The sequence below is a fragment of the Rhinoraja longicauda genome, chromosome 21 (assembly GCF_053455715.1).
Source record: "Rhinoraja longicauda isolate Sanriku21f chromosome 21, sRhiLon1.1, whole genome shotgun sequence".
Taxonomy (NCBI): domain Eukaryota; kingdom Metazoa; phylum Chordata; class Chondrichthyes; order Rajiformes; family Arhynchobatidae; genus Rhinoraja; species Rhinoraja longicauda.
In genome coordinates, this window is record NC_135973.1 from 15,638,770 (window position 1) to 15,782,948 (window position 144,179).

The 144,179-nt window shown below is 44.4% G+C and overlaps 4 protein-coding genes across 10 annotated transcripts; 3 read left to right on the forward strand and 1 right to left on the reverse strand.

The window, feature by feature from the left end:
• The first annotated feature begins 1,152 nt into the window (after positions 1–1,152).
• natd1 (protein NATD1) lies at positions 1,153–26,306 on the forward strand. 3 transcript variants are annotated; one of them, XM_078417811.1, is made up of 4 exons: positions 1,153–1,388; positions 8,170–8,288; positions 20,964–21,138; positions 25,563–26,306. In XM_078417811.1, the coding sequence occupies exons 1-3, from the start codon at positions 1,289–1,291 to the stop codon at positions 21,105–21,107; spliced, it is 363 nt and encodes a 120-aa protein (XP_078273937.1). In that variant the 5' UTR covers positions 1,153–1,288; the 3' UTR covers positions 21,108–21,138; positions 25,563–26,306. The 3 variants fall into 3 exon arrangements, with proteins under 3 accessions (XP_078273937.1, XP_078273936.1, XP_078273938.1); XM_078417810.1 differs by having other exon boundaries at positions 20,964–26,306; XM_078417812.1 differs by lacking the exon at positions 1,153–1,388 and adding an exon at positions 1,570–1,681 and having other exon boundaries at positions 20,964–26,306.
• A 1,800-nt stretch (positions 26,307–28,106) lies between these two features.
• Positions 28,107–48,997, reverse strand: shmt1 (serine hydroxymethyltransferase 1 (soluble)). Of its 3 annotated transcripts, none has more exons than XM_078417814.1 (12): positions 48,951–48,997; positions 44,590–44,716; positions 43,476–43,621; positions 42,087–42,202; positions 40,132–40,292; positions 39,216–39,297; positions 37,816–38,028; positions 35,477–35,593; positions 34,064–34,186; positions 32,056–32,172; positions 30,589–30,699; positions 28,107–29,641 (listed from the first exon to the last, which is right to left on the reverse strand). In XM_078417814.1, the coding sequence occupies exons 2-12, from the start codon at positions 44,677–44,679 to the stop codon at positions 29,469–29,471; spliced, it is 1,449 nt and encodes a 482-aa protein (XP_078273940.1). In that variant the 5' UTR covers positions 44,680–44,716; positions 48,951–48,997; the 3' UTR covers positions 28,107–29,468. The 3 variants fall into 3 exon arrangements, with proteins under 3 accessions (XP_078273940.1, XP_078273939.1, XP_078273942.1); XM_078417813.1 differs by lacking the exon at positions 48,951–48,997 and adding an exon at positions 48,749–48,933; XM_078417816.1 differs by lacking the exons at positions 34,064–34,186; positions 48,951–48,997 and adding an exon at positions 48,749–48,935.
• A 5,665-nt stretch (positions 48,998–54,662) lies between these two features.
• zfand2a (zinc finger, AN1-type domain 2A) lies at positions 54,663–80,374 on the forward strand. Of its 2 annotated transcripts, none has more exons than XM_078418496.1 (10): positions 54,663–54,808; positions 61,977–62,104; positions 62,934–63,028; positions 64,970–65,101; positions 67,035–67,186; positions 68,446–68,568; positions 71,445–71,493; positions 75,181–75,251; positions 77,880–77,958; positions 80,005–80,374. In XM_078418496.1, the coding sequence occupies exons 2-10, from the start codon at positions 62,050–62,052 to the stop codon at positions 80,047–80,049; spliced, it is 801 nt and encodes a 266-aa protein (XP_078274622.1). In that variant the 5' UTR covers positions 54,663–54,808; positions 61,977–62,049; the 3' UTR covers positions 80,050–80,374. The 2 variants fall into 2 exon arrangements, with proteins under 2 accessions (XP_078274622.1, XP_078274623.1); XM_078418497.1 differs by lacking the exon at positions 54,663–54,808 and adding an exon at positions 55,799–56,116.
• A 54,653-nt stretch (positions 80,375–135,027) lies between these two features.
• On the forward strand, positions 135,028–140,315 carry uncx (UNC homeobox). Of its 2 annotated transcripts, none has more exons than XM_078418499.1 (3): positions 135,028–135,473; positions 136,337–136,539; positions 138,900–140,315. In XM_078418499.1, exons 1-3 carry the CDS (start codon positions 135,218–135,220, stop codon positions 139,959–139,961), a joined length of 1,521 nt encoding a protein of 506 aa, XP_078274625.1. In that variant the 5' UTR covers positions 135,028–135,217; the 3' UTR covers positions 139,962–140,315. The 2 variants fall into 2 exon arrangements, with proteins under 2 accessions (XP_078274625.1, XP_078274626.1); XM_078418500.1 differs by having other exon boundaries at positions 136,364–136,539.
• The last annotated feature ends 3,864 nt before the right edge of the window (positions 140,316–144,179 follow it).

The window sequence follows — 144,179 nt, forward strand, 5'->3', positions numbered from 1 at the left end:
AGAGAGTTAATGGGAATTTGAGGGGTGACTTTTTTCACACAAAGGGTGGATGGAACAAGCTGCCAGAGGAGGTAGTTGAGGCTGGAAGGGACTATCCCAACATTTAATAGACAATAGACAATAGACAATAGGTGCAGGAGGTGGCCATTCGGCCCTTCGAGCCAGCACTGCCATTCAATGTGATCATGGCTGATCATTCTCAATCAGTACCCCGTTCCTGCCTTCTCCCCATACCCCCTGACTCCGCTATCCTTAAGAGCTCTATCCAGCTCTCTCTTGAATGCATTCAGAGAATTGGCCTCCACTGCCTTCTGAGGCAGAGAATTCCACAGATTCACAACTCTCTGACTGAAAAAGGGTTTTTCCTCGTCTCAGTTCTAAACGGCCTGGCCTACCCCTTATCCTTAAACTGTGGCCCCTTGTTCTGGACTCCCCCAACATTGGGAACGTGTTTCCTGCCTCTAACGTGTCCAACCCCTTAATAATCTTATAAGAAAATAACTGCAGATGCTGGTACAAATCGATTTATTCACAAAATGCTGGAGTAACTCAGCAGGTCGGGCAGCATCTCGGGAGAGATGGAATGGGTGATGTTTCGGGTCGAGACCCATTCCTTCTCTCCCGAGATGCTGCCTGACCTGCTGAGTTACTCCAGCATTTTGTGAATAAGTCCCTTAATATCATATCATATCATATCATATCATATATATATACAGCGCGGAAACAGGCCTTTTCGGCCCACCAAGTCCGCGCCACCCAGCAATCCCCGTACATTAACACTATCCTACACCCACTAGGGACAATTTTTACATTTACCCAGCCAATTAACCTACAAACCTGTACGTCTTTGGAGTACAGGTTTGGAGTAATAATCTTATACGTTTCGATAAGATCTCCTCTCATCCTTCTAAATTCCAGTGTATGGAAGAGCCAGATGGATAGGGCAGGTTTGGAGGGGTATGGACCAAACGCGGGCGGGTGGGACAAGTGGTAGCTGGGCGGTGTGGGGCCTTGTATTGCTACACTGTATCCCACATTGTATCACTCTCAGTGCTACTCCACGGCGCTTTAAAGGGCTGGCGTGGAATGTATCCGAAAAGCCATCGCGGCGGAGCGATTGGGCGCCGCGGCCCCACGTGTTGTCACAGCTGATTTCCTGTGGCAATGTTTATGTCAGTTTCCCGAGGCGATCGGAGAACATGAACCCGTGAAGGAGAGAGCGGAGAGAGAGAGAGAGAGAGAGAGAGAGAGAGAGAGAGAGAGAGGGGGAGAGGGGAGACCCCGAGAGATGGCCGAACCGAGCTCGCTTGCAGTGCAGGACGAAAACAACTGCCCCATTAAAGTGGTCCACGACCGCAGGAGAAGGCAGTTCCAGGTCCGGCTGAACGGTGAGCAGTCAGTGAGATCCTCCCCGAGCCGAGCCGAGCCGAGCCTTTTGTTTTCGTCCAAAAGAGAAGAGATTATGATCCTGAAAAGGGCAAACGCCTTCGCTGATATAAAAAAAAACCCTCCTTCTCCCCGGCTTCCCACTTGGCTGCCTCTCCATTTACACGTATTATATTGTGTGTATATCTCTGTAAAGTTAAACATCTTATTTTACCAAGCTATTTATAACCGGACGGGTTGAGTCGTTAACTCTTTACTCGCCTCATTATGTGCCATTTCCTGATTCTCGCTCTATGTAAGTTTTGTTTTTGTTTTTTTTGTCCCCCCCACCCTCTCCTCCCCCTCCTCCCCCTCCTCCCTCTCTCCCTCTCCTCCCTCCCTCCCTCTCTCCCTCCCTCCCTCTTTCTCTCCCTCCCTCCCTCTCTCCCTCCCTCCCTCTCTCCCTCCCTCCCTCCCTCTCTCTCCCGTCCCTCCTCCCCTCCTCCCTCCTCTCCCTCCCTCCTCCTCCCTCCATTCCCTCCTCTCCTCCCTCTCCCTCTCTCTCTCTCTCTCCCTCCCTCTCCCTCCCTCCCTCCCTCCCTCTCCCTCCCTCCCTCCCTCTCCTCCCTCCCTCCCTCTCAACAAAAACAGAAGGGATTCGCTTCCCCACAACAGGACGCAAATCGTTGACCCGTAGGCCGTGCCTTTTGGTTTGGCCTGTGCTCAATAGTACATTGACAAGTTGATTTTAAAATATATATATATAATATATAAATTTGGGGGAGTGCCTGGCTATGTGACACTTGGGGAGTTTCCTAGGGTGGTCAGTAGTATGGCTGCCATTTCATAGCGCCTGTCGTCGCCCTTCAAGAATGCCTTGAACAGTCAATAAAGTACCTTTTGGAGTGCAGGACTGTCGCAAAGAGCCATCACGGCCAGTAGCTGGAAACTCTTCTCCCTTCATGTTCAGGAAGGGGTGAACAACAACATGGATACCTTGATAATGAATGCCCTTTTGTTTAGCTCTATCCCTACACGGTGAGTTACATCCTGAGAGAGCATCCAGGTTTGTGGCAATGGTTATGGCAGCCCTGGTTTAATGTAGGGCACCAGGAACTGCAGCTGCTGCAACCTTGCAAAGAGTGCAAAGTGCTGGAGTAACTCAGCAGGTCGGTAGCATTACTGCAAGACATGGATAGACCACATTTCGGATCAGGACCCTTATTCAGATTTCAGCCTAAAATAGGGTCCTGACCCACGTTGTTCTTGACCATGGCTTAATGTCCAGACTAAAAGACTCCATATTTCTATATAATGAGCGGCCATTTTGCTCCACAATGTCAATACCAGCTCGCAGTCCAGTAATAGTTTAGAGATTCAGTGTGGAAATGGGCCCTTCGACCCTCCAAGCCCCTACTGACCAACGATTAACCGCACGCTAGTTCAATCCCATACACGAGGGACAATTTACAGAGGCCAATTAACCTACAAACCCGCACATCTTTGGAGTGAGGGAGGAAACTGGAGCACCCGGAAAAAACCCTGCTTGGTCTCAGGGAGAACGTGCAAGCTCCATACAGACAGCACCTGTAGTCACGATCGAACCAGGGTTTCTGGCACTAAGGCAGCAACTCTACCGCTGTGCCACTGTGCTGCCCCTGCCCCTGTGCCACCCCAAAGTCTTCCTCTATTTTTTCCTGTAATTTATTCTCCACACATTCCATCAATGATTCCATCATTGATTCTACCAACCGTGTACATGCCAGTCCATGGATTGTCATCTTGTCGTGGTGGAGAAGCTTGTGTGGTCCTGAGATCCTGAGAGCGATGCCATCTGGAGCCACGCTCCTGGTAGGGTCACCCATGGCGGTAAGGTCGAGGGGGAGGTCCCTGACAAAGAACAATCCAACCAAGACCTCAACGGTGGAACAGGCAGAGGATGATGGATGACTTTAGTGGAGCGTCACAACAGCTGGGAAGGCGGATGAAGGCTGCAGCAGAAAAGGGTCCCCGGTCTTCTTGGATTCCATGCCAATGGATCCTGACCCAGATCCGTCAAGGACCGTGTGGTGGCTGTCTGTGCACCAGTCTCCCCACGCTAAACAAAGTCACGCACAGGCGTCCCCTATGGAGAGGACAGTCACACTCGCTTCAAGTAACTGGCGATGATGACATGCCAGTGACAAGTAACAGTGGTCAGTTAATCTTCCAACCCTCAAGACTCTGGGATGTGGAAGGGAAACCCGAACACACGGGGAAATGCTATGAGGAACTTTGCAATGGCAGCACTAAAGGTCAGCATTGAACCCAGGTTTCTACATCCTGAGAGAGCATCCTGTGAACCCACATACCAGTGGCAAAACGAACACCTGGGGAAAACACGCAAGGGACTCCACACTGACAGCACCAGAGGTCAGCATTGAACCCAGATTGATGGAGCTGTGAGTTGTAGCTCTGCTGGCTGGGCCACTCAACAGTTGAGAAGAAGAAGGGTGGGTAATACAGGTATATCTAGGATAATGCTAATACCAGGTAATTGGCTCACCCTGGGAACCCTCGTAGAATGGAGCTACAAACAATCTGCCAGAGGTAATCAGCAGGCCAGACAGCATCTACAGAGGGAAATGAGCAGTTGTCATTTCTGGTCAGGACTGGTCTTCGCCTGGACTGAAAGGCTAGCGGAAAGATAGCCAGTCTGAGGAGGTGAGGAGAAGGAGGAGGGGTGGTGCAAGAACTGCCGAGGAGGCATTGATCGGCAGGTGGAGTCAGATAGGGGAGGGAAAGGTGCAAATAGCGACAGAGTCAGGGAGTGATGGGTGGAACCAACAAAGGCCCACTGACGATGGAATCTGATTGGAAAGGAAGCTGGGGACCAAATAAGGGAGGAAGATGGGACCTGGGGAGGGGAACCATTGGGAGTTCACAAGTTATAGGAGTAGAATTAGGCCATTCGGCCCTCAGTCTACTCCGCCATTCAATCATGGCTAATCATTTCGGCACGGTGGCGCAGCGGTAGAGTTGCTGCCTTACAGCGAATGCAGCGCCGGAGATTCGGGTTCGATCCTGACTACGGGCGCCGTCTGTATGGAATTTGTACGTTCTCCCCGTGACCTGCGTGGGTTTTCTCCGAGATCTTCGGTTTCTTCCCACACTCCAAAGATGTACAGGTATGTAGGTTAATTGGCTTGGTAAATGTAGAAATTGTCCCCTAGTGGGTGTAGGATAGTGTTAGTGTGCGGGGATCGCTGGGCGGCGCGGACCCGGTGGGCCGAAGGGCCTGTTTCTGCGCTGTATCTCTAAATCTAAAAAAATCTAAATCTCCGCCTCCTAATTCCATTTTCCTGCCTTCTCCCCAAAACCTTTGACACCCGTTCCAATCAAGAATTTATCTATCTCTGCCTTAAAAATATCCACTGACTTGGCCACCACAGCCCACTGTGGCAATGAGTTCTACCGATTAACTAGCATCTGACTAAAGAAGTTCCTCCTCTCCTCACCTTTCTAAAAGAACGCCCTTTAATTCCGAGAGGAGTGTGTGGATGACGTTGGTGAAGCATGATCAAAAAGATGGTATTAAGGATTGGCTTAAAGGTGGAGCAATGTGGAGAGTTCTGTAGCAGGGGTTCTGTCAACTTAAAGGTGCACGAGGAAATAATGAGGGAGTTGTGTGAGAGTTAGAGGCTCATGTTGTTACAAAGCTGGAGGAGGTTACAGAGATCCAATGCCCGAAGACGTGACTAGGCTGGACAGTTCTTTCTTGATCAACCCGAACTCAAAGGGCCAAATGGCTGCCTCCAGCGTGGTACATTGTCCATGATTCTGTGAAGACTTGGTACATTGGGATATGTGTAGAGACTTGAATGATCTCAGGTTTATTGAAGAGGATAAATCAGAGGGTGTGTAGGTGGGCCTAAGAATAGCTGCGTTTAAAAAAAAAAAGAAGTGTTTGAAAAACTCAGTGTGTAGGGAGGAACTGCAAGTGCTGGATAGACACAAAAAAATGTGGAGTAACTCAGCAGGTCAGGCAGCGTCTCTGGAGAAAAGGGATAGGTCGAGACTGAAGGAGGGTCCCCATCCGAAACGTCACCTATTCCTTTTCTCCACAGATGCTGCCTGACCCGTTGAGTTACTCCAGCTTTTTTTTGTGTCTCGCTTTGATTTGAAACACTCAGCATGTCAGTCGGTATCTGTGGAGAGAGAAAGTGAATGGATGCCTCTGACTTGAGACTTCCTTTGCACAGGTGCTGCCCGAGCTGCTTTGGGTTTCCAGCAGTTTGTTTTTATTTCAGATTTCCAGCACGGGTACAGTATAGTTTGATTGTTTTCTTGAGTTGTGTTGATGACCTTGAGGGTCAATTACTTCGATGGGGGCTGCCACGGCAGAAGGCGTGAGACTGTGTCAGAGACGGCTGGCGTTGCAGAGGAGGGGAGTTGGCTCACTGTGAGATAGAAAAATAGAAACATAGAAAATAGGTGCAGGAGTAGGCCATTCGGCCCTTCGAGCCTGCACCGCCATTCAATATGATCATGGCTGATCATCCAGCTCAGTAGCCTGTACCTGCCTTCTCTCCATACCCCCTGATCCCTTTAGCAAAAAGGGCCACATCTAACTCCCTTTTAAATATAGCCAATGAACTGGCCTCAACTACCTTCTGTGGCAGAGAATTCTACAGACTCACCACTCTGTGTGAAGAAATGTTTTCTCATCTCGGTCCTAAAAGACTTCCCCCTTATCCTTAAGCTGTGACCCCTGGTTCTGGACTCCCCCAACATCGGGAGTAATCTTCCCGCATCTAGCCTCTTAAGAATTTTATATGTTTCTATAAGATCCCCCCTCAGTCTTCTAAATTCCAGCGAGTACAAGCCCAGTCTATCCAGTCTTTCCTCATATGAAAGTCCCGCCGTCCCAGGGATTAATCTGGTGAACCTTCTCTGTACTCCCTCTAAGGCAAGAACGTCTTTCCTCAGGTGAGGAGACCAAAACTGCACACAATACTCCAGGTGCGGTCTCACCAATCAGAGATGGCGAAGCAATGGGGCCTTCTGCAGTTGTACAGGGCCCTAGTGAGACCGCACCTGGAGTACTGTGTGCAGTTTTGGTCTCCAAATTTGAGGAAGGATATTCTTGCTATTGAGGGCGTGCAGCGTTGGTTTCCTAGGTTAATTCCCGGAATGGCGGGATTGTCATATGTTGAAAGACTGGAGCGACTAGGCTTGTATACACTGGAATTTAGAAGGATGAGAGGGGATCTTATCGAAACGTATAAGATTATTAAGGGGTTGGACACGTTAGAGGCAGGAAACATGTTCCCAATGTTGGGGGAGTCCAGAACCAGGGGCCACAGTTTAAGAATAAGGGGTAGGCCATTTAGAATGGAGATGAGGAAAAACTTTTTCAGTCAGAGAGTTGTGAATCTGGAATTCTCTGCCTCAGAAGGCAGTGGAGGCCAATTCTCTGAATGCATTCAAGAGAAAGCTAGATAGAGCTCTTAAGGATAGCGGAGTCAGGGGGTATGGGGAGAAGGCAGGAACGCGGTACTGATTGAGAATGATCAGCCATGATCACATTGAATGGCGGTGCTGGCTCGAAGGGCCGAATAGCCTATTCCTGCACCTATTGTCTATTGTCTATTGAAGCTGGCGCCAACATTGAGAACAGTTTAGTTTGTGGAGAAGCAGTGAAAGGGAAGTGGATCTGGTTTGTGACCCCATGGGTTCATCCAGCATCTGGGTTTCAAAGCCTCTGTGCCATGAAGCACTTCCCTGAAGTGACATTTTTGTGGCATTCAAACCTTTTCGTATATTTCTGAGAAAGTATCAACTCGCTACAAATACTTGTTCCTCTTAAAATGAAGTTTAGTTTAGTTTCGTTCAGAGATACGGCGAGTAAACAGGCCCTTTGGCCCAACGAGTTTGCACCGACCATCGATCGCTGCACATTAACACTACCCTACACACACTAGGGACAGTGTTACATTTATACATTTATACCAAGCCAATTAACTTACAAACCTGTACGTCTTTGGAGTATGGGAGGAAACTGCAGATCTTGAAGAAAACCCACGCAGGTCACGGGGAGAACGTACAAACTCCGTACAGGCAAACACCTGTAGTCAGGATCGAACCCGGGGCTCTGGTGCTGTAAGGCAGTAGCTCTACCGCTGTGCCACCCTGCTGCCCCGATGTTGCCAACAGAGTTCACAACACCTCGACAATGGATGGAGGTGGGCGATGATTGTGTCTTGCCAGCACGCAGTGATGCCCGACTTAGGTGGGTAATGTCTGGGTCTTGCCAACACGCAGCGATGCCCACTGCAAGTATCATTGATTATATCCCTCGAAGGATTAATTCGCAGCATGCAGGCTTCACTGACAAGGCTGTTGATCATGGTCCATTCCACGTTGTCCTAGGTGCAGGTCCACCTTCTTGAACTGATGCACCCATTGTTTCGTTTTCAACCCCTTGTGAATGGCTCAACAATGGCTCCCATGATTTTCTCGTGGGAGTGGGCCAAGTCGTGTTGGCTCTGTCAACGAGCACACTTATGAACTAATAGAAAAAGAATGATTACGCTGAGTCCACTTGTATGTTAAAAAAATGGCTGAATGCACAATTGTAGATTGTTGCCTCTCCAAACCTGTAACAAAACAGAAACTAGTTCCCCTGGCAATGGAGTAATTGGAGATGGTGGATTAAGAACAGGAAAGTCAATGTTAATTGAAGCACCTTGAAATGTTGACCCTCATGTAATGGGCATCCATCTACTTGCAATGGTGACCATTTCCAATGTTGTTTCCTGCCAGATTCGCACGAGCGAGCGGTGCTTTTGTACGAGTACGTGGGAAAGAAAACCATCGACCTGCAGCACACTGAAGTCCCTGATGCCTACAGAGGAAGAGGGATAGCCAAGCTGATGGCTAAGGTATGGCATACGCCAGGGGACTGGTATCCAGGTATTTGGTATTTAAGTGATGAGTTTACTTGGGCAACACTGGGAATGACACAGAAGTCATTCCACTGTGTATCAGAACACTGATGAAACTGCTTTAAAACAATAAGGATGGAATCCTAATCATCGCAAACGGAGCTAAAGAATGCCCTGCCAACCATTTGTAGGTCATTGGTTAGATTGGTCTATTCAGGCCAACATTCTTTAGGAAGGGTGTTAATTAAGGTCCTTGCTCAGAGGTGCTGTAAATGAATGGCACCGGAGATTGGACCATTTATGTGGAGAAATTGAATAAATGGGGGGCAATTGACTTGGAACACGGGTTAAGGGAGATGGAAAAGGGTCAAATTGAATAAAGAATTTAATAAGAGTGCTAAAGGACAAGGTGACCCCTGTGGCTAGAATTTAAAGTTTAAGATAACCAGCAAAATCACAGGGGGGATCTGAGTAATTGCTCACTGCGATGAGCTACAGAATGCACTGTTTGAAAGGGCAGTGAAATTTAATAGTGTCATAACTTTGAAAAGGCCATTGCATTATGATTTGGAAAAATAAATAATTGTTAAATCAAGGACAGAAAGCAGCATGGTACAGCTATTTGGTAAGTTCTCTCAAAGACCCAGCATAGTTAGAATGGGATGAATGGCCTCTTTCTATGCTACAACATTCCATGACATCTGATTCCACTCCCATTTTAATAGTCTCTAAAGGCAACAGAATCCCACCCAAAATTAGGAAAGCATTAATCTCCAGATTAGACCACTGGGATGCAGCAGCACAGTTGCAGCAGAAACATCTGAATAAAGGTAATCGATTCTCTAAATGTTACGGTGAAATGCATTGGTTCTGTTCTTGTGTCCTGGCTGTGACAACCATTGCAATTGGCCATCTGTGGCCCCTGTCGCTTGACGGCACTGAGGGTAAAGCTAGATGTTCAACATCAGGACTTTCTGGAGCACATGGTTTGAAGCAAAACATCTGTTGGAGAAGTGTCTCGACCCGAAACATCATCCATTCCTTCTCTCCAGAGATGCTGCCTGTCCCGCTGAGTAACTCCAGCATTTTGTGTCGATCTTCAATTTAAACCAGCATCTGCAGTTCATTCCTACACATCTGTTGGAGAGCATTGAGCCTGATTTCCTGAGGATATGAAATAGTTCTTTCCAAATTGTATCTTGTTGATAGAGCAGGCAACACACAACAACAAAATTGTGGTTTTGAGATCATGTAGCCATTCTGTTTCTCTCTAAGGCATATTCATCAGAGCAGAGAGCCTGCTCTCACATTATGCTCCAAAGTTAATCAGGAGGTGGATTCCTCCTCATTTATTTCTGGTTGATCCGTATCCATGTCACTGATTGTGTGCTCACTACATCAATGCTGTTTGTGGAAGCTTGTTGTGCACAATTTACTATATAATTCCAGCAGTAACAGTGAAAGATCCTAAGGTTAATGGGTCTATAATAGCTCATTTAAAAAAAAAAACCCACAGGAGATGTTCAGCACGTCAGGCAACATCAGCAGAGAGGGAAATGGCATGCTGGCATAACTGGTGGCACAGTGGCACAGCTGGTAAAACCATATCTCGCAGTCCAAAAATCCAGTTTCAATCCGGACCTCCGTGTGGAGTTTGCATGTTCTCCCTGAAATGTGGGTTGGTAGATTATTTGGTTACTATAAATTGCTCCTTCTGTGCAAGGGAGGGGTAGAATCTGGGTGGAGGTGGAATGGGACTAGTGTAGATGGTTGGTGCCGACAAGGTGGGCCAAGGATGTGTGTGTGTGTGCGCTGTATGATTCTGAGACTCAACATCTATGTTCCAGGTCAACAACCTATCATTCAAACTTGGATATAAATGAAAGGTTTTGTTTTCTTTTTGTCCTGAATCCCACTTCACTTCAGTGATCACCTTGTGATCTAGTAGGTTAGTGATTAAGTTATTGAATTATTCATCCCAAAACATAAGTATGAAACCCTTAACAGCAGTCGGGTAACTTTAAAGTCAAATTCAAATACTTTAATAAATTTGAATAAAAAGTGAAGCTGCCTTCTCTACCCTGTTGATCCTAGACCCATCCACAAGCTTGACTCTCAACGGCCAGTGAATCACTCAATGGAGGCAAATAGGTGTGGGTGATAATCGCTGGCTTTGCCAGTAATGTCTCTACTTTGTGAACCTTGGTTGTGCTGTTACAGGAAGGAAGCTTTGGAGAGGGTGTAGAAGAAGTTTACCAGAATGCTGGCTGAATTAGGAGGTATTGGCTACAAGGAAAGTTTGGGAAAACTTGGATGGCTTTTTCTGGAATGCTGGAGGTTGATAGAAGAAGATAAAATTATGAGGGGCATAGATAGGGTCGACAGTCAGAACAATTTCCCAGGGTGGAAAGGTCAAAGACTAGAGGGCACAGCTTTAAGGCGAGAGAAGCAAAGTTTAAAGGAGATAAATTTTACATAAAGGCTGACAGGTGCCTGGAGCACGCTGCCAGGGGTGGTAGTGGAGGCAGATGTAGTAGTAGACACAAAGACACAAAGATATGTGAGGCATGCTTTTTACACAGAGGGTGGTGAGTATCTGGAACATGCTGCTAAGGGTGTTGGTGGAGGCAGATATGATAGTGGGATTCAAGACGCTTTTGGAAAGTATGTGCGAGATGTGGATTATGTGCAGGTCGATAAAAGTTGGTCTTGGCATCATGTTCGGCACAGACCTTGTGGGGCAAAGGACCTGTTCCGATGCTGCACTGTTCTATGTTCTGTTTGTCTGGCTTTGGCTCAGGTGGCCTGAATCTAATCTCTGCCATCTAGTGGGAGATATTAATTACTAATTTTATCGGAGCGTTGTTATTTATTTTCCTCTAAACCAGAGGTCACAGTTCAACTCTGATTCACTCAGCGACTCCATCTGCTGACTGTAGAGTGACTGGGGGAACTTCTTTGTTTGTTTTTCAATGATCCCTTGATATCTTCACTGACTACCCGAAACACCAGACAGGAACTTCAGTTAAACGTCGCGTTCAACAGTGCAGTCTGCACTGAAATGATCTGCCCGGATCTTTGTGTTCGTGTCTCGAGGGGTGTCACTCACCAAGATGTTCCTGAAAATAGCTAACATTTTCCAATTAATATTGCTATTCTGGGGAAGCAAAGCTAAAGGCAGGGGCTGTAAGCCCAAAGTCAGTAGAAATAGTTACAGTGAAAATTGTACTCGATAATTGTATTATCCCTACTTTTTGCCGTTTTGCCAGTCTTTATTTAGAGGGCACAATATGCAAGTACTTAGCACTTAGCATCTTACACATGTACATTTCGCAGCTTTGCACATTCATTAAATTAATTTGCAGGTATGAGCCACATGTGAGCGATCGGCTAACAAACTATCCAGTGAAGGAAGTGTTAAGATAGACAAAACACGGGCCAGGCAGCATCTCTGGAGAGAAGGAATGGGTGACATTTCAGGTCCAGACCCTTCTTCAGAGTTAATGACTAGTTAATAACGCCAGTGGCCGTGACTGAGTAAGAAATGGCGGCAAGGAGGAGAATGGCCTCCTCTGTCGTCGATGAAGAACAAGACCACAAGGTCTTCAGGCATTCACATTTGCAGGGAGACAGAATGTTATTTAAATGTGTTAACTGAAAGTCGCACCTTTCCCACCTGCTGCACCGAGGTAATAGGCCATCCTCCCTCCGACAGCTACTGCCCACCTCACCCACCCCTTCCTTTCTTCCTTCCTTCCTTCCTCAGCCAAAGGATGAGATCAGGAGCAAAACAACACCATAGCTGCACCATGAGTCATTTAACGCACAGCGAGACCATGGCACACTGAATGTGAAAGGCCATCTGTACGGAGGGGGGAAGCAGAACCGGGACCCAGATCCTGGTGGTGAAGGAAACTGGGAGAGAGACGCACGCAAACAGCAACTTTCATGCTCCACCCAGTGCGACAGTAAGCTTTACTTTTCAAAGTTGAAGAGAAGTTGATAGCCATTTTGTTCTCAGCAAGCTCCCGTAAACAACAGTGCGGTTAAATGAGCTGAGACTTAGCCTCTATAGGCTCTTCAATTGTTTCTCCAAACCTCTATATTTCCTGCTCTTCCTTATAACATGTTCCTTAAAAGCTGCTCCTTTGATTAAATGTTAAGTCCGCCCCTTGTGCCTGGAAGTCGTTTCTGTACACTGACTTGGGTGTTTCACTTGCGATGTAATTGTGTTAGAAACCTGTTTCCTATCCATTCGATCCAAAGCATTGGAATATGAGCACCTCTTTGCATTATTCCCCTCCATCCCCGCACCTCTCCCCTTGCAATAGTCTCCGATTTAAAACAAGGTAGATCCCTTGAGGTGGGGCAAAAAGCATTCTTGGTAACCACTGGACAAAGGAAAATATTCAAGTGTTTGGAAAAAATCCAAAAATAGCTCAGAAACACTTGAATAGCTGAATCGAGCTCCAAATGTGCAACAGAAACTCTCAGATTTCTTATCACACGCTTGTTGAGTTATTTGGTACATTTGGAAAATCCACATCAACTTTCCACTTGCATTTGAGGCCAAGGTTTCGTTTAGTTTAGAGATACACCGCGGAATCAGAGCCTTTGGCCCACCGAATCTGCGCCGACCAGCGATCCCCGCACACTAACGATATCCTACACACATTAGGGACAATTTACACTTATACCAAGATAATTAATCTACAAACCTGTACGTCTTTGGAGTGTGGGGGGAAACCGGAGATCTCGGAGAAAGCCCACGCAGTCACGGGGAGAATGTACAAACTCCGTACAGACAGCACCCGTAGTTGGGATCGAACCCGGGTCTCCGGCGATACTGCCCTTATCGTTCACGATCAAGATCATTCATTGGAACATGTGATTCAGTAAAGGAATGGTCCAGAAAACTGTCTTCTGAAATAAATATCATGTTTCGGTGTCAGTGTGTGGACTGAATCCTCCTTGAAGTTATCAGACTCGTTCTAAAGAGGCAATAGCACGTGGAATGAGATTTAAAGAATGGCTATTGTCTTTTATTTTTCAAAAATGTAATATTTCACAGAAACCCGGAGCCTGTCATTCTCGGCATGAAAGAGCTGTTAGTGTTGTTGCTTCAGCCTTCCCGTGATCAGGGTTCTATTCTAACCTCAGATGAAGCTGTGTGGAGTTTGCAAGTTCTTCTTGTGATTTTAGTGGTTTCTCCGGGTGTTCCAGTTTCTTCCACATCCCACAGATTGGTAGGTTAGTTGGCTGCTGTACATTGCCTCTTGTGTGTAAGTGAGGGAGAGAAAATGAGGAGGACTTGATGAAAATGTGAGGAGAATTTAAAAAAACAATGAGTGTAGGATTAGTGTACAAGGATGGTTGATGGACAGAGTGGACTCTAGGATGAAGGTTTCCATGCTGCATCTCCCTATGGCTCTTTCACAAAGAAATGTTGGTAGATTAATTGTCTATTGAGATTCCCCCCCCTCTCGGTGTAAAGAATTAACAAAGGTGTCAAAGGGGAAATGGTGGGCAGAAAGAAAACAGGTTGCAGGGCTACAGGGAATTGGGAGAGGGGGAAATGGCCTGATGGGATTGCTCTACTGGGAGCCAGCATGAACTCAATGGGCCAAATGGTCTCCAGCGACATTAAAAGCATGAAATAAGAATTGGATGCATTCACCCACATCTGTCCCTGTACACCTGCAATCTTTCTTCCTTGCAAGCATTTATCTAATTCCTTTTTGCAAATCTGTCATGAATCTGTTCCCACCATCTGTTCAAGCAGTGAATTCCAGATCAACAGCTACGCGCTGTCTTCAGTAGAAATGAAAGAAGGTTTCATTTAATTTTCTAAAATACTGTCTCAAATAATGAAAGGACTTGCAATTCTAAAGTACCTTTCATGACTTCAGCAAATCACATTCTGTGCTGTTATGTCGAAGGGCTCATCACAATTGTAACTTGGTTTAAGCCGCAGCTGGGTTATGCGTCACCTGCTCCCAAAGCTGCAATGCACCTGTACACGTGAGGGACAATTTACAATTTTACCAAAGCCAATTAAGCTACAAACCTGTACGTCTTTGGAGTGTGGGAGGAAACCGGAGCACTCGGGAAAAAAAACCCCACGCAGGTCACGGGTAGAATGTACAGGCAGCACCCACGGTCAGGATCGAACCCAGGTCTCAGTCAGAGAGTTGTGAATCTGTGGAATTCTCTGCCTCAGAGGGCAGTGGAGGCCAATTCTCTGAATACATTCAAAAGAGAGCTAGATAGAGCTCTTAAGGATAGCGGAGTCAGGGGGTATGGGGAGAAAGCAGGAACGGGGTACTGATTGAGAATGATCAGCCATGATCACATTGAATGGCGGTGCTGGCTCGAAGGGCCGAATGGCCTCCTCCTGCACCTATTGTCTATTGTCTCTGGCACTGTAAGGCAGCATCTCTCCTGCCGTACCACCGTTCCACCTTTACTTTGGACCAGTATCATCTATATACTAAAACTCTCATTTGTTATCTTGTTTGTGACTGAACTTCAGCCAAAACGGTACACGATAGCGAGACAATTTTAGGCCCAACTTACTCACCATTGCCACTTCAGTGATAATGCAAGTAGTTTCATTCAAATCGGTGTTATATTTTTTAAGTTATTCACATTTTTAAGTTTAAAAGGAGGGGAGGAGGGAGGGAGGGGGAGTGGGGGAGAAGGGAGAGGGGAGGGAGGGGTTGAGGAGAGAGGGAAGGGGGGAGTGGGGGAGAAGGGAGAGGGGAGGGAGGGGTTGAGGAGAGAGGGAAGGGGGGAGTGGGGGAGAAGGGAGAGGGGAGGGAGGGGTTGAGGAGAGAGGGAAGTGGGGGGGGGGGTTGAGGGAAGGGGGGAGGAGGGAGAGGGGAGGGGGGTTGAGGAGTGGGGGAGGGGGGATTGAGGAGAGAGGGAAGGGGGGAGTGGGGGAGAAGGGGGAGGGGGGGCTTGAGGAGTGGGGGAGAGGGGAGAGGGGAGGGGGGGGGTTGAGGAGAGAGGGAAGGGGGGAGTGGGGGAGAAGGGAGAGGGGAGGGGGGGCTTGAGGAGTGGGGGAGAGGGGAGGGGGGTTTGAGAGGGGAGGGGGAGGGGAAAGGGTGCTGCACCAATGCAGGAGAGGTTTGGGCCCAACGAGTCCACTTAGTCTAGTATGATCTATACACGACATGAAATTGACACAGGGGCCTTATGTGAGATTTTGCAGGGTACCTGATACCTGTTAAGCACTTTAAGTAGTGGGAGATGCAGTAAAGGAAACAGTTGTCAATAAAGCAGAAAATGTTGGCAGTTCTCTGTGGATCAGGCAGCATCAATGTCAAGGACAGTACTGGCCTTTCGTCAGAGATAGAGTCAGATATAACTATAGGGCTAACGGAATCAAGGAATATGGGGAGAAAGCAGGAACTGGGTACTAATTTTGGATGATCAGCCATGATCATATTGGATGGTCATGGCTCAAAGGGCTGAATTGTCTACTCCTGCACCTATTTTCTATGTTTCTATGTTTCTATGAGCACAAGGGAAGGGAGGGGAAGATAGGGAAGAACCATCTAAGATGATTGAGGATAAGATGAATGTCAGGAGTGATTAAATAGGAAAACTAGTGATGGATCCAGGCAAAAGGGAATGGCAAAGACACCACAAAGATGTGAGTCTGGAGGAGATGTAAATACCAGAATCTCTGTCCACAATTGATGAACATCAGGTTGAGGTTGGAGTGCTGGGATATGTTCAGTCAGAAGGTAATATGCTGATGGTTGTGGTTGCATGGGGGGACCTCCATAGGAACAGTGCAGAAGGTGAGGGACAGAAAGGCCCTTGGGCATGAGAGAGGGATTACAGCACCAGGCAATTGGAGATTCAGGATCATGCAAAGTAACCACCCGTTCAGCGACCAATATTCTGGACAGAGAACAGTGTCTACACTGGGAGAGGTACAAGTAAACTGATTCACCAGCAATGAGTGCTTTAGACCTGGAAGGTGGAAAGCATGTGAGAGTGGGGATGGAGGGACCATGAGAGAGAGTGAGAGCCAAGGAGAGATGCCCGGGGGGGATAAGGAGGTAGTGGTAACTAGGAAGAGAAGGAGTGGGAGTATGAGTGCGGAGAAATGGAGCCCAAGGTGTTAGAGAGCGCGTGAATGGGGAGGTGGTGAAAGGAAATGGGAGACAGGGAATAAGGAGACTGGGAAAGGGAGTGAAGAGAGAGTGAGGGGAGAGTCGAGTAGAAAGAGAAAACTGAGAGGGAGAGAGAAGGATGAGAGGGAGCATTAGGCAGGCAGAGAGGAAGAGTGGATGTGAAACAAAACAGCTCTGTATCAGGACTCTTGGAAATCTGTCCTTCCCACCCCCAGTCGGTCTCACCATGCCCTCTCCTCATCTGTCTCACCCCTCCTCTCCAAGTCCACCTCATCCATCGCTCCCCATCCCTGCGCTTCTACTTTCCCCTTCGGTCTCGCCCATCCACTCTCTCCATCCCTCTTGCCACCTTCTCTGCCTCTCGGTCTACGGGCTGCAGTACCGGAGGTGCTTCAAGGTAGGGTACGGAACTAAGATACCGAGATTTTTCCATTCTATCATTAGAGATTATTAAGAGAAACTGGAGCTCATTCGAAAATCAAAGGCAAAGCTTGTTCTTTTGAACACCCCCCCCCCCCCCCCAAATTATTGTTGTTATTACTGTTTAACAATGAGATAGAGACTGTGATTAATCCTGGCCACTTTCTTTAATCACTCAACAGCCCTTTTAATTAATCTTATAAATAATCCAAGAGAAATGTCTTTAGCCGGAGGCTGATTGGAACGTGGATCTGAGTCCCGCGGGGAGTGGTTGAACATTTAAAGGGAGACTGGATGTGAATGCAAGAGGTAAAGTACTTACAAATCAGACATTGTCAGTCGCTGTGATGCTACTGACAGAGTGACGCAGAGAGCCACAGAGAAATACAGCCCAGAGTAGGCCCAGAGCAGCCTATTGAGTCCGTGCCAACCAACAAGCACCCATTTTGTTTTTTTACACACTAATCCTACCCGAATCATTTTTTATTCTCCTCTTGTTCTAATTAATTCTCCCCGATTCTACCACTAGCCTATACTCTAGCAACAATTTACAGCGGCCAATTCACCTACCATCCCACACGTCCTTGGGATGCGGGAGGTGACCGGAGCGGTCACCCGGAGTGAAGGTTGTGAAATTGCAGAAACACCGTGCAAACTTCACGTAGACAGCGGAGTGCTCAGGGCTCAGATGGAGTGGGAATTATTCAATGTGATCAGGAAAGTTTCTTTAGGTAACGTGGAGCCCGCCCAAGGAGAGGCCAAAACTTGAGCAATTCCTAGGGATTGAGGCAGGGTAAGTGACTGAGTGGGGGTGCACTTCTGTGACCATAGCTCTATTAGTGTTAAAATAGTTATGGATAAAATAGAACTGATCTACAAGTTTAAAATAGTATAAGAAAATAACTGCAGATGCTGGTACAAATCGAAGGTATTTATTCACAAAATGCTGGAGTAACTCAGCGGGTCAGGCAGCATCTCAGGAGAGAAGGAATGGGCGACGTTTCGGGTCGAGACCCTTCTTCAGACTGATGTCAGGGGTGCGGGACAAAGGAAGGATATAGGTGGAGACAGGAAGATAGAGGGAGATCTGGGAAGGGGGAGGGGAAGTTTAAAATTATCAAGTGGGCCAAGGCAAATTATAATGGTATTAGACAGGGGCTTGCTAAAGTTAATAGGAGTAGTTGTTTGCAGGCAAAGAGATGTCCAGCTTGTGGGCGGCATTAACAGTGAGATGGTAAGAGTTCAAGGTCTGCATGATCCTGTTGGAGAGAAGGGGAAGGCTGGCAGGGACCACAAGAGAGATTGATGCTCCGGTCAGGAAACTGGAGGCATGGGTTAGATACGGGCAGCTGGGATCAAGTGAATTCCTGGGAGAGTAAAGGGGATGTCGGAGATTACTGAAGAAGGAAATGTGGAGGGCAAAAAGGTGTTTGGGCAGAGAAGATTAAGGGGAATCCAAAGAGCTTTCATAAGCATATTAAATGAGAAAGAGAGACGAGAAAGGGAATAAGGCCCCTCAAAGACCAATGTGGTTACACGTGTGGAGCAGGAGATGGGTGCAGTCCATAATCAGTATTGTTCCCTTGTTTTTATCGTGAAGAAAGACATGAAGCCTAGAGAATTGGGAAAGTTACTGGGGATAGTCGGCATTACAGCCAAGGAGGTTCTGGATGTCTTAACGTTCATGAAGGTAGATAAATCTCCGGGGCCTGATCAGATATATCCTTGGACACTGTGGGAAGCCAGGGAAGAAACAGCAGCAGCCCTGTCTGAGATACCTGCGTCATTGTTAGACACGGGTGAAGTGCCAAACGACTGAAGGGTGGCTAAAGTAACGCTTTTTAAGAAAGGCTGTAAAGAAAATCTTGGGAACTATGGACCAGGCCTGACATCTGTGGAAGGTAAGGTACTAGAATGGTTCCTGAGGGTAAAGGATACGTGTATTTGGAAAGAAAGGGGTTGATTAGGGACAGCCAGCACAACATTGTGTGTGGGAGATGTCTCTCATGGATTTGATACAGTTCTTTGAGGAAGTAACCAAAAGATCGATGAGGGAAGGGAAGTTGACTTGGTCTATATGGACCAACGAGGACTTTGATAAGATTTCATGTGGTAGACTGTTCTGGAAAGTTAGATGGCATGAGATCCAGGGAGAGCTAGGTAACTGGATATATAACTGGCTTAATGGTAGGATACATCAGGTGATAGTAGAAGGTTGTCTTTCAGACTAGATGTAAGTAGCAAGTGGTTCACCTGAAGGCTCGGTACTAGCCCTATTGTTTGTCATTTATAGCAACGATTTGGGTGAGAATGTAAAAGGCATGATTAGTAAGTACGAGGTGTTACATTTTGGGAAGTCAAATCAGCGTTCGTGATTTCGAGTGAATGGAAGGGCACTGGGCAGTGTTGTAGAACAGTGGTACCTAGGGTGCAAGTAGATACTTTCCTCAAAATATACCGGCTGGTGAAGAAAGCTTTTGGGATGCTGGCCTTCATCAGTCAGGGCATTAAATATAGAAGTTGGGAGATGGGTGAAGCTGCACTTGGAATATTGTGTTCAGCTTTGACTACCAAGCAATAGGAAAGATGGCATTAAAATGAAAAGAATACAGAAAAAAACATGAGCATATGAGACCTAGTGATGATCTTATAGAGGCTTATAAAATCATGAAGTGCATGCATGGGTAGAAGCGTGCAAAGTTTTATTTTTACACTGGTTAGGGGAATCATGAACTGGAGAACATAGGTTTAAGGTGGGAGGGGAAAGATTTAATAGGAACCTGAGGGGCACCATTTTCACCCAGAGGTTTGTATATGAAACTAGCTGTAAGAGGAAGTGGTTGAGACAGGTACAATAACAATATTTAAAAGACACTGTGGCTCTGTACTTGTATTTGTCTGTGCTTTCTCTGTAGCTGTAATGCTATATTCTGCACTCTGGTTATTTTCCTTTTTGCACTACCTATATTGCTTCTGTATAACTTGTATGCTACGATTTGCCTAGATAGCATGCAAACAAAATTTTCACTGTGTCTCAGGATACGTGGCAATAATAAACCAATATGAATACCAACACCAATTAAGCTTTACGGTCTGTGTAGTGAGTGATAATGGTAAGGTAGATAACAGTGCAGAAGAAGCTGTTCCTGAATCTGGTGGTACGTGTTTTGAAACTTTTGCCCGACAGAAGAGAGGAGAAGAGTGAATGACGAGGGTGTTAGGGGTTGTTGAGTATGTTGGCTGCTTTTCCAAGGCAGTGTGCAGATGGAGTCAATTGTGGTTAGTCTGGTCTGTGTGTTAGACCGGGCTGCATCTACAATTCTATGCAATTTCTTGCAGTCTTGGGCAGTGCTGTAAAACGAAGTTGTGGTGCATTCTAATAGGATACTTTCTATGGTAGCTTAGAAATATTGTTGAGCGTAATTGGAGACATGCCAAATTTCCTTCTGAGGAGGCACAGGCTTTGATCTGTTTCTTGCTGCAGCATCAATATGGTTGGACAAATTCCAAATTATTGGTGATATTTACGCCCAAGAACTTTTGAGTTGTTGACCATCAGCATTTCAGCGCCACCTCGATTGCTTGTTGACTCGCTCCTTCGTATTGCTGACATTGAGGGAGAGGTTATTGTGCTGACACCACGTCGCTAAGCTCTCTATCTCCTTCCTGTGTTCCGTCTCGGCATTGTTCGTGATCCAGCCCACTATGGTGGTGGCAATGTGTAAACGTATCAATGTTTTACAATGTATTAAAAACACTGATATGTCTGTGCTTAAAAAAAAACGTAATGTAGGCTGTAAAACTTGCAAACTGCCACCATTAAGCTGTTTTGACTCGTCCTATCATTGGCATTCCCTGTTTTCTGTGCATCCCTCGCCCGCCATCTCGCCTGTCCAAGACTAACTGGCATCATTTTCCCAGTTCTGATGAAGGGTTGTTGACGGTTTCTCTTTCCACAGGTGCCACCTGACCTGTTGAATTTTTCCACCATGTGTTCCTCTTTGCTGACATTCCTTCTCTTTCCCTCTGCCACCCACCGACCCACCCACCTTCGCCTTGTGCACTTTTTCCCCAGCTCACGTCAGCTGTGTTCTTCCACACCTAGGCTGCCCTGGACTTCATAGTCGAGGAGGATCTACGCGCTCATCTGACCTGCTGGTATCTTCAGAAGTACGTCAAGGAAAACCCACTGCCTCATTACATGGAGCGGATACAGCAGAGGGCGCCCACGGATTTTCACCTCCGCTAGGATCCCGGAGGTCCTGCCTGCAGGGATAACTGTTACGTACTTGACCTTTCCTTTCTTTTATTTTTGGTGGGTGGTGGGGATAAGGGTGTAGTTGGGTGTTGTATTGGTGTTTGCCGTGCGATTAAAAATGCAAAAAAAAACTCTTTCGAGTGGGGAGCTGCAAGTAACATTTTCTGAAGCCGAGTTTCCATTGTGCAGGATGTGCCCCTTTCAATACCTGCTGGAAGCCTGACCACAAGCGGATTGAAATTCCTCAGGCAGCGAGATCTGTTACCGGCCAGGATTTTACTCAATTGTGGGTTGCAATGTCATTACTATAAAGGGATTATTACTTTCCATACCTTGCCCGTTGAGGTGGAGAGGCATGGTGGAGAGGAATGGTGTTGAGGTGGAGAGGCATGGTGGAGAGGAGGGAGGATGGATGGACTGAGGGAGTCGAAGTGGAGAGGGGGGAGAGTGGACTGTGGGAGATGAAGTGATGGGAGGCAGGGTGGATTGAGGAAACAAGGTCGATAATGGAGAGAGGTTGAGCTGTGGAGACTCAATCACTGTGGAGTCAAGGGCTTTAACATGTCTGATGGATGCCAGTTACATTGGGTCTGAGCGATGGAAGCAGCCAGGCAAATTTATCAAACGTTACCACGTTCAAAAACAATAGAAATAGAAAAACAGGGGGGGGGGGGGGGGGGAAACAGCCGATGAAAGGAATTGAGCAATCAGAATGAAATGAGTGAGGGGCGTGACAATGGAGGAGGGTGAGGTGTGGTGACAAACCCTGAGCCACACACGGACTGAAGGGAAGGCAGCCTTGAGGTACTGAGAGAGCACCTGAACAGAGAGCTGGAGAAGGATGATTGTGGGGGAGGCACAAGTGTTTGCTCGACCCCGAAGATCTCTAAGCCACAACAAGATAAAAGTGACCTGGACCCCAGCGAGGAGACAGCAGATTGGCTTTGAGAAGAATGTGAACATCAACGCTTGTGCTTGTGCTGTGACTCTATTGCACCAGAAACATCCTTGTTGCTTTACGGGGGCAGAACAATGTCGAGCGGACTTTGGCCAACAGCTTCACTGTTCCTGGGGATATTTAAAGAAATAACTAGATTTAAAATCTCATCTTTTATGAGCTTGGAATGCTGCAGAGTGCTCGCGACCAAACAATTACCTTTTTGAAGTGCAGTCAGTGTTGTAAAATAGCTCGATGAACCGGCCAATTTAGACACAGCAAGCTCCCACAAGCAGTTCCAAGGTAGAAGTGCAGACCTTGTCACACTGAGGGTGTGCCCACACTGAGGGTGTACCCACACTGAGGGTGTGCCCACACTGAGGAGGGTGTACCCACACTGAGGGTGTACCCACACAGAGCATGTACCCACACTGAGGGTGTGCCCACACTGAGGGTGTACCCACACAGAGCATGTACCCACACTGAGGAGGGTGTACCCACACTGAGGAGGGTGTACCCACACTGAGGAGGGTGTACCCACACTGAGGAGGGTGTACCCACACTGAGGGTGTGCCCACACTGAGGGTGTGCCCACACTGACCGTGTACCCACACTGAGGAGGGTGTACCCACACTGAGGGTGTGCCCTACACTGACCGTGTACCCACACTGAGGGTGTGCCCACACTGAGGGTGTACCCACACAGAGCGTGTACCCACACTGAGGAGGGTGTACCCACACTGAGGGTGTGCCCACACTGAGGAGGGTGTACCCACACTGAGGGTGTGCCCACACTGAGGAGGGTGTACCCACACTGAGGAGGGTGTACCCACACTGAGGAGGGTGTACCCACACTGAGGGTGTGCCCACACTGAGGGTGTACCCACTGAGGGTGTGCCCACACTGAGGGTGTACCCACACTGAGGGTGTGCCCACACTGAGGGTGTTCCCACACTGAGGGTGTGCCCACACTGAGGGTGTGCCCACACTGAGGGTGTACCCACACAGAGCATGTACCCACACTGAGGAGGGTGTACCCACACTGAGGAGGGTGTACCCACACTGAGGGTATGCCCACACTGAGGGTGTGCCCACACTGAGGGTGTGCCCACACTGAGGAGGGTGTACCCACACTGAGGAGGGTGTACCCACACTGAGGGGGGTGTACCCACACTGAGGGGGGTGTACCCACACTGAGGGTGTGCCCACACTGAGGGTGTGCCCACACTGAGGAGGGTGTACCCACACTGAGCGTAGGCCACAGTGGTGTGACCTAACTCTGACATGTAGGTCAGAAGTACTAGCCTACATGTAAGACGTTAGACTGAGGCCCCCCTGCTCTCTCAAGAGCCTGTGACACTATTAGGGACCCAAAGGGATTTCTTCCTGAACTTCTGGCAAATATTTAAACCTTTGATATGACTTTAGCAAAGCAGAAGATTGAGTCATTATCATATTCCAGTTAATGGGATCTTGGTCTGTGCAAATTGACTGCCATGCAAATTGACATTCCCAGAGCAACTCCATTTGCAATGATTCCAAAGAACGCCCAATCATTCAGATTGCAAAAGGTGCTCCAGTTAAAGATCAACTTTATTCAGAAGTTAAATTTAAAAGTTATATGTATTCAACAGTTCTGGTGTCTACATAGTGACATAAGTAGTGGTGAGTAATAGGGACATCGAGTCTTACAGTGTGGAAACAGACCCTTCAGCACAACTCGCCCACACCGGCCAACAATGTCCCAGCTACCCTAGTCCCACTTGCCTGTGCTTGGTCCATAACCCTCCAAACCTGTCCTGTCCTTGTACCTGTCCAACTGTTTCTTAAACAATGGGATAGTCCCATCCTCAACTACCTCCTCTGGCAGCTTGTTCCATACACCCACCACCCTCTATGTGAAAGGTTACCCCTCAGATCCCTATTAAATCTTTTCCCCTTCACCTTAAACCTATGTCCTCTGGTTCTCGATTCCCCTACTCTGGGTAAGAGACTCTGTGCATCTACCCAATCTATTCCTCTCATGATTTTATATACCTCTATAAGATCTCCCCTCATCCTCCTACGCTCCATGGAATAGAGACCCAGCCTACTCAACCTCTCTCTATAGCTCACACCCTCTAGTCCTGGCAACATCCTCGTAAAAATCCTTGTGAGGAAACGGGGGTTTGCTTTCCCGTTGATGTGCAACTAGTTACCCAAAGGAACCTGGACATCATGGTTTAACAAAGACAGACAGCTGCTCCAGTGGGGAAGCCCTTTGAACCTAAATGGAGATTTGATGTTCGGGTGTTGCCAGTTACCCGATTTACTGAAGTAACGTCCCATTGGAGAAAAATTAAATTAAATTAAATTAATGGTAAACTCATTCTGGCACCTCCTGCTAACTTTATTTACAAACATAGCACACTAAGGGACTGATCTGGAACAAATGCATAGGGTTACTCTTGCCAGTGGAGCAAACAGCTGTAGGAGCAAGAGCAAGCCTGGTGCATATTACAGTGAGTGTTTTAAACCTTGCGTGAAATATCGTTGCCTTCTGCTTGAATGCAAACAATGACCCCAAATGAACACACTAAAGCTCTGGTGAGTAAAGGCGACCACTCCGACCCATTGATGATGTTATCTCTTTTAACTCTTCCATTCGCCTTCCACCTTACAATACCGAGGTAATAATAGTTAACCCATAATTCATCCCAACTCTTGCATCTTTTAACACTTGATGCAAGATTCTGGGCTGGTAGACCAAGAGGCGACAGATGAATTACTCCAAGGAAGTGCTGGAGTAACTCGGTGCGTCAGGCAGCATCTATAGAGAAAAATGGTGAGTGACATTTCGGGTCGAGACCCTTCTTCAGATGAAGATGCATCCTGTCCCGAAATGCCACCCATCATTTTTCTACAGAGATGCTGCCTGATCCACTCGGTTACTCTAGCACTTTGTGTCTATAATCGGTATAAACCAGCATCTCTCGTTTCTTTGTTTCTAAAATTATTTTAAGGAGTTTTAAAAAGTTTTCTGTATGCAGGAGTCAACCCAGGTGGGAATTGTTAATCTAATGGGCTGTTATAACTGATAAGATCGGATGCAGTAGTTTTACTCCAGGAAGACTCTAAAGGATGGATAACATTTCCATAGGTGGTAGACTTGAACTGAGGATATTCCAAAGGAAGACAAATGGGTGGATGACGTTAGGGGTGGATGACCCTTCTGAAGTCTTTGTTCCACATTTTGCGTTCCTGGGATGGAACGTTCTCCAAGATCTGCTGCATTTCCACTTCCCTCATCTGGGAGCCTCTGGACCGATTTTAGTGATGTGTTTTATCCAAGAAGTCAAAAGAATTCCCACACAAAAATGAAGGGCTGATCCAATTGAAGGTTTTAAAAATAATAAAAATAGAAACCCACAGCCAGTCAGGCAGCATCTGTAGACAGAGAAAGAGTTAATGTCTCAAGTCAATGATCTTTCATCCGAAGAACTGAACCGTTAACCGTTTCTCTCTTCACAGATGCTGCTTGGTCTGCTGAGTGTTTCCAGCACGTCTGCTTTTATTTCAGATTTCGGGCAGTTTCTTGAGTGTGTTTACCGAGTTTGAAAGAATTTTTTTTTTTTGTGGAGGAGGCTGGGGTCTGGATTAAGAGTCTTGCACTTGGAGGCAGGCTGACGAGGAAGCCTTTATTACAACAATGTAAATCAGGAACCCTCTCCATCTCAAGAAGCTGGGCAAGACATTGTTCCAAACTAAAATTGACAATTGTTGGAGGCTGACAAAGGGTCCTGACCTGAAAGGTCTCCTCCTATCCATGTTTTCCAGAGATGCTGCCTGACCCGCTGAGTTATTCCAGCGCTTTGAGTCTCTTTTTGTAAACCAGCATTGACAGTTTCTTCCTTCTCCATTGGCTTTCCTGTTATTGAATTCAAAGGATGTAGAAGCAGAATGAATAGATGGGGTTAAGCAACAGCTCAGGAGATGAACCCTGAGCTAACTGAATGGCCTCCTTCCATTCCCTGCCTGCAGCCCAGAGCCCACCCTTCTGAAACCTCCTGACATCCTCTATCCCCGCTTTCAACACCTATAGTCCCTCCAGTCTGGCCCACTGTGTTGATGCTTTGTAACGTTCTCCGTGGTGAGATGATCTCTCCAGTGTAAACTTTTTTGAGTGTTATTTCATACCTTTTTATGTATCTTTTATGCACAGAATCCAATTATTTAGTCTTTAGTTTTACAAAGAGAGCAATAAATTTCTAGCAAATGGCATCAAATTGGTTGTCCTGGACTTTATTTCACGTTTGTCTAAACTCCTCCTGAACAAACATCTGACAGGCAGGAGATGTTTCTTTTGGCTATGGGGCTTAGGAACCAGGATACACAGTCTCCTAACCTAGGGCAGGTAATCTGGGACTTCACGTGCGATGACGGAGCTGTGGAATTCTGTACTACAGAGATGATGGAGGAGATGTTACCGAGTATATTTAAGAAGGTGATGGATCAATTTCCAGACAAGATTCGAGTATTATGGGGAGAGAGTGGCACTGATATACAGTAGAGGACCAACAATGACCTTGGCACCCCACTGCTTCAGTGAACAGTAACCCAGATATAGACAGTGCTGGAGTAACTCGGCAGGTCAGGCAGCATCTCCGGACAAAAAGGATGGGTGATGTTTTGGGTCGGCGCCCTTCTTCAGACCCGAAACGTCACCAATCCCTTTTCTCCAGAGATGCTGCCTGCCTGCTGAGTTACTCCAGCACTTTTTTATCTATCTTTGGTATAAACCAGCATCTGCAGTTCCTTGTTTTCACAGTTACCCTGATATCACAGCTGGATCTGAATGTTGCTGTTTAAACTGGATGAATACAGGGAGAGATACGGTACAGGAATAGGCTCTTCAGCCCACCGAGTCTGTGCTGACCGCGAGAGACCCATTTACTCTAATCTCACTTGTTAAATTATCCTCACTTTCACAGCAAATCCCCCTCTGATTCTCCCACCCACCTACACATTCTGGATGATTTATAATGGCCAATTAACCCAACAACCCCCTCATTTATGGAATGTGGGATGAAGTCGGAGCACCGGGGGGGCGGGGGGAGACCTGCATAGTCACAGGGAGAACATTCAAACCCCACACGTATAGCTCTCGAGGTAGGGATTGAACCTAGATCTCTGGTGCTGAGAGACAGGGTCATGGCCGGGCCCACTCCTGGAGTTCTGAAACACATGACAGCAATGGGGACTGACTAATGGGGATGGTGGGTGAAACCTGTTGATCCCTTCTGACTGTGATCTACGAGAAGTCCCGCGGAGCCTGGTCTCACCCCGAGTCCCCAGCTCTCAGCCCAAAAGGGCGGTTTTGGCAAAGGAGCCTCACTATGCAAGGAGGGACCCTAACCTGGAGACTGGGTGCTGCTAGATTGCCTCTTTCCATCAGTGAGTCCATGCTGACCATTATGCACCTATTTATTCCAATCCCCCATTTCCTTCTCATAGTCTACCATTTACCTACACATTAGAGGCAATTTACAGTGACCAAATAACCCACACATCTTGCATGATGTGGGAGAAAAGCAGATCTCCTGTGGGAAAACCCAGGGAGAGCATACAAACTTCATATGGACAGCACCCAAGATCATGATTGAACCCTGGTCTCTTGTGTTTGAGGCAGCAGCTCTCCTGGGGTAATGTTAAGGATTGGTGCAATTGTTCCTCTGAAACCTTTCCCCATAGATTTGTAGGATGCATTCTATTCTATTCAAAGTTCCTCTCAAAGATGTCCCTCTCCTGTTTGTACACAGTTGACCAACTCATCAGTTCGCCAGCATACTGGTTTCTGAACTGGCCTGCATCATCTCCAATGCTCTACCTTTTCCCAACATCACTCCATTTCCTCCAAAACGCACAACTATAGATAATCAGGGGGGGGAAAAAAAAAGACCTTGCAATCCAAAACCCAGATGTTCTTGATGTTTAAATGTGACCAAGCGCCGGTATTTTCAAGGCTACTGGAGATTCAAGATAGGATTGATCAACGTGACAAAACTTGTGTTTTTTAAAAAAAATCTGCTCCTTTATTTTGTAACAAGCTCCAAGTGTAACACCACATTCTGTAAAAGTTCTACAAGTAACATTGTGAAAGATATTATTGACCTCAACGGCAGGGGAGGGAGGTGTGCAAACGTTCAGGGATGTTCAGTGCACTCAGTTCAGTTGAAAAGTGCAACACAGGGACAGCCCTTTTGCAGCTTCATCGGCCGACGAAGAGCTGTTGGAATCCCAGCATCTGGTTCAGGATGATAGTTACTGATTTCTTGTTGCAGAAGGATGAAAATGCACTCTTATGAATGAGAGGCGGGTGGCATTAGCAAGGCCAGCAGTGACTGTCTTTGAGAATGCGGTGGGGAGATGCCTTCTTGGATGCCTGCAGTCCAGTCCTTCTTGAGAAGGTAGTCCTAAGGGTGATGGGGAGGGATTGAAATGCAGTGACACTGAATAACTGGCAGCATTTATATTTACTGGAATTGGCCTGCTGCCCTTGTCCTTCTAGATAGTGTTTGGGGTGGGGACAAAGTAAACCAGTCAGGTTCAGCAGAGCATTTTTGCAGGTGATATACAGTGCAATCACAGTGTGCCAGGAGTGGAGGGTCAGAATGCTTTGGAAGGTAAATGGATCAGTGATCAGATAGGAAGAAGGAGGTGGTGGAGACAAAAGGTTCAGAAGATCAGGTCAGAAAGGTAAGTGCTTCGATAGAAATTGATGCCTCATTATTTTATGCATTCTCGGTTCTTGACAGCACAACAAAAGCTGTCTTGGAAATAAACAGTTTAGGGAAAAAAAACCTGTTTCCAGGTAACCTCCCCACAGTAATCTGCCACCATTTTCTCTTCAGAACACAGTCTGTCAGTTTCACTGTGAAATGGCCATTGAAATTGACAAATTTCATTCCCATTGATACTTGTGCAATGAATGACACCCTACCGATCAATGTAATATTAAGCCTTTAGTAATTTTTTTGGACTAACAAAAATAAACTGGTAACAGTCAAAAAACATTTTTGAATATTCTGTGGGAGAAATAACTGTTATTGCGAGTCTAAAGAGTTATAGCTGCTAACCGTCCTTCCTCCATCGTCTTTATAACTTTATTTTCTATAACAGGAGCTTTGTCAGGAACACATTTATTGTGTTATAGCTTAACTACCTGTACTGGTGAACCAAAGCAGATCTTCAAATCAGCTAAATTAATTGGCATCAGATTCAATGACTACCCTGGTCTGCACTATTCACCCTGTAAAAAAAAAATATTTTTTAAATTCACACAATGGGGTTTGTTTATCCAGTCATCAATGGCACTGCTTGCAATTTATGTTTTGATCTCTTTTCTACGATTGGGTGCTTCCACACTGGACTCTCCACTTAGATATCTGGCAATCCAGGAATCGGGAACTGGGATGCAAATGTCTCCACAGCCTCCCTCAGTTGAGTGATCTTGTTCTGGTAGTTCTTGTCGGTCAGCATTTTCTCCTTGAATTCTTTGAGGGGAGCCTTTGCCCCGATGTCCCTCTGGATCTCCAATGTTATCTCGATCCCTGTGGAGTCAAAAACACCCTGGATTTCAGTATTCGGAACTGGCTTTGGTTCCATGTTACTGGACCGTGTGGATATTCTCAATTGCACAGAGTCACAGATCATACAGCAGATACAGCCTACCAAGTCTACACCGGACTATCGAACAACCACTTGAACCATGCCACATTCCCACTAGGGGAACCCAAGGAGGACTCGCTGTGCACAAGATGCCAACATGGCGGCACGGTGGCGCAGCAGTAGAGTTGCTGCCTTACAGCGCTAGAGCCCTGGGTTCGATCCTGACCATGGGTGCTGTCTGAACAGTTTGTACGTTCTCCCCATGACCTGCGTCGGTTTTCTCCGGGATCTTCGGTTTCCTCCCACACTCCAAAGAGGTACAGGTTTGTGGTTAGGTAAAAATGGTAAATTGTCCCTAGTGTGTAGGATGGTGTTAGTGCACGGGGTTCATTGGTCGACGCGGACTCGGTGGGCTGAAGGGCATGTTTCCGCACTGTATCTCTACACTAAACTAAATAGAAGACTTCCCTTAGCAAGTACTTCAAACAAGGATCAATGTTGCTGGGATTGTCCCTGACCCCAACCCTTAGCACCCCATCCCATCCCACCCAATCCAAAGCAACTGATGGTCAACTTGATTCCATCTCCAGCTTTTCCAGCCCCTCCCCAACTCCTGCCTACCCCCATGCTTCAGGTTGGATCAACCCAGACCCTACCCCCTGGGATTGGTAAATGCATTAGACAACAAGAGCAGGGCAACCCTTTCATGAGTTGGGTCAGTCAATGTCCGAAGAATCCCGGAAAATCTATATACATAACGGAGAATCCGTCACCCTCCAGAGCATCCCAGAAAGTAGCTATTCTTGAGAGAATCCGGTCGCTCTGCAGACAAACTTGGGCATGACCTCCATGTTCCAGAATAGCCCCGTGCCGAGCAAAGGCGAGTTACCTCTGTGAATGAAAACGGCCACTGTCTTGAAGTCGTTCTCCCGCAGGTCCCGGGAGGTGAGGGCCGGTGTCCCCAGCCGCAAGCCGCTGGGCCGTAAGGCACTCTTGTCACCTGTGGGACAACAGCAGGTTAAAGCTGACTCTCTCTCCTCACAGCCCTGCATCCACTCCAATCATATATCTAGCTCTGGGGCGGTTATTGGTTTAGGGACAGCCAAGCCCCTTTTCATCTTGTTCCACCATTAAAAGAGCTCCGTGAACCTCATCAACCTCTGTTGAACCTCGGCTTCATCACACCAGATCCATTGCTGTACAAACGGGCGGCACGGTGGCGCAGCGGTAGAGTTACTGCCTTACAGCGAATGCAGCGCCGGAGACTCAGGTTCGATCCTGACTACGGGCACCGTCTGTATGGAGTTTGTACGTTCTCCCCGTGACCTGCGTGGGTTTTCTCTGAGATCTTCGGTTTCCTCCCACACTCCAAAGACGTACAGTTATGTAGGTTAATTGGCTGGGCAAATGTAAAAATTGTCCCTAGTGTGTGTAGGATAGTGTTAATGTGTGGGGATCGCTGGGCGGCGCGGACCCGGTGGGCCAAAGGACCTGTTTCCGCGCTGTATCTCTAAATCTAAAAAATCTAAACATCGATCAGCCATGCCATTAGTACTTGTGATGGCCCCAGATGTGCACCAGCCCATGTGCACTCAGCTGCTAACATGATACCTCAACAACTGGCGTCTGACTTTATGAATGGGCCTACTTGTTCTGGCCACTCTTCCATTTCATCGACCCTATCAACTCCTTTAATCATTTTGATCCATTCGTCAACCCAATGAAATGGCAGCAGTTACTAACAGTTCCCCTGTTCTCATCTGCATCAACTCCAGAGCCTGCTTTTGTTTCTTTACTCATCCTCATAGCCTTGCACTCCCACCCCACCTTTTGCCTTCACTGTTGGGTCATGTAACCCCTCCTGCCTTCAATGTGATCCCAGGATCCCCTCCCCGGTCTTCAAACCTCTCAAATTTCTTGCAGGTCTAATAAAGGGAAGAGAGAACGTTAAAATCAGGATGTACCCAGGTCAGGATTCAATTAAGGATATACCGAACTGACAAGGCCATACCATTCAAACCCATAGGGTCCCCCTTCTCCCCTTCCAACCATGATCATCAACATATTAAGTCTTCGTATTCAAAACTCATCAGCTCTCCCCATCTCTGCATTCCCCTCCACCCGAAAAATGTCCATTTCGCACACATTTAATTCTAATCCATGTAGCTGCTTTCGCATTAGCTCTAGAAACCCCTCACTGATGCGACCCTTCTCCCTGCCTCCCTTGCAACACTTGATAAAGACTAGAGCATTGTCGTACGCCGTGACCACGTCCCAGTGCATGGTGCCATTTCTGATTACTCTCCCGCCACGCACTTCCTGATGCTCTACCATGGTAAGACAAGTAGCAGCCTACCTGGGCAAGTGTTCTTGTTGCAAGCAATGGCGCACTGTTCCAGAACCTTCTCAGCTCTGCCTCCATCAGTTCCTTTGTTACGCAAATCGACCAGGATTAGGTGATTATCTGAACCGTCTGCACGAGGAGGGCAAAGCAAAGTGCATAATGATTTCACACAACAGTCTGGAACAGCTTCAAGTTTGCCAACTTGTACCACAGGGATAGAGGAGCTTACGGGCTCAAAGTGAGCAACTGGAGAGAACACTTTGTGACCATGGCACCAGATACTCAGGCGAATGTGAGGATTTAGTTTGCACTGGCCACTTTGAAGATTTTAAATTGAAGAAGAATTGAAGGGGAGAGCTAACCTGCAAAAGCCCTCGTGTGGACAAGTTACCAGCAAAGTCGTTCCAAAGCAGGTGATAGACTCCATGCAACTGAAGACCATCCAGGAACGTGGGAGCAAGGCAAGAGGGGTCCGCTTCAAATTCCTATGGATTCCCAGTAATCACTGCCAAAATGTCACTGCCAAAGGCTCTATTGGAATACCATCGGGTCCACGTTATCTACCCTGCCCTCCCGGGACTCGTTGTTGAGTCTAACCACTTATGGGCAACTTTCATCAAGTAGCCTATGGCCTATACCTGCAGCTCAATCCTTTAACATCAATTAGTCCCCAAGCCCCAATTTTGGGTGCACTAGCCACGGGAGGTGTTGATGGTCTCAGAGATGTGAAGATATTTGAGCTGTGGTGGGAATGTGGAAGAGTGTGGAATTCTCTGCCTCAGAAGGCAGTGGAGGCCAATTCTCTAAATGCATTCAAGAGAGAGCTGGATAGAGCTCTTAAGGATAGCGGAGTCAGGGGGTATGGGGAGAAGGCAGGAACGGGGTACTGATTGAGAATGATCAGCCATGATCACATTGAATGGCGGTGTTGGCTCGAAGGGCCGAATGGCCTCCTCCTGCACCTATTGTCTATTGAGTGAGGGAGGTGAGGTCCCTCCACTGGTCTCTTCCTCTGATCTCCTCCAGCTCTGTAACCAACCTGGATCCTCCGTGAGCTTCAAATGCCCTTGCCTCATCCAGCACTGGTTGGAATCATTCCACCGCGTAGTCAGCTGTGCTTCCAGCTGCCAAGATCCTAAACTCTGGAATTCCCTCTCTACTAATGTTCCCTCTATCGGGTTTCCCAACTTCATCTCCATTAAGTGCTCCCTTCAAGTTTCCCTGTACTCGAGCTTTTGGAAACTTCGGCTGATATTCTTTTTAGCATACGCCAAATTAATTTGATAACATCGGGGGCTCCTGGGGACATTCTCCTACATTCAAGGAACAGCCCAAATACAGGCAGTCACTGCTGAGGCCGTATTTGTTTTGATGGTAATATTAACCAGAGGTAGGGGAGGGGCAGTACTGTACATTAATCTCTCACTGTCACCCACTTTACACCCAAACATTTCCAATAGCCCTCCACCCTTGAAGACATAGTTACCATTCCCATTAAGTTACCATTTAAATGGGGAATTTCCCAACCCATACCATTGAGTGGGGAAATGACCATTTCCCCACAATCCCACGATGACTTTACTACAACTATAGTCCTGCATTTAGTCAAACACAGATTAATCCAAATCCTTTGATAAAAGCAAGCTCATGGCAAATATTTTCAATTTCTTCATTTACTAAAATGTCACTGGCAAGGTTAAATTAACATTCTCAAGTGAATGAATATCAAAAAAGACTGTAGATGCTGGAAACCTGAAATAAAAACAGAAAATGCTGAAAACACTCAGCTAGTCAGGCAGCATCTCTGGAGAGAGAAGCAGTGTATTCAACCACTCAACCTTCAAACGTTAACCCTGTTTCTCTTTCCACAGATGCTGTCTGGCCTACAGCGTGTTTCCAGCATTTACACTTTCTAACTTAGAATCTAGTTTACTACATGAACTCATTTGATTTCACCTTCACAATGGGCCTCTGTTTCAGGCAATCCTTGCCCCTCCTTACTTCTCCTCCGTGCACTCACCGGTAACAACCTTGTATCCCAGGTCCATCATCGCTGTCGAAAGGGCCTTGCAGTTAGACACCACCTGCTTCTGGTAGACCTTGAACTCCACAGTCATTGCCTGTTTGAGTGCCACAGCAACCCCTGGCCGGACGCACGTGTGGAACATTTTAGTTAACGACAGCATGAAGATAAAAACCCCATTGATGCAGAATCAATCTGCAGCTCAAAATATAGCAGCACCCAGCTTATAATAGCTTAAGGGAAGGGAAGCAAATGAAGAGGGAGTACACGGGGAACAAACCCCCCCAGTGATTCATAGGCCCAAACCCAAGCCAGTGCAAGTATGTCACCCAGCACATCTGACCTGGAACTTGAACAGAGGATTGCCTGACTTTATACCTCAGCAGCAAGGCAATATTCTCACACCGCACAGTATTAAAGACAAACCACTGGCTCTTTACAGGAAAGGGTGTGATACAGTGGTACAGACAGCAGTGTCGCTGGCTTGTAACAACAGAGACTTGGATTCAATCCTGACCTCAGGTGCCGAGTTTGCACATTTTCCTTGCTTACGTGAGTTTTCTTCAGGTGCTCTAGTTTCCTCACATCCCAAAGACATGCAGATGGATAGGCTGATAGGCCATTGTAAATTTGCCCCATAGTGTGTGGTTGCATGGTAACCACAACATGGTGACAGGTAAAGGGCCCGTTTCCACATTGTATCTCTCTACTTCTCCAATAGGACACGTAACTTGCAAGGAATTACTGGGAATCACGACTCAAATGAAAAGGATGAATTAAAAGAAATTAGTTTTAAAAAGTACAGGAGAAATCAAAGGGATGAAAGCTAATAAATTTGTTTGGGCTGACAATGTGCATTCGAGAGTGTAGAGGTAACCATGAAAACATTGGATGCATTGGTTACCATTTCCCAAAGTTCAATGGAATATTTGGATTTTTTTTATTTTTTTTTAAGGGTGTAACTGATAAAATGGATAAGGGAGAACCAATTAATTTTGTGTATTTGGATTTTCAGAAGACCGTTAAGGAAATCCCACTCGATATTTGTGTGCAAAATAGAAGCACATGGGATGGAGGTAATGTACTGGGATGGACTGAAAATTGACACAATGGCTTCTCGAAGACTGTGGAGTTGCATGGTGAACACTGCAGTGGCGGTTCGCAGGGTTGGACTTGAATGCTTTCGACCCAACCTTGTTCATTTTCCCCATGAGATGGCGAGATTAAAGTTGACCCCAATGCTCTACTCTTTTAGAATTAATTGAACGGTTTCTGAACATGGAGCAAATTTGGAGGAAATTCTCACTCCCACCTCCCACATGGAGATTCCAGTGCACAAGTGATGCACCTTCGTGCATTTTGAGTGCATGTCTCTTATCGACCCAAAACTAAACCAGTTTCGTGCCTTACCTGCGATGGCATGGTTGTGGGGCCCACCTTGCAGCCCCGGGAAGACCGCCTGGTTGATGGGACCTTCCAAGTTGTACATAACCTCCTTGCCTGTCCTTGGGTCGACGCTGCGGATTCCTGAAGAGGAAGCAAAGCAGAACCAAACAGTGGCATTTAATAATCTATCTTTGAAGAGTTTCGGTGCAAAAATTAATTTACAGGGTGTCATTGCCAACACTGTATTCAGTGCCCATGGCTAGCTGCTCCAAGGTAAGAAATTGATGAACCAGACTCTTGAGGTGACGAAGATTCCTACCATTGGAAACCATCGTGCAACCAGAGGGAAGGAGACAGGGAAAGTCATTATGAGCTTCCCGTTCACAGAAAATGTAGCATTCTGTGGTATATATTCTTAACTCCTGTCTCTTTAGGTTATGGTTCGGACACAATATAATTTCTCCCATGTTGACCACTCTCCAATATCTCTCATCAAGATGCAAGGATATCCAGTTTCCATTAACACCCAGGGACAAAGCATCCCTGTTAATCACTACCTATCCACCACCCAATTTATTCCACCACCAATGTACACTGACTGCTGCATTCACCATCTACGAAATGCATTGTAATTATTACTTGTTCAGGTTACTCCCTAGTAGTGGCCAAACCTGTAAATGTTAGTACCAAGAAGGACTAGGGAAGGCAGGTGCATGTGAACACCAATTATTGCCGGTTCCCCAAGAAATCACAAACATCCTTTCTTGGAAATATATTGCTGTTCCTTCACTGGCACTGGTTTCAATCCTGGAACTCCCTCGCCAATGCCAGGGGAGTACTGCCAGGAGGTTGGGAAGGCAGCAGTTCAGGGAGGCATCTCACCATCACAAGGTCAGTTCTCAAGGGAGTTAGGGTTGAGCAATAAATGCAGCCTTTATCTGCTCAGTTATCAGTGCCGGATCAATTCATGTCCTGTCATTCATGTCCTGTTAGAAACTTTGCAGAGGGATCTCTGAAGTTGACACTTGCTTGTTTGAAAGACTTTCATATGAGGAAAGACTGGATAGACTGGGCTTGTACTCGCTGGAATTTAGAAGACTGAGGGGGGATCTTATAGAAACATATAAAATTCTTAAGGGGTTGGAGAGGCTAGATGCGGGAAGATTGTTCCCGATGTTGGGGGAGTCCAGAACCAGGGGTCACAGCTTAAGGATAAGGGGGAAGTCTTTTAGGACCGAGATGAGAAAACATTTCTTCACACAGAGAGTAGTGAGTCTGTGGAATTCTCTGCCACAGAAGGTAGTTGAGGCCAGTTCATTGGCTATATTTAAGAGGGAGTTAGATGTGGCCCTTTTTGCTAAAGGGATCAGGGGGTATGGAGAGAAGGCAGGTACAGGCTACTGAGCTGGATGATCAGCCATGATCATATTGAATGGCGGTGCAGGCTCGAAGGGCCGAATGGCCTACTCCTGCACCTATTTTTCTATGTTTCTATATTTCATTTTACCTGTTCATTCATGAAATGTGGGCAGGACTGGCAAGTCAAGTCAAATCAAATTTATTTGTCACATACACATACACGATGTGCAGTGAAATGAAAGTGGCAATCAGCAGGCATTGCCACTTTCATTTCACTGCACATCGTGTATGTGTATGTGACAAATAAATTTGACTTGACTTGACTTGCCAGTCCTGCCCACATTTCATGAATGAACAGGTAAAATGAAATATGGCTTGCTTTCAAACAAGCGTCAACTTCAGAGATCCCTCTGCAAAGTTTCTAACAGGACATGAATGACAGGACATGAATTGATCCGGCACTGATAACTGAGCAAGTGTCCCATTGATCACACTCAGTGATTGCTAATTCCATGAATGTAATATGTGCAAATTACAACCTCAGGCCTGGCATGTTACTTGAGAGGTGCGTCTGGGATATTCTTCAGACAAATCGTTTATCCTTAGATAGACACAAAATGCCGGAGTAACTCAGCGGGAGAGGCAGCATCTCTGGAATTGGTGTCATTTCGGGTCGAGACCCTTCTTCAGACTGAGTTTCGGGGGAAAGGGAAACAAGAGATATGGACGGTGATGTAGAGAGATATAGAACAAAATAATGGAAGATGAGCAAAAAAAGTAACGATGATAAAGGAAACAGGCCATTGTTAGCCGTTTGCCAGGTGAGAACAAGAACCTGGTGCGACCTGGGTGGGGGAGGAACGGAGAGAGAGAGAGAGAGAGAATACAGGGGTTAATTGAAGTTAGAGAAATCAATATTCAAAACTCCAGCATTTTGTGTCTATCTTCGGATTAAACCAGCATCTGCAGTTCCATCCTACACACACTGAATATTTTATCCTCACCTTTTCGATAGAAGATCATACCAGACCTGCAGCCACGGAGTGTCTTGTGCGTTGTGGTGGTGACCACATCACTGTACTCGAAGGGGGATGGCACTATCCCGGCTGCCACCAGGCCACTGATGTGTGCCATGTCCGCCATCAGGTAGGCACTGTTTTCATCCGCAATCTGCCGCATCCTGGCATAATCCAGGTTCCGGGAATAGCAACTAACACCTGGGAACACCAACAGTGCTAGGTCAGCCCACTGAGTAAATGCAAAATCAGAACAAAAACTGCACATGTTGGAAATCTTAAACAAAGAACAGAAAATGCAGGAAACATTCAGCAGTCAGGCAGCATCTGTGGAGAGTGGAAATTTTCAGGGCCCAGACCTTCTGTCAGGAAGAGATGTCCCCTACCACTGTGCCCCGAGTCAACTTCAGAGGTCCCTCGGTAAAGTTTCTTCACTCAATCTCTTTGCCTCAAAGCCTATCTGGCTTGAGGTCTATTTTATACTTTTGAAAGGAGACGAGGAAGAATTTATTTAGTCAGAGGGTGGTGAATCTGTTGTATGCATTGCCTCAGGCGGATGTGGAGGCCAAGTCATTGGATATTTTAACGGCAGAGATGAATAGATTCTTGGTTAGTACTGGTATCAAGCATTATGGGGAGATGGCAGGAGAATGGGGTTGAGAAGAAAGAAAGATAAGCCATGATTGAATGGCAGAGTAGACTTGATGGGTCGAATGGTCTACTTCTGATCCTAGGAACTTATATGAGAGCCTTGTTTGGATTCACAAATGTTCTAAGCGCCCTCTGCCTCTATGGTCTAAAACTCCTTATCCCTAGTTTCTTCATTGTAGGGTCACAGAGAGATATTGCATGGAAACAGACCCTTCAGCCCAGCACTTCTTCACCGACCACCAACTTGCACTAATCTCATATTTTTCTACTCCCCACATTCTTATCAACTACCCCCACCCCCTGTCAAATCCACAACACGTACACACTAGTGCCAATGTACAGTGACCAACTAACCTAGCAACCTGCACGTCTTTAGGATGCAAAAGTATACCAGTGCACTCAAACTCCACACAGACACCAACTGAGGCCAGGATTGAACCTGGATCCCTGGCGTTGTGAGACAGCTGCTCTACAAGCTGTGTCACTGTCTCTCCCATGCACCAGAACCCAAGTGCAACAGATAGGTTTGAAACTCTGGGTGAAGCACGGCTCCTTCGAAAGCTGCTGGCCTTCACTTTCAGCCCGTTCCAAGCTGGGAACCGTCAGTCAGGACAGGGTCAGACAACGTTTCTCTTAGAGCCCCCTTCCCCTTCCCCAGAGCCAAACTTGCTGTGGACGCTACAGATCTGGTGGTCCCATCTTCCTCCAGCGATCATTGGCACAAAGAGGGCTGTTACCTGCAATGATGAGTTTCGGGTGGAAGAGACGGGCGTTTTCTGCCAGGCGGTCATAGTCAATGTAGCCGGTCTCAGGGTGTACCTAGAGGCAATGAACAGCCTGTTACCCATGGGTGACAACGCTTGAATTGATTCCTCTCAGGGTTATCCTTGAGAAAAGGGAAAGGGTATTTTCATTTAGACAGCGTGTAGCAGGACACAAACGTCTTCACAGGCAACCCAGAACAGTTGACTTGTAGTCTCTGTTGTAATGTACAAAATGCCAGTTATCTTACTGGGCTAACAAGGTTGCATTCTCAGCCCCTAACCAGACTCCATGTTCACTGATGATTGTGCAGCCAGAATCTGCTCTAACTCCATCTACAAGTTTGCAGATGATACCACTGTAGAGGGCTGTATCTCAAACAATTACAAGATGGAGAACAGGAAGAAGATAGAGCTTAACAGCATGGTGTCTAAATAACAGCCTCTCCCTCAATGTCAGCAAAGCGAAGGAGCTGGTGATCAACTTCAGGAAGTGGGGTACAGTACACACCCAGTACAGTATCAATGGTACTGAAGTGGAGATGGTCGAGAACTTCAATTTCCAAGCTGTAAATATCGTCAACAATTGGCCTGGTCCAACCACACTAATGCTATGGCCATAAAACACACCAATACCTCTACTTCCTCAGAAGGCAAAGGGAATTCATCAGATCTCCAATTACTCTTACCAATTTCATGAGATAAAAAGCATTCTATTGGTTTGCAACCGGTCTGGACCAAGACTTCAAGAAATTGCAGAGTTGTGATCAGAGGTTATTCCAAGTTCCCCCTTCCTTTCTGCCCTTCTGCAAGATGTCTTTCAAGTTCAAAACAAAATGCAGAGGTATTGTCGACCAATTCATTGTCGTGAGACCTTTCCGAAGGTTCTTACCTTGTATGGCATGGACTCGAAAAAGATGGAGGTGGCAGAGATTTTCTTCTTCTCTGTCATGAAGCCATGTGTCAGATGTCCACCATCAGGAAGGTCCAATCCCATGATCCTCCCATGTGGCTCGACCAGAGCTGTGTACACAGCAAAGTTTGCCGGTGAGCCTACCAGAGTGAAGAGGGGGCGGAGAAAGACACTGATTAATACACACCATTACAATAGACAATAGGTGCAGGAGGAGGCCATTCGGCCCTTCGAGCCAGCACCGCCATTCAATGTGATCATGGCTGATCATTCTCAATCAGTACCCCGTTCCTGCCTTCTCCCCATACCCCCTGACTCCGCTATCCTTAAGAGCTCTATCTAGCTCTCTCTTGAATGCATTCAGAGAATTGGCCTCCACTGCCTTCTGAGGCAGAGAATTCCACAGATTCACAACTCTCTGACTGAAAAGGTTTTTCCTCATCTCAGTTCTAAATGGCCTACCCCTTATTCTTAAACTGTGGACCCTTGTTCTGGACTCCCCCAACATTGGGAACATGTTTCCTGCCTCTAACGTGTCCAACCCCTTAATAATCTTATACATTTCGATAAGATCTCCTCTCATCCTTCTAAATTCCAGTGTATACAAGCCTAGTCGCTCCAGTCTTTCAACATATGACAGTCCTGCCATTCTGGGAATTAACCTAGTAAACCTACGCTGCACGCCCTCAATAGCAAGAATATCCTTCCTCATATTTGGAGACCAAAACTGCACACAGTACTCCAGGTGCGGTCTCACTAGGTCCCTATCCAATTGCATTACAAAACAATGGGGAGATTGTCCTGAAGTCTGGTCAGCCCTTCCAAAGCACTGCCTGCACCGGAGAAATTCCACCATCAGCCACAGGTACGCGGCTGTCTGTCAACCTCTAAGCAGATGTGAGCAGTCCACCTGTAGAGGCCCAAAGCCCAACCTCCACCTGGAGCAGGGGTTCCCAACCTTTTTCGTCCCTTTTACCCCAGGCAACTTTTTGAAAGTAAATTTACCCCCATCCTGTTTTGTTCAGTAATTTGAATTTGCACTTCTACCATAATAAAGCAACAAAGGGAAAATTTAAAAACACTTTTTTAATATTATTATTTTAAGTTCAAATAAACAATAATGGTAGGCAAAATTTACCCCCTGGTTGGGAACCCTTGATCTAGAGCAAAGCGATTGCCAACACTCAATACTGGGGCAACTGAAGGAAGGAGTTACAGGGAGAAGGCAGGAGAGTGGGGTGGAGAGAGGAAAAAGATTGAATGATGAGGCAGACTCGACGGGCCGAATGGCCGAATTCTGTTCCTACGTATTGTAATCTTGTACTCGGGGTTTGAAATGAACCTGGGGATTAAAAAACATTTTTTTTTTAGATTTTAGAGATACAGCGCAGAAACAGGCCCTTCGGCCCACCGGGTCCACGCCGCCCAGCAATCCCCGCACATTAACACTATCCTACACCCACTAGGGTCAATTTTTTTTTTTTAACGTTTGCCCAGCCAATTAACCTACAAACCTGTATGTCTTTGGAGTGTGGGAGGAAACCGAAGATCTCGGAGAAAACCCACGCAGGTTACGGGGAGAACGTACAAACTCCGTACAGTACAGCACCCGTAGTCAGGATCGAACCCGAGTCTCCGGCGCTGCATTCGCTGTAAGGCAGCAACTCTACCGCTGCGCCACCGTGCCGCCCTTCATTCATTAGAGGAAGAAAAGATGGAACAGAAATTGAGGTGCGGATACAAGGTCAACTGAATACAAACCAAAAAAACAAACTATTGGGAGAACCAAGAGGTCAATCGGCAGTTGTGGAAACAAACGTGTTAGGTCAAGCCCCTGCATCAGGGCTGAGGATGTACAGGGACGATAGCTTGTATCATCAAAGTGTGAAAGAGTGGGCAGGATAAGGGTTGGTGGGTGACAGGTGTAATGTTACCTGAATATGGCTGGACATTAACACCCCATTTCTCTGGATTGAGGGAATACAGATCCAATGCTCGTTTCTGGCACAGTCGCTCCATCTCATCCACAAACTCTGTGCCGCCATAATATCTAGAGAGACAAGACAAGTTGCATTAAAAGCAGCTGGGTAACCAACAAATAAAGAAGGGTCTCAACCCGAAACGTCACCCATTCCTTCTCTCCAGAGATGCTGCCTGACCTGCTGAGTTACTCCAGCATTTTGTGTCTATCTTCGATTTAAACCAGCATCTGCAGTTCTTTCCTACACAACCAACAAATAAGTCAAGTCTTGTTCAGGGTGAGGCCAAACTCAAATTGGAGGAACACCTCATATTTTGCTTGGGCAGCTTACAACCTAGTGGTATGAATATTGATTTCTCCAGCTTCAAGTAACCCTTGCATCCCCTCTCTTTCCGTCCCTCCTCCATCCGAGTCATTGTACTAGTTTCTATGTCGTCCTGGTGAGTTTCATTGCCCTTAACTCGTTTTCACCTAGCCCACAGTTAACAATGGCCTGTTTCCTTTATCATCGTTACTTTATCGCATATCTTTCATTCATTTGTTCTATATCTCTCTATATCACCATCTTGCTTCCCTTTCCCCCAACTCTCAGTCTTAAGAAGGGTCTTGACCCAAATCGTCACCTATTCCTTTTCTCCAGAGATACTGTCTGACCCGCTGAGTTACTCCAGCTTTTTGTGTCTATCTTGGATACATAGAAAATAGGTGCAGGAGGCCATTCAGCCCTTTGAGCCAGCACCGCCATTCAATGTGACCATGGGTGATCATCCACAATCAGTACCCCGTTCCTGCCTTCTCCCCATATCCCTTGATTCCGCTAGCCCGAAGAGCTCTATCTAACTCTCTTTTGAATGCATCCAGTGAATCGGCCTCCACTGCCTTCTGAGGCTGAGAATGCCACAAATTCACAACTCTCTGGGTGAAAAAGTTTTTCCTCATCTCAGTTCTAAATTACCAGGTGGCGCCACTAGCAATGGCTGCCTCGCCAACAGTCTGTGTCCTTTCTTCTTTTTGTTATTTTTAGTACGTGTTAAAAAGTATGTTTTAGCGTTCCGTGGTTTGTTTTATGTGGGGGGTAAACCTTTTCTCAATCTTAACTTTTGCTCTGCAGCCTCTTTTCTTATCTTTAACTCTCACTTTCATGTAGTAATGTTTCTGGACGAAGCATGACAACTGTTCCCCCCCCCTTTCCCTTACATCCCTCCTCCCTTCCCCTCATTTCTCCATCCTTTCTCCCTTCCCCCTCCCAACTTCCCCTCCTCTTCCACCCCCCTTCCACCCATCCATCTCAACCATTTCCCCGCTCTCCCTCACCCCCACCAATTGCCAGCTGAAGCCATACCTCTGGCCGGGGTAACCTTCTGAATATTTGTTATTCATGCAAGAGCCCAGAGCCTCCAGCACTGCTCGGCTCGCAAAGTTTTCCGAGGCGATGAGTTCCAACCCCAGCCTCTGGCGACTCTTCTCCTTCTTAATAATCTCGTACACCTGGCGGAGAGCAGAACAGCAAGCCGCGTGAATGCCCTTGTTTCAGCAAAGAATAAAGGTCAAGAATCACCCCCGCAGAGCAAAAACGGGCCCATGTAACCCACGATGATGCTGCTTAAGTTTCTCGGAGATGCCTCCCACGAATCAACATGTCTTTTCTCCCTCGTGTGTTCATCCAGTTTAGTTTAGTTTAGAGATACTGCGCGGAAACAGACCCTCTGGCCCGCTGAGTCCGTGCCGACCAGTGGCCACTGCACACTAAAACTATCCTGCACACTCCAGGGACAATTAAAACATTTCCCAACCCAATGAACCTACAAACCTCTGGTGAAGGTGACTGGTAAAATAATCCGGGGGGTGGGGGGGGGGGGTGGAAGACTTCATGGTCATGTGAGAGAGAATAGTTTGCAGGGAACAAGTCAGGGAATAAGTCTAATGGGATTGCTCTGAGATCTGGTATGAACTTGGTTGTTTGAATGACCTCCCATGTTCTGGTAAATTTCAAAATATAACCTTCAAAATCTCATTAAGCAATCCCTGTAGGGAAAAAAAACATAGATAATACTTTTTCCTGGTATTAATACCCCAGTTCCAACATCTAAAATCTCCAGGTTATGTCCAGAAACAAACTGCTGGAGGGATTTGGCAGCTCAGGCAGTATCTGTGGAGGGGAATGAGCAGATGACTTTCCGGGTCAGGAACCATCTTCAAGCAAATTTGCTGGAGGAATTCAGCAAGTCAGGCAGCATCGGGACCCATCTTCAAACATTTCCATCCACAGATGCTGCTTGACCCACTGAGTTCCTCCAGCATTACGTTTGTTTTTGGCTCAAGATTCCACTATCGGCACTCTTTTGTCATCAGGTCGGAATGTTTCGATTGCTCTACAACAGCGGGACACATGTTCCAAAACAAATTCATTTCCTTGGAAATAAATATTTTAGACAACAAGGTTTTGCTTTAGTTACCTCTGGGTCGTTGGTGCAAAGAGGTTCCACCATCTGTGCATTGTGGGATTCCCAGGTATCCACACTCTCATCAACCACAATGTCTGCCATGATCGAATGCCCTGTTCTCCTCGGGATTTCCGTTGAACTAAATATAAAAAAGTCACAAAATGAACATGGCTGGAGTCTGCTTTGTTACAGAACATCCACAGAAATGTTTAATCCCACTGTAACCAGTATTTGAACAATCTTTGGTAATCATTCACAGAGCAGTTTGCACTTTGGTATTGCGACCTTTGGGCACAATACCACATGAAAACCCTTTCCATCATAAATATCTCTGGAACATCTTCCCAAATCCTCAGGTTTGAAAGCACATGGCCATTTGGCCCATCATTCAACCGGCAGAGCACATTCATCATAGGGGCCCTATTCCAGAGATGCTTAGAGCCACAGAGTGTGGAAACAGGCCCTTCGGCCCAAATTGCCCACATCTACCAACATGTCTCATCTGCATTGGTCTCACTTGCCTGTGTTTGGCCCCTTTCCCTCTAAACCTGCCCTATCCATATAGCCGTCTAATTGCTTCTTAAACATTGCGATAATCCCAGCCTCAAATACCCCCTTCGGCAGCTTGTTCCATACACCCACCACCATTTACGTGTAAAAGTTACCTCTCAGATTTGTTTAAAATCTACCCACCTTCACCTTAAACCTATGCCCTCAGGTTCTCGATTCTCCCACTTTGGGCAAGAGATGCTGTGTGTCCACCCGATCTATTCATCTCATGATTTTATACACCTCTGTATGATCACCCCTCATCCTCCTGCGCTCCAGGGAATAGAGACCCAGCCTACTCAACCTCTCCCTGTAGCTCAGACCCCCCCCCCCCTCCACCCTGAGTCCTGGCAACATCCTTGTAAATCTTCTCTGCACCCTTTCCAACTTAACAACGTCTTTCCTATTACACGGTGCCCAGAACGGAACACAATACTCTGAATGCGGCCTCACCAACGTCTGATATAACTGCAACATGACCTCCCAACATCTAAACTCAGCTTCATTTTAAATATTTATCCATATCATTTGAAAAAAATAAAATATTTTTTATGGATTCTGATTCCAACTCATTCAATAGCCAAACAATTGGTTCTGTTATGCAGCTAGCTAGAGCACATTTATCTCAGGAGTCCTGTTCCAGAGATGCTTCTTTTTAAATATTTATTTATATCCATCTTTATCATCTTTCCTTGGCGGATGATCTTTTGTCCTCAACTCAGTCAGATCAAAATTACTTTTCTTCAAACATAGGTTTTCTCAAAAACTAGTTTATTTTGAACACTTTCATCAAATATCTTCTAAAGAGTTTGTCAAACTTAAATTCCAAGCTATGTTCGTAGAATATTCAATTAAAAAAAAACTTTTCCATATAAACCAATCATAACAAATTCGCCCTCTCTATCTATATTTCTAGTTCCATGGTTTTAATCCACTAACCCTGACAGAAACGAGGGGCATGCCATCTCTACTCACAGAATGTAGAGTGGTAGAGCACAGGAACAGGCCCTTCAGTCCACAATGTCTGTGTGAAACATGATGCCAAGACCAACTTACCTTCCTGCACATGATCCAATTTCCAATGGAGAAGTCAATGTTCATACTGCTGGGCTGCAAGCTGCCCAAGCGAAATATGAGGTGCTGTTCCTTCAATTTCCAGTGGGGCTCACTATGGCACTGGAGGAGGCCCAGGACAGAAAGGTCAGACTGGGAGTGGAAGGGGGAGTTGAAGTGAAGTTGAATTTCCACTGGAAATTGGAGGAACAGCACTTCATATTTTGCAGCCCAGCGGTATGAACATTGACTTCTCCAACTTTAGATAGTTCCTCTGTCCCTCTCTTCCCCTCCCTCTTCCTAGTTCTCCCTCTATCTTCCTGTCTCCACCTATATCCTTCCTTTGTCCCGCCCCCCGACATCAGTCTGAAGAAGGGTCTCGACCCGAAACTTCACCCATTCCTTCTCTCCTGAGATGCTGCCTGACCTGCTGAGTTACTCCAGCAAATTGCTAGACCGTGCAAGCGTTTCAGGAGACCAGTCAAGTAAAGGAAAAATGTGAGCCACAAAACAAATATTTGGGAGGACGACCAACAACTGCTGTTTTCTCATTCGTCACACAAGTTTTTTTTTCTCGTTGTGATTTGCATTAATAACTTGTTTCTTTTAAACTGTCTTTTTCCTTTCACAGTCTTGTAGAATTTGTTCTATAATTTATGTTTTTGAGTGTTGCACGAGTCTACAAGCCTGTGATACTGCTGCAAGCAAAATTTGTATTGCCACTCAACCTCATCATACCCGTTTAGTTCATAAGCGATCGGAGCAGAATTAGGTCATTCGGCCCATCAAGTTTACTCTGCCATTCAATCATGGCTGACCTATCTCTCCCTCCTAACTCCATTCTCCTGCCTTCTCCCCATAACTCCTGACCCCCACATATTAATCACAAATCTATCTATCTCTGCCGTAAAAAAAAAAATCATTGACTTCGCCTCCACAGCCTTGTATGGCAATGAATGCCACAAAATCGCCACCTTCTGACTAAAGATTTTAGTTTAGGTTATTGTCAGGTGTACCAAGATACAGAGAAAGGTTTTTTGTTGCTTGGTAGCCAGTCAGCAGAAAGATCATACATGGCTACAATGGCAGTAAACAGGACTTGACTGGCTGCCCCCAGTAACCAAGTCAAATACCTAATCTTCATTGGCGATCTATACAAATAGTGGATTTATGGCACACTCTCAAAACGCATCCTTGCGTTTTCAAATGCTTCAAACGGTAACGTGACCATTAAGGACAGAAAATGCTGGAGTAACTCAGCAGGTCAGTCAGCATCTCTGGAGTATATGGATCCTCAGGCAACATGGCTGGAGAACATTCAGGCCTGAAACGTCACCTGTCCATGTTCTCCAGAGAGGCTGCCTGACCACCAGCTGAGTTACTCCAGCACATTGCATCCTTTTGTGTATTAACCACCATCTGCAGTTCTTTATTTCTACGTAAGCATTAAGGCTCCGTTAATCAGCAAACAGATCCTATCTCTAAAAGAATCTGGATTTTCAGGTTTGTCGCCCCTCCCAGGAGAACAACTGTTTTGGACTGCATCTTGCAAGCTGCAGTGGAAGCGTGCAGCACATTGCGTTGGAGATCGTTATCCAGCTTTTGGCCATTTCAACTATCCAAAAGTTTCAGAAACACGATGTAGGTATTCCCAGCCCCGATTATTCAGCACGGTCTTTCATTATAAACACCAAACTCAGTCCTGCCTACCATTTGCAATTAACTAGTTCACAGTTAGCGTGGATCCTAACCTGCAACAGAATATCTAGATCAGTGCTTCTTAAACTATTTCCGTGTCATTCACCCTTGAGTCTTTATCACAAAATTTCACTCACCCTCGACTAAACTTTCTTATGTTTTTTTTTTTTTTAAATCATCTTATTCGCCCTTGTGTATAATTTTATATATATTAAGTCATTCACCCCTCTAGTTTCATTCACCCCAAAATAATTTCATTATGAACCATTCACCAGTTTAAGAAGTACTGATCTAGATACACTCCAAATGCTGGAGTAATTCAGCGGGACAGGCAGCATCTCTGGAGAGAAGGGATGGGTGAAGTCACTCTCCCATTTTCTCCAGAGATACTGCCCGTTCCGCTGAGTTACTCCAGCATTTTGTGTCTATCTTCAGTTTGAAGATAGACCCAAAGGTCTTCCTTGAAGATAGACACAAAAAGCTGGAGTAACTCAGCGGGTCAGGCAGCATCTGTGGAGAAAAGGAATGGGCGACGCTTCGGTCTTGACCCTTCTTCTTTAAACTAGCATCTGCAGTTCCTTCCTGCATAGAATATCTAGAGAGACACAAAGTGCTGGAGTAACTCAGCGGGGCAGGCAGCATGTATATCTGGAGAGAAGCAATGGGTGACGTTTCGGGTCGAGACCCTTCTGTCTCACTTCACCCATTCCTTCTCTCCAGAGATGCATGCTGCCTGTCCCGCTGAGTTACTCCTCCAGCATGGTTGTGTCCATCTTAAGTTTAAACCAGCATCTGCAGTTCCTTCCCACGCAATATCTAGTAGAGGCAGGGTCATGCCAAGCAAGGGACTTGGCCTGCAGGCGAGACTTACACTTCCGGGGGGTTTCTCCTCCTCCTTCTCCCTGCCCAACTTAGAAGCACTCAATGCAATGTAATGCAATCCAATGCAATCCAATGCAATGACGGCCGGTGCAACTTGACTTGACTTCCCACCCCGGCAAACACTTTCTGCACACTGAGTTCAGCTGCAGACTCCCTTATACAGCGGGAGCCGCTCTCCGCCGCCAACTTACCCGCGCCCGCCGAGCCCCGGAGCGCGAGCCGAGCCCGCTCCGGCCAATCACCGGCCCCGCTGCCGTCCGCCCAATCACGGGAGGGAGCGCCTCCCTCCGCGCAGCCAATCGCAGTCCGGGTGCCGCTTCCGCGCACCAATCAGCGGAGGGCAGCGCGGGTTCCCGGGGCACCGCAGCCAATCACGGGCCAGCCTCGGAAAGGGACGGCGCAACTTTCCAAAAGAAAGGGAACTTTCTGCACTTTTACTGCAAAAAAGAGAGACCCCGCTGAGTTACTCCAGCGTCCCCGCGCCCATCTTCAGTGCGTCCCGAGTCATCTCCATCAGCGAGGCAGGGTGGGAAGTCACGGCTGCAATGCAGGGAAATGCAATGCAGAGCAAGATCCCACCAACAGCAAAGTCATGGTGAAGTCTGAAGAAGGGTCTCGACCCGAAAAGGGTCTCCTAATCCTTCTCTCCAGAGATGCTGCCTGTCCTGTTGAGTTACTCTAGCTTTTTTATATCTATCTTTGGTTTAAACCAGCATCTGCAGTTCCTTCTTACACAAGTCATGGTGACACCAAGGAACTGCAGACCGCATGGTGACCAGGTTTTCTGATTCAGTGGTGCTGATTGAGGAGTAACAGCTGCGCCTTTTAAAGAAAACATAACAAGGGGTCCCTTACTTCATCCTGAAAGGGCAGGCCGGACCACTTTCGAAAGATACAAGTAACTTGTTTCAACAGTACAACACACACCATCAAATTGGGCAGAGATAGACAAGCTCTTGATGAGAATGGTGTCGAGGGTTATGGGGAGAAGGCAGGAAAATTGGATTAGGTGGCAGAGATCAGCCACGATTGAATTGTGGAGAAGACTCGATGGGCCAAATGACCTAATTCTACTCCTATAATGTGAAATTGAACAGATTGTTGGGGGATATCCGGTTTAGCTGTTGCCTCAAGGCTCCAGGGACTTGGGTTTGATCCTGACCTCGCAACCTGTTGTCAGTGTGAAGCTTACGTGCTCTCCCTGTGATCGTATAAGTTGAGTTTGAGTTGATGAGCATGCAAGAGAGAGTAGGTTACATGAAAATAAGTGGGAGAAGTAGGTTCATGGGATAAGTCTGAGAGCCAGCATAGACTCAATGATCTGAATGCCTAATGTGGATTAGGACAATGGTGGTCATGCCATCATGCTGAAGTTTGAGTGCAATGGCAACCAAGGTGCGGAGGGTAATGCACAGAGTTGTGCAAAAACCTAGCTGGTCAGACAGTATTGGATGGAAATGGACAGAGAACATTTCAGATTGGGATCTTTCTTGAGACCATCGAGATGCCAGTATGGAGAGTCAATAATTCATACAACACGGATGCAGGCCCTGCAGCTCCACGCATTAATGCTGACCAAATGCCCAATCTCAGCCAGTCCCATTTGTCCACATTTGGTCCATATTCCTCTAAATCTTTCCTATCCATGTACCTATCCAACAGTCTTTTAAATACTTACAATATCTGCCTCAACTACCTCTTCTGGCAGCTCATTCCATACACCCACAACCCTCAAAAGTTGCCCCTTGGTTTCGTATTCAATCTTGCTCCTCTCACCTTAAACCCATGCCCTCTTGTTCTTGATTTCCCTAACCATGGGTAAAAGACTGTGCATCTACCCTATCTATTCCCCATGATTTTATATAACTCTATAAGATCACCCCTCAGCCTCCTGTGCTCCAAGGAATAAAACCTGCCCAACCTTGCCCTACAGCTCAGACCCTCGTTTTCTGACAATATCCTTGTAATTTTTCAGTCATACAGCATGGAAACAGGCCCTTAGGCCCAACTTGCCGACCAACATTCCCCATCCACATTAGTCCCACCTGCCTGCATTTGGCCCATATCCATCTATGCTATCCATATACCTGCCTAAATATTTCTTAAACATTGCGTTAGTACCTGCCTCAACTTCTTCCTCTGCCAGTTCACTCCATATACCCACCACCCTTTCTATAAAAAAGTTAGCCCTCAGGTTCCTGTTAAATCTTTCCCTCCTCACATTAAACCTATGTCCTCTGGTTCTCGATTCCCCTACTCTGGGCAAAAGACTGTACATCTCTGTGCATTTACCCGATCAATTCCTCTCATGATTTTGTACACCTGTATACAATCACTCCGCATCCTCCTGTGCTCCAAGGAATAAAGTCCTAGCCTGCTCAGAGATGATGTTAGAGTGATCAAATCCAGCATCCCTGCCTCACTGGACTTGCATCAATTTGCATACAGGGCAAACAGATCCACAGAGGACGCCATCTCTCTGCCTCTTCACACTGTCCTGACTCACCTGGAGAGACAGGGCACGTACGTGAGGATGCTATTCATTGACGATAGCTCTGCCTTCAACGCGGTCATCCCCACCAAGCTCATCACCAAACTCCACCAGCTAGGCCTCAGCTCATCATTATGCGACTGGATCCTGGACTTCTTGATGGAGCGACCGCAGGTAGTGAGAATGGACTCGCACCTGTCCTCCACTATCACCCTGAGTACCGGCACACCACAGGGCTGTGTTTTGAGCCCCATGATCTACTCCCTATTCACACACGACTGTATTCCTGCATTCGACACCAACACCATTGTCAAGTTTGCAGACGGCACAACGGCTGATCACCAACAGTGATGAAACAAACTACAGAGCGGAGGTGCAGAACCTGGCGGACTGGTGCTCAGATAACAACCTGTCCCTAAACACCTCCAAGACCAAGGAGCTGATCATCAAGGAGTAGATCACACAACGGGGAATACGCTCCGATCTTTATCAATGGGGACAGTGCGGAGAGAGTGTCCAGCTTCAAGTTTCTGGGCACTCACATGGTCCACTAACACCGCTGCGCTGGTGAAGACAGTGCAGCAACGACTGTTCTACCTGAGAACAGTGAAAAAGTCTGGTCTGCCCCAATAGCTGCTGACGACCTTCTACCGCTGCACCATAGAGAGCATCCTAACGCATGGCATCCCTGTGTGGTATCTCAACCGCATGGAGGCAGAGAGGAGAGCTCTTCAGCGGGTAGTCCATAGAGTTCAGAAGACTATCGGAACACAGCTACCAGCCTTGGAGGGCATCTGCAGCACACGATGCCTCAGAAAAGCCACCAGCATCCACAAAGACTCTTCACACCCCTGCAACAGTCTGTTCGAACTTCTACCATCGGGCAGACGCTACAAGGCCTTCTACACCCGCACCTCCAGACTCAGGAACAGCTTCATCCCCAGGGCCATAGCTGCTATGAACCGGTCCTGCTGAGCTGGATGGTCACATCGCACAGCGAACCAGCACAGACCTACTTGCACTTTATTCTGTTTTAAAACTGTTTCTAATTTTGGTTCATTGGGTTGTCTAAATTTATACTGATTAGCTAATTAATTTATTGCATCGTATGGAAGGCGCATTCCCAATGTCGTTGTACCTCTGTACAATGACAATAAAGATATATTGTATTGTATTGACTATCCTTGACAGTAAGGCAGCATTTGACTCTGTGCATCAAGGAGTGCTTGTAAACCTAAGGTCAATGGGCATCAAAGGCACAACACTTAAATAAATTGAGTTATCAAAGGAAGTTGTGTTTGTTGGAGGTGGATCAATCCAGCTTCTGGATAACACTGCAAAGGTTTGTCAGGGCAGTGCCTAAGCCCAACCACTTCCAACGGCTTCATCATTGTAGTTCCATCCATTGTAAAATTAGTGTACTGTGATGTTAAAGACATTTTAAAAACTTTCTCTTTCATGTGTGTGCTGGGGCCATAAAAGGCTTTTCTTGGCAATCCTATCAGTGAATTTCTGAGCCTCATGTAGTTTCACCAACCACCATCAGCCCTTTAGGCCTTTGGATCTTCTGCTAGACCTCAGTTTCAGTACAACCTGTAGAGTTGATCCTTTTCTCTTGAGGAGAGGTTGAAATTCCAATGTAGAAATACAACATGCTGGCAGTTAACACTCATCAAATCAATGCTTGTCTCATCACACCATCAACGGTGGTTGACTTCAGTGTAGCCCGTAAGCTGTGGCCATTTTGTGGCTCTTGTAGTCTAGGAGGTAACAATTTCTACATGAGGTGATGTGTCAGAAGATTGTGCTTTAAGGTGTCCTTGAGATCTTCGACATGGAATTTCCTGCGGCTGCATTTCTGTTGACTTTAATGTTTGGGACCAGGTTGAATGAGATAATGGAGCAAAATAGCCAATGGTCATTGGTGTCTAAAAACTACAGTTACTGGAAATCTGAAATAACAACAGAAAATACTGGAAACACTGTAGGTCAGCCAACATTAGTTAGAAAAGAGACATTGTTAATGTTTCAGGTCAAAGTCCTTTCATCAGATCTTGGAAAGTATAAATAAGCTAGTTTTTAAGTGACAGTAAAAGTGGGGAAGAATGGACGGGGCAAAAAGGATATCTCTGCTAGGGGGATGCCAAGATTGACATGGGGATAAGTTGTAGATTGATATCCAGACAGATATAATGATATCTTGCGGTTGACAGTGCTTGAGCAATGGATATTGACATGGCATATTGCGCTTGTCTCTCTCATGAAGCAGATTGTGCATTACAATGGGCCTTGATATGTTTTGACAAGAGAAGGACACCAGTGGAGTTTGCCTTCCCTACTCCTTCCTTGCTGATAACACCTTGCCAGAGGGTTGTGTTCCTTCCCATACCCAGGTGTTTGTTATGAAACAGAGCCATGCTGTCTGGTTAAACTGGACACCACCACCTGCACCAGGAGCTTGATTTGTAAAGCCCCCCTCCTCAGTATGCTTTGTACCCTCTATTCTGCACTGAAGAATCATTCAAGATGTTTTAAGCTCGGGTGTTTAGAGAATCAGTTAAAGTTGAAACTAATTTAGTCATGGCAGGCATTTCACTGGATTATGCCAGCATGGAAGTTTTCATTCAATGGCAACAGTGATGGTGCATTTTATGCAAGGACAACAGTGACAGTGCAATTTATTCAGTGATGAGTGACTATGCATTGTGGACAGGAATCTTAGTGATGGCGTAATGTTTGAATAATGAGTGACTGCATTGTGGACAGGAATCTTAGTGATGGCGTAATGTATTGAATAATGAGTGATGGTGCATTTTACATTGGGATGACAGCAATGTTGGACGGTATTGAATAATGAGTGACGGGGCATTTTACGTTTGGATGACAGCAATATTGGACGGTATTGAATAATGAGTGACGGGGCATTTTATGTTTGGATGACAGCAATGTTGGACGGTATTGAATAATGAGTGACGGGGCATTTTACATTGGGATGACAGCAATGTTGGACGGTATTGAATAATGAGTGACGGGGCATTTTATGTTTGGATGACAGCATTGCTGGATTGTATTGAATAATGAGTGACGGGGCATTTTATGTTTGGATGACAGCAATGCTGGATTGTATCGAATAATGAGTGAGGGTGCATTTAACGCGGGACTGGACGCAGGAACCCCCGTGGCTCTGGGGATTCCCCCGCCACCCTCACAGCTGGGCGGTGACGTCACCGACGCGTCAGGGCGGGGCCGACGTCACGCGTTGTCTGACGTCATCGGGGGCGCGTCGGGCGCGATGACGTGGCCTCTTTGCCAAATAACCATGTCTGCTGATGCGATTGGACGCGGCGGGCGGGCGGAGAGAGAGAGAGAGTGGGACGGGCTGGGCTGGGCGGGGAGGGTAGGGTGCGAGGAGGGAGCGGCCAGCTGGCCAGGCCCGCGGACGGAGGCGGAGACCGGACACCGAGGCGGAGGCTGCCGTCGACAGGCCGAGCCCTCGGCGTCATTAGAGCGCGTCCGGGTGTGGGTGGAGGAGCTATCGAGGCGGCGGCGGCGGCGCAGGTAGGAGCCGGGGAGAGCAGTGGGGAGAGCAGTGGGGAGAGGAGGGAGGAGGGGAGGATGGAGGGGAGGGTGGGGGTAGGGGAGGATGGGGGGAGGGAGGAGGGGAGGGTGGGGGTAGGGGAGGATGGGGGGAGGGAGGAGGGGAGGGTGGGGGTAGGGGAGGATGGGGGGAGGGAGGAGGGGAGGGTGGGGGTAGGGGAGGATGGAGGGAGGATGGGGGGAGGGAGGAGGGGAGGGTGGGGGTAGGGGAGGATGGAGGGAGGATGGGGGGAGGGAGGAGGGGAGGATGGGGGGAGGGAGGAGGGGAGGGTGGGGGTAGGGGAGGATGGGGGAGGGAGGAGGGTGGGGGTAGGGGAGGATGGGGGGAGGGGAGGATGTAGGAGGGGGGTAGGGGTGGGAAAGGAAAGGGGGAGCAGTGGGGAGGTAGAGGGGGGGGCTGGTCTGTGGGGAGAAGAGAGAGATCGGAGACCCTCTGGCCTGGGGGGCTTTGGACAGAACAGAGATGGAGGGTGGGGTGGGGTGGGGGTGAGTGAGGGGTGAAGAGGGGGGTGAGGGGGTTTAGGTTGGGGCGGGGGAAGAGAAGGAAGATCGGAGACCCTGCCTGGAGGGAGAGGAGGAAGCTGGTGGAGATGAGGGCTTTGGAGGATGGGGAGCTTTGAAGAGGAGGTGGGTTGGTGAGGTTTGTGTGGGGGGGGGGGGGGAGAGGATGAGGGACGGCGAGGCGTGGGCGTTGAAGAGGAGGTGGGTTGGGGAGGTTTGAGGGGGGAGAGGAGGAAGATCAGAGACTCTCGGGACGGGGGTGGAAGATAGAGGTAGCGAGGGGTTTGGAGAGAAGGAGGGTTGAGGAAACTGGGGGGGGGGTTTGGGTGGAACGGAGGCGAGAAAGCTTGGGGTTTGGGAAAGGGGAGGTGGATTAGGAAGTGTGAGAAGGACAGGGGGGAGAGGGCGTTGTATCGGATCGTGTGTTTCAAGACATGGGAAGTGGGTGTTTGGTCATGTGGGTTGATGACAGTAAATGCTGGAGGGGAGGGAATGAAGGAAATTATGAGGTTAGAACTGGCTGACTCGCCAGTGGACTCTTAGCTACAAAATATGTCACCCAGGGCTCTGGTGGTGCCAGGAGCTTGTAGTTTTGGGTGGTGGGATGATGGATTTTGCAGTTGGAGGTTGTGGGGGCAAGGAGGATGTGGGAGCTGGCAGAAAGGACTATGGTCAGGGAGCTGAGTCAGATGGCATTTACCAAGCCATGTGAAGTGGCTGGTGAAGTCTGGAGAGCCAGCGAAAAGTTTAAATGCTGGAAGAGTTGAGGTTAGTGGTGGCTGTTTCCTGTGACTATCAGTGCATTAATAGCTGCAACATCTGTCAACTGGAACTCCAGTGTGCAGCTGCAAATGAATCTCTTGCACCAAACTATAGCAATGCTGGTGTCTCGTTCCCTACTTATCATCTTCCTTTCTTAAATAACTTTTTATTTGCTGCCGTCCAAAATGTGATTATTCCTGAAAGATCATCAGTAAAATAGAGATTTTGATGCATTGTTCTACAACATGCCTATTATGTAACAAACAATGGGAAATGCTCCTACATCTCAGCAGGTGCAGCAGCAACTGTCAAAAAAGAAGTAAATGTTTCTGGTCTGCAGCTTTCAATCTGACTGCTTTTCTTTTCACGGATACTGCCTGCCCCACTGGTGTTTCCAGCATTTTCTGGTTTTGTTGCACACATCCAGCAACTGCAGTTTTGAATTTTATTTTCATATTCTGTATCTTGCAAGTTATTTATTAATAAAGCAGCCTTGACTAGTGCAGATGACCATCCAGCCTGCTGGTCAAGAAAAATTGTCAATTGACGACTGCTGAAGATGGCACCTCCGTCTTTACTATCTGGATGCCATGGCCTCTTATTGATTGCTAGAAAAATAAACAATTCGATGTAGAGTTGGGTGTGCCCTCTAATTTCAGTGATGAAAAATGTAAACGTAAAATTTTGAAAATGCTAGAAATGCATGACGTCTGTTATGAGAGAAACAATTTGTTTTAAGTTAGTGCCCGCCACTGATGCTGCTTGAGCTGAGTATTTCCACAATTTTCTGCTCTTATATAAGATATTCAGCATGTACAGTTTATTTTGTTTTTTCAAAGAACAGTGGCACAGCAGTAGAGTTACAGCCTTGGAGCACCAGAGGCCCAGCTTGATTCTGACTGAGGGTGCTGTCCTTGCAGTGTTCTCCCTGTGACCGCATGGGGCTTCTCGGGGTGCTCCATTTTCTTCCCACACTCCAAAAACGTGAAGGTTTGTAGGTTAATTGGCTTCTTTAAATTGTCCCTAGTGTGTCGGATGCAAAAGTGGGATAACGTAGAACTAGTGTACGGGTGATCATTGACTTGGTGGGCCAAAGGGCCTGTTGCCATGCTATTTCTCTGAACTAAAATGTGAAGTTGATGTTTGCTCCAAACTCTTAATGCACATTGTGAAGGTTCAAGAAATGACATTCAAGGTTAATGTGTGAGCTTGCTCCTAATATAGTAAATGTCCTGTCATCATTTTGAAGTAGTGCACTTGCTGGGATGCCAGATTCACCAAGTGCTGTGCAAAACTAAAGCAGGCCCTTGCTGATTTGATAATGAACCTGAGATTTGCATATGAAACTGTTATCTATAAAAAATTGTCTTTTCACTGTAGTTACAGCATTTGGTTTTGCAGCATTAAAATAGCTTTGTATTAATTTAGACGATATCAAATCTGGGTTGCTTTGGTTCTCACATTACCTGTTGTAGGTGCAGTCTGCTTGAATCACTTTTGATCATTCTAGTTGCAAATAACATGGCCTATGTGAATAGAATGCTTCAATTACTTTATAACAGAACATTTTTCTCACTTGTTACTGGTTTGTGCTCTGAAATTTCCATAATGCTTAGACAGTAGGTTCTAATTTTATAAAAATGGCGATCAATTGACGTGGACAATTAGTAAAAGTGCCCCAATTCTGCCACCGTTCACATTGGTATCGTAATATTGAGGCAAATAGAAAAAAATCCCTAATGATCACACACCTGAAATAATCGTCTTACTTGGCATCTGAAATAAGGTGTCCTGGTTATTTGCGATAACCAGGACTCCTTATTTCAGATGCTAAGCAATACGGTTATTTCAGGTGTGTGATCATTAGTTATTTGGTGCAAGCCATGGATTTTGTGCATATTTTTAAGATGGAGGGAAGCATACATTGATTTGGTGAAGACTGACATCAGCACAGGAGAGCTGAAATGAGTGTTAAAAGTAAATACAAGCCAGAATGTTCATTAGTACTACTAGATCAGTTTTAGTTCTAAGATAGAACTACAAAATGCTGGAGTAACTCAGCGGGACAAGCAGCATCTGTGGAGAGAAGGAATGGGTGACGTTTCGGGTCGAGACCCTTCATCAGACTGATCTTCAGCCTGTCCTGCTGAGTTACTCCAGCATTTTGTGTGTACCTTCGATTTAAACCAGCATCTGCAGTTCTTTCCTCCACAGTTTCAGTTCTAATATTCAGTAAACACATACTTTTATTCCTATGGGTACTTCCAGCACCACTAGCATTCATCTATGGGACTGTTGTAAACATGTTTGTTAAAGTTGAAATTTTAGTTGTTGCTAGCTTGTTGATGAGCACACAAGGTAAACATCTAAAGTACTGTCTGCTAGTGCTGAGTCACTTGACTGAGAGTGCCATGGTTGCCTTTGCTGATACAAAGAGCAATAGAACACTAACACTAGGTGTGGTCTGAAGACAAAATAATTGTTATACAGGACAAAGTTGTTATTACTATCATGACCCTTTTTATTATCAGCCCTGAAATGTTTGGGGAACTCTGCCCTAATGCCCTAAGGCTCAATCTCTTTGACCACATTGTGTCAAACACCTTGCTGTTGATAATGCAAAACGTATACACTGAAATTGGAGTACATGGGGGGGATGGTGTCCGTTATTGCCGATTGTCTGTTATAAACGAATAAGGAGGATCATATGTACCGTACTAATGGGAAAACAGCCAATAAACATACACTACACAATAAATAGAAAAGGAGACAAAATGCCCAATACCTTGGGACGGCACAGTGGCACCACGTGGTATTAATGCCATGCTATCTGTCAGCGCCAGAGACCCAAGTTTGATTTTGACCTTGGGTGCTCCCTGTGGCAGCGTGGGTTCACTCTGGGTGCTCGGGTTTCCTCCTTCGTTGCAGAGACGTGTCGGTTTGTGGTTTGGTTGGCCTCTGTGTAGGTTGTGTGTGTTGCAGGTGGATCCACTGCCTCGCGGCGCCAGGGGCACGGGTTTGATCCTGATTTTGTGCGCTCCCTATGGCCGCGTGGGTTTCCTCTGGTGCACTGGTTCTATCCTACACACTAAGGGTTGCCCCTAGTGTGTGTGGGGTGGAGCTGGTGTTCCAGGACTCCCGGTGTGGGACCCATGTAGTCGTGATGGGAGCCCAGGGTCAGGTATGGGTCTCTGGCACTGTCAAGTCAAGTCAAGTCAATTTTATTTGTATATCACATTTCAAAACAACCCACGTTGACCGAAGTGCTGTACATCTGATTATGTACTAAGGAAAAAAATGAAACATACAGTAGCACACAAACATAACAGCACATACAAAACAGTTCACAGCGCCTCCTCAATGAGCCTCAAATGCTAGGGAGTAGAAATAGGTTTTGAGCCTGGACTTAAAGGAGTCGATGGAGGGGGCAGTTCTGATGGGGAGACGGATGCTGTTCCACAGTCTAGGAGCTGCAACCGCAAAAGCGCGGTCACCCCTGAGCATAAGCCTAGACTGCGGGATAGTGAGTAGCCCCAAATCGGCCGACCTGAGGGACTTGGAGTTAGAGAGGTGGGTTAGAAGATTTTTGATGTAGGGGGGGGAATGTCCATTTAGGGCTTTATATGTGAATAGGAGGAGCTTGAAGTTGATTCTGTACCGTACAGGGAGCCAGTGGAGAGAGGCCAGAAACGGCGTGATGTGGTCCCTTTTACGGGTACCCGTCAGGAGACTCGCTGCGGCGTTTTGGACCAGTTGCAGGCGGGACAGGGATGATTGGCTGATCCCAGTGTATAGGGAGTTGCAGTAGTCTAGGCGGGAGGAAATTAAAGCGTGAATGATTTTTTCAGTGTCGTCGAATTGGAGGAAAGGTTTGCTTTTAGCTATGGTACGAAGTTGGAAGAAGCTGGCTTTTACCACAGCGTTGACGTGCTTGTCAAATTTTAATGCAGAGTCAAATATCACGCCGAGGTTTTTGACATGCGGTTTGACTAGGCAGGATAGGCTTCCAAGACTGCCTGTTATCGATTTGATAGAGTCGGGGGGGCCGAATAGGATGATCTAAGATGATGAGAGAAGGTAGGTACAGGCTACTGAGCTGGATGATCAGCCATGATCATATTGAATGGCGGTGCAGGCTCGAAGGGCCGAATGGCCTACTCCTGCACCTATTTTCTATGTTTCTATCTCAGACTTGCTCTCGTTTAATTGGAGGAAGTTCTGTGCCATCCACCATTTTATGTCCTCAAGGCAGTGTAAGAGGCTGTTTAAATTTGACTGGTTGTTGGGTTTCAGGGGGAGGTAAAGCTGAGTGTCATCGGCATAGCAGTGGAAAGAAATGCCGTGCCTTTGAATGATTTGGCCAAGGGGGAGCATGTCTAGAGAGAAGAGAATGGGGCCTAGGATGGAGCCTTGTGGAACTCCGCAGGAGAGGCTAGCTGGAGAAGAGGAATAACTGCCTATGTTGATGGCGAAACTCCTATCTTTGAGGTAGGAAACGAACTACTGTGCGGTTTGTGGAGACCAAAGGCCTGCACCTCTCTGTGGTGTGGCAAGGGGACGTGGGGGGATCCCACGTTGTCAAAATGTCTGTCTTTTTGCAATGTGCGAGAAAAGATAGAACCACTACAGTAGTTATGTAGGAGGAAATATAGAACCACTGCACACTAGGGACAATTCACAGTGTGTAGGATAAAACTAGTGTAGGTGTTTCCATGCTGTATCTTCAAACTAAACTAAGTTAAAATGGTTCAAAAACTCCATTCAAATATGTAATTCTCCAAAGTATTCAAAATGCTTTTATTAGTACAGTAGGAAGGACAGTAGAAGAAACAGAGCTACATGAATGTACAGTACCTGTGTCTCTAAAAGCAAACTAAACCAAGAATCACTCCATCCACCTAGTGGTCATTCCTTGAAACAACAAACTGTCCACAACAAATTCGGTCCACTGTAACTGGAATCCATTATAGAGAGGTCCATTAAAACGAGGGTTTACTGTATATTTACTATCAATGATTCCACTTTTCATTTATTGATTGAAGTAGTAAAGGGTGTCAATTCTGTCAATAAATTAAAACTCCCATCAGTTGATTTTATTTAATAATAAGCTCAATAGACAATAGGTGCAGGAGGAGGCCATTCGGCCCTTCGAGCCAGCACTGCCATTCAATGTGATCAATGTGATAATGGACTATTTGTGAAGATGCCTAAACTTTAAATGTTGAAGAGCTTTTCTCCTCAACATTGTCTATTTTACCTCCACCCTCGATGGATGGTAGTGATCCTTCCATCAATACAATGCTCGGGGGATTCATCTCTGAACTCCTGCAGCTAGTGCTGGGGATTATTTCTTCACTTTTTGTTTGGACAAGATGCTCCCTGCCCAAAATGGGTTGCAATAGGAGACACATTTTTAACCCCCTACCGTGTTATTATTCTAATATGTGTTCCTGACCTGTTTGTTAATAATATTTAATATTTAAACATTTTGGGATTGGCTTCATTGTTAATTGTTGCCTGTTTTTATAATGGCAGGCCAATTGTAGTATTTCTTATAGTTTTCAATTGCCATATCCAATCAGTCTAGAAGTGAGAATTTGTGAAAGTTCCTTAGTTATTTCTTACATCACCTTCTACCTGTGTAAGTTCTCTGAGTATCTCGTCCCAAACTACTTCTGATTTCTCTTCAACAAGGTTTTAGTTTGCCTCTGCTAAATCTCTTGCCTTTTCTCCTCTAGCTTCTGGTAATTTTGCTTTTAAAGTTGCTCCATTTAATCCAACTGATCTGTTTTGTCTCTGCCACTGTGTTAAATATCTACATTGCTGTAGATTGTATCATAATAAGTAGTCTCTTACACTATTATAGGTAACAACACATCAAATCCACTTCTGGAGGCACCAGTGCAGAGCAATTGTACCGAACACGTACATGTCTGAAAATGGAATTTCCTAACCTGGGAGAACATTGTTCCGAAATTTCCTGCAAACGGCTGGGTAAGGGTAAAATTCATATCATTTATGCTCCATCACTATTTATGCTTTTTAGGACAGGGATGATAAAAATGTAAGCAGAATGTGTGTGTGTCTGTACAAGCCTCAGTTGTCAACCCAACCCAACCCCACTCTCCTGTCTTCCACTCTGCCTTCCTTCCTTACTTTTTTTGCTTTTCTTTCTCTCTTTCTCTTCCCCCTTCCTGTCAAACCTACAGCCCCGCCCCATATTGTATCTCTGATCCTCTCCCCTTCCCTGAATGATGCTGGCCCCAACTGGCAGAAGATTGGAACAAAAGGGCCTTTTAAAAATATTTATTTCTGTTTGGCATGCATACTATCAATGGTAAGGCTGGAGTTTATTGTGTGGTCTTAATTTTCATTGAGAAGGTGGTGGAGATCCAACTCTTTAAAGCAGTGGTATCCTGGTGAAGGCGTTCCCATATTTTCCTTTCAGACTACACTTGGATAACTTTCAAGTTTAGTTTGTGTGCCATCCTTGGGGCATTGATAATTTATTTTAAATATTTATTATGATTAAGCATTCCTTGACCTCAACTCTCCCAATTACTGAACCTTTGTGCACTTGAGGCAATCTTTCAGCTGTTTGAGCCCTATATTCTGGTATTCCCTCATTAAACCTTTCTTCCTCCTGTATACCTTGTCTAAAACCTGGTTATAACTTTTACTTGCATAATGTCACTTTGTGCAAGGTATGGCTTTTACTTTACTTGTTTATAATCATAATACGGAAAAGGAAGATTTCCATAATGCCTTAGATTTTCATTTCATATTTTGCTTGTCTTGTTAAGATCACCCTTGTCTCTTTCAGATTTCCTTCCTATGAAGTGTGATGCCTGTGTGCTGATCTTCTGCAAAGACCACATCAGCTATGCAAATCATAAGTGCACCTCCTCTTATAAAAAGGTTTTTGTGCCATTCTAAAATATTTACACATATGTTCACTTCTGTAAAGAGGATCTTTGTTTAATTTTGAATTAAATTATTTTGTTGTCTGATATTTTCCTTCTCAGTAAAATCTAAAATCAGTAGAATTATGGATATTAAACAAATCAAGATTAGCTGTAATCTTATTGAATGGCATAGGCAGAAGGGGCCAAATGGCTTACTCCTGCTTCTGTTTATTTTATTTTCTTCCTCTGGAATAAGTCAAGGAAAATGCAGCCTGTATACTCTTGTTTTTAAATGATTTTCATTTGTCCCCTTTCTGTTTATTTTGCCTGAAGGTGTTAACTCCCCATTGCAGTCAGTTTCTACAGATCTTGACAGCCTTTAAAGATAGACACAAAATGCTCAGCGGGGCAGACAGCATCTTTGGATAGAAGGAATGGGTGGCGTTATAGGTCGCGAGCCTTCTTCAGACTGTCAGGGGAGAGGGAGATACAGGCATATGAAGGGTAAAGTATGAAAACGAGACATGAAAGGAGATGAAGTTAAAGGGAAAATTTAGAAAAGATCATTGTTAGCGAGGAGAAGCTGACAACGAAGCATACAAAGATAAAATGGAATCGGGGACAGTCAGACTGGTCGGAGAACGGGTGGGGGCGGTGTAGACAGAGGGAAAGCAAGGGTTACTTGAAGTTAGAGAAGTCAATATTCATACTGCTAGGGTGTAAGCTGCCCAACCCCTGTAAATTTCCCCGGTGTGGGACAAATAAAGAAATATATATTAGTCACCTTGACCGGCCACAATTGGCAGAGGCATTGAAACAGCTACTTCCTGTCAGCTTTGAACTAGATTGTTTGATTGCCAGGAGCATTGTAACCAAATCTAAGTTTATCATTTGGTTGTATTTATGAGAAGATTTAAATGTCTCTAACAGACCTATGCTCAAATTGTATTTGAGATGGTCTTCAATTGAGGCACATATTATGTCTCTTGTTTGAAAAAACGTTTAAGGTGTTGAAACTATTGCAGATGAATAGACAATAGGTGCAGGAGTAGGCCATTCGGCCCTTCGAGCCAGCACCGCCATTCAATGTGATCATGGCTGATCATTCTCAATCAGTACCCCGTTCCTGCTTTCTCCCCATACCCCCTGACTCCGCTATCCTTAAGAGCTCTATCTAGCTCTCTCTTGAATGTATTCAGAGAATTGGCCTCCACTGCCCTCTGAGGCAGAGAATTCCACAGATTCACAACTCTGACTGAAAAAGTTTTTCCTCATCTCTGTTCTAAATGGCCTACCCCTTATTCTTAAACTGTGGCCCCTGGTTCTGGACTCCCCCAACATAGGGAACATGTTTCCTGCCTCTAATGTGTCCAACCCCTTAATAATCTTATACGTTTCGATAAGATCCCCTCTCATCCTTCCAAACTCCAGTGTATACAAGCCTAGTCGCTCCAGTCTTTCAACATATGACAGTCCCGTCATTCTGGGAATTAACCTAGTAAACCTACGCTGCACGCCCTCAACAGCAAGAATATCCTTCCTCAAATTTGGAGACCAAAACTGCACACAGTACTCCAGGTGCGGTCTCACTAGGGCCCTTTACAACTGCAGAAGGACCTCTTTGCTCCTATACTCAACTCCTCTTGTTATGAAGGCCAACATCTTCATTGCCTGCTGTACCTGCATGCTTCCTTTCAGTGACTGATGCACTAGGACACCCAGATCACGTTGTACGTCCCCCTTTCCTAACTTGACACCATTCAGATAATAATCTGCCTTCCTATTCTTACCACCATAACGCAATGAAACAAGGAAAATTATTACTTTGTTTTGTTTGTGTTTCTTGTTTGCTTAAGTCTTTGTTAGAGAAGTTGATGACTTGATTCTCTCACTGATGGTGGTATCAGTGGATCATTAACTGGACTGTTTTTAATATATACTTGATTCATTTCAGGATATACAGGTACCCATGTGTCCTCTGTGTAATGCACCTGTTCCTGTCAAAAGGGGAGAAATGCCAGACATTCGTGTTGGCGAGCACATCGACAGGGATTGTAAATCCGATCCTGCCCAGAAAAAGCGTAAGGTGTGGCCATTATTCTCAATTCATATTCATTAGATTGTAAATTTCATAATTATTTTCCACCACTCTGAAATAAACTGCATTGGTATTGGTTGTCATCTTAAATTGGTATTAGTTTATTGTCATGTGTACTAAGATATTGTGAAAACCTTTGCTTCCTTGCTATTCAGTCAAATCATAGATACACCAGAACAATCAAGCCATACACAAATACAACAGGTAGTGCAAAGATACCAGGGTCCGGAATATAGTATTACAGCATTATAGCGTTATAGTTGCAGAGAAAATGCAGCTAGAAATAAGTGCAAGGTCTGCCAATGAGGTCATTTAGAAGATTGGGGTTATACCTTAGTTTATGGGAGGACCATTCAGTAGTCTGATAACTGGAGAAGAAGCTGTCCCTGAAGCTGATGGTATGTGCTTTCAAGCTTCTGTATCTTCTGCATGACAGGAGGGGGAGAAGCGGGAATGACTGGGCTGAAAGTCGTCTTCAATTATATTGGCCGCGTTTTCAGCGTGAAGTGTTGATGCAGTCAATTTGGGGGAGGTGCGGAGGCAGTGGGAAGCTGGTTTGTGCAATGGACTGGGCACATCTATTACAATCATTTGCAGTCTGGGGCAGAGCTGATGCTAACCCAAGATGTAATTCATCCTGATAGGATACTCTCTAGGGCCCTTCTGCAGAAGTTGGTAATGGTCGCTGAAGCCATGCTGAGCTTCCATCGTCTTTAGTTTAGTATACATTGGGATACAGCATGGAAACGGGTAGTTTGCCCCACCTAGTCCACACCATTAGTGCTCAAGCTTTTATTCTCCAATCTCCAATAAGAGATTCTACTGTCTTTTATTTTCCAGGCTGGCTTTAGACAATAGTTTATATGGTTCATTTTAGTGCTAAGGAACAATAAGCCATGTAGTAGCAATCAGGATCATACAAACATGTGAATCGGTTGCGGGGATGGGCCACTTGGTTCCTTGAGCTTGTTTTGTCACTTAACAAGATCATGACAGATTTATTTGCAAGCTCTATATTTCTGCCTTGCTGCGGTAACATTTCACCATTGTTTATGTTTCTGTCACTGCTTTAAAAATATTCAAATAATCTAGGAGAGGAAACAATTGTCTTGTCTGTCTTAAATGAGACTTCCTTACTTTGTAAACATTATCCCTCTAGTTCAGGATTCTCACATATGAAGAAACATTCTTTCTACCCTGTCCAAAACTCCCAGGACCTTGTATGTTTCAAGTCACCACTCGCTCTTCTGAATTTTACTGTTAGCCTCCCCTGTCTAGGCTAAATCTGTGAATCATGCAGTTGAACACTCTAATCTCTCTGTGTAGCAGAGTCAGTAATCACTTGAATCATTTTTTAATTTTCATGTCATCTTGCCATAATTTTCCCATATTAAACTCCACATGCTCTATTTCAACCCCCTCACTAAATCTCACTGTATCTCTTTGGTTTCCTTCTGCAGAACCTATTTTCGTACCTATTTCACGTTATCATCAAATTTAGGATCCAAACCTTTGGAGCCCTAATCCAAGTCTCTTTTATAAATCGTAAAATTGAACCCCCTGCGCTGTTTCTTGGAGCACACAATTTGTTGCATCTTACCAGGAAAAAAAACCTATTTCTGCCTACTGTTCCTGTTAGCCAGCCATTCTTCTCTGCATACCAAAATAATACCTTCTGCACCATGAGCTTTTATTGCCTCCAATAACCTTTCATTAGCACCTTATGGAAATGTTAGTGCATTGATTGTCAATTCTTTATCGACAACATATGTAACTTCAATTGTTAAAAAAAGTTTTGTGAAAGGGAAATACATGCTGACTGTTATTATCTTTCAATTTTCTATGCGACTGCAATTGAGATAGAATCACGAGTTATTTATCTAATTTGGAGTGTGACCAAATTGAAATAAATGTGTTTCAGATCTTTACGAACAAGTGCTCGAGTCCTGGGTGCAAACAGAAAGAGATGATCAAAGTGACATGTGACCAATGTCACATAAATTTCTGCTTAAAGCACAGGCACCCCTTGGATCACGTGTGTAAGGCTGATGGAACGCCTCCCTCCAAACCAGGGTAAGAAGCTACAGACAAACAATCTTTTGCCGTTATTAGGCTGGTGGATAAAGGCATCAAATGGGGGAGAGAGTAATCTCATGAGGTAGGATTTCTCGTGTGAGCCAATACATGGTATGACTATATTGCAAATCAAATTGCTCGTATGATTTGCATACTTGTTTTGTTTTCATACTTGACTAATCATTTAAAAAAAAAAAATCAATTACAATAACTTCTACAGTTTATGTAGAGGATCACAATGTCTGCTTATAGAATTCTACAGAAGCAGAATATGCTCATTATACAGTAGTCTCATCAGAAAGACTGCCAAATCTGGTATGATGGTACAAGAATAACTTGGAAAAAGTAATAAGAATTCAGAAATGAGGGAAGGTGACGGGGAGTTATTCCTGCTGCAAGTACTTAGTTTTCCCTTCAGATTGCCTTTTTGCTTTGCTGCTTAAAGGGCATGAAAGCCCATTGTCCTGAAGTACTGCTTTACCACTGGACGGTGATATCTTGGATTAAGAGGCTGATGTAGTTTTGCTGACTTCACTGGAAAGTGTCATGTTGGTAACTGGAGATCAGCTGATTTTTTTGACACATGATCAACGTGACACTTGTAAGCAATGCCGCAATGGCCCATTAGTCGGGAATGTAATTTTGTTCAATTTGCTTAAGCACCTTTAGATTTAATCTATTAATTTGAATAAAACTTTCCTCTTGGGTATTCATACTTGATGACTAGTTGATTCTGTTTATTTATTTGGTCGATTGCCTTGAAGATTAACTGTGGTGGGGCAGAAACATTGCCTGGGTTAATCTCATGCTTTCTTTGCCTTCGAGTTTCTTTTGTAATGTTCTCAATGATTTATGCAACGTCCAATATAGCTTACAAAAGGGTACCAACAGCACTGAAAACTGAAAAAGTGCTTTCCTATATTATCCCCAAGTAGAGCTGTTGAAAAGAGCACACCTGAAATATGCTTGAAGGCTTTAATTTTATCGGTGAAGGAAATTAGTTCAATTTGCGAACTTGTAGTAATCGGAAGTTCTGGGAACTGTTTCTTAATCTACAGTGCCTACAGTGTTACACAGTTGAGGAAAAGGCATCAGATTCTACTGTTACATGAGCTGTGCAGGACAAATCTGTCCTCTCTGTGATGATGATTGCTGAGGATCCAGGCTATAACTAAAGCTAAACCTGTGACAGCTAACTACTATTTTGTGTGAAATTATTCTACTGAATTTTGATAGATTTTTTTTCTTTCTGAAAGTAATGCCGCCGTTATAAGGGCTCGGGGAAATCCAAAGCCCAGCGCAGCCCCATCTACAAGCAAAGATACATCGAGCAGTCGACCAAACAGAGTGAATACATCAGCAGCCACACACCATAACAGGTAGACTTTCACTGATATTGGTGAATTTCAATAAAGTCAGTAATGGTTATTAATTGACAGTAAATGGATGCAGAGTGGGCAACTGAGTGGGTACCTTTGTCTTCCAGTTGCATTGCCCTTCCACCTATACACAACTCCTCTATTTTTAATATTTGTTAAAGACCACAAATTGACCACAAATACATGCTTTAATACCGTGGCTGCTATAGCAGATCAGAAGCTGTGGACCCTGCAATGAGTAACGGGATGCCTTAAAGCCTTCCCTCCATCTAGGTTAGGAGGGCAATGGAGTACTGTGCAGTTACCTGAATGATTGCAGCTCTTAACAAGAGCTCGGACGCTCAACGCAATCCAGGAAACTTGATTCTCTGCAGGGGAAAAAGCAACTCGTTTGATATCCTATCCACCATACTAAATATTAATTTGTTCCACCAGTGTACAGGGGCAGTGTGTGCCATCTATAGAATGCATTGCACTTACACTATCTAGTCTAACATGGACAAAGTCTACCAGAGTATGGTAACGCTGCTACCTGACGGTTCTGCTCCAAGGCGTGCACAATCTGAACTGGGAAATATATTACTGTTCTTTTGATGTTGTTAGGTCCAAACCTGGAATTCCCAAACCAACAGTGTTTCCAATCCAAAGCAACCTGCCACCACCGCCATCTTGTGGCCAATAGACAATAGGTGCAGGAGGAGGCCATTCGGCCCTTCGAGCCAGCACCGCCATTCAATGTGATCATGGCTGATCATTCTCAATCAGTACCCCGTTCCTGCCTTCTCCCCATACCCCCTGACTCCGCTATCCTTAAGAGCTCTATCCAGCTCTCTCTTGAATACATTCAGAGAATTGGCCTCCTGCCTTCTGAGGCAGAGAATTCCACAGATTCACAACTCTCTGACTGAAAAAGTTTTTCCTCATCTCAGTTCTAAATGGCCTACCCCTTATTCTTAAACTGTGGCCCCTTGTTCTGGACTCCCCCAACATTGGGAACATATTTCCTGCCTCTAACGTGTCCAACCCCTTAATAATCTTATACGTTTCGGTAAGATCTCCTCTTATCCTTCTAAATTCCAGTGTATACAAGCCTAGTCGCTCCAGTCTTTCAACATATGATAGTCCCGCCATTCCGGGAATTAACCTAGTAAACCTACGCTGCATGCCCTCAATAGCAAGAATATCCTTCCTCAAATTTGGAGACCAAAACTGCACACAGTATTCCAGGTGCGGTCTCACTAGGGCCCTGTACTACTGCAGAAGGACCTCTTTGCTCCTATACTCAACTCCTCTTGTTATGAAGGCCAACATTCCATTGGCTTTCTTCACTGCCTGCTGTACCTGCATGCTTCCTTTCAGTGACTGATGCACTAGGACACCCAGATCTCATTGTATGTCCCCTGTTCCTAACTTGACACCATTCAGATAATACTCTGCCTTCCTATTCTTACCACCAAAGTGGATAACCTCACACTTATCCACATTAAACTGCATCTGCCATGCATCCGCCCACTCACACAACCTGTCCAAGTCACCCTGCAACCTCATAGCATCTTCCTCACAGTTCACACTTCCACCCTGCTTTGTATCATCTGCAAATTTGCTAATGGTACTTTTAATCCCTTCATCCAAGTCATTAATGTATATTGTAAATAGCTGCGGTCCCAGCACCGAGCCTTGCGGTACCCCACTAGTTACTGCCTGCCATTCTGAAAGGGACCCATTTATCCCCACTCTTTGCTTTCTGTCTGGCCAGTTAGGGGTGGGCAGAGCCCAGGCAACGCCCACATCCTGAAAAATTAATAAAATACTTGGCATCGAAGTTTGCTTGATAATGCGTTGAGGTACTTGTGACCTTGCAATGTGTTGTCGTCTGAAGGTTATTTGTTCTACATAATATAGTGGAGAACAATTTGTGCTTTCCCTCATTCCATGGGCATTGTATAAGAAAAATATATCACGGCTGCAGCTTTACTAGGAAATAATATGTTCAATTCCATGGCATGACGTGGTATTTATTCCTTCTTGCCACTTGGAAATATCTCTCAGTACCTATAAAATGAGGTTATTTTTGCACAGTGACGTGGGGAACAACCTGTATCTTTTCCCACTGAGAACTATCATTGTGCTTGTCCTGTATGGGTCTGACCCAGTGACAGATTTCAGAAAGATTTATTCAAAGGCCGTTTATTTGAAGGTTAAAGTATTTTCATCAAACTACTGACTTTTTTTTGGTTTGCATTGTTTTCCCATTCCCTCCACATTCTTCTCCTGTCCAAGGATGCTGAGACAGTTTGATAAGTTGGAGGAGCGGAATTAGGCCATTCGGCCCATCAAGTCTACTCTGCCATTCAAACATGGTTGATCTATCTTTCCCTCTGAACCCCATTCTCCTGCCTTATCATATCATATCATATATATACAGCCGGAAACAGGCCTTTTCGGCCCACCAAGTCCGTGCCGCCCAGCGATCCCCGTACACTAACACTATTCTACACACACTAGGGACAATTTTTACATTTACCCAGCCAATTAACCTACATACCTGTACGTCTTCTCCCCATAACCTCTAACACCCGTACTAATCAAGAATATGTCAACCTCCACCTTAAAAAATATTCATTCATTTGTCCTCCGCAGCCTTCTGTGGCAATGAATTCTGCAGGTTCACCACCCTCTGACCAAAGGAATTTCTCCTCAATTCACTCCTGCCCTTAATCATAGGTCAACCTTTGAGACTCTCCCAGTTTGCCTGACTTTGCATTGCAATTGGCTGTAAACACTGGAGTCTTGCCTGATTTGGCAGTTGTCACACTTGGAAGTTCATATGTCAAGAAGATCAGCACATAACACTGCTCTTTTTATTTTGTTGTCAGTGACCTACCAAGAGGCATCCCTACGTCTGCATCTCTGCAAGCAGGATTGGTGAGTTCAATAATTTCTGACATATGATGATTTTGCAGTTTAGTGTCTATTCTGAAAAGGTCGATGTTGCCAGGTCCCTGTTTTGTAAAGGGGATATTCAGCATAGAGATGTACTGAAAACATTGAGCTTCACATTACCACTGATTCTATCTGGTGACTTGTTACATTGCCTTCCAGCGTGGCAAAATATGATTGTTGCACAATGTGCTCTTGCTGTGAAAATATGCAGAGTGCCTTGTCGGTTTCAATTACCAGTTCACTCATTGTGCATTAACATAGAAGCAAATCTGGTGACGTTTTCACATCAACGTTAAGTGTGTTGGGGAAATAGTGCGGGAATGGCACTCAATGACTTAATCTTGTAAAATCATGTAGGCATGATGAAAGACACTCTGGGCTGTATCAGTCTATCCCTCCATAACCTGGCCCCATCCTACCTGACTGACCTCCTCCACAGACACACTCCCACCCGTACCCTCCGCTCTGCTGCTGTTAACCTCCTGTCCCCCCCCATCCGGACCAAACTCAGATCCTGGGGGGACAGGGCTTTCTCCATCGCTGCTCCCACACTCTGGAACTCACTACCCCAAACCGTCAGAGACTCCTCCTCACTCACCACATTCAAAACATCACTGAAGTCTCATCTGTTCAGCACTGCCTTCAATCACTGACCGTTACCTCACCTTCTTTTTCCTTTTCTCTTCGTTTACTCATTTATCTATTTATTTTCTTTTATGTTTTAGTAAACCTTGTAAAGCGTCTTTGAGTGTTAGAAAAGCGCTATATAAATGTAATGCATTATTATTATTATTATTATGATTCCAATATGATAAATAGCCACAGAGTGTCTCTTAGTGTTTTCACATATGTAATGTATGTTCATAGATTTACAATATAGGAATAGAACATATGCAAAATATTGCAGGCCAGGATATCTTGAATAAAAACAGATGCTGGAAATACTTAGCAGGTTGGACAGCATCTGTGGAGAGAGTTACTGAGTTACTGCTTCAGGTTAGATAATCGTCAGGATGAGCTAAATGAAATACAGAAAAAGAGGGAAAAAAGGATGGCCTTTGTTAGGATGAAAGGCAACGTGGATTAAAAGGAGTAATTAAGTAAAGGTGAAAGGAAATAATATTAGGGAACAAATGGTATTTTGAAGGAGGAGTAACTGCAGAATTATCTGATATTACAAGAAGAATGTAGAATGAATTAAATACTAGTAATAACAATTACCTGAAATTTTGAGTAGAATAGGCCATAATATACCAAGTAAAAGAGGTGCTAAATGTTGAACTTGATTGAAGTTTATTAGTAAAATTTAGAAGTTAAAATGGGTGTGAGATGGAAAATTAAACTGGTAAGTGCTTGGAAGACGTAGGTGATTACAAACCACAAGTTCCTGCTCTGGCTTCCAATAATAATAGTCATGCTGACAAACGGAGGTGTTCTCAAAGTCCTTCCACTCTACATTTGTTTTCTGACTCTCCAATATACAAAATGGCCATATTGTGAGCAGCAAGTACAGTTCACTACATTAACAATGTAAAATCACTGAAAGAAGTAGGGTTGTGGACATAGGGAATGTAGATGGTAAAAGGGAAGGGATTGAATATCCTGCTGTTGTACGTGCTGTGGAGAAGGTATTGATATTGAAGATGGAAGAGTGAACCAGACCATCCTATAGAGTATGGATTCTGGTGTGTTGGAAGGAGAGTAGAGTGGGACCATTACGTTCGAGATATCCAAAATTGTGGAATGCGATTGATCAGATGTGAAGTTCAGGCATTCCCTGAAACCTTTTGATCCTGGATGTCCCTGCTTCATTTCCACCCACCATTCTCTTCCGCCACTCCTCCAAACATGACATGGGTTTTGTGCTCCTTCCCTTCTTATTTGAACAGAAGTCTAACCAGAATTAGTACCTAAAATTATTTAGTTTAGTTTAGTTTATTGTCACGTGTACAGGTACAGTGAAAAGCTTTTTGTTGCATGCTAACCAGTCAGCAGAAAGACAATACATGATTTACCATCAATCCATTTACAGTGGATCTATTCCCATGATTAGGGAATAACGTTGAGTGCAAGGTAAAGCCAGCAAAGTCCGGTCTAAGATAGTCCAAGGGGCATCAAAGAGGTAGATAGTAGTTCTGCACTGTTCGCTGGCTGTGGTAGGATGATTCAGTTGTCTGAATCTTTTATTGAAAAAAAAAATGGAAAACATTCTGTGCAGCGAATAAAGGCAGATATAACTGGGATAGTCCACATTCCAGCTGTCATATTTCAGGGCACTGGATTGGATTAAATCGAAACTAGAGCTCAAACTATGCCACCCATGTTGTAAATACACAAAGTCCGTGGCTGGGAATTTAACCTTCCCTGGGACTGCTGAATGGCTGTGCCTAGAAATCATTATTTTCTCTTCCTCTCCGAGATGCTGATGTGCACATTTGATCTGTTGGTTACGTGAAAGCAGCAATTTAAATCACAATGGTCATGAATCTGATTGTTGGTGAAATTTTCAATTTCTAGGATGTAATGGGATTTTCCTTTTAAAATGCCTGTAAATGGGGCTGTAGAAACTGCCTAAGCTGTTTCCATCTGGACAGGAAATGACCTGCTTCTGTTCTCTGCCTTGTAATTTAGTGGCATGATTTGTATTTCAGCCTGTTGATGGGACCTTAGAAATGAGCGTATTGGGAAGAGCCGGCCAAAGTGAGCTGCTATAACCTCGAATTCCCCTGTAATTGTGGCTGCTGAAGTGTATAACCATTTTACGAGTTCATAATCCCCTGGGTCAGGGCTGGAAAGTTACTAGTTCAAATTCATTCCCTGTAAAGGCACGGGCAATTGTGATATCGGCGGCGTGGATATCTGGTTAGGAGGGGAGATAAAAGCAGAAAATGCTCAGTGGATAAGACTGTACCTGTGGAAAAAGGAAAGGAGTTTACATTTTAAAGTGACTTTTCATGGGAAAAAAAGAATTGACCATTGAAATAATTGTCCAAGATAAGAAGGAATAATAATCTGGCCAAGAAATATATCTTGGGGAAGGAAGAAATAGATGAATACTCTTGACATCTGTCGAATTTTAATTTTGTGAAGAAAACATACCCTTGCAGTGGCAGAATAGATCCTTGAAATGAGTAAATCTTGTACGGTTCCACTTATCTTGCGTGGTTTTACTCTGATAACAAGACCACGGTTCATCAGCTGCAGGTTTTGGCACGGTGTGGATATTTGCTGTCTGTGGTCTGATTGTGGCAGGCTGATTAGCCCATCAGTACAGGCAATGCTGCACCTTTATCATTGATAATGTCTGACTATTCCCCAGTCGTTAACTGTGATTGCGGCCAGATTGCCAAATTTATACTGGCTGTGTGTTCATAATGTGGAAAGGCCCCAGAGTTTAGCATAAATTGAGAAATATAGTGACTTTGAAGTAAGTTTAGAATTCAAATAGGATTGAAAATTGCCAAATGGAACTGTAATTTAAGAATGCTTTTTGAAAGGAAGCTTGGTGTTTTACAAATTACTGTTCTGATTCAGTTATATTAAATTGTAGCTATAGAAATTGTATCACCGTAAAGAGGCAAATTAATGTGTAATTAATCAGATTGTTGAGCTGGGTTTATTTCCTACCATTGATTTCTAGTGTAAGTGCCTATGTGATTTTATTTCAAGACTGAAGAGCAAGCACTGCAGAGAGCTTTGGAGAGATCACTAGACGAATCTTCCAGAAATACAGCTCCCAGGTAAAGTTCTGTCATTAGCTTGTCAAATTCTCTCATCTTCCTTCCACTCATTCCTCCCAGGTTTTAAGATTATGTCGCATTAAGAGTTATGGGCATTATCTGCCAATAATACCTGGGCGTGTGTGGTACCCGAGGTTTCCTTTGTTCTTCCTTTCCCTTCCTCCATTGAGGTAGAAGTATTGATGGTATATTGGGATAGGGCTTTCTCCATCGCTGCTCCCACACTCTGGAACTCACTACCCCAAACCGTCAGAGACTCCTCCTCACTCACCACATTCAAAACATCACTGAAGTCTCACCTGTTCAGCACTGCCTTCAACCACTGACCGTCACCTCACCTTCTGTCTCCTTTTTCTGTTTGTTTACTTATTTATCTATTTATTTTCTTCTCTATGTTCTAGTAATCCCTGTAAAGCGTCTTTGAGTGTTTGAAAAGCGCTATATAAATGTAATGCATTATTATTATTATTATTATTGAAATAATTGCCTGACTCAGACCAGTTCTTGCCGATACCTTTACTAGGTTTCAAGTGAAGTACGCCCGTCACAAATTGAGACGTTAAGGGTGCCCCATTTCATTTTCATAGCCTAGCAAGGCCCCTGCATTTCATCTTCAACGTAAACAGTTTGGGAGTGAGCATCATTGGATGAAATATAGCCCTAATTGCTACATTTAAAATATTGCATCAAAATTTGCAGGACTCTTTTTTTTTGGCCACTTACTATGTAATTAAGGATCAGCAGTTACAACTGTTAATAAGTTCAGCTTGCTGGTATAAAATGTGCATTATATGGCTTGGGGATAATTGTGGCCCAGTATCTTTTGGAGATAAGTAAACGATGTTTTTCTGGGCCTCTGTGTACTGATACATTTAACTATTTCCACTTTCCCATTATCAAGTCGGGCAGAACTGGAAGGCTATTAATGGTATGCTCTGCCAGCCCCTATTGAGAAGTGTAAAGGATCTATGGATTCAAGAAGGCTATTAGGCCATTAGTCTTTTCAGCTGCCTCATGCATTTGAAATCAGATCCCTGTGCAGATTAAGATCCATTCCAAACTGCCTCAGTGACTTCAAATGTATCGTGAACAGAATGTCGTTTAGGATTATGGATTGAAGCAAGATGCAATTGTGAAGCAAAGCTGACTTTATCCTGTGTAGTGGAAGAGAGTCCCCGTTTGAGCAAAGACTGGGAAACTGTTTCAACCAGCGAAGAGCGTTCTAGGTTGGCAGTGGCACAAAGATGATTAAACACAAATGTAAAACTCAATTTTCAGTGTGGTGCAGTCTTATTCCGCAAGGCACGAGTGTACAAAGTATACCAAGGCCATATGTAGCGATGCTGAGTTGCTGTAAGTTGACTCTGTACCTGGAACTTGGTCTGGTGAGAGGTAGAAGGAAAAGCATTGTACGTTCTAAGTTTCACACTGCTAACAATTGCAGAAGTGAGCTGACACAAGAATCAGGGGAGGGGTAATAAAAATTGTGTAGGAAGGAACTCCAGGTGCTGGTTTACATCGAAGATAGACACAAAATGCTGGAGTAACAGCGGGACAAGCAGCGTCTCTGGAAATGGGTGATGTTTTGGGTCGAGATCATCCTTCTGACAGAGTCAGGGGAGAGGGAAACAAGAGGTATGAAAAGGTACAGAACATATCAGAGCAGGCACTGATAGCCAAGGAACTCACAATGTGGGCTTCACCTTTCTGTGGTCATCGGTGCCGGCTCTGATTTGTTCTGTCGCTTTTCGTACCTCTAGTTTCCCTCTCCCCTGACTCTCAGTCTGAAGAAGGGTCTCGACCTGAAATGTCACCTATTCCTTTTCTCCAGTGATGCTGTCTGACCCGCTGAGTTACTCCAGCATTTTGTGTCTATCTATGAGAGGTAGTAAATCTGACTTAACTACGTTCTAGCCTTTGGGTAGACTTCACTTCTAAACTACATTCTAATTGTGCTTAATTGGAACGGAAGGAGAGAGAACAACAGACTATTTCTTCCTTTTATATTTTTGATTGATCACGAGGATGAAACACCTTGAGGATAGCTATTCCATCTGTCTTAAACCCAGGCTATGTACCTCCTGCTGCCTCCTTTTTAATGGAGTCAGTGGCCTACACTGCCTTATTCTCTCAGCTGGAGCAAATTCATATGGAGGAATGTGACTGAAGTTAGTTGGCGAGGCAGCTTTCCTCTCTACCAGCGACCACAATTTATTTTTGTCCAGGTTTAGATCTCTCTCTTAGCTTGTGCAAGACATTTTGAAGGCTAAAAGCTCGCATTGCAAAGCTGCCTGTGGAGCCTCAGTAGCATTGTGCTTGGGGCTACATGTTATAATTATGTGACTCCACTGTCTGTCTAATTCAAATGCTCTTCATGTGCTTAATCAGACGATGATTAATATGTAATAATGTGACTTGGAAAAAACATAGACTATAAACAGCTCCAAGTGGCCTGCTCCACTACTATAAACTCAGCAGTTTACATTGCACCTATTTTTAGTAGCATTACCTAGTTCGGTATGTTGTACCCGATTTTTGGACAATCTGTATGATTGTGATGCTTCCTTTCTCTTAATAAAGTTGCACTTTTCTGTCTCCCACTCCTTATCTTGTATATCCTGTATTTAGCCACCAAGAGCAAGAAGATTTGGCTTTGGCTCAGGCTATTGCTGCCAGTGAGGAAGAATTTCGTCGACAACAGCAGCAGGTAATTATAGTACGAGGAACTGCTTAGTAACTTTGCCAATGGCCCGTGAGCCATGCAGGATGTTCCCTCTATTACATTTGGGATGAAAAGATTTCTTCCTTGAGGACTAGTCTACTATATGAAAATAATTTTCCACTTCTCTATTTTTTAATTAAAATCATAGGCACTGTGCAATTGTATGAACTAAATTAGAGTTGCCCAGCATTTATAGCTGTTAAATTTGTTTGGCACTCGAATGGTCATCTTAATGACAAGATCAGGCCCCTGCCACAATTGAACTTTTAAATTCCAACCCCATTTGCCTATTATGTAATTGGTAACCACGGTTTAAACAAAATAATCCAAAGCAAAGCAAATCTTGAAGTTAATTACTTTTTAAAAGGCTCTGATTGAAAATCGGGCCACATTTTAAAATGCAGAAGAGAGGAAGGAGGGGTCAGGAGATGAAGGCTCTTTCTTTTTATGTGTGTAAATCATGAACGATTCCCTGCTAAGCTGCCCCAGCTGCCTGTCAACTACGTCTGATAATTCTCCAACATCAGTGAAATTCACTGAAGCGTTAAATTAATAAAATCAAGGCGTCTAGTTTGAATTTCAGATGACTTCAGGAGCAGGCAAATTTTAACTTAAATTCTTCTCTCATTTTCCATGTATTATGAGCAATCAAAGGCTTAGAGAGGGAAGTTTTGGCAGTACATTGTAATGATTTGACTTTGTTTTGTACTTTACCTCGTGCTCTATCTGTACGAGACCAAACATTGAAATGCCGTGAGCTGCTATCATTCGAATCTTAAACATATTCATTCCATAGAGTATGTGCATTACAGGTCCATCCGCACAAATCTAGTATTCAAAAATCTAACCCTTCTCTTGTCGACATCGGGGAACTTGAGGGATTAGGGGGTTAGTGCAGGAAAGTGGTACTGAGGTAAAAGATCCATTTGGACTGTCGAATGACAGACTGCCCATTCTACTTGTATTTTGATCATTATTGTAAAAAATATATATTCAAGCATAATGCTTTTCATGCAGACATTTTCTTGTTATCTGTATGAAGCTAGCAGAAAATACTAGTCGGGAATCTAGTTCTTAGCTGGAACATGGCTGCAAAATGGGACCTGACTTGGTGGTACTCCATCCCACCATGAGTTCTTGAGCCAGAGACCTGAGCACGTCATCTCAGCTGAAGCCTGCATGCCACAAACAGGAAGGCAGTGCTTCATTAAGATGAAGCATTCGACAAAACACAGTATTGGTCTTCAAGTAACGTCACAAAAACATTGATTAATCCATGCTGTTTTTGTAGAACTTTATATCGGATTTGTTACCGGGCTTTGTTGCTCTAAGAACATATCTTGTGGTCGTGAAAGATACTTTAATATCACAAATGGCTATAGTGCTATCGAAGTCTGTTTGAGCTGAAGTCACTGTTGTAGCTTAAGTAGACAAGGACAGCAGATTTGTAAACAGCAAGATCCCAAGCACATTTTCCATTTCTTGCAAGTACTGTCATGCTAGGATAATGTGTAGGTGACCCTTCTATACCTTGTCCACACTTGGGAAATGAATGCATGTTCAGCTGTGAATGATTTCCACGTTCTACTCCCAATACAATCATTTTCTACCAGAATTAAAGGACAAAACAAAAATGCCTTCATGTAGCCTTCCCCAACTAAGAGGGTTAGTTCAATTTATACTGTTGTAAAGAGTTGCAGACTGGACTGATACAGACTTGGTGAGCGAGGGTCAGTATCCCACACTTGTACCTTGAAGCCCTAACATAGCTGGGACAAAATGGCTGCATGTATTGCCTTGGTGAGGGAAGGTTATTTTGAAACATAATTTTCAGCTGAACATCCTGTTACCAGCGATTATTAAATATCATAAAACAGAGCAAAAAATTAACAAATTCAAGATAGCTGATTTTCCCTCCAAACTTTCCAATGGTGTTTTGGCAGCATTCCTTGGGATAATGCGCAGATTTCAATGACGAGCACACTTATTCTCTCATGCCCCTGCTGATTATTATTTCTTTTATTGTTTCAGACGCAGCATCGAAGCTCCAGGTCCTTGCCGTGTAAACTTTCCTGACCTTTAAGTTCCAACTCTACAGCATTACCTTACCGTTGATGCTTTTAATCGGTGTCAATGGAGCTCGGGGCTCACAAACAAAAATAGGGCTTTTTGGTTTAGAAAAATAAATGGCCTCTGCTCAGTGAATTGCCCGATAACTATGATTGTTTGATTCTATTGATAAATCTATTTCCTAAGAGTTTTTGCATTGAATTCCTATATAAATTTATATATTACTGAATAATAAAAAAAATTATGTATGGCAACAGAGTGCACAAGCTACAGTTATAATATTTAATCGTACACGTATTGTATTGATTTCTAAAGAATAAAGTGTTTTAAAATTGGTGCATTACGTAATTCAATGTTTTGTGTATCTTCCCAAGACTCATTTCACACCTGGTACCTTTAACTTGGTATGGTGCTGCATTCAGGATGATTTGCATTTGCAGTTTTTTTCTGACAGCACTATTGAATATTTCAGATTAAAAGTAATACATTGTGCATGAAAGAAATGACTTAAAGTCCCTAGATTGATTTAACCAATTAACATTATCAGTAAAATTGCATATGAAACCTATTCAAATTGGGTTATCGGCATATCCACACTTGCCATCTCTACTCTTGACAAATGAAATTGTTTGGATTTTTATGAATGTTAAATTGAAATTGTTTAACTCTATTATCAAAGGCAATGACTTTTTTGACTGCGTTTATTTAAGGAGACATTTCTGTATTTGTGGCAGCAATATCTTCAGTCGTACTCTGGATATTTAAACGTGGACTGCAGTAACAATTCTGGACTATTTTCAAGTGCCAGTCACTCTTGCGCCAAGTTTATTTTTGTTTGCCAGGTGTTATCGATATGTTGTATAATTAACCTGAACAAAACACAAACTCAATACGATACGATGCGATACAGCTTTATTTAACCAAGGAGGGAAATTGATCTGCCAACAGACATAAAACACAAGATACATGAAACATGAAATTAAAGAGACGAGTGGAAAGGATTGGGGATGTGCAAAGATTGGGGAGGGGGAGGGGAGTCAGTCTACCCCACAACAGAAGGTGGAGGAGTTGTACAGTTTGATAGCCCCAGGGAAAAAGAATCTCCTGTGGTGTTCTGTACTGCATCTTGGTGGAACCAGTCTGTTGCTGAAGGTGCTCCTCAGGTTGACCAGTGTGTCATCCAGGTTGACCAGTCAAGACTACAATATCGACTAAGTTGGTTGACGGGTAGAAAATGGGGACGTGGACTGCCTGGCTACTGGAAAATGTTTGGAGAGGGGAGTGAAGTTGCTGACCAAATGTTGATAGGTTACTCGTAAGAAAAAGTTGGGGGAAGTCAAACACCCACCCTTGATGCCCTTTGTTGGGCTTGTTCAGGAGACACATGAAGTATACCTATTGAGAAGACAAACGTCAGATTGCTTTTTATTGCAAAGATGTTGATGCACATGAAGTGTTTTGTGCTTATTGGACCTCATGATTCATTGTGTACTGATTTGGCCTCCATGTCAGGAGAGCGATAGAACCTTTGGGTTAGTATGAGTTGATTTTGGACATGAGGAGTTGCCTTCGGAGAAGAAAATTTTCCAAAACATAATGTTCTTTCGGGGTGTTTACAATGAGAGGTGCATTATCTTGAGAGGACTGGTGTGTTAAGTGGTAAGATTGTTTCTTTATGCCAGATGATCTAATACCAAAGAGTTTGAAATAATTTGAAACATGTCATTTGGAAGCAAAATGATAAATTTATTTCCTTGGAGGGTAGTAAATCTTTGGTATTCTCTTGCCTTGGTGCTAGATGAACTGTTCCTGAGGTTGATTAGGCAGGGTTATTTGCTTTGAAATCAAGTAGTCTGGAGTCAAGTTTTAATCTGTATATATAAAATTGAGGTGGCTTGGTAAGTCAAGTAGAATTTCCCTTTGGGTGGAACACTCAGATTTGGGATAAAAGATGTTAGGCTAAGAGGGGAGTTGCAGAAAATGTTTCCACCTAAGGAGGAATGTGGATGTGGAGCGTGTTGCCTGAGGGTGGAGGCAGAAAGACTATAACCCATGATCCATAATCTATGGGGCTGTGGAGAGTGGACTGGGAAGTGTGAATAGGCTATATCTTTTGCCCAGCATGGATACGTTGAGTCGAATGTTCGGCCTCTATGACAAACTTCTTCAACAACTAAACTGACAGCACAGAAATCACAGATGTAACTTCTCTCCTCATCGCTCTATCAAATACTTTGCCTGGGATGTCAGCTCTCTAATTTGATGATTTTTAAACTTGCTTTTCTACTGGGCCTTTTTAATAACCGCTAGATTTCCCAAAACATATTGCACCCGGCAGCCAGATTGTGAGCAGCGAACGCCCACGAACAGCAGTGTGAGAAGGATCGAATGATCTGTCTTGTTGGTGGGACTTGCTGATATTGGCCCAGACTCCAGGGTAAACTCATCAAAACATCACGTAACCTTCTCCTGAGGGAACAGTGAGCCTGCTTCACTTAAACATTTAATCCAAAACTGCTGGTGCAGTACTCTGCCGGTATAAATTTTCTAACTTTGCTGTGGGATTTCAATGCACAACCTCCTCCACATGAGAGATGAGGGAGCTGCCAAAAGATACCTGTTAAAATCACTGGCTGCTCATGGATTCAAGTAGCTAAATGCATTTGTCCTTTTACCCTCCCTATCCAAGTGCATAATCTCAAACTTATACGAATCTGTCTGTTGTGATCTTGAATTATAGTTTATATTTGGCTGTCACTTTGTCAGTGTTGACTATAAATCTTCTTTGATATTTGTAATTAATATTCTCAAATCAACATTCAGATATCTGGATTTAATTTTGGATCTCAACAGATGCACAAAGGCTAGTATGTCCAAGTCCAAAGCTCGATAATACCTGGTGCCTGGAGGTGTCCTCAGCAATCTGCAATACTCTTACTCAGGATCATGCAATATACCTGCAGGGGGGTTAATGGTGGTAGTCATGGTAACAGCTATTAACAATCGTAAATTAATTATAGAACAAATGTGCACTGAAAACAAGGTGAAAAATGATGTATAGAAGGTAGGATGAACAAACCAGCATTATTAACTCTGAGTTTCACTGGGGAAATACTATTAAACCTCCACACGGCACATTCATCCACGCTATGTGTTACTGGTTGCATTTATTCCAGTTCAATTTATTCTAATATTGAATCGAATGAAAAACGTAATGTTGGAAAATATTCAGCTGTTCAGGTGGTATCTAGTTTTAATGTTTCGTCATCATATCATCAGTATGAATTTATCTTTTATTAACACTGCAAAAGTAACATGGAGCTAATGAAATATCACCAGTTACTATACTGAGACTTATCAACAGGTTGTTTTGGGAACCTGACGATCGGGTATCGATTAAAGCGCTCGTGTATTGACAGGAGAAAGAGGGTGCTTCAGCAAACTGATACAGGTGCACTCACTCATCGATGTATAGTGACTAACACCAAACTACCACAGCTGTAATTAACACACAAACCTGTAATGGAATTGCAAGCTTGTTGTCTTTGAGAAATGTGTATGATGGAACTTGGGAGCCACATTGGAAGCCATTTTATCATCCGTTTCTATCATGTATCAGTCAAGTCATCTTAATGATGTTGCTTCTCAGTCAGAAAATTAGGTTTAATTTGATTTGTGTATAATTTTCTGACAATGTTGTCCTGAGAGACTTGTAAAAATTCATTTTTTGGATTTGGTTGTGACTGACCAGGTTCACATCTATCACTCATTGCTGATTGCCTTTGGAGCTGGTGGTAAGCTATCCACCTTGAAGTGCTTCTGGTGCCAGGCCTCACACACAACTGTTGGCGAGAGAGTTTTGGAAGTACCTGAAAGTAGCATCACCACCTCATGTTCTGCTTTTCGTACAATCTGCAACCGAGGCTCCATCTTCCCAGTGCCGTTTAACGAATTATGCTCGCTGGCCAACGTTTATTCAACTAACAGCACCATCAAAAACAGAGCTTATTTTAGTTGCTGCATTTAACGTTGTAATACTTGGTCTGCTTCAAAAGTGTGCTGGAATACCCTGTGGAAGTGAAGTGTGAATGGTACGGTGGTGCATGTGTTAGTGCTGCTGCCTCACAGCTTCAGGGATCCAGGTTTGATCCCAAACCTGTATGTGGAGTTTGCACGTTCCCTTTGTATTCACAGGGGCCCTCTCCCACATTCCCAAGACTATGGATAACAAGGGTGCTGTAAATTACCTGCAGTGGCAAAAAGGACGAAAGGGGAATTGCTTGGAATATGGGAGAGAATAAGTAGCAGGACCAGTGGAGTGGGATTACTCTGCTGGTTGCTAATGTAGACCTGATGTGCCGAATGACCTCTGATGCTGTAAAACATAATGCAGTAAATGAAAATTTTATTTTGATCTCAAGCTGTTCACCTAATACAGCCTGGTAGACACAAAACGCTGGAGTAACTCAGCGGGACAAGCAGCATCTCTGGAGAGAAAGAATGGGTGAAGAAGGGGCTTGACCCGAAACGTCACCCATTCCTTCTCTCCAGAGATGCTGCTTGTCTCGCTGAGTTACTCCAGCATTTTGTGTCCACCTTTGATTTAAACCAGCATCTGCAGTTCTTTCCTAATACAGCTTGGTATTTGGAGCTTGGAAATATCCGACGGTAGCTGTCCGCGATGTGAAGAAACTTCTAAGTGGCTAGGTCTGAACTGCTTGGCATTTGACAAGGGGAATGAGAGGTCAATGGCGTTTCAGAAGGATCACAACTGTGAAGGGTGCAGTGACGTTGTGAACCGACAGGCGGCAGCACCGGCCTGCAATCCTGAAGGATGGTTGGCACAATTATAACGGAGCCAGACTATTCCCCAGCACTGACTGCTTGATAGTTTACTGTCACATCATTACAGTTTGATGAAAGATTTTTCAATTAATTACATTGCAAAAGCAAATATATATTCATCATGCTTCACGTGCTTAATAATACAGCTCCTGTTCAATTTGAGGCCAAACATCAGATGGCAGTAGAAAATGTCAATGTGCATCAATCAACAAGAACTGTGAAGGATATAAAATAAAAGCAGAACATGCTGGAAATACTCAGCAAGTCAGGCCACATCTGTGGGAAGAGAAACAGACCTATCACATGCAAAGGGGCATTACTGGTAATTGTGCTGTTTGATGCACTGATGTGTAATGTTTGGCAATTATATATGAATCAGGAATAGGCCATTTGGCCCCTTGAGCCTGCCCTGCCTTTTAATAAAATCATTGCTGATCGTTTACAACCTCACCCCCACATTCCAGTAAACCACTGGTAACCTTTCACCCCTTGTTTATCAAGAATACAATTGCTTGAGAAATATTAAAAGCCTCTGCCTACACTGCTCTTTTAGAAATAGAATTTCGAAGATTCATGACCTCCTCCGTCGTAAATGGGCAACCCTTTATTTTTAAATGTTTAAATATACGTATTTACAATATACAAAGAGTCGGACAACGCACGGAACCATAATTTATATACGTCTAGAATCCTCTCACGGGAGGTCCTAGTTCTAGGTCCTCAAGCGAGGAAGTGTCTTCTCCGCATCCACGTCGTTTTGACCTCTCAGGATCTTGCATAAGATTATAATGATCAGCTCTGCTGGCAATGAATGCCAAGGGTTGATGGACGAAGTCTACAAACAGGTTTGTACCATGGATAAAGGGGTGGATAATGGATGAGGATCTTCAGAAGCAAAGTCAGGCATAATGTACAGATATTTGTATGATAGATGATAGTGTATGCAGTATGCAAGAAATTAGTGAATGTGTGTCTAACAGGTGAAGATTTATATTTAAGAGAGACAGATTTGGTAGGGGGTAGCATGTGTTGAAAGAAAATAAAGAAAGGGAGGGTATGTGTTAATGAATGAGTGGCGCAACAAAAGGTATGTATAATGGATGAATTATAAGATATGCAAAAGGCATATGGGAATATATGAGGAATGAGCTTTACAGCAGGCGAAGATGTCTCTGGTGGGTGAGTGGTTGTGTATAACTGATGAGGGTGAACGTTATGGATGAGTCAGTGAGTGGCTACGTAAAGGAGTACCCAACAGGTGAGCAGTGAAAAGGCACAATGGTTTCTAACAAGTGAATAAGCAGGTGTAAACAAGTCAATAACTATATCTGCTGGAGTACAATAGATGCAAGTAGAAGTACAGCAGATGAAGGGATGTATAACATCAGGAGTTGCAAAACAGGTGGCAGAGGTAGATATTATGGAGAAAAAAGCATTTCTGCCATTTACATAGTTCTGGTCTTCTGCCAAGAATGGAGTTAGGAGCAAATTCTGAGCTTTCGGCTTTGGGCAGTCTTGGCTCAACTGATCCAAAGACTCACCCACAAACAGAGTTTGGAATTATCATAGTTAAAGAAAGAACGGAAATCCAGTGTCAAAATCAGTGTCAAAGGGTGAGGAAAGGGTGGGATTGAGTGAGTGGGAAAAAAAACCTCTGACAACACACAAAAACATTAAAAATCGCACAAATTCTACAGGACAGTGAAAAGGAAATGTGGAAAAATACAAGACATTCATGTCAAATGCAATTAGAAAACAACCCCATGGTGGTGCGAGAGGTGATTGTCGTGATCCGTGACCAAGTTAGGATTAGGGTTGTGCAGGTTGGTTCAGGGATCTGATGGTCATAGGAAAGTAGCTGTTCCTGACAGTAGTGATCCTTGATAGACACTGCCTTCTTGAGATAGCATCTCATGTAGATGTTTTTGATGGTGAGCAGGGAGAACAGTAGAGAGAACAGGACTATCTGTAATAGGGTGTTGGCGAGATAATACAGAAGCTCTCGGTGCTGTCTAAAAGGATCCTTGGGATATGTAGGTCTGTCTCTTTCATCATTGCCTTATGGGCCAGGTGCGATCTCCTGGTTGCCAACCATTTGAACTCCTCTTCCCATCCCCATACTGTCATTCCTGTCCTGGGTCTCCTCCATTACCAGTGAAGCCACGTGCAAATTGGGTGCCACCCTGCCTGAAGTCATTTGTTGCGGCCCTGATTGTTCCTGGTCTTCTTTTGCCTTGACCTCTTCACCCCCCACCCCCTACAGTCAGTCTGAAGAAGGGTCCCAAAATGTCACCCATACTTTTTCTCCAGAAATGCTGCCTGGCCTGCTAAGTTACTCCAACACTTTGGGTCTATCTCACCTCTACATTCCTGGTTCCTCACACCAGTAGATTCTCCAACCACACCAGTTAAGCATTGAGCCTCAGAAGAAGTGGGGCAGTAATGGGAAAGTAATGTAATATGTGTGGGAGTCTTGAAGATGAGTTTCCGGTGCCTGCAAATGTCTGGAGTGGTCTGCAATATACACCCACACGTTGTCAAGAGTTGGGCTGCCTGCTGTATAAAAATGCCAATGGCAGGGAGCAGCCTGTGCTGGACAAGGGCAGCAGGAAGGCCCAAAATTTCAGGCTAACCGGTCTACAGTTTCCTCTCCTTCGCTTCGCTCCCATCGTGTACAGCGGAGTAACATTTGTATGTTAGTTAACATGAACACGTTTCCTACATAATCATCCTTCCTGAGAGGGTTTTGTCCTTCAAGAACTCAGATCCTCACAAGACCGTGAGGATCTTCAGGTCAAGTCAAGTCAAGTCAATTTTATTTGTACAGCACATTTAAAAACAACCCACGTTGACCAAAGTGCTGTACATCTGATTAGGTACTAAGGAAAAAATGAAACATACAGTAGCATACAAACACAACAGCACATACAAAACAGTTCACAGCGCCTCCTCAGTGAGTCTCAAACGCTAGGGTATAGAAATAGGTTTTGAGCCTGGACTTAAAGGAGTCGATGGAGGGGGCAGTTCTGAATGGGAGAGGGATGCTGTTCCAGTCTAGGAGCTGCAACCGCAAAAGCGCGGTCACCCCTGAGCTTAAGCCTAGACCGCGGGATAGTGAGTAGCCCCAAGCCGGCCGACCTGAGGGACCTGGAGTTAGAGAGGTGGGTTAGAAGATTTTTGATGTAGGTGGGGGAATGTCCATTTAGGGCTTTATATGTGTATCAGCAGAGATGCACAAGCAACCCTGACGTCCACTGTGGGATCAAGTCACTTCATTTTTGGAAGAGATGCCTGCAGTCTCCTCATAGTGGATGGGGTGAATCTCCTGGGCTCTGGACGCCGGAGCTCTCTCCTGGCTGTATGTACTTGCTTGCCCCCAGGAATGAATGCGGAATGTGTTGTACTCTCCCCTGCACTCTCTGTCAACTCCAAGGCAACCATAGTGTGTGTGATGTTGCTTGGCTGCTTAGTTTAGTTCAGAGATAAAGCGTGGAAACAGGCCCTTCGGCCCACTGGGTCTGCGCCGACCAGTGATCCCCGCATATTAACACTATCCTACACACATTAAGGACATTTTTTACATTTACCAAGCCAATTTACCTACATCCCTGTACATAAAGTCAGTGGGCATAATTTAAGGCACAGATAGATAGATTCTTGTTTAGTACAGGAGTCAGAGGTTATGGGGAGAAACGTAGAAAATAGGTGCAGGAGGAGGCCATTTGGCCCTTGGAGCCAGCACCCAAGAAGGTAGGAAAATGGGGTTAGGAGGGAGATAGATCAGCCATGATTGAATGGCGGTGTAGACTTGATGGGCCGAATTCTGCTTCTTTCACTAATGATCTGATGAATCCTAACCCCGGGTCTGTCTGTGTGTAGTTTGCACATTCTCCCTGTGACTACATGGGTTTATTCTGAATGCTCTGGGTTCCTCCCACATCCTAAAGATGTGCAGGCCTTTAGATTAATTGGCCTCTATAAATTGCCCTTAGTGTGTAGGGAATAGGTTGCGATAACATAGAACTAGTGTGAATGGGTGATCTGTGGTCCGCGAAGACTAGGTGAGCCGAAGGGCCTGTTTCTATGCTGTGTCTCTAAAGTAAATTAAAAACCCATAACCGATAAGTTAGTTGGAGTGAACATCAGTCTGGAGAAAGCAAAACCTGTGTACTCTGTTGGAGAGAGGAGTGTCATTTATTCAAGGTTGTTTGTTGCATTGTTATGGATGAATGGGCCCCATAGCAGAAGCGTCCACATCACGGGGCTGGAAACTGGAAGTGCCTTGGGCTAATTCTGCTACCACCATCATCGATTGGCTCCCACTGATTGTCGCCGGAAGCTTATGCTCTTTTCAGGAAGGACGATGGACAACGATGTAACATTTGGAATATAGACGATGGACACGAAAAAAGAAGAAGATGGATGAATGCAATGGCCCTCCCTCACCTCCTCCTGTACATCATGTGCACTTCCCCATTGATCTACAGCAGGCGGCAACAGAAAAATGAGGAGTAACATTTCCTGGCGTTGCTTGAAGTTCTTGCAGAGGCCACATGGCGTCGCCATGGTATAGTCCTTTCCACTTGTGGCCAGTCACACAGAGCAGCACTGGCCCAAGAATGCTGTCTATCATTTCTTTTGGGAACCTCTTAGGACTGCTTGATTTAGAGAAAATGGCGCAATGCAAAGCCTCAATGCTGGATAGAAACAGGTCCTTCGGCCCATCAAGTCCACATCAACCATCATTTTTAAATGAATCCTACGGTAATCCTGTTCTGTCTGAAGAAGAGTCCTGACCCAAAATATTGTCTATCCATTTCCCTCCACATATGCGGCCTGATCCGCTGGACTTCCTCCAGCAGTTTATTTTTACTCCGGATTAAAACATCTGTGGTCTCTTGTCTCTCTGACACTAGGCCCATTGTTTATTTTCCCTATATTCTCTTCAGAATCTATCTCTCACCAACACACTCAAGGCAATTTACTGACCAACTTGTGTGCTTTGGGATGTGGGAGGAAACCGGAGCACCCATGAGAAAGCCATGTGCTTTGTGCAAACTCCACACAGACAACGCCCGAGGTCAGGATTGATCATAGTTCTCTGGCATTGTGAGACAGCAACTCTATCAGCGGAGTCACTGTGCAGCTGTATTTGGCCATAACCTGTATCAGACCCTACCCTTTTCTGAGGACCAGTCCTCTGGGAGGGAAGCGGTAGTCTGGGAGGGACCACAGCTTGGATTTACCAGCTCTCCCTGCGTGAAGGCATGATCACACCAACCAAGACTTCAAGATATGAATGAGAAGTAATCGGTTCGATGAGAACCGCTGGTTCTGCTGATTGAACAATCCATGTCTAGGGGTGTACTGTACAAATTAAAGACAAGCTTTTCGGAGTGAAGTTAGGAAATAAGCAAAAACGAGAGAGAAATTGCCAATTCTCTTCTGCAAACAGTAATTATTGGTAGGTCGACAGTTAATTTTAAGTAGACTTTGATAGTATTTTGTTAACTCATAATATTGATGGATAAGGGGAATAGATTGGTTTGTAGACTTTGGTCACAGATCAGTCGGTCTCATTTAGCATCAAAACAACTCGTGGGGGTTAAAAAACCTTCCTATTTTCTTGTGTTCCGGTTTCCTCAGTTTGGGACATTTATCAGCATCTGTCTGATTAATAGTGAATGATTTCTCTAAACGTCCATAACCTCTGAGTAACTTTTCTTTTTTAAAAGGGCCAGAAAAATGCATTTCTATTTCACAAAATGAAATCATCTGGATGTTATAACCAGTCGGATAATGAACAATATTAAATGATTTGGGAGAAGATGGCTTGTCAAACATTTTGGCAAACAGTTTTTTTGCATTTGAAAGCACTAGTATAATCAGGTGCAGGTTGACCCAATCGAGTGGTCTGCTCTGATATAGGGGAACAGATTTCAATTTTAATTTTAATAAGCCCAGCCAACACATACAAACAAAGGGGGGTCAGCTGGAGCAGTTTACACAGACTGCGTGGGGGACGGCTGGAATGGAGATTAAACAACTCAGGTGGAGGTGAGAGGCAGATGAAGAAATTGGAACGTTAAGTGAAAATAAATTTCCTTTTCATTAAATCAATCAAATTTAATTGGCAATTTGTATAAGCAAGTGACCAGTATAGCTATAGCAAAAACTATTAGAGGAAATTGGGGTTGGTATTGAAAGTCCTGCTTAGCTAATTATTGGCTGTACTGTGGCAGATGAGATGCTAAGATTTACTATCTACAAAGAGAGGAGCAGCAGACAATTCATTAAGCAGACGGCTTGTAAATTAGAGCTAAGTTAACCTGATTTCCCTTAATTAAAACATCTTTTCTCGTTTACGATGTGGATATAAGTAGATCTCAAGGGTTTTGAATTTCCTACAACAGCAGATGGTCAGGGGTAGTCGCAGATAATGGTTAACGCATTCATAGGACGTGCACAGTCAATCCACCAGCGGATTAACTTCACAACATAAGGAATTAACACCATCGAGACTGCAGGGAGAGGGAGTGCAAGACCAGGCTGAGGTAGGAGAGCGTGCCAGTTCAAGATGGCCCTGCTCAGGCTAGAGAAAAAGAGTGCATGTAATTATGAATTCACTACTACTCCCACACATACACTATGTGTGAGTGCATGATTACACATGAGAGAACTGAGCGTGAACATGTGTGTGCCTGTATACACACATATATATATATATATATATATATATATATATATATATATATATATATATATATATACTGGATTTAGAATGGGTGTGAGTACATATTAGTGTTCAGTATGGTGTTACATGTGAGAGTGCAAATGCATGTGTGTGTGATATTGCATTTTTGTGTGTGAACACGTTTTACAAAGTGCCTGTGTGCCTATATAAGTGTGTGGAGGTTTGACTGCGAGTGAGCATGAATGTGCATTTGTGAAAAAATAAGTATGCAGGCTTGGTTTCGAATGTACTTAGGCGATTGTGCAAGCATCTCCACACTTGCATAAGTGACAGGTTGTCTACTCAGAAGATCCTTATTCCGTCCTCCTACCTCCAGAATCCAGACAACACCCTTGTCACTGTTTATTATTTGCCCAGGAAGCGAGAGGGATTTGACATAATATTATCCCTCGCTCAAATCTGGGCAAAAATATTTTGGTATCTCATTGGCATCTGTTCAATTAAGCCACCTGTTAATGAATACCTCCTCCACACACACTCACCTATACCCACACGCCCACACCACCACGCTCCTCCCTGTATACCTACAAACACAGGGAGAAACCCTGTAAAATGTATGTCAAATGAACTGAAATTGGATCGATGTGTGAAATAAGAAAATACTAAATCAGAAAATAAGATAGCGATGGTCAAAGTGAAGGTCTGTGGGGGACATTATTAATGGAGATACAGTGAAGGAAAAGTTCAGGTATGGAATTCCAGTGCAAGCATCCAAGTGAAGAGAGGGGAGGGGAGGGAAGGGGGCAGCGAGAAAGGACATGTTGGAGAATGAAAAAATTGGGAGAAATTGGGAAGCAATTTGGGGCAAATACAAGACGAGAGTGTTTTTTTAATTAAAATGAATAGGAGATTATAAACTTGTGCAACAGAGGAATAAAAGACCTAAACCATGCATAGATTAAACATCATCGCCCACTACTATAAACAGCTTCAATATACTCAGATTAACACTGTCACAATCATTTCACCTACATTAATGTGAATACTTGCACACTAGTATAAATCATTTTTCGAAGGATATCAAAGCATGTCTTTGATAAACACCTTCATGCGCCAAATGGAAAACAATTAGAAACGCTAACATAAAATCTGCGCACTCCCTGTTATATGGCAGAGTGTAACACAAAAATTTTCAATAAAGAAATGAATTCAGAAATAAAAGCAAATGTCTTCCATTACTTGGATAGAAATGATGGGGATCAAACAGAACATGCTGTAAATACCCAGGTCAAGCAACATCTGTGGATCGAGGAACTCACATTAACCTCTTAGCATATCTGGGAATAGTTACAGATGGAACAAGTTACAAGATGCAAAAAAAAGTGGAAGGGGAAGGGGAGTGCAGGTAAATATTTTCTTTACATAGAAAGAATGGCTGACTTTAGACACGAGGAAGGAAAGTGGTAAAATGGCAGGCGTTTCATGGGATTATGTTGAGGGCTGGGAAGTGTATGTTCCCATACAGACCGCATTTGGATTATTGTGAGCAGTTTTGGGTCCCATATCTGAGGAAGGATGTGCTGGCATTGGAGAGGATCCGAAGGAGGTTTATGAGAATGATCCCAGGAATGATTGGGTTATCGTACGCTGAGCGTTTGACAGGCACTGGGCCCATAGTCGCTGGAGTTTAGAAGTATGAGGGAGGACTTTATTGAAACAATGAATAGTGAAAGGCCTGGATAGAGTGAATGTGGAGAGGATGTTTCCACTAGTTGGAGAGTCTAGGTCCAGAGCCCATAACTTCCCAACAGGCCACGTGGCCAGAAGCCTTCCCGATGGCCACGACTGTGGACTGGGAACGCGGCCGGAGGCCTTTATCGAGGCGCCGCGGTCTCCATGCCTCCCGGATCGTCATGTAGAAGCCCAGGTCAGAGCCTCGCGGGTCGGAATCCGGGTTGGCGGAGCAGCCGATGGAGCTCACGGCTGGGGCCCGGGTCGGCACCACAGAGGCGTGAAGTGGGGGCAGCAGTGAAGCCTCGCGACGACGGGGCCCTGGCGGTAGTGGAGCGATGCCTCGCGGGTTGACCCGCGGTCGACGGTTGATGAGAGCATGGAGGACCACTGTGAGGGAAGTGGGGGGGGGAGACAATGGGGGACCTGGCGTGGGGGAATCGCCGTGAGGGAGATGGGGGGAGAACAATGGACAATAGAGGGGGGGAACAAAGGACAATGGGGACTCGGTGTGGGGAGAACCACTGTGGGGGGGCGGGGGGGGGGGTGGGGGGAGAGCAAAAGGAGGAGCCGGCATGCTTTGTAACTGTCAGCGCAGGAGGTGGCCGCTATTTGTATACATTGTGTTGCCTCAGAATAAAAGGACGTACATTTAGAAAGGAGATGAGGAGGAATTTATTTCATCAGAGGGTGAATCTGTAGAGCTCATTGCCGCAGACTGCTGTGGAGGCCAAGTCAATGGATATTTTTTAGGTGGAGATTGATAAATTTTTGATTAGTGCGGGTGTCAGGGGTTACGGGGTGAAGGCAGAAGAATGGGATTGAGAGGGAAAAATAGATCAGCCGTAATTGAATGGCAGAGTAGACTTGGGCCAAATGACCTAATTCCAATCCAATAATTTGTGAACATATTGGTGGCCTTGGAAGAGCGAAGCCAAGTTTCATAGTGGGAACAGTCCCTATGGAATGCCGAAACAGGGCTAATGGGAAGGTGTGTCTGGTGATGGCATCACATTGGAGGTTCTGGGAGTGTCAGAAATGCAGATGCTGATGGTGGAACAAGAAAGTTCTCAGGAAATCTTTTGTGTAGCACACAATATGGAGGTTCTTAAATCTTGCATGTGATCTTTCTCCTCTTGTTTGAATGCCCATTACTTTCCTGGTGAGGTTGAAACCAGTAGGATTTATTATTTAAAAAAAGATGTGAACTTCACATTTTGGTAACTCATACCAGTATAGAAACTGCTCTACATTGACATAAATATCCTCATTCACAAATATTCACATCGCACATATCTGCATGTAAAAACTGAAAACAACTACCTTTCAGTTGCTCATTAACATAGCATGCACATATTAAAATATTACAAAACGCACTGAAAATTCACTGTACACTACATTGTATACTGTTTGTTTCCTCTTCTGCACAATCTGAAGTACTCATGTTTAGTATTCAAACAGGCTCTTCAGACCACAGAGTTCTTGTTGACCAACGATCACCTGTTCACGCTAGTTCCACGTTATCCCACTTTCTCATCCACTCCCTGCATATTAGGAGCAATTTCACAGTGACCAATTAACCTACAAACCCCTTCGTCTTGAGTGTGGGAGGAAACTGGAGCACCCAGAGGAAGCACACGTGGTCAAAGGGAAGACGTGCAGACTCCACTGAGACAGCATCCAAGGTCAGTATTGAACCTCGGCATCTAGCACTGTGTATGGTATGGTTTGTATGACATGACTTGCCTGAATAGCGCATAAAACGACGTTTTTCACTGTGACAATAATAAACCAATATCAACTTTGGTCTCGCAGAAACAAATATTCTTGGACACAATAATTTAAGTACCTTTGCAGACAAATCTAACCACTTCAATACTAGATTAAATAGCCTCACACATTGATGCAAACATTTTAACAGAGATGTATAAATATCTTAACGCTGATATAAATATTTAACGGAATGCTATAAATATCGTAAGAAACTGATGTGAACACTTTAACACACTGATATAAACATTACAAAAGGTGATTATCGGATCGTAACCCCAGGACATCACTGCAGGAGCTTCTCAGGGGAGTGATTTCGTCTCAACAATCTTTAGCTACTTCATCATGACTTTCTTTCCATCGTAAGGTCAGAAGTGGGCATGCTCTCTATTTTGTTCTGAAACTTTTAATTTCCATCCACAATGTCTTCGATAATGAAGCTGTCCACACCTGCAGAAAGACTTTGAAGTAGGGTCTCGACTCGAAACGTCACCGATTCCTTCTCTCCAGAGACGCTGAGTTACTCCAGCCTTTTGTGTCTATCTTAGACTTTGATAATATCAGGCTTGAGCTGATAGGTGGCAAATAACTCTTTGATCACACACGTGTTAGGCAATGACCTTCTCCAGCAATAGAGAATGTAACCAGCACCTCACGATCTTCAGCCCTAATGTGGATAGAAATGTGAAGTAGCAGAGCAGATTGACACGGACTATTCCTGCTCCCATGTACTTTTATCAAATTGCTCACTGTAAATATCCCGAGGGTCAATATGGATCAGAATTTGACTGGCCCTGCAGATGTTGTGAATTTGACTGGCCCTGCAGATGTTGTGAATTTGACTGGCCCTGCAGATGTTGTGAATACCAGCTGGCATTGGGCATTCCATTCCCTGCCTCCCCAAAGCCTTGTCACCATTCATAAGATACAGTTCAAGGATGCGAAGGAATAGTCTCCACTTGCCTCCAAGAAGCTTGACACAAAATAGCTCACTTAATAGCATCCCATCCAAAACCAGAACCAAGGTTTGTCCAAAAGCAGTGGCCAAACTCACACCTTTACAATCCGGAGGTAAAGGGGTGGAATGTCACCACTTTCAAGTTCTCCTCACTTTGTTGGTGGAAGTCCTTTACCATTCATCCATCCTTGTTGGGTCAGACAGGTGGAATTTCCTACCCAGCGAGATGGCACTTCAACGCCTGAGCCCAATGGTCACCATCTTTCACCTTCTCTCCCAAGTGACGTTGCCCATGATGGTAATATAGCCTTCCCCAATTGCCCTTGAAAGGTGATAGTGAACCTACTTCTTGAACTGCTCATTGATGTTGTGTAGGGGATTGCACCTACCCAGGTACATGGGGAGAGTTCTATCACACTCGTGACTTGTGCCTTGTGGAGAGTGGAAAAGGTGTGGAAAAACTTTTTCAGTCAGAGAGTTGTGAATCTGTGGAATTCTCTGCCTCAGAAGGCAGTGGAGGCCAATTCTCTGAATGCATTCGAGAGAGCTGGATAGAGCTCTTAAGGATAGCAGAGTCAGGGGGTATGGGGAGAAGGCAGGAACGGGGTACTGATTGAGAATGATCAGCCATGATCACATTGAATGGCGGTGCTGGCTCGAAGGGCCGAATGGCCTCCTCCTGCACCTATTGTCTATTGTGTCTGATGGTGAATTACGTGCCACAGGATTGTTTCTAAAATAAATGTAATTCATAAATATAAATACAGGAAATACAAAACATACAGTACTTGTCTTTAATTACATTAATTGTGTCAACAGATCAATACATTCATTGACTGAGAGACTGTTACCTGGACCTAGCCAACGATATCCAGCCTCTGGCCTGCCGTATAGCATTATTTATGTTGCACATCCAGTCACATCCAGTCTGAAGAAGGGTCTCGACCCGAAACGTCACCCATTCCTTCTCTCCCGAGATGCTGCCTGACCTGCTGAGTTACTCCAGCATTTTGTGAATAAATCGATTTGTACCAGCATCTACATTTATTTTCTTATACTACCAGTCACATTTATGGTTCATTTGGACCCTGGTAAGTCCGTGGTGGGAAAACTCAGCAATGTCAAGAGTATGTGGTCAGATTCTCTCTTGTGGGAAAAGGGTAGTTCCTGGCATCTTTGTGACACGGATATTGCCTGCCACTTATCAGCCCAAAATGCTGTCTTACTGCGAGCAAGTGTGGCTATTTCAGATGCTGAGGAGTTGTGAATGGAATTGAACATCATGCAAACCACGAGTGAACACCTCCATCATGACCTTACGATGAAAGGAAAACCCTTGATTAAGTAACTGAAGATGGTTGAACCAAAGGTTCCCCCAGGAACATGTGCAGCAATGTAATGGGACTAGAATGACTGCCCTCAACAACCACATCCATCTTCTTTGTGTGAAGTGTGACTCCAACCACTGGAGTGTTTCCATTAAACCTACACAGTCTTCAGTCTCACCACAGCTCCTTGATGCCACACTTGGTTTAAATTTTGCTTTACTGTAACGGGATGTCATTTTCAGCTCATCTCTGGAACACAACTCTACGGGCAATATTTGAAGTAAGGTTGGAGCTGGGTGGTCCTGCTTAATTGCAAACTGGATAGGTTATTTGAGAATAGGTATCTTGTCAAAGTTGAGGGTATTGACAGTATATAGTGGAGTTATATCAGCGTGACTATTAATCTAATTATCAGTGTGCTGGGGTGTTTTAATAGTACTCATATCAGAATCTGTTTGAGAATTCATATCAATGTGTTTGGCAGTAATGTAGCAGTGCCAACGAATGTAGATATCAGTACAGCAGTATCACATCAGTGCACACAAACACATGGGACTAGATCAGTAGTGAGGAAGGCAAATTCAATGCTAGCATTTATATCAAGAGGACAGGGATACACAAACAGAGATCTAATGCTTGGGCTCTACAAGGCGCTGGTCAGGCCTCGTTTGGAATACTGTGAGCAAATTTAGGCCCCATATCTGAGGAAGGATGTGCTGGCTCTGGAGAGGGTCTGGAGGGGGCTTACAGGAATGATTCGAGGAATGAGTGGGTTAGCATATGATGAGCGTTTGACAGCACTGGGCCTGTACTCCCTGGAGTTTAGAGGTTGAGGGGGGACCTCATTGAAACTTACAGAATAATGAAAGGCATAGATAGAGTGGAAAGGATGTTTCCACTGGTGGGAAAGTGTAGGACCAGAGGTCATAGCCTCAGAATTAAAGGGCGCTCTTCTAAAAAGGAGGTGAGGAGGAACTTCTTTAGTCCGAGGGTAGTTAATCTGTGGAACTCATTGCCACACGGGCCAAGTCAGTGGATATTTTTAAGGCAGAGAAAGACAAGTTCTTGATTAGAACTGGTGTCAATAGGGAGAAGGCAGGAAAATGGGATTAGTTGGCAGAGATCAGGCACAATTGAATGGCAGAGTAGACTTGATGGTTCGAATGGCCTAATTCTACTCCTATAACCTGTGAACTTACTGTATGTCAGCATGGTGTATACTGTACATTTGTATGTATTTAAAATCAGTTTGTACAAGGCTGAAGGAATATCAGTGGGCGTGTTTGTGCTATGTAACTTTTTTGTCAGCTTGTATGGATGAGATTGGCTGATAGATAGACACAAAGTGGTGGAGTGACTCAGAGGGTCAGGCTGCATCTTTGGAGATAAAGGATGGGTGACGTTTCGGGTCGGGACCCTTCTTCAGGCTGAAAGTAGAGGGGAGGGAACTGGAGGTAGGAAAAGGGCTAATAGGTCTGTTTCCCTGTTACATAACTCTCTGACTCAAATTGAATTTAAAAGTAGAATGATTTATGATTCAGTCGTATAAGGCATCGGTGAGACCATATCTGGAGTACTGTGTATAGTACTGGTTTCCTTACATAGGGAGGCCTGAATAAAATGACTGCCTGGAGAAGCAAGAATGGAATTCGTGGAGACTCTGACGGTCAATTTTCAGTCCTCTTGGTCTCAAGGTGCTAATGTGGTGCCATCATTTAAAAATTGAAAAGTATAAGAAGCAGAGTCTTCCCATCCCTTCTACCCAAACAGAGCTCCACTGCTATTTACTATAAGGCAGAGGACTGGGAGCTGTGACTAAATAGTTATATGGAGTTCATCTGCTTTATATTCTACAGATCCCATTAAAGTCTGTACCTCATTACAAAACACTTGTCCTATCTGCAAATCATTTAAGCAACTATCAACTTACAAATCCCTGAGAGCTGCTGTCTAAGTGCATTTCTCAGGTAAGCAGTGTAGGCTGAACATATTTTTGCGAGTCAATGGAATACATTGAAAGTACCTTCAGCCCGCACTGACTATTTCAAGAATGCTCATTCATACAGCAATTCCTCCTCTTCTTGCATCCCCATCAATGACCTCTACGACTGATTCCCACAGCAAAATGGCTTCACCCAAGCCCTGTTATCCTATCCACTCCCCTCCCTTCTCTGTTTTCCTACTTCCCCAGTCTGGCAAAGGATCTTCCATCCGTGACGTTAAATCTGTTTCTCTTTTCAAAGATGCTGCCTGGCATGTTGTGTGTTTTAACATTTTCATTTGGCATTTAACAATGTTTGTAAAAAAAAATTTTGTTCAAAGGACCAAAAATGGACTCAATACTCGTGTTGCAATTTAACAATTATGCAATGTAATTGCAGTAAATTTGGCAAATATGTAATCTCAAAATTTGCCTTCCCTAATGAAGATATGGTCTCTCCTCAGTGAGATTTATTTTTCTGTTATTTGCGATGTAACGTTGATTTTGGATCTTGAGTGCCGGTTTTGTGCCGGTTTTAAGAGTTGAAAAGCAGTGTTAAAGAATAATCTTGTTGCAATCACACTTGCACTTTGTCAGTTGAATTGCTGCCAGTGTCGATAATTATGCAGAGCAGTTAACCCTTTCCACTGACAAGTTATTTAATTTTAAATGGGTATTTTTTCTGATAATCACGTTAAATCTCGTGCTCTCAAAAGGAGCCACATTAGACTTTGGTTTTTTTTTTCTTCTTTTCAAACCACAAGAGGTGTAGCACGAAATCTAACTGTCTTTGAGAAGTTCTCAGCAAAGATCAGAAGCTGCACAGGAACAATTTGTATGAAGGACTTTGCCTGTAATACATTATGGGTTGTTTGCTATTTTCTGGATCAAAGTGCAGAAGCAGCAATTTAAGAGAATATTGCAACTAAAAAGAGGATGGGTTAAAGTTTTACTTAGATTATTTAATAGAGAACTTTGACAAAACGTGTCTGCACAACAGCAGTTTTTTTTTTTTAAAGTAACCAAAATAATTAGCAAAGGCACAATGTATAGGGATATTTCTGGACATATTGGGATTTCAATAATCACTGTGCTCATACAGTAACTACATATTTTAGAGGAGTTATGGAAATACTGCATTGGGCAGTAACATTGTCTGAGAGCTCAGGAGTAAGATAAAGTGGTAATTTCAATTGTGGATCCTCAATCACAGAGAAATTACACTGCCAAATGGAAATTGCTTCTGAATTGGATTAAATTACCTGGGCTTAATTCACCAACAGATATCAGTCTGGTGTTAATTTTGAAGTCAAGAAATGTGTGGTTAAGAATGGTTAATTAATTACTTTCTCTTGAAGAAGTCCTTAGTTTTAAGAGAACTATGTTTGGGGACTGACCACTTGGGACATGGAAAGTCAAGCCAAAATCGCTGTTCTTAAGATCAACTGAAAGTCAAAGGATAGTCTGCAGGAAATGCCAAGGAATGACTGGGATACTGCTGGGACAGGCTGTGAGTGAAGCAAAGGATAATCGGAAGAGCATGGTGAATTATAATGAGGTCTGGGTTTCAGACGAGCACAGTGATGTCATATCACATTGCGAATTGGTCGAGGTAGCTGAGAAGAGGAAGGGGGAGAGAGAGTGCAAAGGAAGCAATTGATCAATCACATGGGCACTGACCAATACTCCATAGAGCAAAGCAACAGCAAAACGAACTAATCAACCCCAAAATATATGAGTGAGACAAAATCACAATTAGTAGATACACAATTAGAAGACACATAGATTTTTAAAAGTGAGAGCTGAGGGCCAAGGAGAGGTGATACTTTGTAAAAGAAGTCCACAAGGTGCAGAACATTTAAAAATAAATGGAAAAAAATGGCCTTCTACCCTCTTTAGACTTTTTCATATCAAAGCTTTTCCGACCACCAGTTCCCCCCATCTCTACTTTCAGTCTGAAGAAGGGTGTTCTGACCCAAAACATCACCCGTCCTTTTTCTCCAGAGATGCTGCATGACCCACTGAGTTACTCAAGCACTTTGTGAGTATCTTTGAAATTTCTATTATTTCCACTCTTGCAAGGAGGCGTTGTGACTTGTTTTGACAGTAAGTATCAATAGACAATAGGTGCAGGAGTAGGCCATTCGGCCCTTCGAGCCAGCACCACCATTCAATGTGATCATGGCTGGTCATTCTCAATCAGTACCCCGTTCCTGCCTTCTCCCCATACCCCCCTAACTCCGCTATCCTTAAGAGTATCTAGCTCTCTCTTGAATGCATTTCAGTCATTTACTTAACTTGGGCAGCATGGTAGCACAGTGGTAGAGTTGCTGCCTTACAGTGACAGAGACCTGGGTTCGATCCTGTCTATGGGTGCTTATCAGTACAGAGTTTGTACATTCTCCCTGTGACCTGCGTGGGTTTTCTCTGAGATCTTCAGTTTCACCACACACTCCAAAGACGTACAGGTATGTAAGTAAATTGGCTTGGTAAAATGTAAAAATGGTCCCTGGTATGTGTAGGACAGTATTAATATACGAAGGGCCCGTTTCCAGGCTGTATTGCTAAACTAAACTAAAAACTATTTAATAGCCCAATGGCTGTAGGGAAAGAAGCTGTTCCTGAACTTGGACCTTTTTCAGTTTTCAGGATCCTGCACCTCTAGATTGAGGTGTAACCTCTAGATTGCTTCCAGTGCCATCAGCTCACAAGTATAGAAGGTTGTCAGATGAATGTTTGGCTGCTGGGATGCTGCAGGAGGATGGGCTTTAGGGTCTTGGTTCATTTGGAGCACACCTGGGGAAGGTGGGACCTGCAACTGGGTGGGACCAGAGTGGGCCCAACATTTCTTGCTGGGAGGTTTGCTGGTGCTGTTGGAGATTGGTTTCAACTGAGTTGCAAGGGTGGGAGGCTCAGACCAGATGTACCGATGGAGAGGTCAAATCACCAAAAGGAAAAAAGTTAGGATGTTCATTAGGCAGAACAAGCTAGTAAGTGATCAGTTAGGGAATTTAAAGTCAAATTACATCTGTTTTAATGCAAGGAGTGTAACTAGTAAAGTTTATGATGTCAAAGCTTTAATTTACACAGAAATCTTCAATATCATTACCATCATTGAAACAAGGTTGAAGGATAGGCTGAAGAAGGGTCTCGACCCAAAACGTCACCCATTTCCTTCTCTCCAGAGATGCTGCCTGTCCCGCTGAGTTAATCCATCTTTTGGTGTCTATCTGAAGGACAGGCGAGACTGGCAACTTGATATCCCACAGAAACGGATTTTCAGGCAAGACAGATGGAGAAGTAAAAACGGAGGAGATTTTGCACCGTTGGTCAAAAATTACATTATTCATTATTGCGAAAGGATATCCTTGAAGGTTCCTCAGGGGAGAAGGGAGTGTAAAATGTTAGGGAAGTATAAATGTTATGAAATCCAGAGCAGCCGGATATCTCACACTGTTTATCGCCCTCCAGTTGCTGCCATAAACCCATCCACCACTAACCTGTTACATAAATACACCGATCAGCCAAAACATTATGACCTGATGAGCCAAAATACTTATGACCACCTGCCTAATATGCTGTTGGTCCTCCGTGTGCAGCCCCATACGCACACGGGTGCGATGCACTGGGTATTGTGACACATTCCTCCTGTGACCACCATTAAAATTATCTGTGACTTGTGCCACAGTAGACCTTCTGTTGGTTTGGACCAGACGGGATAGCCTTCGTTGCCCTCGTGCATCGATAAGCCTTGGGCGCCCAAAACCCTGTCGCTGGTTAGTGGTTTGTCCCTCCTCGGACCACTGTCGGTAGGTACTCACCAATGCTGACCGGGAGCACCCCACAAGCCTTGCCGTTTCTGAGATGCTCTAACCTAGTCATCTGGCCATAACAATTTGGCCCATGTCAAAGTCGCTCAGGTCTTTACTCCTGCCCATTTCTCCTGCATCCAACACGACAACTTCAAGAACTGACTGTTCACTTGCTGCCTAATATATCCCACCCCTTGACAGGTGCCATTGTAACAAGCTAATCAATGTTATTCCCTTCACCTATCACAATGTTTCGGCTGATCGGTGTATATCACGAGCAAGAAGGTAGCCAGTGAAACAATGTACCCCCTGAGAGATCAAAGGTGTTGTCCATGTTTGGAACCAGGTGATATGACCAAGGCCCTAAACGAATCCTTCCCATCTGTATTCACCAGAGAGATGGATATGAGAGATAGTGAGTACAGGGAGGGTTGAGCGGATAATCTGCAGCAGGAAAGTATTAAGCAGGACCGAAGATAGACACAAAATGCTGGAGTAACTCAGCGGGACAGGCAGCATCTCTGGAGAGAAGGAATGGGTGACGTTTCGGGTCGAGACCCTTCTTCAGAAGGAGGAAGGTTGGAGGAAGGTTGGAGGAATAAGGAGGAGATGTTCAAGTTGATGGGAAGCATCAAGATTGATAAATACCCCAGAGATGGACGAAACCTATCCCAGGATACTCTGGAAAATAAGGGAAGAGGTTACAGGGGCCCTGACAGAGGTTTTGCTATCTTTGTTGGCCACAGGTGAGGAAGCCAGAATACTGTTGATAATGTGATAATGTTGTTCCTTAATTTAGGAAGGGCAGCAGGGATAGGACAGGTAACTGCAAAGCAGTGATCCTTATGTCAGTGGTAAGGAAATTATTGGAGAAAATCTGAAGGGATAGGAATTATGTTCATTTGGAATGGCAGGCGCTTATCAGAGTTAATCAGCTTGGTTTTGTGTGAGAGAAATGCTGTCTCACTAATTTGGCTGAGCTTTTTGTAGAGGCAACTATGAAGACTAATGAAGGCAGGGTGGTAGATATCTGTCTGAACTTTCGTAAAGTATTTGACAAGGTCATGTAAGCTGGTCCAGAAGACTAAGGCACATAGGATCCAAGGTGAGCTAACAAATTGGTGATAGGAGGCAGAGGGTGGTGGTGGAGGATCTGTGGTCAGTGGTATACCATAGAGATCAGTGTTGGCACCCTTGATGTTTGTGATATATAAAAGCAACTTGGATGTTAATGTAGGGGGTAAGATTTGTAAATCTGGGGATAACATGAAAATTGGTGGTATTGTGAATAGTGCGGAAGATTGTCAAAGGTAACAGCAGGATATAGATCACTTGGAAAATTGGTAAGAAGCATTGGGAGATGTAATTTAACCTCAACAAGTGCAAGGTGATGCATTTTGCATTCGGCAGGCAGTATCTGTGGAGGCAAAGAGATGGTCACCATTTCACGACTGATGCAGGATCTTGGCTCAAAACATTGACCATCCCTTTGCCTCCGCAGATGGGGCTTGACTCACTGGGTTCTTCCAGTAGTTTGTTTCTTTCTTGTTTTCCATGGCTTGACATGCTAGATACAGGGTGTTTCCCTGGCCGAGGAGTCCAGAACCATCCGTCAGTTTCAGATCATTTAGACCTAAAATGAGGAGACTTTGCTTCACCGAGCCTTTGGATTTAGCTTGCCCGGAGGATTCTCAATCTTTAGAATCTTTCAAAGCAATATATTTATTAATGGAATGGAGGGATATAGGACAGTGCAGGAACATGTAAACGATATGGCATAATTCTGTTGATTAGTGCAAATTGAAGGATTACATGGCCTACTTTTGATTCTATTTCTTATGTTTGGCAGCAACCACATTCAGGGTGAAACACAGATTGTATGATTCACCCCAGTTTCCTCCTGAGCTCCACATTATCTTCAGCCAATTTGCTCCTGGGGTATCAAGGGACAGATGGGATCACTGGATGACCACGATGCCCCATCTAAACTTGACCCATCTGCATGTGTTGGGCCCATATGTCACTAAACCTTTCCTATCCACGTACCTGTCCAAACAATATACAATAGACAATAGGTGCAGGAGTAGGCCATTCAGCCCTTCGAGCCAGCACCGCCATTCAATGCGATCATGGCTGATCACTCTCAATCAGTACCCCGTTCCCGCCTTCTCCCCATACCCCCTCACTCCGCTATCCTTAAGAGCTCTATCCAGCTCTCTCTTGAAAGCATCCAACGAACTGGCCTCCACTGCCTTCTGAGGCAGAGAATTCCACACCTTCACCACCCTCTGACTGAAAAAGTTCTTCCTCATCTCCGTTCTAAATGGCCTACCCCTTATTCTCAAACTGTGGCCCCTTGTTCTGGACTCCCCCAACATTGGGAACATGTTTCCTGCCTCTAATGTGTCCAATCCCCTAATTATCTTATATGTTTCAATAAGATCCCCCCTCATCCTTCTAAATTCCAGTGTATACAAGCCCAATCGCTCCAGCCTTTCAACATACGACAGTCCCGCCATTCCGGGAATTAACCTAGTGAACCTACGCTGCACGCCCTCCATAGCAAGAATATCCTTCCTCAAATTTGGAGACCAAAACTGCACACAGTACTCCAGGTGCGGTCTCACCAGGGCCCGGTACAACTGTAGAAGGACCTCTTTGCTCCTATACTCAACTCCTCTTATTACGAAGGCCAACATTCCATTGGCTTTCTTCACTGCCTGCTGAACCTGCATGCTTCCTTTCATTGACTGATGCACTAGGACACCCAGATCTCGTTGAACTCCCCCTCCTCCTAACTTGACACCATTCAGATAATAATCTGCCTTTCTATTCTTACTTCCAAAGTGAATAACCTCACACTTATCTACATTAAACTGCATCTGCCATGTATCCGCCCACTCACACAACCTGTCCAAGTCACGCTGCAAAGACCTTCTAAATGTTGTTATAGTACGTGCCTCAACTATCTCCACTGGCAGCTTGTTCCATAAACCCATAAAAAGTTGCTCCCGAGGTTCCTATTACATTTTTCTCCTATCACCTTAAATCTGTGTCCTCTAGTTCTTGATTCCCTTACTCTGGGTAAAAGACTGTGCATCTACCCTATCTATTCCCCTTATGATCTTCAACACCTCTATAAGATCATACCTCATCCTCCTCCTGAACTCCAAGGAATATAAAGTCCTAGCCTGTTCAACCTCTCCCTATAGCTCAGGCCCTCAACTTTAGGCAACATCCTTGTAAATCTTATCCACACTCTTACCAGCTTAACAACATCTTTCCAATAGCAGGATGACTAAAATTGAACACAGTACTCCAAATATGGCCTCACCAATGTCATGTACAACAATCCAAGCTGTTCCAGTACACGACAACACTGCCATCCACCCAGCAGTGAGGAAAATTGCCCAGGTATTTCCTGCCAGAATTTCAATCCAACTAAGTAGCCATCTGCAAAATGATGGAGAATGTCACCATTGGTTATTCTTTGATAACCTGGTCAATGATATGCAGTTTGGAATGAATCAGATGCTCTCAGCTCCAGATCTTACCATACCCTCGGTTCAATGATAGATCGAGGAGTTGCATTTTAAAGCCCAGGTGAACATAATAGCCCGTGACGTCAAGACAGCCAAAATGTGGCATCAAAGAGCCTGATAAAACTGGTCAATGGAAACAAGAAGTGAAATCAAACCTTGCACAAATCAAGATGGCTGTGGTATTTGGAGACCAATCACCCTACCCCTAGGACATACTGCAGGGGTTATTTGAGGCAGTGCATTCAGCCCAGCCATCTTCAGTGCTTCATTACTCTTTCCATCGTAACATTAGAAGTAGAGATCTTCACTGATGATTACACAAATCCTCAGCAAATGAAGCAGCTCACATCTATTTGGGGCAAGATCCAGATAATACTCAGGCATGGGCTAATAAGTGGCCAATAACAATGATGTGAAGTAAGTGACCTGCAACAAACATCAGCAACAAGAAAGAGTTCAACCAATTACTCTTGATATTCAAAGACATTAACATCTATATCTAGTGTCACCATTGACCAGTAATTCAACTGGACCATCCGCATAAAAGCAATAGGAGGCCAGTGGTCGAGTAAATTGTGCCAAGTTCCTCAGTTCCTAACATATTAGAGCCCTTCCACCATCTACAAGACTCAGATCAGGAATATAATGGAACACTTTCCACTTGCCTGGACGAGTTCAACTCTCACAACTCTCAAGAAGCTCGTAAGGTCATAAGGGGTAGGGATACAATTAGGCCTTTCGGCCCTTCAAGTATACTCTGCCATTCAATCATGCCGGATCTATCTCTCCCTCCTAACCCCATTCTCCTGCCCCATAACTTCTGACACCTGTACTAATCAAGAACCTATCTATCTCTGCCTTAAAACTCCATTCACGACAAAGCAATCCACTTGACTGGTGCCTTCTACATCATCTTAAACATTCATTCCTTCCCAGACCGCTGTGCAGTGCTGGCAGTGTGTACCATCAACAGCATGCACTGCAGTTACTCACTTAGGCTACCTCAGAAAGGTCAAGGGCAGCAGTTGAGTGGGAAGACCACATTTGACGGTTCCCTTTCAAGTTGCACATTCTCTTGATGAGGACTCCATGTCCAACAGCCCCAAATGAACACCTTCATCAGAGGGAGTGCAGTCGCTCCAGGAGATTGCTCGCCACCATCTCGAAGGCAGTTGGGATGGGCAAATAGATGTTGCCAACAGAGAGAAACATATCCCCCCCAAAAAAAGAAAAAGGAATGCACACATACATTAATCCATACTTGTGTACACTGATATAAATAAACTGTGCTTGTTTAGTTCTTGCATCTGTGATGAATTATATAGACTCACTGCTGACCAAAATATAGCACAATGTTTGCTTTCACACCTGAGACACTTGGATTTCAGAGCTATATATAATCTCCAAAAGGGAATCCATAGAGTGTTCTGAAAAAGGAAATGTGCTAACATAGCATTAGGGCAACATAAGAATGCTTCATTTCCGCCTTGGAGCAGAGCAGAAGGATTATACAGTGATGAGCACATTTATACACGCTGATGGATCAGCAACACCCACTGATATCTGTTATTGTGAACACTGATGTAACATTACACGGAAACAGATCAACCACCCACACCATGATATCCACGCTCAGATGCGACACTCCGAACCTTGCCCCTCAAAACCCTGTCCTTAACATCTGCACTCTGAACTCTCACCTCAACTCTGCACTCTCATTGTATGCTCTCCGCCCTCTTGCTCTCTATATTCTCTGTCCTCTCCATCAGAACTCTGTGACTTCACCTCAACCTCTGGCTCTCCAAGCATTTCTAATACTCTACGAGTGTTTTTGTGAAGTGGGTGTGATACCAGAACGCAGAAAGTTATCAGAAAGTTATCCACAATGGAAACAGGCTCTTCTGCCCAACTCATCGATGCTGCCAAAGTTCCTAGCCTGAGCTGATCCCATTTGTCAGCATTTAGTTGATATTCCTTTAAAGCGTTCCTATTTATGCACCTACCCAGTGAGATTATTGAACATCATCATTAAAAAATGAGGAGTTAATTTGAGTTTAATTGGTATAAATATTTAATAGTCTGGTGCTTTGGTGGTGGATGTTTTGTTACAGTTTGACATATTAAAATTGGTGATTTGTAAATACATTCTTATAGTTGAATAAACCTTATTTCGCAAAATAAGGATGTCAAAATTTCTGCACTCTGATGTCAAACATTCTGTGCTCTGATTTTAAATATTTTCCACTCTGATATCAAACACTGTATACTTTTACATTAAACACTTAGAACTGCACGGCAGCACAGCGGTAGAGTTGCTGCCTTACAAAGCCAGAGACTCGGGTTCGATCCTGACTATGGGTGCTGTCTGTATGGTGTTTGCACGTTTTCCCCATGACCTGCATGGGTTTTCTCTGAGATCCTCGGTTTCCTCCCACATTAAAAAAAATGTACAGATTTGTGGGTTTATTGGTTTCAGTTAAAAATATTGTAATTTGTCTCTAGTGTGTGTACGATAGTGTTAATATGCGGGGATCGCTGGTCGGAGCGGACTCGATGGGCCGAAGGGCCTGTTTCCGCGCGGTAACTCTAAACTAAACTTAAACTCTGTTCTCTGATAACAAACATTTAGTATTCCAATATCCAGTCCTTTGCAATTTGATATCAAACCCTCTGTTCTCTGATACAATACCTCGGTGTTCCAAAACCAAACTCTCTCTCCTCCAGCAACCAAATGCTGTCTGCCCGATTCCAATCACACTGTTCTCCAGTATCAAACCCTCTGTAAAAGCTAAACCTCTGCACCCTGATAGCCAAATGCTGTCAGCTCCAAAGTCAAATCCTCTGTACTCCAATACAAACACTTTGCACACCGATAATAATCCCTCTGCATTCTGTGATCATCTCTCCTTGTTCTAACATGAATTTCTTTGAGCTCCAATATGAAACCAACCGCACTCTGATAACAAACTTTATGTGCTGTGATATAAAACTCTCTTTGTTCCAATATCAAATTCTCTGAAATCTGATATCAATAGCAATGCTCTGATTTCCCATAACCGAACCCTTTGCATTCTGATATCAACGTCTTGGTGGTAAAATATCAAACAATCCGCATTGCTATAAAATCCATCTTATGCTCTGATATCAATCACTCTATCTCAATCAATGTTCTAAGGTCAAATCTTTTGCTCTCTGATATCAAGACCCTGCATTCCGATAACAGACCTTCAGTACTGCACTTCCAAATACTCTCAGCTTTGATACCTAGATGATCTCTGCACCAATATCAACCCTCTGCACTCCATTGCCCAACTCCATGTGCTCTGATATCAACCCATCTGCACTCCAAAATCAACTTCTCAATTGGATATGAAACTAACTACATCCTAATATCAACCATTCTGCACTCCACTACAAATAGTCCTTCTGCAAGGTCAGGGTTAGATTTTATCATTCTGTACGGTACCAAGCCACTTGCACACCAATCAAGGACACTTTTTGTTCCTAGAGCAATATTTCCATTCTAGAAAGAATATTAAGTATTCAATGATTTGCACTATAATATTAATACAGTTTTTGACAGCAAATTCTCTGTACTCGGACATCAATATTTTCCACGCTAATATGAAATATTTTGCACGTCAGAGGCCTTGTTCTATGTGGCGAAATCAGAAATGTGTACAAACGGTAGAAACAAGGAACTGCAGATGCTGGTTGATACACAAAAGTGCTGGAGTAACTCAGCAGGCCAGGCAGCATTTCTGGATAACATGGATAGGTATGTTCAATAGTACAAACGTGCCTGATGCTCAATATCGAACTCACTGCAGTCTGATATAAACACTCTCCACTCTGTTACCAAACACCATGTGCTCCCATATCCAAATGCTTTGCTCTCTGATACACCAACCTACTGCACTCTGATATCAACCCTACTGCACTCTGATATCAACCCTACTGCACTCTGATATCAACCCTACTGCACTCTGATATCAACCCTACTGCACTCTGATATCAACCCTACTGCACTCTGATATCAACCCTACTGCACTCTGATATCAACCCTACTGCACTCTGATATCAACCCTACTGCACTCTGATATCAACCCTACTGCACTCTGATATCAACCCTACTGCACTCTGATATCAACCCTACTGCACTCTGATATCAACCCTACTGCACTCTGATATCAACCCTACTGCACTCTGATATCAACCCTACTGCACTCTGATATCAACCCTACTGCACTCTGATATCAACCCTACTGCACTCTGATATCAACCCTACTGCACTCTGATATCAACCCTACTGCACTCTGATATCAACCCTACTGCACTCTGATATCAACCCTACTGCACTCTGATATCAACCCTACTGCACTCTGATATCAACCCTACTGCACTCTGATATCAACCCTACTGCACTCTGATATCAACCCTACTGCACTCTGATATCAACCCTACTGCACTCTGATATCAACCCTACTGCACTCTGATATCAACCCTACTGCACTCTGATATCAACCCTACTGCACTCTGATATCAACCCTACTGCACTCTGATATCAACCCTACTGCACTCTGATATCAACCCTACTGCACTCTGATATCAACCCTACTGCACTCTGATATCAACCCTACTGCACTCTGATATCAACCCTACTGCACTCTGATATCAACCCTACTGCACTCCATTAACAAGTATCTCAAGAAGAGTTCTGACCCGAAACGCCACCCATCCTTTTCTCCAGAGATGCTGCCTGACCCTCTGAGTTACTCTGGCACTTTGTGTCTATCTATCTGCACTCTGATTTCATCTTGCTGGGTATCATCTTCCCTGTGCATTCCCATATCAAATTTCCTGCATCCCAATTTCTGTCTTGATATTAAAATCTCTGTGCCCAAAAATGAAACCATCTGTGCTCATTCATATCCAATCTTCTGCACTCTGACAGCAAACAAATTGTGCTCCCAACACCAATATCAACCCCTTTGTACTCCCACTACAACAATCTGTTGTGCGAGCGCGTTCTTTATTCCATCTGCAAGAATCTGTACTCCAATATCGAAAATTCAGTGCTCTGATATGAGGCGATGGCCTAACCTCTGGTCGGTTGTGAGCCGCCCGGTGCACGAAGAGCTATACTCTGCCTTCTAGTATCCACGCTCTGTGGGTTGATATCAGCAATCTGTGAGTCGGCAGAGAAACGCTCTGTGCTCCAATATTAACAATCTGCATTGTGTTGGCAGTTGCACTGTGGACTGTCAGTAATCTGTGCGTCCATACCAAACTCCATGCATCCTGATAACAGACGGGATAGCTGAGATAGCTACTTGTTTCAATCCAACCCAATACAGTGCATTGTGCACCAAACACGAACTAGGGTGGTGTCAGCCCGCCTGTTCAATGTCCACTCACAATCCAAATCCCCTGCGCTCCCACTCCAAGAGTTTTCGACATCCAACATTTCATTTGGTTGGGGGACGTCGGCGCAGTCAGCGCCCTACTCGATGGCCTGCCTTCCAATAGCAATGCCCTGTATTATAGACAATAGACAATAGACAATAGGTGCAGGAGGAGGCCATTCGGCCCTTCGAGCCAGCACCGCCATTCACCATGATCATGGCTGATCATTCTCAATCAGTACCCCGTTCCTGCCTTCTCCCCATACCCCCTGACTCCGCTATCCTTAAGAGCTCTATCTAGCTCTCTCTTGAATGTATTCAGAGAATTGGCCTCCACTGCCCCCTGAGGCAGAGAATTCCACAGATTCACAACTCTCTGACTGAAAAAGTTTTTCCTCATCTCCGTTCTAAATGGCCTACCCCTTATTCTTAAACTGTGGCCCCTGGTTCTGGACTCCCCCAACATTGGGAACATGTTTCCTGTTTCTAGTACATGACCACAGCGCTCCGATGCGCTCTGATACCGATGACCAGTCAACAACACTGTGTCTCCGCGCTCTGATTCCAAACGCGCTGCGCTCTTTGACAGCGCCGTTCATTCCAATGGAACCACCAGTCAGTCACGGCAGCTATCTGCGGCTCCCATACCAACGCACTGTGTGCTTCTATCCTACATTGTGTGGAAAGGAAACATTCTCCGCGTCGACTGCAAGGCTCCGTGCTCTGCTTCAAATGCACCGCGTTTCCATACCGACCGTGCTGGGGGCACTAATGGCAAAACCAGGCACTCCGACCTAATGCCCTGTATTTTTGATGGAAACACAAGTTCGATACGTATCTACATCCTTTACAGTGTTATATCAAACCCTCTCAAATATCAAACTCTTTTGAGCTTTGCTAACCAACAACTGCACTCTGCGCTCCAGAAACATTGCTGAAGTTTCTGGTGTAGCGAGTGTGGTATCAGCACTCGGTCAAAGGCACTCTTCCGTATCAAATACTGTGTGCTCCGACGGCACTTCTCGGCGCCCCGATATCAAACACTCCGCGCTCTACCAGAACAGTCAGTTGGCATATTACCAGAACAACCTCGCCACTACGCCCCAGTCTCCACTCTCCAAACCAATGCTCGGCGCGCAGAGGATGTACACTTTGTGGTCAGATACCAACTCACTCTGCTCTGATCCCATCTTTCCACTCTGATTCCAACTAGATTCAGAAAGATGTAGGCACAGAGTACTGCAGATGCTGGAATATTGAGGTATACACTAAGTGCGGGGGGAATCAGAGGGTCAGGCAGCATCTGTGGAGGGAAATGGACAGGCAATGTCCTGTCATGTCCATTCTCCTGACTGATGAAGTGGGGGAGGGCGGGAAAGTAGAGGTGGGGATTGGCAACATCTGGCAAGTCGATACAGCTCAGGGGAGTTTCATTTGCAGATGGCGGAGTAAGTGGCAGAGGCTAGAGGTTAAAAAAAATAGACAAAAGGGTGTCAGGAAAGGAGAGAAGAGGAGAAGAAATGCAAAGTCAGAGGGAGTGATGTATGTGCCAGGGGACAGGGGGGAGTGAAGGAGGATGGAATAAAATGGAAATACAGAGAAGGGGAAATTCAGAGAAGGGGAAATTCAGAGAAGGGGAAATTCAGAGAAGGGGTAAGGAGCAGGGTCGCTGGGGGGAGGGGAGATAGTGGGTGAAATGTGTGCACATTGGCATGGGGTGGGGGACCGAAAGAGGGGGCGGAGTGTGGAGCATTACGTGAAATTGGAAGATTCAGTGTTCACACTGTTGTGTTGTGTTGCGAGCTACCCAAGCAGAATACGAGGCGCTGATCCTCCAGTTTGCATGTGACCTCACTTTGGCGATGGAGGAGACCAAGGACAGAAAGGTCAGTAGGTTATGGGAACGGAAAGGGGGGGGGGGGTTAAAATCGTTAGCAAACAGAGGATCCCGCAGGCCACGGCGGACTGAGCACGTCTATCTGTGCTCTGACACCCAATACACATGCATCAAGGCCCAACAATCGGCGCCCCAATGCCCATTGATCGGAGCCCCAATGCCCATTGATCGGCGCTACAACTCCCAACAATGTGCGCGCTAATGAGCAACAAGCTGTGCTCCCGCGCCCAAAAACCTGCGGCCCCACACCAAAGAACTGCACACCCACACCCAAGGATCTGACCTGCAGCACACATGATTTTCACTTCTACGTCTAACCACCGCTCCGACACCCAATGATCTGCACACCGACACCCATTACCCCATGCATCGAGGCCCAACCATCTGTGCTCCAATCTGCGATTGAACTGTGCTTCATTGCCTATTTGCAAACACGCGGTATTCTGACACACAACGTTGTGTGTTCCAAAACCCAACGCTCTGCCCTCCAACGCCCAAGCCTCTGCCCGGCAACACCCAGCGCTCTGCCCTCCAACCCTCTGCCCTCCAATGCTCTGCCCTCCAACACACAACACCCAACATCTGCCTTCCAACACTCTGCCCTCCAACAGCCAACATCTGCCCTGCAACACCCAACACTCTGCCCTCCAACAGCCAACATCTGCCCTGCAACACCCAACATCTGCCCTCCAACCCTCTGCCCTCCAACCCTCTGCCCTCCAACCCCCAATGCTCTGATCTCCAACGCCTTTACCATTCATTAAACATTCCACACTTCAACAGGAACCATCTGGAGGGGAACGTCAGCACTTGGCACACCAACCCAATTTTCCGATATCAAATGCTCTCCACGGTGATATCGCATTTCTGCACTCAGACTGCCTCACTTTATGAGGTGATATCAGAAGTCTGTTTGTAAAAATCAAAGTTAGGTTTAGGTTTATAATTGTCACATATTCTCAGGAAGAGTGAAAAGCTTTGGTTTTCCGGCTGTCCAAACGGATCAGATATACCATACATAGATACAGTCAAGTCAAACTCAAATACAATAGATAGAGCAGAGGGGAAGATACAGAGTATAGTTCTCAGCAATGCAAGGCATTAGTTCCACAGACAAAGTCCAATGCCCTCAATGGGTTAAAGTTGAATCGGACAATACTCTAGCTTACGGAAGGACCATTCGGATGCCTGATAGCAGAGAGGAAGAAGCTGTTCCAGAGTCTGTACCTTCTGCCATACAGGAGCAAAGGAGAAGAAGGAATGGCTGGGGTGGGACAAGTTTTTGAATATGTTGGCTGTTTTTCTGAGGCAGCGTGAAGTATAGATGGAATCAATGGTGGAAAGTCTGGTCAGGGCGATGGACTGGATAACATCACCAACTCTCTTCAATTTCTCGCAGTCTTGGGCTCAGATGTTCCCAAACCAAGCTGTAATGTAACCCAGTAGTATGCTTTCTGTTGTGCATCTGCAGAAGATTGCAAGAGTCACCAGAGGACTGCTGACTTTCCTCAGCCTCTTCAGAAAATAGAGGCATCGGAACTTCTGTGCTGTTGTGTCAATGTAGTTGGTCCTTGACAGATCCTTGGTAATGTTAATGTCAACGAAATTTGAAGGTCTCAACGATTTCCACTTTTGCACAAGCATTGATGCTGATTGAGGCATATACTCCACCTTACTTTCTGAAATCAATGACTAGTTTCTTCATCTTGCTGACATTGTGGGAGAGCTTATTGCCCTGGCACTAAGTTCTCTATCTCCCTCCTGTACTCTGCCTCATCATTGTTTTTGATCCTGTCCACACTCAGTGGTGTCAACTGCAAACGTGTCGATGGAATAAGAGCCAAATTTGTCAGTACAGCCATGAGTGTATAGGGGGTACAGTGCAGGACTGTGAACACATCCTTGCAGGGCACCAGAATTGGGTATTAATGTAGAGGAAGTGTTGTCACCTATCGCCACTGATTGAGGTCTATGGATCAGAAAGTCAGTGGCTGAGGGGGGAGCTGATTCCAAAAGTCCAGATGTTTGGAGGTGGGTTTGGATCAGACCATGGTGTTGAAGGCAGAGCTGTGGTCAATAAGTAGGAATATAACGTAGGAATCCTTGTTGTCTCAGCGTTCCAGTAATGTGTCCAGAGCCAGGGAGATGGCATCCCGAACAAACAGTCGATCAAATCCCGAACAAACAGACTTAAGAACAGTTTTTACCCCAGGGCCATACGAGAACTGAACACTACCTTCTGCACTAGGCAACACTGTTAAAAAATCTTTTGTGCTTAATATAATTGTATTTATTTGTTTTTGCATTTATTGCATATATGTTTTTACGCACCGTCAGGATCGGCTATTTTTTAATTTCGTTGTACTCGTTGCAATGACAATAAATGAATATTATTATTATTATTATTATCTGCTGTGGACCTGTTGCACAGGTAAGAAAACTGCAGTGGATCAAGGCTGGCTGGGAGGCTGGAGTTAATATGCACCACCACCAGCCTCTTGAAGCACTTCATGATGATGGATGTTAACGTCACTGGAACACAAGGTGCATAGCACTGCGTTTCCTCAGCACTGGGATGATCGTGCTCTCTTTGATGCAGGTGGGGACCATAGAATGGAGTCGCGAGATGTTAAAGTTGCCTGTGAATAGCTCTGCTGGCTGATCCACACATGTCCTGAGGATGCAGCTGGGGTCCATCCAGACCTGTTGCTTTTCCGCATTCATTCTTAGGAAAGCCTATCTTACATCTGCCGCAGTAACTGTTGGCAGAGGCTGATCCGAGACTGGAAGGGTGGGTGCATCCCACCACTCAGCTTCTGCTCAACACGGGTGGAGTGAGTTAATCGGGGAGGGACCCACTGTTGCCTCCACTTTGTAGCCAGTTACAGCTTGCAATCCTTGCCACAAATTACGGATGTCCGTGGAGACTCCAGCTTTGTCCACTCCCCCCCCCTCCCCCCCCCCCCCCCCCCCCATCACTCTGCCCTCTGATACGCGTGCATTTCCTGATGACCCCAGATACTCTACACTCCAAGATCAGCACTCTTGCAGGAAGACAACAACGCTGGGCGCGCCCTTCCCAGTACTCCCACCCATTCGTGTGCGCTCTTCGCTGCGCCAATGTTAACCCCCAAGTACAGCGATATCAAACAGCCAGGCTTCCATAGTGGACACCTTGCACTCGGGACGAAAAGCCCGAGAAGGATAACGTCGCCATTCTGCATTCTGACTGAGTTCCGATGACATTAGACACTACCAATCTCAGCTCAGAACACAACTTGTTCCAGTGCTCTGCACCCTGATATCAAGGCTTTGCCTTCCGATAACAACGCTCCTCATACTGATACCCAACACTCTGCACTCCGACAGACACGCTCTGTAAGCTATCAGCAGTCTGGATGCGGTAACACTGCGCACGACAATATCAGGCGCCCTGACATCTATCAAGCGCTCCGCTCTCTGAATGCGAACACGTTCTGATCGATAAGCTCTGATCCCAACCCTCGATTATCTCTTGTAATCTCCCGCGTATTCCAACAGCAACACAAGCTGGCATGGACTCGACACTGTACCCTCTCATATCCAACCTCCTGCGGTATGACTTTCTCCAATATCAGGCGCTGTCCTCTGCACTTTAACAGTAACCACTCAATATGATACTCGTGCTTTGCACGCTGCAACGCTCTGCGCTCGCAACGCTCCGTGCGCCCATAGCAACATTCAGTGGCATTATATCTGTACCCAATGCACCAACAACTGTACTGTACAGCCCAATCCAAAGAGACTCCACTCTGATACACACGGCATTCCAGCAACAACACTCCATTTTAATAGGGAGATCCTGTATCAACCGATCCCAGTGGCTTGCGGGCTCCAATGGCGACTGCCTGGACGGTGATACCAGGCACTGCAATTTGACCTTTGCAATTTTGCGCGCCGACATTAATACTCCGCATCATGATACCAACACGAGATCTCCACAGATTCAAGTGGTATGAAGCCTGGGCAACATTATAACCACCATGGCGAGGTGTCAAACGCACAGGCATCGCACACCAGATGAGTATGAAGAAGGGTTCCGATCCCAAACGTCACCGATTTCTTCTCTCCAGAGATACTGGCCTGACCCGCTGAGTTACTACGCTTTTGGTATCAATCACAGAGGGGAATCGTGTTGATGAGATGGTTGCACCATGATGCAAGGTTTCAGAGCATAACCCCGACAATGCTGTCTGTTGATATCAAGGTGCAGTCCATTGAACCAACCTACAGTATATTTGTATTGGGTGCCTACAGTTTACATCCAAGTGCATGGTGTTGATAGCTGTTTCAAGACTGTTCATAAGATCATAAGAGATAGGAGTAGAATTAGGCCATTTGGCCCGTCAAGTCTACTCCACCATTCAATCCTGGCTGATCTATCTCTCCCTCCTAACCCGATTCTCCTGCCTTCTCCACATAACTTCTGACACCCACACTAATCAAGAATCTATCTATCTCTACCTTAAAAATATCCACTGAGTTTGCCTCCACAGCTTTCTGTGGCAAAGAATTCCACAGATTCACCACCATCTGAGTAAAGAAATTCCTCCTCATCTCTTTCCTAAAAGAACGTCCTTTAATTCTGAGGCTATGACCTCCAGTTCTAGACTCTTTCACTTAAGGAAACATCCTCTCCACATCCACTCTATCCCAGCCTGTTGATATTGCAGTATAATGTGCTGATATCATTGGGCTTATATCAGCATGCTGGATGTTACCACCAGACTGTAAAGTGTTGATATAATGGTGAGTTGCTTTGATATAACAAAATCTCACACTGCTCCTTAACAGCAAGATTCGCCATCTCAATATCATTGTTGCTTCCTGATATCACAAATCGACACCCTGGTATCAGCAGGAAGCACTGAACCCTGGTACAAATAGACCACAACCTGGCATGAAGACTATAGTCTGATACGCAAGTTTTGACATCAACACTGCATGTCAATATTTGTGCCTCAATGTCAATACTTGGCAGCCTGATATCCACACAGTTGATCGTATGGCACAGTGTTGCATTCACAGTGTACAGAATGGCCACCAATAGGCAGTGTGTTGATGCCACTCTACACCCTGTTGCAGAACATTCAAGGTGCAGTACTGTTTGTTGCCATCAAGGTGTAGTCCCTTCCATCCTACAGTGTGTTTACACTGGAATAGAGTTGGTATCTGGGTGCGGATTGTCGAGAGCTATTGGGTTTCAGTGATTAGGGTTCAGTGCATAGATAACAGTGTGGAGAGGCTGACATTATTGCTCTGCACTCTAATATTAACACACTGCAGCTACACAGGTCTAAACACAATATGTTCCAGATGTAAAAGTAATGCATCCCAGATTTGCCCCAGAAATAAAGTGTCCCAGTCATAAACACAGAGTGTCTCAGACATTTGCATAATGTGTTCCATATATAAACCTAGTGTGACCTAGAGTCCTAGATTAATATAAATTGTGTTCCAGACATAAACACAGCGTGACCAAGACCTATACCCAGTGCATCTCAGATATAAACACAATGCTTCCCAGATATAAGCATAATGCCTCCAAGACTTAAAGACATTATGTTGCAGTTATAAACACCGTGTCCCACATGTACACAGTGTATCTCTGAGGTACATACACATAATCTCCCAGACATGTACACAGTGTGTCACAGATGAATACAGAATAACTCTGAAGTGTATACACATCATTCCCCAGGGATACACACAGTGTGACCCAGATGTTTACAAGGTGCATCACAGATGTATACACAATGCATTCCAGATAGATACATAGTGTCACAGAGTTATGGAATCATCCAATATGGAAACAGATCCTTTGGCCCAATCCACCCATGTCGACCAAGATACCTACCTGTGCTAGTCCAATTTACCTGTGTGTGGCCCACTTTTCTGGTTAATCTAGATCCTTTTACAACCTTGGCTAACCCTTTTCACTGTCCATGCCACTAATCCTGCCACCTTCATTTATATTCAAATCATGAATGTATCACAAACAATGTATGACCCAGCACTGATCCCTAAATCTTTCCATGAAACTCTCCAAATGCCTTTTGAATGTTGTAATTGTACCCGTCTTTACAACTTTCTCTGGCAGCTTATTCTACATACCCACCATCCTCTGTGTTGCCCCTTAAGTCCCCTTTAAATGTTCCTCAATGACCTTAAACCGATGCCCTCTGGTTTTAGACTCACCTACCCCAAGAAAAAGACTGTGTTCATCCACCTTATCTATATTCATCATGATTTTATAAACCTCTATAAGGTCACCCCTCAAACTCCTTTACTCCAGGGAAAACTGCCCTAGCTTATCCTATAACTCAAGACCTTCATTTCTGGCAACATCAATACTCCATGTGGCCTCATCAGTGTCTTTTACTCATACTGTCAAAGCAGCCACAGCTAGACATAAAAATAGCTTTTTTTCCCATGAGTGGTGGTTCTACTCAATAACCACTGTAGTTTTCTTTTTACTCTGGTTTATTTTCACCCACATGTTTAGACCGTAATGTTGTATCCTTATTGTTTTGATGTGTTTATGCTTTATTCTTAATTGTTAACTGTATGTTTGCGCCGTCATTTGTGAGCGGAGCACCAAGACACATTCCTTGTATATGCACATACTTGGCCAATAAACTTATTCATTCATTCATTCATTCATTCATTCATTCATTCATTCAAGTTCATACATTCTCGGAGCAGATAGGCCATTTGGCTCATCAAGACTACTTTGCCATTCAATCATGGCTGGTCTATCTTTCCCTCTCAAAACCATTCTCCTGCCTTCTCCCCATAACCCCTGGCACCCATACTAATCAACAGTTGTAACCCTACATTGAAACATTTGTACTCAATACCCTGACCGAGGAAAGCAAGAGTGCCATATGCCTTCTTTGCCACTCTCTCTACCTGTGTCGCCACTTTTAGGGAACCATGTATTTGTACCACTCGGTCTCCCTGTTCCACAACACACCCAAGTGCCCTACCATTCACTGTGTATGTGCTGCCCTGGTTTAACGCTCCAAAATGCATCATTTCACATTTGTCTGAGTTAAATTCCGTCAGCTATTTCTTTGCCCATTTTCCTGGGTTAATCTAGATCCTTTTGCAGCCTTGGCTAACCTTCTGCACTGTACATGCTACGAATCCTATTACCTTAATTTACAATCAAATTATTAATGCATGAGAAACAACAGGGGACCCAGCACTAATGCCTGAAACACACCCCTGATCACAGGCCACCAACGTGTAAATCATTCCTCCACTACCATTCATTGACTCCTTCCACCAGGCCAATTTTGTATTCATTTGGCTATCGTACCTAGATCCTATGTGATCTAACCTTCCAAATAAGCCTACCTTGCAGGATCTTGTCAAAAGACTTGCGATTGTCCATGTGCACAATGGCTAACACTCTTCCTTCCTCACCAACCACTTGCTTGTCCTTGTAGCACTTCTGTAAAAAAAAAACTAGTGGGATAGTAGAGTTTCGGACCAGTAAGTCTCAAAGGAAGGTCAGGCAGAGCGAGGTGAAGTTATATGGTGACGCTGATGGGCTGAAGTGTGTTCATTTCAATGCAAGGAGTAATGTGGAGATAGAAGATGAGAGAGCCTGGATTGATGCTTGGGATTATGATGTTGCGGCCATTGTGGGAAAGAGGTTGAGGGAGGGACATGACTGACAGTTTAATATTCTGGGGTTTCGATGTTTCAGATGTGATTGAGGAGGAGGGAAAAGAGAAGGAGGAGTTGAGCTACTGGTCAGGGAGTCTGTCACGGTGGCACTCAGGGAGGATGTACTGGAAGGTTTGTTCGCTGAGGCGGTATGGGTGAAGCTTAGAAATAAGAAAGGTGCAAGGACTTTAATGGAATTATACTGCAGGCCCTCCAATAGCAAGCAGAAGATAGAGGAACAGATATGTATCAATAGACTACCAAACGATGCCAAAGCACAGGGTTATTGTAGTGTAGAAAGTAACTGCAGATGCTGGTAACTGCAGATGCTGCAGAAGATCGACACAAAATGCTGGAGTAACTCAGCAGGTCAGACATCATCTCCGGAGAAAAGAAATAGGTGGCGATTCGGGTCGAGGCCCTTCTTCAGAGTCAGGGGAGAGGGACTAGAGGTATAAAAAGATCTGAGAGGGTGATTTTAACTTTCCCAATATTGACTGGGACTTGCTCAGTGCCAAAGGCTTAAACTGAGCACAATATTTGAGGTGCATCCAAGAGGGTTTCTTGAAACATTATGTGGACAATCTAACTCGAGAAGGGAACATACTGGATCTTGTATTGGGATCTGAGCCTGGTCTGGTGTTTCAGTGGAAGAACATTTTGGGGATAGGGATCACAACTCAATAAGTTTTAAGATTTGAACAGGGAGAAGATTGGACCTTGTGGGAAGATACTAAATTAGAGTAAGGCAAACTTCTAATGTTAATAGGCAGGAGCTCAGGATGTTACACTGGGAGCAATTGTTATTGGGTAAGTCCAAATCTGACATGTGGGAGTTGTTTAAAGACAAGTTGTTTGATGCTCATGTAAGGAGGACGGACAAGGACGGCAAAGGGAACCTTGGATGACCAAAGAGGTCGGAAATTTAGTTTTAAAAAAAAGAAAAAGGAAGTGCGTGCAAGGTGTAAGAAGTTTGAATCAGACAGGACCTTTGAGGAATATAAAGAAAGGATGAAAGAACTTAAGCTGGCGATTAGAAGGGCCTAGAGGGGCCACAAAATGGCTTTGGTGAGTCCGATTAAAGAAAATCCCTAAGCGTTTTATATCTATATTAAAAATAAGAGGATAACCTAGAAGAAGGTAAGACCACTGAAGGATAAAGGAGGGAATTTGTGCTTTGAGTCTGGGGATGCAGGTGAGGTATGAAACAAGTACTTTGCATCTGTTTTCAGAAGAGCTTGGAGGACAGTGAGATCAGTCTGAGATTGAGGAGGAGGGGTTGAGGCTCCAGAAGAGCATTAAGGCGGATAAATCCCCAGGATCTGATGGGATTTATCCCACGTTATTGGGAGAGGCAAGAGAGGGGATTGTGGCAGCCTTGACAAAGACTTCTCAAGCCACAGGTGTTCCTAGGGGACTGGAGAGTAGCTAATATTGTTCCTTTATTTAAGAAGGGAAGTAGAGAGAACCCAGGGAACTAAAGGCCAATGAGCCTCACATCATAAGTAGGGAAACTATTGGAGAGGATTCATCAGGGTAGGATTTGCTGCCATTTGGAAGAGAGTGAGTAAATTAGTGACAGTCATCATGCCCTTTTACATGTTGATTGTTTTGTTTGAGGAGGTGACGAAGATGATCATTGAGGTAGGGCAGTGGATGTTGTCTCGATGGAGTTTAGTCAAGCATTAGATCAGGCTGATCCAGAAGATTAAGATTTACAGGGTTAATAGTGACTTGGTCATATGGATTCAGAACTGGCTTGCTGATAGAAGTCAGAGGGTTGTGGTGGAAGGACAATATTCACCATGGAGGTCTGTGACCTGGGGACTTCCACAGGGATCTGTTCTGGGACCGCTGCTGTTTGTAATATATGTAAATGACTTGGACGCAAACAAAGTCAAGCAGGTTAATAAGTTTACAGATGACACCAAAATCTTATGGGGGTCACCTTCTGTGAGGAAGGCTGCCAAAGTATCAATTCAGCTACAGAAATGGTGGAATGGAAGTACCTCGCTAACTGATGGAAATACCTTGAGGAAAAAAATAAGGGATGATTGTAGGATTAGTGTAAATGTGTGCTTGATGGCCAATGTGGACTTGTTGTGTCAAAGAGCCTGTTTCTGTGCAATCACACTCTTACACAGAGATACTCTAACCTTTTTGTAAAAACTCTGCACTCTGATATAAACAATGTTCACTTAGTTGTACAATCCCTCAAAACAAACTAAATATCAACTAAAGATAGACACAAAATACTGGAGAAGGGTCTCGACCCAAAACGTCAGCCATTCCTTCTCTCCAGAGATGCTCTCTGTCCCGCTGAGTTACTCCAGCATTTTGTGTCTACCTTCAATTGATACCAACATCTGCAGTTCTTTCCTACACATAAATGTCAACTAACTCTGATACAACCACACTTACACGTTGACTGAAAACTCACACCCAATATAACCATGCTGTTACTTGATAGAATCCCATTCTCACCCTGATAAATCAAACTGATATGAACACACTGAATCCTGGTGTAAACACACTCATATCCTGATATTGATTGGAACAATCTAATGTAACCGCCCACACAGCTTGATACAAACATTGTGCCCTGATAGAATACCCTTTAATGCCGTTCTAAATGTATTCACAATTATAAGACCAAGCTGATTCAACAGATGCCAAGCATCATCGCAGCCTGATCTAAACACTCTCAACACCCTGATATAAACACCCTCACATGCTGATATCACTATGCTAACAGATTCATAACATGAGATAAACACTTGCACATCGATATTGACATGCCAACAGATTCAACACATGCTGCACCAATCACCAAATAAAATATCCTGTCATTAGATAAACATGCCGAAAATTCAAAACTTAATATTAACACCATCACAAATGAGTACATGCTCACTGCAAGAAGCAACACAAGGAACTGCAGATGCTGGAGTGTTGAGCAAAAGACAAAGTGCTGGAGGAAATTAACGGCTCAGGCAGCATCTGTGGAAGAAATGGACAGACGATGTTTCGAATCAAGACCCTTCTTCAGACCAGCCGTAGTGTGGGGTGAAAGCTGAGAAAGAGAGGTGGGGTGGGTAAAGCCTGGGAAGTGATAGATGGGTACCACCAGGTGTCAGAGGTTATGGGGAGAAGGCATGAGAATGGGGTTAGGAGGGAGAGATAGATCAGCCATGATTGAATGACTGAGTAGACTTGATGGGCCAATTCTACTATTCCTTATGACTTTATGACCTTATGATACAGGTGAGGGTGTTTGATAGACAGATGGGTGAAGTGGCAAAGGCCAGAGGTGAAAAGGAGACAACATGGTGTCAGATAAGCAAAGAAAGGAGTGAAATGTACAGCTAGAAGGAAGGATGGGCATGGGATATGAGGGAGTGGGGCTAGGGTAGTGGGAGAAATGGGCATACATCAGGATGGGAGGCACAGGGAAGAGAGAGGGGGAATTGGGAGTGATACTTACAAATTGAGAATTCATTGTTGATACCGTTGGGCTGTAAGCTACCCAAGCAGAATACGAGGTGCTGTTCCTCTAATTTGAATGTGGCCTCACTCTGGCAATGGAGGGAGCCAAGGACAGAAAGGTTGGTGTGGGAATGGGAGTTTAAATGATTAGCAACCGAGATATCCAGTAGGTCTTGTTGGACAGAGCACAATGGTCCCCTTGACTATGGTCTTGCTAATGTGTAGGAATTCATAATGTGAACTCCAAAGGCAGTAGAGAGGTTTGTAAAGGTGCACGTGAACTTCTTCCTCATCTGGAAGAGATGCTGGGGTCCCTGGATAGAGGTGAGGGAGGAGGTGTAGGGACAGCTGTTACATCCCCTGCGGTGTCAGGGGAAAGTACCTATGTAGGATGCGAGTTGGGTGGGAAGGGATGAGTGAACCAATAAGTCACGAGGGAGTGGTCTCTGCAGCAATAAGTGGAGATTGGAAGATGTGGTGGTGGAATAATGTCGAAGGTGGCAGAAATGTTGGAGGATAATGCGTTGGACACAGAAGCTGATGGGGTTAAATGTAACGGCCTGGGGCAGCCTATCCTCGGAGAGGGGGAGTAAGAATAGAACTGCAGGAGACAGAGAAGATACGGGTGAGCCATCCATGCACTACGGCAAAGGGGAAGTCACTTTTTCTGAGGAAAGAGAACATCTTGGATATCCTAGAGGAAAGCCTCGTCTAGAGAGCAGATGCAGCGGAGATGGAGAAATTGTCGGAAGGGATGTCCTTGCAAGAGGAGGGGTCGAAAGAGGTGCAGCCAACCTCAATGCGGGAGTCAGTGGGTTCATGGTCGACTTTGGTCGATAGTCAGTCCTCTGTGATGGAGACTGAGACATCGAAAGAGAGGTGTCCCTAAAGCACTGGTACAGTATATGTATCTTCACACTATGGATGTCAGTATTCTTTCCAAGTATTTTGTGGATCTGTCCTGTGGCAGTGTTAAAAAAACTTCAGTGGGTTAAACTTAAATTGACTCTGAAATATACATTTTCCTCACACTAATACAAATGGACACCAATGTTTTGAATCAAATACCCTCACGGACACATTGATCAAACATTAAGGCAGATTGACATCACGCGCTCAAGTATCTACCAATTCAAAATGGATTGCCTGCAAACACCGATGTGAATTCTCTCATGAAGTTACTGATATACAGACAAGCTGGCACATTGAAAGTAATTTCTTTGCAGGTTCTGATAAACTCTCAAACATATCAATACTCACAAATTTACCATAACATAAAATCTACTTACAAGAACAGAAGAAGATGAAGCAGGAGGTTGCCATTTTGTCCCAGTGTGATTACTTCACCATTTAATTTTATTATGGCTGATCTATTTCCTCAGTACCACTTTCCCGCACTGACTCTTGGATTTCCATGATATGTCTTGAAGATACTCAGCAAATAAAACCCCACAGCCCTCTAACATTGTGAATTCCAAAGATCCGCTGCCTCTGGATGAAAACAAATCTCTTCTCATATCTGTCTCGAATGACAGAGCCCTAATTTTGAGATGATAACCTTTGGTTTGAGACACTTTCGCCAGGAGAAACAGTACCTTGAACCCATCCTGTCAAAGCTTGGAAGAATATTGAATGTCTCAGTAAGACCAATTCCTTTTTCTAAACTCTGGAGAGTACAGGCCAATCTGACAACTCATATCCCAGGAGTTAGTCTCATGAACTATTGCTGCATCCTATTGCAAGTGAATGATTTATTGGGTAGAGAGAACCAGACCTGTCATTTCTTGTAGGAAAAGAGAACTGCAGATGCTGGTTTATACCAAAGATGGACACAAAGTGCTGAGGTAACTCAGCGGGTCAGGCAGTGTACTTTGGTGAAAAAGGATGGTTGACGTTTCGCTTCGGGATCCCTCTTTAGACTGAAGTGGAGTCTGAAGAAGGGTCGCGACCCGAAATATCACCTGTCCTTTTTCCCCAGAGATGCTGCCTGACCCGTTGAGTTACTCCAGTTAGCTTGTGTCTATCCTTCCTGTGATTTCTTGAAGTTATTGTTTTTCAGGAGATTTTGTGGTTTCATTCATAAAGAAGGAACAATATATTTGTTTTTTGAATCTTTTGATTTATTGAATCTGCTAACACATGCTCCTACCTTATTACTCACACACAGGTGAAAGTACATTCACACTTCTCTCACACAGAAACATGCATCATAATGGCTTGGTACTTTCTTACACATACATGTGCTTTTCCGGAGTATATACAAACCTAATGAAGATGCAGGGTTTTAAACATGTTTCCCCCAAACCTCTTTGCCCTTGGTCTACTCTGATTTGGAGATCTTCTGAATTGCATTTGCACATGCAATGCTTCCTTGATTCTGTACTCCTGTGCATTAATCTTTCCACCTTTACCTAGACTGTCACCATGTGTTTACCCTCTATCTCATTCCTGTCCTTACACATTTCCCTGCTTTCAAAGCACATAGAACTGTACAAGACTGGAACCGGCCTTTTCGGTCCTCAATGTCTGTGCCAAACATGAAGCAGATGTAAATAATCTCCCCTGCCATATCCCTCTGTCCCAGCATACCCATGTGCCTATCTAAAAGATTCTTAACACATCTACTTCAATGCCAGCACATTCCAGGCACCCACCAATCCATGTGTAAGAAGATTGCCCCACACATCTCCTCTATTGTTCCCCCATGCCCTCGTGTTTTTGTCATTTGCACTCTAGGGAAAAGGTTCTGACTGTCTACCCTATGAAAAAGAGCAGTACTTTGATTTTTGGTCCAGTCATCACTTGCCTACCCCATCCAGGCCCTTCCCCCTTCTGTTAGCAATGCAACATCTGCTTCCCCCCCTCCTCCCTCCCCCTCCTCCCTCCCCCTCCCCCCTCCCCCTCCCCCTCCCCCCTCGCTGGGTTGTACATTATGAGCTTGAGCATTTAAGGAGAGATAGAATATTGCACATTCAATGGCCTTTCATTCTGCAGGTACTCTTCCCAAGCACTGATGTAGCATTCTTAAACATTCATGTGCATTGCAGTGTAAGACTTTCTTCAATGCTGATGTGTAAAATTACGGTTTGAAATTCATCCTACAGTTCAAGGCAAGAAAATAATGCATGTTGTGACACATGAGAAAATGGAGAGGAACACATCCAATAACATGCTAACACAATACAACCCCTGCATTTAGTGACCCACTAAATTCTGAATGGAACTGAGATACTCTGAAACACTTCCAGGCAGCAACACACAATTTATTCATACTCTGAAGATAATTAATACTGAAATGTTATACAAAACTTGTGGCACACACTAAAACACTGTGACATGCTATCTAACTCTCAATCAGATGGCAAAATGTTAAAATCCTTAATCCAGATTACACTGAAACTCCCAAAAGATACAGTGAAATTTACCCCAAGTGACAAGCATGACAGTTAATAGAAAGCATACCACACAGTGACAGTAAACCATTTACACAGACAAATATCAAAAATATTACTAAATCTGCATAGAAACCAATGTTATTCTGGGAGTTCACACAACACACTCAGGATCACAGTGAGACACCTTGTAACCCAGTCAAACCAAAATTCAGTCGAACACTGAAAGACACTCAGAAAGAGATACTGCACAATTTATGCACACAGATACACTGCAGTGTTTAAGCAATTGGTGGAAATCAGTTAGGTAACTGGGAAACTAAATGCTGAGATATCCTGCAGTTCACGGACTGTGTGACTTACACTTAAAGATACACGGAAAATCACACCTGGACAATGAAATATATCAAAACCACTCAAAGATGAACTGAAATTGAAATGGGCTCAATGACCATAATCATCTTTAGACATGCAATCCACAGAAATATACTCTGACACACACATGGGCAATCTATACTTGGAAAACACTTGCCGACTGTACACAAGGGGGCAACAAAGGACAGATCACACTCAGACTGTATATAAAGTTTGGAATGTATTGTTTGGATGCACTTCACATTTCTGATTTGATTTACTCCCCTCAAAAAGTTAAATGTTACAAACTGAAAGAGGTAGATATTGAGAGGAAGAGTCCAATTGGAATGCACAGCTCTGGGTGTGCGTTGGCCAACTTTGAATTGAACAGCCCCAGGGCTGTGCGGGGTGGATGGAAGGGGGAGAGAAATTGAAGAAAGTGGATAAAGGCAGGGGAGAGAGTGAAAGAAAATGAGTAGGGGGGGGGGGGGGGGTGCAGTGACTCAAAGGGGGAAAAAAACAGTGGAGAAGCAGAAAGGAAACAAAGGAATATGAAATACAAATAAGATTAAAAACAATGAGTTCCACATAAAGAAGGGGAAAGTAATGAAGAATTGATATAATTAGAAAATATTGACACCACTCCTTGGCAAGATGAGTTAACTTTGGCTATTTCTACCAAAGGGTTGTAGTAACAGGGGGGATTATTTTACCTTGCAAATAAAAGACACTTTTTTCCCCCCATCAAAAGGGGATATCGTTCAATTCAAACTTCTTGGAGCTAAATAGAGCTGGCGATATTTAAACCGACTGGCACCACCTCCGCCCTCACCCTGCCCCCGACAAACCTTGGTCAGAATTCCAATTATGTTTAATTACTGAGGTTTTAAAATATATTATAATAGGAATTTATAATATATATTTAATCCAGGGGCCATCAATTCTGGAGTGATTAGCGCACAGGCGCTGAAATGCAAATGACTCTGTACAAAGGCTCCTTGCAAATTGGCGTCACCATTTCTCAAATTATATCATTACTATATTTTTAAGATGTTAATATGGCGAAGGCAATTTCCCCGGGGATGCGGGCAAATTAGTTCTATTTCCGAGCGCCTCTCTCGTGTGTTAATGTAAGCGGAGAGCCGCGACAAGGAGCCGATCAACCAGATTACAATTAGGCTGCTGATTTGGGCTCGATCAAGCATTGATAATTTTTGGCATATTAAGCACGTTTTAGGAAAGGTGATAAGTCAGTTTTAATTGAAATGAAATTATTATTCTGATGGAACTTTGGATATTATTAACAAACTCCGCGCTCATTTAACATTCAGTTTTGCATGCGCCAGGCAAAGTGAGGTAGGGTGGGGAGGGGGGGAAGATTTGAAGGGTATTAGTATGTCAGAGGTAATTTGAAGCGAATTACTTTTTGGTCTCCATCTGAAATATAGTGAAAAAAAATTTAAAAACCCGTCCAGTCCAATCGCCTTGGTGTCTCCATTGACAGTCTGTACAATCTATAGATAATTAGACGGGCAGCATTTTTAATTGTCAGGATTAAGCAGCAAGTGCGGATCTGAAGGGAATTTAGAAAGAATGTCTCTCCCTCGCTTTCTCTCCCTCTCTCTCTCTCTCACCACACTTTAAAAAAATGCATTTCCAAGCCTCGAACTGTTATACATCAAGAACCGAGAGAGAGAGAGAGAGGAAAGAAAACACGTTGCCCTCTAATTGCGATCCGATCCAACTCCGGCGCCGGATCAAATCACCTGCGACAATTAATTTAGATTTAATTCCATAATTATCAGCAAATCGAGTAATGTGCAAGTTAATTTAGATAGTTAAAAATTAACTTGCGTGAAGTTAATTGAGTAATTAAAACCCTCAACTGCCGCCTATTAATTTGCTAATTAAAAATAAATTTGATTTTGTGCAATTTAAAGTAATATTGACATCAGAGTTGTATGGGCGGTTTGCGAGTTCAGTTGCTTACTGTTTGAGTCACTCTGTACGATCGAGTTTGGTATTGTGCTTCGCATACGTGTTTTACACGCATTTATATTCCATTAAATCACTCTCCAACAAAAGCACTCTCACGCCTAAGAATTAAATAACCATTAACAGCCCATCTGTAAGTTGTTAAATGTTCCTCAGTTTTAATGATGGATTTCTTGTGTGTGTGTCTGTGTGTGGCGCGTATGTGTACTAGAAACATTGGCATCAGCCCCCGTTCTCGTGTTGGTGTGGAGTGTATGTGTGTGCGCGCACGCCTTTCTTAACCACCCCACCCCACCCCACATCAAGTTTGTTTTAATACCCATAGAATAATGACATTCGGGTAAAAGTGATTAAACTGTGGAGAGTTGGGTGATGGGGGGGAAAGAGAGGCACTCCAACAGAAAGAAGGAGGGAGGGGAGACTTGTTTAAATAGAGAGGGGGAAAATGGGACATGTTTCTTGTCCTGAATATTTCTGGATACTGGGATTATAATCAACGACCAATTTCACTGCTAACAGCACAAAAAAAAAGAGACAAGCGGTTGGAATAGATAACCTTAACGAGATAAAGAGGAACATGGCGAAGCGAGCTGTCCTGAATGCACCGCGTGTACGTCTTATTATCAAGTTAATTAAAGCTAGCATCTGACAATGTCACTCTCGTGTAAGAAAACGTATTTAAATGCAATGTCTCGGAGGACTTTGTGTCAAGGGCTTGCTTTCATTGAGTTGCTGGTCTGTTTTGCTTTGGCAAGTGCACAGAAACCTGTGCCTGGGAATCACAGTTGAAGGGTGCCTTTAAAGCATCCGCTTTTATAACCAAATGTCATGCAGGCAATTATAGAATTTTGATGTATAAAATAAAAAAAATAAAACGATTTCCATAATTTGTGCAGATTGACTGCAGTACTACAAACACAAAGAAAGTCTCATCAAACGACAGCGCTCTCCATTAAAGCGTGCTCTCAAACGCTTTAAGAGATTTTTTTTTTTTTTACAAAGACTGTTAGAAACATTAAACCTTCCACGATTAAAATTTTACAGATTCAGAATGCGAAAGCCGGTTGCGGTGCGGACTGAGGTCAAGTGACGAATGGATTATATGCTTCTTCATAATAATATTAATTAAACAATTTGCATGGTAATAAGGTAACAATTATCAGGGCTTATGTTGAAAGATACAGGTTATTACAACACGCCAATCACGAGTCAGGGGTCAGGCAGTGAGCGGAGGAAGAGAATCCAGCTCAAATTAACATTCTGTCAGCTCCAGAAATTGGTCAAATAAGTCGAATTAATTCTTTGTAATAAAGAGGGAAAAGTCCCATCGCCTGGGCTTGATTAAAGCCTCCATGTATTCACAGACACGTCTCCAGTACTGCAGCCACAAAGCTCAAACAGAAAATGAAGCGTTTATTGCTACAGGCAAATTCGGGTCCAGTGGCTACAGTTTACATTTAGTATTTATAGAAAGTTAAATTAAATTACGGTGAAAAGTGCGGCCCTTGGCCTCTCCGACCCCGAGCATTAATACTTCCCTCCATTGCTATTACTCTGTCTCTTATAAGTCAAACTGTAAATTTGGTCTCTTTTTAAAAAAAAATATTAGTATCATGCCCGGCTCCATATCGGACTTTGGCACGATCATTCAATCAAGAATCGGGGAATATTCGACCGGACATTGCTTGCAAGCGGTGACATATAACGGACTTTAAAAGGTTATTCGTACTTTTCACGTTAATGACTCCCACATATTGCAAAAAATAAGACAAACATCCCCTTTCTGTCAATAGAGCCTTCTCTCGCTTCCTTTCCCGTCCAACTAACATTTTGAGTAACGCGTGCTCGTTTTCACCAATGATTTCGTGTCATTACCAATTTTATTGGGTGGCTTTTATTTTAAAGTGTGATTTTCACCTTGCCCGGATTATTGCAAAAATGTAAATTTCGTCACCCACAGGCCAAGGCTTCCTGTACGTTGCCTGGGAGATAACAGTTTAAACACCTCTCTCTCCCGGGCACCTTCTGCCCCAGGTATCTCATCCCAAATATATGTCTTGACTTGTGATGGGTTGTCTTACTGCCGCACCGCACCGCACCTCCCGACCCGACTCTACCCCCTTTCCCGTGTTCCAGTCACCTCCAAACAATCCCAAAGTTTTGTTTAGGAAGGAACCGCAGATGCTGGTTTAACCCAAAGATAGACACAAATAGCTGGAGGAACTCAGTGGGACAGGCAGCGTCTCTGGAGAGAAGGAATGGGTGACGTTTCGGGTGGAGACCCTTCCTTCTTCTGACCAAGTTTTGTTGGTGCGAGAGACATCCACTTCAGCGGACGGCAGGGCGAGCGAGAAAGTTCGGGACTCCACGTCTCCTGTACTCAGCCTCGGGTCATCTTCCAGTCCTCGCAATAAATAAGGGAGACGGTTAACGCCATGCCAACCTTTGCAATAATATTTGAGCAACTTTGTTTTTTCCCCTCTCCCTCTTCGGGTGCAAGGAGGACATGACAAATCAAAAGCAATTGCCAGCCAAAGCGGCACCCCATCAATTTACGAAATTCAATCTGAGTTCGCGAAGGACGCGAAAAGATTAATATTCTCGACAGAACAACGCCTAATAATTTTATTTTTTAAATCCATTAAGATGAAGGGGAGATGAAAAGAATGTGAAAGATGTAATCAGAAAGCACGGTATTAATAGAGCTTGTACATTTTACATTTAACGTGGATTCACTCATTCGGATTGATTTCGCATGGAAGGAGGGTGCAATTCAATGAATAATGTGGGTTTAATGTAGCAGTGACTCAGATTTAATTTTATTTATTTACAATTTATAGCCCCATTACCAGAAATATGAAAGGCCCGAGAGAAATAACATTAGTGTGCCCAACATTTTTTCTTAAATTAAGATCACTATATTTCCAAACGAAGGCGATTAAAAACAAGGGCAACTGTAGTGGCATATTTCCTAATCCCCCCCCCCCCCCTTCCCGGGACTATCTTCCAACCATCTCTCGTACCCGTGCGAAAGAATTTCTCCAAACTTTGTGTTTCGTAGGCTGCCGTCGCCTCTGCATTAAAAAGACGATTTGAACGAATTAATTTCACTTTAAAAAAAAAATATTCGCCGTTATTTCTAAGCAGCGAAATTCTTTGTCTAATTGTTTTCCTCTTTACAGCTCGGCGGCTGAGAGCGAATTTGGAAACTTCAATGGGGAATATAATTTAATTAGAACAAAGCTGGACCCGGGCTCATTACCATTAATCACCGGTTCAGGGAAAGTAGCTGATATTTTTTTTCCAGGAAGAAAATATGTGGGGGGAGAAACATAATCTGCCTCCTTGCACCCCAAGCACTGGTGTGACCTGCGTTTAATTAGCACCGTCCTCTGATTAATAATTCAATATTTACTTATTGTTGTCGATATTTTCAATAAGGAGCGTGAGGCAGGTTTAAAGATTTCCCCACATATATATATATTTATATATATCAGGCAGCGTCACCGTAGCTTTAAATATTCGAAGTGACTGAGCAGTCTAGAGAAAACGCCGAAGATGAAATATCATGTTCTTTTAAATGCATTGTGACAGCTTTGGAAACAGTAGCTGATGAATCCTCTATTATCCGATCAGTCTATTTGCCGCTCAATGTGTCGCTGTAATTGGCCCGACATTAAAAGCTGACCGAGGAAATCGTTCCCTCTTTTCAACAAAAAAAAAAAGAAAAAAAATCCCGGACAACACGATGGTCAATTGGGAGAGAGAAAGGGGAAATAATCTATGAGTGCGTGTTGTACGAGGATGCGGGAGAAATTGCATATGTTTACTCTGTACTCTGCCTAGTATTTAACCAGGTACCAATCAACCTGCGGGAGCCGGGGCCCGTGCTCGTCAAATCTCCCTGCATTGTTTTGACAGCTCATATATTGTTTATTGAGGTGGATGTCATGTATAATTAGCGATCGATATGGAAACGTTTTCAAGCGGTCTTAATACCCACTGGTACCAACACAGAACGACTGTACGTCTCTGACGTCAGACGCGATTAACGTTTCTTATTGGTCCCAAATTCCCAAAGCCTGGGCTAATTATTGGGTCCTTTATGTTCATAAAGTAAAGACGCATCCTGTCCGTCCACTAGCATGTCTACCGCTTTTCTACTTTTCCTGCATACATTTTTGAAGTTCACCCAATTCCTTTAAGTGCAAGCATTCTCTGTCCCCTCTTTCTCTCCCTCGCCTCCTTTTTTTTCCCCCTGCAGGGAGATGATGGATAGCAGGATTCTGGAGCATCACCATGCTCAGTTCGGAGGTACCTTGGCCAGTATGGTAGGGTTCCACTACCCCCTTACTCATCACCATGTGTACGAGCTCGCAGGACACCAACTCCAGTCTGCCAGCGTCCCATTCACTATAGACGGATTACTCAGCGGCTCCTGCACGGCATCTGTGCTCAATCCGTCCCCTCTGATGCCCACGGCTTGTAACGTGAACGGGGAGAGTCAGTCCTTCAAACTGTCAGGTAAGAGAGAGAAAGAAAGAGAGAAAGAGCGAGCAAGAGAGGAGAGAAAACAAAGTATTTAGGCCTTAGGCCGGAAACCAGATCTGAAGCTTGGCGGCAGAGAAATAATTTTTTTTTTTAAAACAATAATATTATAGGAGACAAACTAATTAACATTGATACTATAATAAGGATTTCCCCCTCAAAAGATGAGGAGTGTGAAACAAGGACTTGATCGATGGCCTTGGTAACTCTGAGGCATAGAGTGTACGGGAGACGCGGGACACCGTGTTTCAAGCACACTAGTTTTCATCGGGATTGTTGCTGCCCCGAATGCTTGCGGGCTCGGCTGGATATTTAGTTTGTGTGCCTGGGTAGATGGTCGTGGGAATCGGGAAGGCGAGGTTGTGGGAACGAAGCGCTCTTTGCCCGGGTCTGTGCTTGTTATATATATATATTTTTTAAAGACTACACACATATTGTTTCCATCAGCTCCCCTCTCTTCCCGCCGGGGAGAGAAGCAGGGTTCAGATTCCCCTCTCATGCGGGCGCCTTGAAGCTACGAACAATACACTGGGACAATGCACCTGCCTTTTCACAAATCTCATTAGGTGCCTTGTGCGGTGTGTCAACTATTTAATTCCGCGTTTTTACCATGGGGCTAACATGCTGCAATTTTGAGTTTCTTCAATAACAAATAATGCACTAATTATTAACTTGGACTCAAGTCGCGAAATCGAGTACAATTTGAAAGAAAGTGCAAGGGAAAATGGCTGGAAGGCCTGAATGTGTTGCGAGGAATTCGTATGATCCAGCCGTGAATTTGTGTACACGCTCTCTTTCTTACTTATTGATTCTGATCACCGTTTTCCATTTCTTTTGAGGTTTTTTTTGTTCCTCTCTCGTTACAGAAGTGTCGGATCCGGAAAAGGACACTCCCGGCTGTAAACGGAGACGAACGCGGACGAATTTCACCGGCTGGCAGTTGGAAGAACTGGAGAAAGCTTTCAACGAAAGCCATTATCCAGATGTGTTCATGAGAGAGGCGCTGGCTTTAAGGCTCGACTTGGTGGAGTCTCGGGTTCAGGTAAAAAAACACAAACCCAGACAAGCTCATTGTATCGAATGACCGTGTTACCTCGGGTGGCCTGTACGTACAAAAACGACGTGACATTTTACAACTTGAATGGCCGAATTAAACCGTTTAAATTCACATTTTAAAAAAACATTTAAATCCATTTTGACTGCACGATTTATTTTATAATTATTTTTCCAAGCAAGTGAAATTAAAATTGATACAACGGTCAACAATGGTTCCACACCAGGAGGAGCAAATTATTGATGACAGCTTTCAGATTTAGAACAACCGATTTTGCTAATCTTATTGCAATATACTTCTGTGTTTTAATACACAGAGGTTGTGTATTTTTGTATTTTTTTAAAAAGTGTGCATGGTGTGGTAAGAATGAACACGTCCAGGCTCATCGCGTTCTGCAATGAAAATGTCTGGTATTGACAATGTGTTACTTTTGCTGTAAGAACCGCCGTGAGCTGCTGTGTTTACTCCTGTCGGTGCTGTACACAACTGCTAAACAGAAAGCTGTGTAAACACAAGAGTATTTTTTAATGGGGAAGCCACCTAACATTTAAATCAGTCCTTGCGATTCACCAAATCGCACCCGTTCCTTCAAAACTTGCCACGGGATGGGGCAAAAACGCGTCCCAGAATATTTAAGGATAATAACTTTCTTTTTTAGATGGAAATGGATTGCAAAACAAAAAAGACACAAAAACACTCAAACGTATGCAAATAACGGTAACCAAAATAAAAAGACCGAGGGACAATTGGCAAATATAAGCGTTTAAAACTGTCTCTGGCTACAATCTAGAAATAAGTATGGTGGCGTAAGGTTGAACGGAACAACAGACCAAAGACACAGGCTCTCCTGACCCCTCGATGTTCTTAAGCACTTTATCCAATTTGTTGATGGTTAGTTAAGTGAGGTTTAGATGAAGTCGACAATGTTTATTTCCCTTAAGACGGTAATGAGCACTTCTCATTGACGGAACAGTTGGAACGACACAAAGAGAACTCCTTGTAAAACGATTATTGGCCGCCCTAATTCGTGTTTAACAAGGGGCAGAATAAAAAGGCATCGTCTCTCGTCTCTCCACCCCCCCCCCCCCCCCCTCCTCCCCCGATCACAGGGAATACACGTTTCTTCGGTAAAACTTCTTTAAAACCTTTAATTTGGGGGAAAAGAAAACACGTAATTGTAAATAAGGCGAGTTTATATACATATTATGATTTTCGTAGGTGTGTGTGTTTGTGTGTGTATTGGTGTGTGGGTCTGTGTCTGTGATATTCGGGGCTAAAATAACTAAAGCCTCTCGAAAGATCTGAGGATAAGGGTAGAATTGTTTATTGCAAGAGGGTTGAAAGTAAATGAACGATTTTAGTGCTAATTTGAAATTTAGAATCGAAGGTTCATTCATTGTATTTGGCTGTGGGAACTGTTCATGTATTAATACACAGTCATAATTATTATTTGGGGTTTGAACTCCCTTTAGAATCATCACATCCGTTGTTTCCATTGTACTCCCATCCACACACCCCCCCCCCCCCATACTGTTTTTTGATGAGGGCTGATAAATTGAGGGGCGGATTCAAGCTTTGATTCCACCTCCCTACCACTGGGTATCCAAAATAAACTGCTTCACTTGAAATCGCAAAGCATCGATTTAATTGATAGAATTACACGCGAGATTAAATGCAATTCGTTTGTCAATTAACCTAATTCAAGTTTTCGTGTTGATTGTGTAAACAAGATGTTATTTGCGCAGAGGAGAAGGTGAGGGGGGGAAAGAAAACGCGGCTCCCAAACTTCCTCTCAACGTAGAAGTACCAGAGTTCGTTCTTGCTCAATCTTTTTTTTTTTGCTGGGATAATTTTGAAATAACTCTTTAAAAAAAAATCCGATTCAACTTCACCTTCCAATTCTCCCTGTATTTAGTCTCAACATTGAGAGATAGCGTTTATCAGTGTGTTTTTTTCCTATATACTTATTCCAATAAAAAAAAAATGGAACGAATTTTCTCAAGTATTTTGACGAAGAGATAACAAAATTCCCCAACGATAGATTAGGGCAGTTAACATTTCTTAATAAAAATGAAGTTCAAAAATATACTTCATGATCTGTTGCGGTTTCTAACACTTACAAAGTGGCGTCTGAAATTTGTTCCAAAAAATGTGTTTATTTAAGATTAAAATCCTTAACTGGCAATTAAACTCCTCGTATTGGAAGCAGCAATCTGGTCCCAGGCATGACCCGAATTGTGTTAGATAATTTCAGTCCGAGCGTAGATGCTCAAATTCATTACAGAAACTTTGCGGAGAGTGAAATGTGAAATTCGATTGTAATGCCATTTTCATTATTCGGTACGTAGGTATGGTTTCAAAACCGGAGAGCTAAATGGCGGAAAAAAGAAAACACCAAGAAAGGTCCGGGGAGGCCGGCGCACAACTCACACCCAACCACATGTAGTGGAGAGCCTATGGACCCAGAGGAAATCGCCCGGAGGGAGATGGAAAAAATGGAGAAAAAGAAACGAAAGCAAGAGAAAAAGCTGTTGAAATCCCAAAACAAACTGCTTCACTCGGAGGCAGACTGCAGTATTGCCTCGTCGGGATCCGAATCTGACAGTAGCCTGACCAATTACCAACCGGTCCGAGGGCACGTTTCAATCCATGCCGAACCCGGCCAGCTCTCTCCAAACGCCAACAGGGTACAGCGCGAAGCGAACTGTGAGCAAACGGGACCCAAACTCGCCCCGCACCAAAGAAACGCTTCTCAGAATCATGCCAGTAGATCGTCAGATCCCGAGAGCGACCGGGATAAACCTCTGAGCCATCCGTGCACGAACGGTCGTTCTTCCGACGTGACAAAGTGCGATCAGAAAAGTAATCCTTTCAGCGTGGAGAGTCTTCTGTCAAACACACCTCGGCGCAAAGCGCATTACGAATTCCCGGCCTTAGCAACCCCGAGAGCAGTCATTGGGAAAGGACATTTCCTACTCTACCCCATCACCCAACCCTTAGGTTTCATCGTACCCCAAACTAGTGTCCGGACACCTCCCGTCCAACCTTCATCTCCCGCTGGGGCTGATACAATAACTCCAGCAACAGACCAGGTACATTCCACTAACCCCGGGACCAGTTCAAACTCAACGCAGACCAGCTGTCCCGGGTCAGATTCCAGCCCCACAACGCAGGCCAACTACACCGGGGCAAGTCCGAACCCAACACAGACGAGCTACTCCGGGTCAACTCAGAGCGCGACGCAGGCCAACTATCCAGATTCAAATTCCAAGCAGCCAGAATCGAGTAAACCTCAGGCCTTGGAGAGTCCAACTGAACTAAACCGACAAAGTCTCGACTCTCCCGGGCCAGTGCAAACAAATTGCCATCGAGAGCACATGACAGAGTGCGAAGACGTAGACATGGACTAAACAGGCCTCTCTAAAGTAACATCACAACTGCAAAGCAGACACAACAAAACAAAGAATCGAGAAAGAATGAGGAAAGAGTATGGACTTTCGCGTATAGTTCACTAGATAAACATGTCCTTTCAACTTATTTAGTTTGTTTGCTTTGCAGGTGGATGTTTGTGTGACATTTTACTGACGAGAAGATGCGCTCAGATATTAAAAGACTATTAACCCGGCTCGCTTTCACTAAGCGGGGCGAAAACAGTAAATCTTATATATACACGGTCAACGTCGGTGTCCGAACGCAGTGTATAAAAACCAGGAATCCTCCCCTCTCATCGTGTAAAACCCAAACAAATGTATTAAATATTTATATATGATGTAACATTTTTATAAATAAAAGTTTCTGTTTAACAAAAAAATCCTCTTTTGTCTCAGATCTGTCAGTGTTAATATCTGCACAGGAGCCGAGCTGTTCTGCTCGAGCCTGTGTTTGTATTTATTGCTATAAGACCTTTATTCATTAAAATGCTGTGAATCTGTGGTGAAGCCGGAGGGGCCGCGGTGCTGCCCGCTTCCTGCCGAGTTCTGATATGAAAGTGATTATTTTCCCGATGGCAGCCGAGGTCGGGTTTAGCCCAAAGGGTTATTACACATTACCGATTTTATAGTGATATGAAATCACACAAGTTCCTTCAATAATAGAATTAGCATGAAAGGGCTGGGGCATAAAATTGAAATTGCAAAATAATAGGATGAGATGCGTGTGTGCATATTTGACTGTGCTGAATTGGTTGTGAAATGAGAAATCGTGGGTTGGAATTTTCATGAGATTTCCTTTGTCATGTATCTTGTAGCAGGCTATATTAAGATAGATGTTCGATGATATCCTTCATTGTTCTGTCGCTTATATTGATGTTCTGGTGTTATCATCCTATTGATCATGTGTCGCATGTAATAGGACAGGGAAAGCAAACGCGCATCAACAAAAGAAGAACACATTTGTTCTAATAGGGAGGAGACCCAAGGGGGGAGTTTGCAAGATTCAGGACAGCTGTACCGAGGAGAAAAAAAAGAGGGGCGAGGGGAGGGGAGGGGTGGGGAGATAGGGAGGGGAAGGGGTGGGGGTTGAGAAACTTTGCCAAAAACTCGCACCCAGTGTTATTAACACCCCCCCCCCCCCACCTCCCCCCCATCCCCGCCTCATCATCCGCCACCCCTCCCTCGCCAATCCCCTTCAATTTACAGGGCACTTATGCAGTGTAAACTACATCAGTTCCCTGGGAATTAAAATCCCAATTATTAAAACCATTAATTTTGTCGAGTCTGTGCATAGTGGAATTATGTTTACAGCCTAGTTAAATATCGTTGATCCCTTCTGGTCATCGGGAATTTTATTTGCAAATAAATTGAATATAATAATAATGCCGGCTTAGTTCTGGGTGCGCGCAGATGAATTTCTGAGCTCCCGTTCTCTTTAATAATATTTACATAATTTTCGCTCGGTGTCTGTGATATTTGCTCTGCAGGACGCGACAGCTTTTGGAGAAAAAAATAATTAGATTTAAAAAAAAGAGAATTTGTGTCGAGACGAACGTCACTTAAGATTCGAGGGGCCGAAATGTACATTCTGTACAAATTCAGTTAATAGGAAAATGATTGTGTCGGTGTCCTTAAACCCCGTCTCGCCTCAAATCCCTGACCCGAGTGGTCACGCTTGCCATTTCTATATCGGTTTGGTACCAAAAGGTGGGGGGGGAATTATAATCCGCGAAAGGAGGGGAAAAGCCCCGGCGTTTAAAATGCTATGTTGTTTTAAATAACGTGAAATATTTCCCTGCCAGCAATAAATTGCGTCCTTTCTTCAATTTGCAGCTGTTCATTTTGTCTGTATAGCTCATGTTTTATTTATTTACGGCCATAATGATTGCGGTTGTGAATGAGGCCGAGTATCGGTCGCTAGCAGACACATGTCCTTAAGGTGAATTAGTGATTTAGTTAAGCAGTTTACTCCAATGTTGGTGCTGCACTCAGCTCAATAGGGTTTTTTTTTTTTGCTGAGCCTGAGGAGGAAGCAGTTTCTAGACAAACTATCAATCGATCTAGCTCGCAGTCTCCGGGAGATGTGTGCGCGATGAATCATACTTTATGAATTCAATTTATACCAAGAGAAATTTTCAATTTGAACGCTGGATCATTATGGGACTGTGCAAATTGTTTTTGCTCTATTATGCATCGGACGCCATCATTTTTCTTTCTAATTACGGAGGTGTCAGGTCGAGCTGTCATCCCGGCGCTGATTTTCAATTTAACTGATCATCATACATTCATTTTCCCATTTGATAAATCTGCTATCTAGACGAGGCGCCATGCCCTGAATATTAAGTTGCACGCAGAAAGGCGCAGTAATAGGGAGTGTGCATGCAATAAGTGCAGATCACGGAGCTAATTTAGCACCTTGTGCGCTTCCATCTCGTTTTCTGATTTCCAAATCTCCAAGGACTGAGCTCAGCCCAAGGGCTGCACTCTTCTCTCTCACAACCGGTTCCAAAACGGCTGGTTTGTATTACAGAATTTCCAAATTAGGATATCAAGCTTAATTAATGGTAATTGAGTTCTTCAATACGTGTTATTTTTATTTAATAGAAACAAATTTGCACAATTAATTATGAACGTAATTTTCAAGAGCCCCATTTGCAACACATTTCCAAATTAGCTGAAGCAAATTAGATGCTTTTATTATTTTTTCCCCCCTAAGTGTTTACCGAACAAGCATATTATTATTATTTTTTTTTGGTTTGGACCCCTAGATCCTCACATGATGATGAATTGCACAGGTTGGAAAGGTGCAGTTTATTTTGTGATTTATTTTTAACCTGGGGTTGTACAAGGCACTGACAGTTTGGACAAATTAGCAATCCTTCGCAGTCGCCTCTAATGAGAGGGGTTTATCTCAGCACCTCGCAGCTAGCGTGAAAAATTACCGCGTACTCAATAAGAGGTGTCGGATCGATCGCAGAGCAGAGTGTAAATTACAAAAAAAAAAAAAAAATCCTAACCACATTTAATCCAGAGACAAATTCATATAGATTAAAATAATACAAATGGGCGCGAGACACTTCGGCTTCACCGTGTAGGCTGAAGTCGCACCAAAGTAGACAGTTCCCTACAAATTAGATTTTCCTAGACAGCTTCAACGGATACAATCCCACGTCCTTTTAAAACAAAATGTTGAAAAGTTTAAACAAAACATTATTTATTAAAATATCCGAATTGATTAAACTGTTTAATTAATTGTTTTTCACAGGGTGATTTTAAACTGTCCTTTCTCATTTCAAAGATGTCTCACATATACCTTGCGAGACTGACGATAGATTCTTATTAAGAAGATAATTTATTTGCCCTGATATTGCACACAGCTAGTGGGGAAACTCTCCAAGGAGTCTGGAATGAACTGTACATTTAGTCTATAACAGCACTGCTTTTGTTATAATATCACCCAGGGTTGGGTGTTGCCTCACTTATCTATATGTAGTCTCTTTGATTTCCCCCCCCCAGAAACGTCGTGAAATAATAGTGACGCTTTGTTTTTTTTGCTGTATTTGTAGACTTCTTCAGACAGTGTTTACAAAACCCGTAACCTGCAGTTTGATAACAACTCTCAGGTAACAGAGAACTTGAACATCATCGCTGTGTCAAAAGCTGGGGAAATGTCTCCTAATGATTTGAATTTGTAGACTGTCAGTGATATAGCAATGAGCTGCAATTCCCCCAGTCTTGTAACTGAGACAAAAAAATATCGAAACTTCAAATTGCATTCGGGATTGTAATCAACGGGCCTGTTTACCACGCACGCTTTAAATCGGCTTTTAATTTTGCAACGAGCAAATAAAAATCCATCCGCTTCGCCGAAACGCTTCCGTAGAACGTAATCTCATATGCAATTTTTAAAGGGAAAAAAAAAAACTATTATTGGGAGAAAGACTTCTATTTCATCGCGGATGAAATTCAGCGTTCACACAGCCTCGGGATCCTGGAAATTTGTTTCGATTTTCCACACCTGATTCACTGAATTTTAATTTCCAATCTGATCCCAGTAGCAGACCCGACTCATATCTGAAAATAGTGATTATTTATTTCATGGGCGTTTGTTTGGCAGCGTATTTGTCGTCAAACATAATTCAGAGAATTCACGCTAACACATTACGAACTATTAAACAAAGACAGTAAAAGGAGACT

Bases quoted from the DNA above. Each gene is read 5' to 3' on its own strand.
- uncx (XM_078418499.1), top strand. From the start codon at position 135,218: ATGATGGATAGCAGGATTCTGGAGCATCACCATGCTCAGTTCGGAGGT. The intron at 135,474-136,336 runs GTAAGAGAGAGA...ATTTCTTTTGAG, and splicing joins TCAGTCCTTCAAACTGTCAG to GTTTTTTTTGTTCCTCTCTC. The intron at 136,540-138,899 runs GTAAAAAAACAC...TTCGGTACGTAG, and splicing joins TGGTGGAGTCTCGGGTTCAG to GTATGGTTTCAAAACCGGAG.
- shmt1 (XM_078417814.1), bottom strand. From the start codon at position 44,679: ATGGCAGACATTGTGGTTGATGAGAGTGTGGATACCTGGGAATCCCAC. The intron at 40,293-42,086 runs GTAACATTACAC...TCACTCTGGTAG, and splicing joins TAATGTCCAGCCATATTCAG to GCTCACCGGCAAACTTTGCT. The intron at 38,029-39,215 runs GTAACAGCCCTC...TGGTGTTCCCAG, and splicing joins CCCGAAACTCATCATTGCAG to GTGTTAGTTGCTATTCCCGG.
- zfand2a (XM_078418496.1), top strand. From the start codon at position 62,050: ATGGAATTTCCTAACCTGGGAGAACATTGTTCCGAAATTTCCTGCAAA. The intron at 63,029-64,969 runs GTTTTTGTGCCA...GATTCATTTCAG, and splicing joins GCACCTCCTCTTATAAAAAG to GATATACAGGTACCCATGTG. The intron at 77,959-80,004 runs GTAATTATAGTA...TTATTGTTTCAG, and splicing joins TTCGTCGACAACAGCAGCAG to ACGCAGCATCGAAGCTCCAG.
- natd1 (XM_078417810.1), top strand. From the start codon at position 1,289: ATGGCCGAACCGAGCTCGCTTGCAGTGCAGGACGAAAACAACTGCCCC. The intron at 1,389-8,169 runs GTGAGCAGTCAG...GTTTCCTGCCAG, and splicing joins GTTCCAGGTCCGGCTGAACG to ATTCGCACGAGCGAGCGGTG. The intron at 8,289-20,963 runs GTATGGCATACG...TTCCACACCTAG, and splicing joins TAGCCAAGCTGATGGCTAAG to GCTGCCCTGGACTTCATAGT.